Below are 144179 nucleotides of genomic sequence, written 5' to 3' on the forward strand. Positions count from 1 at the left end.
TGGCGCCTTATAAATAAAATTATAATAATAATAATGTGCAGTATGAAAACATCGGTCCACCATGCGAACGCGCCGGGGACCAAGTCAATTAAAATGACCCCCATTGTTAACCATGTTTGACATTTATCAATCATACATGTGTCATAGATATCGACCGAGGTTTAGCAAATGTTGAAGTGGCTTGATGTTGGGACATATATAACATATACTTTTTTGAACTTGGTATAGATTTGACAAACAATGGGGTCTTAGGTTAAGATGTACTAAGCGTTGGAAAGTGATAAAATGGGCCTGATTCTGCTCGCATTGCTCCCCTGCACGTTCGCACAGGGGAGCAATGTTTAGCAACTATGCATGTGCGTAAACTTTTATGCACATGTGCAGCTGCTTTCTACAAGCAGGTGCGGTGAATTGCTTATTCACCGGCCCGTTCGCACCTAGCAGTGCGTATAGTGGACATGGGTCGGCAGCGAAGGGTTGCACCCATGGGAATGTCCAGCGTTTCATGGGTGTCCCCTTTAAATTGTGGGTGTGGGGGGCGGGCAGCTGATGTCAGTTTGAACCTGGTTGGTTGGTACTTTATCTCTGTCCAATTTATCTGTCTCCGAGGCTTAGTACATAGGCCGCAATATTCTTTTTCAAAATTATTTTGGCATCTCAAATGATTACTACTACTAGCTGGCAATTTTACAAACCCCTGCTAAATGCGAACTCCTTTAAATACAAGAAGTACTTACCACTTGTGGTACATCGTCATGCCATAAACCACGAATGTTATATATGACCACATAAATTACAGCCTGTCCCATGGCCAAGTTCACTCATCCTATTGAGCTCATATTCTAACAGCTGACTCAGTAATAGCTTTGCAAAACATTAGGAGTAATGTTTCCATTTAATATTAATTTAAATTATGTCCAGAACTTACAATATATTACAGGCAAGGACAAAAATGTTTCAAATGCATTCAATAAAAATGAACAATGAACAACCAGCACCAGTAGATCTATTCAGTCAGAGTTGACCAGTTTGCTTAAAGTAAATTTTTATGCAGGAGGGAAAAAAAACGGTCATGTATAAATGTACTTTTAGTTTAAAATTGTTCATATTTAACATATTGATTTGAAGCATCCCTCAATTCTATGCTATCTAGAATCTTTGAGATGAGAGAAAATAAAGTTTTATGGCTATGCAGCAGATGGTCAGTGTGGTGTATGTCTTCCAAAGAGATAGCTCACATTTAAATTTTATAGGGAGGCACTAAAGAAGCAGCCGTATGAGACAGATGCAGAATGGCAAAATGAGAGCTAAAAAAAAGAGAGAGAATACACTTGCTCATTTGCATGTATAAATATTTAAATTGGCACCACATTTCAGCAACTGGTAAAGTTAATGACCTTTTGATAACCTTGAACCAGAAATCACCAAACGCTGTATATGATGTGTCGGAGTGTTTAAATTATAGAGGTTTCATGTAGTATGCAAAACACACTCTTACACTTTAGAACATGATGAAATATAGCATAATATATCAAGATAATGCAGTTTGTTCCGTATCACAGTGCAAGAGTGTTCTCTTGTAAGCAATATATGCTTCTTTCCAATGTCTGAAAATTTAGGGCAGTGGAGGGAGGATTTAGGAATGAACATAAAACTTAGTGTAATGATTTGGCTATTGTTAAAGGAGCACAAACCTCGGGAAAAAGGGAGAAGTACAATTCTGCATAACTATATTTATGTGCGTCCCTACCCAAGTGGAAAATAAGTACTCTGAACATAAATAGTTAAGGAAGGGCAAGGGCTGGCTCTACTATAAGGCAGTCTTAGGCAGCTGCTCAGGGTGGCGGGATCTGGGTGGGGGGCACCGGGTCTGCCTATTACAAAATCAAGGATATATATAAATAAATATACTTAATTTAGGTGGTGGTTTTGGATCTTCTAAGACCTCATCTCCATACTTTCTCTTGAGGCATGCTTCCCACCTTTGCTGCCCCCTCCTCCTTGTACCATGTTGTGGGCAGCTGAGGGTGGGGGGGTCGTGGGGAGCCTCTCAGGAAAGCAGGGATCTTTGCCACCTTACCAGGTGCCCCATCCGTTTTTTTTTGTTGTTGTTTTTTTTGTTTTAAGTGGTTGGAAAGTGGGTATACAGTAGGTGGCAGTTTGGGGGGGGGGGGGAGCCTTTCAGCTTCTCCAGGAATGTTAGGGAAGTATGGTTTAAGTGGTTGGAAAGTGGGTATACAGTAGGTGGCAGTATGGGGAGGAGTCGAGTCGCAGTTGAAAGAAGTTTTGCCTAGAGTGTCTAGTCGAAGACCCAGGAAAAGTCATCAACAACCTTGAATTTAACATTATAAAATAGCATTCATATAGTTGCCCTGACCATAAAACATTTTGTATTACTTAAATTACTTATTGAATGAATGCGAGCCAGCACTCCCCAATAAGTTGTGATATCTCAAGCATATGCCCACCATGAGAAAGTCTTTTTAGGGCTTTCTCAAAAACCTAAATGTTTATCCCCATTTTGTTAAGGTGTACATAATAATTTTGTATTAGTCATGTATGGTAGCTACTGTATTTAGCAAACTGAACCTAATAATATTGGCATTAGACATTGACATTGTACATTAACTGTTTTTTAGTACTGTATTTTCCTACTATATTTTATAGACCTTATATCATGTATCCCTTGCTTGTGTTGGTCATACATCAGACCTACTTTCCTCAGACCATCCAACTAGTCCAACCGTCCAACTAGTCTTTCCAACTAAAACACCATCTCACACACCTAACCAACTTTTCCATCAGACCAGCCAACCTGAATACTTTTTTCTCAGACCAGCCAATTTGTCTCCAACTTGGTATGTCACAGACGTACAGTAGATGGACAGGGACTGCCTACTCCTGTTTTAAATATAAAAAAAAATGGCAGACGAATGTACAGATGATGACAAAATGATCCCCAGATGCGGACACACCAGATGGACAATGACACAGGGGTGCTGACACACACACACACACACACACACACACTCATATATAGCTATATAAACATATACACATTCTGGGTACCACAAGTACCAGCATGTGGGGCATTAAAGGCTCACTGGTACTTATATTCCCCATATAAAGGCAATATTAAACTAAACACAAAACACTGAGGGGGAAATGTAATAGGATTAGAGATTCAGAAAGTGAGAGATTTGGTGAGAAATCTCCAGTTTTTTTAAAGCGACAATCATTTACTCTGCCAAATCAGTTTGATTTTGCAGTGTAAATGATTGCAGCTGTAAAAAACCTGGAGATTTCTTCCCAAATCTCTCACTTTCTGAATCTCTCATTCTATTACATTTCACTTTATTCATTTTATTTTTCTAGAACTTCATCTGGGGAATGTGTTTTTAAGCTCTTTTGCATAACCCACTCACCCCCAGGGCTTCATCCGGCATCTGCACCTCTGATCTTCACCTGGGGTGGCAACCTATAAGCTCTTTTGTATGGCCACTGGCTCCTCAGGCTTCCCCTGGCATCTTAATCTGTGTTCTTCAGCTGGGGAACGACAGCCTTTAAGCTCTTTTAAATTGACTGCCAACCACCCAGGACCTCGGAGTCTTCAGGAGCACTTGCCAGCTCCTCTGTCGCTGCATCATGACACCACAAGGGGACCTTGGGCCGCCGCTGCCACCAATTGAGTATTGCCATCGCTGATGCTGGACCCGAACCACCACATCAGCGAATGGGGGTCCCTGACCACCACTCAACATCTCAGAAGTTCCCCTATTCCCTACCTCTCCCCATGATGCCAGCTCACCTGCTGACAGTGACAAGTCAGCCCAGCCAGACAGATGATGGAAAATAAGTAGGTAGTGTCTGCCTACTTACTGTACTGTTCAGTTGGAGGAACGTTCCCCTATACTAGAACAATAACTTGCGAAAAATCAAACAGGTTAGATTTTTCCCAACTAGTTGGAGAGACCGTTTTGGATGTTTTGCACAGTTTTTTAGCATGTAAAAGCAAATGGCTGATAATCAATTGCTCTCATACACTAGCCAGATTATCATTAAACCAGCCAACTAGATAGCTGCTTTGAACTATATTGTTCTGGTGTATTGCCAGTATTAGGCATAATTTCTTACCATATCAGTAACACTGACCTTTTTACAGAAAAATCTGAGACAAATCGTTGATATAGATATGTATAAATACTGTGTACAAAATAAACTTACTTGCTTCCAAAATGTACTGTACCTCCAGTATGAGGCTGCTCTAAATGTCTGCTACTGTAACATACTATGCACTAACCCTGAAAAAGCCTTGTAATACCGTCATGCCTTTCATCATAGGCTGCTGTTAAATCTGTTTGTTAAATGTGCTAAGTGATTTGTTTAATCAACTACTTCCAGTGGTCATCACAGATTTATTGTCAAAGTGGATGCAGTTTGACCGTCCTAGCTCTTTGTAGTTAGCCTAGCACTCCATTCTGGTCCAAAGAAGCTGTAAGCAGCCATTTCAATTTGGTAGCATCTAGATCCCCTTCACCAGCAGGACCTTTCCTATCATACACTGGGTCCACATCTCCCTGTAGTGGGAATAGTAACCTTTGGCGAGCGCAGAGACCGTGCCCGAAGCATGGCAAGCAAAGGGTCAACTGCAGCTAAAATAAAATAACATACACTAAACTAGATTACACCCCAAATAAAAAGCTCTGGGCATCCAACCACTTCTACCATCAGCTAACATCACATACTGGTTTTTAAGGCAAAGGGGAATTAGTCACAACCATTTTCATTCCCAGCATGGCAGACATATCTCACATGGTCCAGCCTAGTACAGCATTTGATGGTGAGTTTATCACTTTAAACTCTGTCACCTTAAACCTGTTTAGCCAGTTACAGTATGCATGTTATCCAGGGCCGGCGTCACCACTAGGCAGCTCTAGGCATTTGCCTAGGGCGCTGGCCACTGGAGGGCGGTAATGAGCTGCCTGGAGGAGCAGCAGCAGCAGGAGGAAGGGTCCCGGCACCGAGGAGAGCAGGAGGAAGCAGGTGAGTGAGCCTATCCCCGACCCTGGAGCCCGCAGTGACCCCCCTGGAGCTCTAACCGCCTCCACCCCCCCTCCCGCACCCGCATCTCCCTCCCCCAAAACACTGCATCTCCTTCCATCAAACCCCCACCGAAGGAGCGGAGCATAGTGGCGGCCGCATTAACCCTCCGGCGTCCGCATTAATCCCCCCTGACAGAGCGGAGCACCGCATTAACCACCCCCTCCCTCCGGAGTGGGTGAGCGCCGGGGCACCGGGGCTCCCCCCCGCCTGGGGCACTCCGGTGCCCTGCACCGGCACTGATGTTATCTGTATCAGTTGTAAAGAAGTTTATCCTTTGTACATGTAATGTAATGCTTGCATACTTCATGTTATACAGAATGTATTGCACATGATTGCCTTGCTATGTTCATATGCATATTGTAATGACATCTTCTCATTATGTTTACAGCAAATTCAAAGGAAGAGAAGATGGACCCCTTAATGTTAGATAGTAAGGAATTTCATTTTATTGAGGGGGTGAAGCCACAGACATAAATTGGGAGAAATAGACAGAAGGCAAGAAAGTCTCACGCACACTTAATATAAAATATAAAAATGTTTTGTATAAGGATTACTTCAGCAAAATATATTAAGATTCGAAGAGTGTGTAAAGGTTAAAATTAAACAGTGTGTCATTGCCTTATTGTGTGTATACTTGATTTTTAATATTTATGCCACGTCACAAATAATTGTATTTTCTTTATAAGTATATATCCCGCACAGATTGTGTGTATAGGGCACCCTATCACAGGGTTTCTCACAGCATTAATGACTGTATTTCTCATATACAGCAGAAATGCTTGTTTGGCAATTTTATCCAAATCTATATTCAGTAGTTTTCTAATAGAATTGTTGCAATAAAATGTTTCATAGTTTCAATCCTGATGACATTTGCATTTGATCTAGATATAGTTGGTTCAGTGACTGTTGGGTGGTATATTTCACTATCTTATTCACTAGTAGACAGTGGCGGTTTTTATCTATGGGCTGCAGGGCTGCAGCCACCCAAGATAAAATCCACCACTGTTCCCTGCCTAAGTGAACCCAGATGCAGTCTGTGAGCCTGCACTGGCTTCACTGTGACTGGCAATGACTTCCTATTGGAAGTCCGACCTGTCAGTCACCCAAGGCAGTCCCATTGGGAGATGTTCCCTCGCTCCTGGATGCCTCTACATTGGCTTCTGATCGGCAGCCCATGATGGGTTCAGCCCATGCGCAGTAGGAGGACGATACTCTGCATGCGCCGGACCCAGAATATGCTTCTGGGGGCTGCTGAATTGCCCCCTCAATCCACACTAATTTTATAAACACACAATGATCTAGCCAGAGTGAAATGTTAACAGTAGTTTTCATCACAATAGCACCAAACAACATTGCAGGGCTGTAACTAGTGTGGGGCAGTGTTTGCACCCACACACAGTGGTGCAGGATAGGAGGAGCAGTAGGTGACCTTGTCAATTATCCATTTTAATTACTTTCTCTTGTAGCTTCTCTCCTCTTTGAGACCTGGTATCTCCTTACCAATGTACCTCCTTCCATCTCTAATACCTATACAACATTTATGAACTTAACTCAGGGTTGCCGACCCTCCCGAAATTTCCGGGAGTCTCCCGAAAATCGGGGCTCCCTCCCGGCCCCCCGGAAGGGTGGGCAACCCTCCCGGATTCAGGGGGGACCCCCGCAGTCCCCCGGATCGCGGCATTAAAATGCTGCAATCCTCGGGTCTCAGAGGAGGGGGCGGAGCTAAAATGACACAATCGTGTCATTTTAGCCCCGCCCCCTCCACGGATATCACCGAATTTGCTGGTTTGCCAGCATGGGGGCGGGGCTTAGTGATGTTACGCTTAAGCCCCGCCCCCTGAACGGCTACTGATTCTCTCCTCTCCGGGCTTCTCCCGGAGAGGAGAATGAGAAAGTCGGCAACCCTGACTTAACTTGAAAGCTCTTTGTTATGGAGTCACACATTTTAAGGTGCAGACATACCAGGGATTTGAACTCATCATCTGTGTCATTGCAGTCGGACAGTCTACAGTATGCATTAAATTAATTTTCTTGCAGAGTTCTATAAATCAATGTGCATGCCCCTTCCCATATGTCTCTATAGGAAAAATGGGGGTCAACAATCTGGCAAAGGACACAATAAAGTGTAATTACGGCTCTGCATCATTGTATGCTGATGTAATTTCCTTTCCTGTTGTAGTGCCGGTTGCAAATCTTTTTTTTTCTGTAATTAGTATAAATCCAACTTTTATTCTCTTCCCAGTAATTCTAAGTACTGGATCACAGCGATTATTTAGTTTATCAAGTGCAACTTGCCTCAAGCCATATGTCAATAGCGGGCTGTAACTTTGTATCAGGGCATGAGGAGATCCCTCCAACTCTCCAGCCAGCATTCATCTACTCTAGATTGCTACATTTCAGGTGACTTAAAGTAATGGTCTACTGACCACTCACAGCTCCTTGGTATGAATTTTCAAACTTGAGCTGTCGATTTAAATTCCTGAAGAACACCATTAAGTTTTTTCAAAGCTTCAGCATTTGTTTCTAATTAATATGGATTGTCTGCCACAGTACCACACTCTGTATTGGTATTATGACCTTAAACCTGAACATATAACCCTGATCTTCTCTTTGTATTCTTATTCCTTAAACAGCGCCTATGCCCATGTAAAGAGCAAAGTAAAGGGCAAGCAGGCTCTCGGCAGTGAAGTCTATATCACCTCATAAAGGTTCCTAATGAAAACTGGGGGCTCAATAAAGTCTACACCTTGCACTAACACTTTACTAGCTAAGTGAATTTAGATATTATGATGACATTCACGGCGGTACACTTTGGCACACATGTGAATTGGTTTCTGATGGAAATCCCTCACCCATGGTTTAGCCCAACATTTGGTAACTTGAGTTACAGAAGGAGGCTCAGTAGCAACCCATGCATTTTCACCAGGGTCCGACATTGGGTTTGATGCCCGTCACCCTGCTAGAAACTCTGTAGTTCAAGCCATTAAGTCAATCTGCTATAGATAACCCCCTATATATAATGGGACTTTTACATCTGCCATGGCTTTACACAATCATTTTAAAAGGGGCAGACTAGATGAGCCATGGTTTTGTTTAAACAAATGTGACAAGGAATAACATACAATGGACACAGATGCAGTCTGAGTATTTATTTTGTAGCAGGCAACAGCATTTCAGTATGTTCACATGGTTACAGTACAGCAGCAGACAGGTGCATACCTGTGACCATAGACACTGATTGGTCCAAAACAGTAATGTGACCAAGAAACACCAAGGCTAAATGCCGGTACCTTGAGCCTATGACAGAGTTAAAAAATCTGCTACCTAGACAACCGAACTTTAAACAAGTGTCGTGATTGGCTGCTAAATTACACACATGCTCAGCAAACTTATTGTTACATGATTATACCTGATTATTTACTGTATAATAAAATACATTGTCTATATCTGCTTCCTCCTACTAGCCACAATAATAAATTATGTATGGGTATACTATGTGATTACGAGATGTATATTAATGCTGCATTAGCAACACTGTACACCTGAAGTAAATTAGCTGCCATTGTAGGTGGGATATTTAACTGTTTGAGTGCCAACATCTCTGTGAGAGATGTGCAAAATATGGGCTAATAATACCAACATCTCTGAGAGATGCGCAAAATATGAGTGTCAGCATCTCAGTGAGAGATAAGCAAAATATTGGCTAAAAATGCCAGTGTTGCTCACATTTGTTATATAAATTCAAATAAGAAATGTTTTGTAAAAAAGGTTATATATCCTATATAAGGTAAACATTACAGGTCATTATAATGAATGAAAATGTTTGCTTCTCAATTTTCACACCAATTTTGACAAAATCACTTGGCACTCAAAGGGTTAAACTCAGCAAGGACACAATACAGTACCTTTTGAAAATGATGCACCCCAATGCAGTGAAATGCGTTAAGCAGATCTTTGCCACCATTTCGACTTGACAAGCACCATACTTATTCCACACTTGTGACCAGACCAGCCCCCAACTGCCTACCACCTAACCTCCTGTGGTTCATTGATTTACTCCATCTACATCTGCCTGTTCTATTCAAACTTCAGCCTTTCCTGGCAGCAAATAGCCCGAATATCAACAGTTTTGTTTGGCTTATGCAGCTTGGCTCAACGTGTATGATGATAAAGGTAACTCCATCCCCCATACAGCCAATACACCATCAGGTTCTTGGGAACGTACTACATGTTTATCAGTGGAGGTATATACCATTGGGGTATTATAGGAACAGACTTAGTGATTTTCCAATATAGCTGGATCCAGGTCCATTTGGGTGACAATTTACTACAGTATCTTAAAAACTTTTAACATTATTTTAAGTATTTTATTGTCATTATTGTTTACATTGTATACATTGGACTGGATCTATTTATCCTGCTGCTGCTACTGCTGTAAAACCTGGTCTGGATAGTTCACATTTATCTCATTTGAACTTATGCTGTCAATGCCACATGCCTTCCCGTTTATCTTCAATTATCCTGGTTAAGCTACAACATTTTCAGGCAAGCTCTCTGCCTTGCCCACCTTTAGTCGTGTCATCCGGCTGGGTACACAGCCCTCCACCACTTTACAGAGGTCACCTACGTCGCCATCTTCTTCCTCCCCTAGCTTCACAACAGGGTTGCCTTGAGGATCAGGACCTTCAAACCTCCTGGAAAGGGCATCTGCATTAAGGTGCTGTTTCCCCAGATGATGCAGCAATTCCAACTTAAATGGCTGTAAAACCAACAAAAATTCTCATCCCGATAAATAATATTTTAAGTACTTCACTGCCCATTTAATTTCCAAGCACTCCTGTTCTTCCATTGAGTACATGTGCTCTCTGGTCAGTATTTCATAGCTAAGGTAGATGATTGGCTTCTCCCATCCATCTACCTATTGGGAAAGGACTGCCCCTAATCCTGTCACAGAGGAATCCATCTGCAGCACAAATTGTTTTTTAGTCAGGAGCTTGCAAGATAGGTTTAAATCCTGCCAAGCAGTTTCCACTGGTCTACACCTCCTTATCTTGTCTGGGGAGTGGAGCCGCTCCAGTGGCAAAATCTCACATGAACCAACGGTAGTATCAAGAAATGCCCTAAGATGTGCCTTACATTTGGGTTTAGACCAAGTGAGGACTGCTTCTACCTTACTAGGCTGAAGTTTGGCCTGTCCTCTGCCTACAATGTACCTAGAAATATTTTGCTTCTACCACACCAATGGCACATTTCTCAGGGTTAGAGGTAAACCTGTGAGCCCACAGAGACTTTAATAAGGCCTTCACCTTTGGTAGGTGTGACTCCCAGTCAGAGCTAAAGATGATGATGTAAGCTATATATGCAGCTACTTATTCCATGTGGGGCCGCAGCAACTTGTTCATATTGTAGCTCTCTGAAAGGTTGTTGTGGCACCATGCAAACCAAATGGCAACACTTTGTACTGAAATAAGCCCTCTTGGGTAGAGAAAGCTGTTTTTGCCTTAGCAGATGGAATCTACCAATACCCTTTTTTGGTAAGATACCGACTCTCGCCTAAATTTTCTACCAGCTCATCATCCCGGGGAATAGGGTACAAATCAAAGTGAGAAATTTGATTTACAGTATCTTACAGAAGTCATTGCAAAATCTTAAAGCACCCAAAGGCTTAGGTACTAAAACAATGGGATTATTCCACTTGCTGGTTGATTCCTCAATGACCCCTATGTGAGGCAATATGGCCTTTGATTAATTACGGCCTATGTTTAATTACCACCCCTGGTGGAGTCACAACATCATGTTGAATGGTTTTTGTCTTTCCCAGAATGGCAGAAAACACATATTTGTAATGAGTACCTGCATTCTTGGATCTTTTTGCTACTAAAGAGGGCTGGCTAGCACTTTCCTTCCGCGGTTTTAACATGTTTATATGGTAGATTTGTACTTCCCTCCTGTCGGACCTTGTAATTGGTCCAACAGCCTCTATGATCTCATCTGTAGTAGGCACAAGCACTAGCACCTTGTCTGTGGGGCTATAATATCGGGCGACTGCACTGACATCATAAACTATGTTTTTTGATGCTGCTAATCCCTTTCCATACGTTTGTTCAGGAATTTTTCCTTGTGATGAAACCACTGTAAGGGTTAATAGCAGAGAAACATGTCAAGGACTGAGGCTTATTCACACCCCTTTGGTTTCCAAACCTTTCGGATATACTGCTGCAACCCCCTGTGCCTGGCCAAAATTGTATTGATGGCTCATATGTTACCAACAACCTGAATTGTCTTTGGCACGCTTATGACCATCACCTGCAATGGCCACCTGCGACAGGCAGCCCTACTGTGTCCATCTACTCACCGCTAGCAGCTTTGGACATATCTGCGCAGATCCTCATTGCTGACTGCTTGCGGCGGATGGCTCACTCCCTGCTTATTCTGACATCAGCGGTTCGTCAACAGGCGGCGACCGCTGAGCGGGGTAGCTGGAGCTGTCTGCGGGTATGGATCCTTGCTGTGGCCAGAGAGACAAATTTCTTTGCAAATCTCAGGTTTATTTCCACCTATTAAATTATTTTACCACTGAGGTTCGCCTCAAGGAGAGCCAGTTAAGTGCACTAACAAGTTGGAGCCATATCCATTTCCATCTGCATTATTTACACAGCTGGGGCTCTGAGTACTGATTAAATACCATAGGATATTGTCCAGGACTTCAGGTTATAACCACAATTTCTAAACTGTATTTGTATGTATTTGTATGTTTATATTTTAATTTATTTTAATGTATGTGTACTGTATTATTTTTAGGAAATTTATATTGCTTATGCAAGTTAATTTAATACATTTTATACTAATTATCTATCCAATTGTGTGGCGCTCTCTAAGATATATACATAGGGGTAAAATCTCTGTGTATTTATATCTAATTTGTCCTTTTAGTGTTCAGGAATGGAATAATCTGCCTTAATCTGCCATACAATTGAGACACAAACTGAATGGTGTTAGGCTCTTGTCATGGTTGTTGTTACCACCCCTCTTTTAACGGATCCAAAATTCCTCTGGGTTGTCTCCCATAAAGAAGTTTAAATGGACTTAAGCCTGTAGAGGATTGGGTTACCTCTCTAACTGCGAACATCAAATAAAGTAGGGGCGAATCCCAGTCTCCCTGTCTTGAGACACTGCCCTCTTTAACATTTGTGTTAGCATTTGATTAAACCTTTCAACCAGGCCATCTATTTGCGGGTGGTACACTGAGGTGGTAATCCTGTTTACCTTTAACAACCGGGTACCTTGGTCCGTTATGACCTCCTTCGGTATTCCCAAGCGGGTATAGTGCCTGATTTAATAAAAAGCATGGGTATATGTTGGAATAATCCACTGCAACTGCCTCTGGGTATATGTTGGAATAATCCACTGCAACAAGTATATATAGATGCCCTCTGGCCCTATTAGATCCATAAAAATCTGTTCAAAAGGCACAGAAATGATAGGGTGGAGTAACAGTGAAGCTCTGAAGTCTGGTAGAGCAGCTGCCTTCTGACTGGACATTCCTGACAATACCTCTTAACTAAGGCATAGATGCCTGGCCAAAAGAATCATAACTTTATGCGTTGTAGGGTTTTCTCCTCCCTTAAATGGCCACCACACATGTGGTGCGTATGTGCAATTCCCAGTACCAGCTGCTTGAGTTTTTCAGGGAACAATTAATCTACTCTTTTCCTGTGTAAAATTGTAACACAATATATCATAATTTTTTAAACACAAAATATGGCACACCCTATTAGGGTAAAACGGCAACCACTTTACAATAAACCACTTTTACAGTCTCAAAGATATGAACTAGATTGCTATCATCGCGTTGGTTTTGCCCAAAGTCCTGCAATGATATTTTCTCACCAACAGGGTTCCACTGAGCCTCATTCTCTGTGTCCTGGGTGGTTCAGTAGCTCTCCTTGATGTCAAACTTGAATTCTCTCTGGTCTCTTGCTCCCAGCTGCCTCAGCTGCTGACTGTTTGTTGGTGTCATGCCATTGAACCAGCTCCTGTAGCAACAGGAAGTCACAGCCCAGCAATAACGAATAAGGTGGTCTGGAGGTCATTACCACTGTCCCATTTAATAACCGGCCTTGTATGGTCAGGGGTAAGTACACATGTGGGAACTCCTCAACATCGCCTTGGATACACAGCATGCTGACTAGAGGCAGGACCTTGTCAACTCCCTGAGTAGCCATATTGGCAGAGATGATAGTAAACTCACTGCCAGTGTCCACTAGTGCCCATATTTTCCAACCTTCCAGTTGTTACATGACATGAAACAGGGTGAACTCTGCTTCGGATATATTTCCAGCATCAATGGTGATCATTGGCTGGGCCACTTTTCCAGCACTGCAATCTATCTTCTCTTCAAGTCCACCATACATGACCAGGCTTGACGCATTCAAAGGACACAGTGGGAGGCCTGGCCTTAGGCTTAACCACTGGGACCAGAGTTCTGGGCTTTATTAATGGCACGAATCCTGACCTGGCTATACTCAATTTTACCAGGGTCACGGGCTACTCAATCACCACTGCCAGCTCCTCAAATATCTGCGGGTCAGCCAGTAGAGCCCACTGCTGCACCGAGCGGTCTAACACCTGCATAACCTGGTCCAGTGTGACTATCTCCACAATTTGCACTGCAGAGTTTTTATCCAGCAGCACCCAGGCCCCAGCCAGCTGGGCTAGTTTGGCCAGCTGAATCCTGGAAGGCTCTGAATCCTTGGTAAGGCAACCAGTACATATACTACATACAACACTACATGTATGCTTATATATGCATACTGGCTCCCCCCTGCAATGTGTGGACAACACTGCAGCCCAGGGACAACAGGAGCCGTTGGTCTCCACCCAAATTTGCAAAAGCCTTGCAATGGTCTTGTTATGTACTTTTGATTAAGTAGGCAACTGCATGTCAATTTGCAAATGCAGCTCACTCAAGCACAGTACTATAAGCAATTGTGTAAATATTTCTACATGCGCTGTAGCAAAACATCAGACATTAGTGAAAACATTTATGCCCTACAGTGTGTGAGCTAACCTGACTAGTGCCATGTTTAGTTCTCCGCAAACATGCCAAGAGTGCGATTACCACAGATGCCTACTATTAACTACTGTATATTGCAGTGATTCAGTGGGGGGGAAAACATCACAAATTAGGAGAAAATTGGGTAAGTTATCTTTTACATTTATGACATTAAAATTGGTTTTATTTAACATATTTTGCCATACACTGTATAAAGCAGGTGTAGATTTTTTTTGTAAGTAGACAAAAATAAACGTAAGAAATTTGGGGGCACTTTACTGCAAGCTGAGTTAAAATGATTGATTGATAGATTGATTGAATTAATACATAAATGAATAAATCTATGAATGAATGCACACATAAAGTTTATCTAATAATAGTTGACAGAACGAGTCATCAATGGTAGCATACTCTTAGAGCAATGTTAAAAATATGTAAGTTCCTGCCTTAGACCAAGGATATTGAAGAAAGATCCCCAAGTTTTAATGGTATGATTACTCCATCACAAAGCATCAGTGTTAATATTTTCTACCCTTATGTTACCTAAAATAAAGCTTAGAGATATTTACTTTTCAGAGCAGAGATTTCCATTTGCAATCTAGAAGATATTTAGGCTTTAGTCTGGAGAACATATGTTATTTTAATGTTGAATTGTGGCACTGCTTCTAGCCCTGCTCCAGATTTGAAAGACGCACAGAGGGATTAACGAACATAGAGGCAACCAATAGTATTAAGTCCTCTGACTAGTCCTGGAGCCATTATCCACTTGAATCTTCACATGAAAGAAAACACCATGCTAAGTACTCTGCTTTGGGATAACCCCTCAGCACTAGTAGGTGCCATCATGGCTATATCTGAGACTGGATTTTATTAGATATGAAAGAGCACAGCCAAAAAGGAGAAACTGTCAAAAACATAAAGTTATAATTTTTAAAGAAAGCTTAAAAGCCTAAGGTTGGTGTTTTTCTTCCTGTCTATAGCATGCATCTTATACCTAAATTTATATTTTCAATAATATTTGAATATATATTGAAAAATATATATATAAATTAATGCAGCACAAATTAATTACATGGATTATGTCATAGAATATCTGGTACTTATGTATTATCTGGGCTCCCATGTTAAATGCACCCCATTTTTTCATACCCCTACTATCCAACTACGTATGTAGTTGATTTTATATAGTGTGGCGAGCGCAGCGTGGCGAGTGCATAAGAAAAACGGGAGCCCAGATATTACATAAGTACCGAATTTCTTAACATTGCAAAACATGGGTTGAGGATAACATTTTAAAATTCATCTCTTTTAAATAGGTTATGTTACATATTATACATATTCCTCATTACTTTTTATACCATGTTATGAAACTTGAACCTAGAAAAAGAAAAAAACAATACAATAACTTCAGCTTTATTCTTTAGGTCAGTGGTTCCCAACCCTGGTCCTCAAGTACCCCCAACAGTGCATGTTTTCCAGGTCACCCAGCAGGTGCACAGATTATTCAGGCACATTTTGAAAGATCCACAGGTGGAGCTAATTATATCACTTGTGATTCTGTGTGGAGACCTGAAAAACATGCACTGTTGGGGGTACTTGAGGAACAGGGTTGGGAACCAATGCTTTAGGTAGACATGCCACATATTATTAACAAGGTTCCCTTAAGCTGCCATAACATATACCTCCTATCATGACCCCTTCCAGGATGGACAGAATGCTCCATTTCTGGGCTTCCCTCTTAATTTATAACCTGTGATGAATTAGTTAAAAAATGTGAAAGGTGTTTCAACACATGTGATGCCAATCATTCCTTTAAGAGGGAAGTCCAGGAACAGATCATTGTGTCCCTCCTGGAATGAGTCATGTTAGGTGGTATGAATAACCAAAGCAGCCCTAACATCAAAATTCCTAACATTACCCATTCCAGGAGGGACAGCATGCTCTCTACCTGGACTTATCTCTTAATGTATTATTGCCATCACCTGTGGTGAAACACCTTTGCAATTAATGAAATCGCTCAACACAGGTGACGCCAATTGTATATTAAGGGGAAAGTCCCGGAACAGAGCATTTTGTCCATCCTGGAATGGGTCATGTTGGGAGGTATGCCAAAAATTACTAATTTATTACTAGAGCTTTTGTACGGTGGCCCTATGTTGATATTATATCAAGGATGGCAAACTTAAACCCGTCAGTGTTTTTTGTTTTTTTAAGGAGTGCTACCCACTGGGTGAGTTTTTTTATGGGGAGCACTCCCTTAAAAAAACCCCACCACACTCTCTCTGGGTCCGGGCAGTGCCGCTGAACTGTGAACCAGCCGCTGCCCGGCCCTGCTTCCCGCCGCCCCGTCCCTGCTCCCGGCAGCCGGCTTGTCATAAGCCGGCACCAGACAGGTCAATAGAAAAGCCGGAGGGGAGGGGGAAGGAGGGAGGAGGAGGCGCGGCGTAGGAGAGGGATCCGGTCTAAACAGTGGCAATCCCGAGATATTTCCGGGCTTGCCAGACTGGCCACTGAGGCACAGCCCGGAAAATTCTCGGGATTGCCACTGAAGGGGTTAATAGTGTAATAAATATGGCTTAAAAAGATTATAAGAAGGTATGTTCCTTACCTTGCCTTATCTGATGATATGCAGATAATCTCTTGATAAACTCAGTTATTTTTCCTTACCTAGAAAACATGTCCTTTGTCTGACCCCAGAATAGAACACAAGACAGTAGAGTGCAATGGAAATCTAAGAATTTCATATTGGACTACAGCAAAGATTGCTTCACCTGAAAGCTGACGCTTCTTTTTTTTTTATTATTCTTTTATTGCAAAACAGTCATTCATACAATAAAAACATTGTAATCTACAAATAAAACAATCAAATATATAATATATCATTGTGTTAGTGTTTTCATTTTGTGAGTAAACATACATATAACCGTAACCATAATTGTTAATATCTGATCCTTATTTAAATTGTGTAGAAATTGTGTTTATTTCCTATTATTAATTAGTGTCTATTGTGTCTTTATTATAAAATATTACGAATATTACGATTTTTAACAGAAAAGCATCCAAATGTATTGAAAATAATATGAAACATGTTCAATGGCCCCCAAATGGCATTTTTGAGGCTGTACCACCCCCACTATCAATGCGAACCCGAAGCGTGGTGAGCGCAGCGAGCCCACGAGGGGCGGCGGTACGCGTCCTACGACCTTTTCATAACCCCGCTATCCACGTCGGCGTGGAGTTGAGAATAGAAAGTGTGGCGAGTGCAGCGAGCCACCGAGCCCGAAGCGTGGCGAGCGCAGCGCGCCCCGCGAGGGGACGCGGATACCTTCACAGGTATCCGAGTCACCTCACGGGCTTCACAGGTGTCCGCGTCCGCTCGCCACGCTTCGGGCTCGGTGGTTCGTTGCACTCGCCAAACGTTCTATTCTCAACTCCGACGTGGATAGTGGGGTTATGAAAAGGTCGTAGGACGCGTACCGCCGCCCCTCGCGGGCTCGCTGCGCTCGCCACGCTTCGGGTTCGCGTTAATAGTGGGGGTGGTACAGCCTCAAAAATGCCATTTAGGGGCCATTGAACATGTTTCATACTAATTTCAATACATTTGGATGCTTTTCTGTTAAAAATCGCATGCGATCGCATGCGATGCGATCGCATGCGATTTTGTCAAAAACGTTAAAAACTGGCAAAAATCACATCCCATCGCATGCCACTATATATGGCATGCGATGGCATGCGATGGGAGCCGTGATAATCCACAAGTACCAATAACATTTCTAGCCAATCTTTTTTAAATAAATGTGCTATTCTGGGCTCTACTCATGTTATAGATAATGTGTTAGTTGAAACCCATTGGAATAAAATTGTTTTACGGGCTGCCGCAAATATCTTTCCCAGGGAGCCCATTCTGGTGTGAGAGGGCAACGTATATTATATTTAGACAATATATATCGATTAAATTCTGCCCAGAAAGCTTTAACCTCTGGGCATTACCACGTGCAATGGAATATATCGGCCTCTAATACCTTACATTTGAAGGGTGCTGGATGGGGTGCCGACAGTCAGGATCCCTAAAGTCATTTACCCGACGTCGTAAAGTTCCCGACGGCCACCGGCTATTCTCCCTCTTGGGGGTCCACGACCCCCATAGAGGGAGAACAGAATAGGTGGCGAGCATAGCTTTGTTGCGCTCACCATGCTGTCTGAGTCCGGGCAGTCGGGATCCTGACGTTGGGCTAATGACTGTCGGGATCCCGACTGTTGGTACCCTATACCACACCCACATTTGAAGCAGGCTGAATCAAATGCTATGCCCATCAGCATTCTGCTTTTAGGGGTATAGTATGCCCTATGCAATAATTTGTACTGCATCTCCGCATAAACAGCTGAGACCAGAATTTTATTTAGATGTACAAAAGCTGTTAGAAGCATATGCACCAATATATTGAGGAGATCTACTACCCACTTTTCAAGACCTGTGTTTAGCCCTTCTAAAGGTGGTTGTCTCTTGAGATAAGGATACCATAAAGAGGTTTTATTTGGTTTACTACCAGGGCTTCTGATCACACCGTCCAGATCTCCTGCTTCTTCCAATGTTGGCATTTTATTAAGAACACTTGTAACATAGCTTCTTAATTGAAAGTAAACATACATGGGTATCGATATATTGACATATTTTTTACATAGTGATTGATAAGATAAGTATATTTTTTAACTCTTCATCCATGATATGGAACAAAAGACGTAACCCTGCCTTATTATAGCACTTTGCAAGCTTGGCATTTTGAAATATAGGTACATTTGTTAAGCTATTATAGAATAAGGAGCAGAATAAAGAACTATGGGTCAACATTCCCAGTCTGGAACGAGCAAGTCGCCAGGCTGTACATGTCGATAGTAGTAATAAATTACCAGCTACCTTTGGGGGATCTTTTGATGGTCTCATGTGTAACAGGCTTGACAGAGGTATATCAGGACAAAAGGCTTGTTCTACACAATTTTCAGTTGCATGTATCCAGTCTTTTGCATCTCTAGAGTTTGCTGCTAATGTGTAGCTTTTGATACATGGAAAATGAAAGCCTCCTAAAGAAGGCTGTTGCGTTAGTTTAAACATTGAGATTCTAGGTTTCTTTCACCCCCCATATGATTTTGCTTATAGCTTTATTTAGCATCTGTATGTCAGCATCTTTGGTCAGAAGCGGTAACATTCGTATGATATATAACAGGCGGGGTAAAGAAATCATTTTGACCAGGTGACTCCTTCCAATATAAGATAAAGGGAGGGATCGCCATGATCGAAGATCTGCCATTATTTTTGCTATTATAGTGGGATCATTTGCCGAATAGAGATCTACTGGTTTCGCTGTTATTATAAGACCAAAATAAGTAAGAGAATGTTCTGCCCATAAAAATGGAAATTCATAGGCCCATCCTGATTTTGCTCCTTCATGCAATGCCAATGCTTTCCTTTTTGATTTATTAATTATAAACCCTGAAATATTCTCAAATTCGGACAATAATCGTAATAAGTTGGGGAAAGATTTTTGAGGATTAGCAAAGTACAAGAGGAGGTCACCAGCGTATGCTGACACTTTAAATTCTGTGGATCCAACTTTTATGCCTTGCCAATATGTTTGTAAATAGAAAAGCCTAATAATGCCATGGATCGATAGCTAGATTAAATAATAGGGGGGATAATGGGCATCCTTGTCGGGTGCCACGGGCCAACTCAAAACTAGATGTATTTAATCCATGTATTGTTAAAAAAGCAGTTAGTAAGGCATATACATTCCTAAAGAAAGTTACAAAGCCCACCCCAAACCTTTGCATATGGAATACCTTCAATAGGTGTGACCATGACACTCTATCAAACGCTTTATCTGTGTCACAGCTCACCAGCAGGGACATACCGGCTAGTAGCTGTGATTGTGTCAGGGCCGCTATTACCTGCCTAATATTATGTACCGATCACCTTCCTCGTACAAAGCCTGTCTGAGAAGGATGATGCTTCTTTTTTACATTTTAATTAATTGAATAATTTCCCAATGTTTTTGGTAAGGATATGTTTGCCTTAACATGTGAAATGGGGTAGAGATCTTTAAAATAAAAATATGTATTCTTAGTATTACCCTTATTATTGATTCCAAAAACTAAACATTAATAACTAGTATGCCCGCTCGAAGCAAATGCTTCGAAAGCTAGTAATGCAGCAAATATTTGTGCCTAATTAATTATTTACTTATAATGTTTGGTGCAGCAGTTTACAGAGAAAATATTGCTGCATATAAGTTCCAAGAATTCAGTTGTTTACAAGAAATGCAGGGGCATGTATACATTCCCACTGTTATCTTTCAAACAGCCTTGTGAGTACTGCTACCTTGTGATTGCCTCTGTGAGAGAGAGAAAGAGATGTAGTTTCACTTGCTGCCAATAGATGAATAGAGCCAGTATGTACGGGGGCGTCCAAACTGCCTTTTTTGGTACTTATGTAATATCTGGACTCCCGTTTTTCTTATGAGACCGCGTCCGCTTGCCACGCTTCGGACACGGTGGCTCGCTGCGCTCGCCACACTATATAAAATCAACTCCATGCGTAGTTGGATAGTAGGGTTATGAAAAAATGGGGTGCATTTAACATGGGAGCCCAGATACCTAAGTATACATAAGTACCCCTTTTTTTCCTGCCAGTACAGGTAAGGACTGTCTGACATGTCTGCTTGGATGCTGTCACCAAAGTAATCCGCCACCATATTTTCAATGGTGACAGCATCCAATGCAGCGACAGTAGACATGTCAGCAATCGTTGGCAGGTCCTTCAGTCTGGACCAGATGTCCAAACACCCTCTTGCCTGCTCTGCATCCCCACTCGTTTAGGAAATCTCAGCTGTTTCCCCGCAGCCATAGGTGTAGTTGATAATGAAGGAGGAGCTGTTGCTCTGTTGCTGTATCACGGTGCGCTTCAGATGACAATCTCCTGATCAGCAGGTCTTTGCACCTTTGTAGACTGGTGTCTGCTGGAAACAGAGACACAACATATGCTTTAACCCGAGGATCAAGCACGGTGGCCAGAATGCATTCTTCTGATTTTAACAGACTGACCACCCTCGTATCCTGGCAAAGCGTATGCAGGAGATGCTTCTTCTGCTGCTGAAGGTGATGCATCTACCCAGTGGGCTGTCACATTCATATAGTCCTTAGTTTGCTCTGAACCACTTGTCCACATGTCCGTGGTTAAGTGGACAGTGGTTACAACCACATTTTTCAAAGCACTGAGGACACTTTATCGTACTTCTCTGTACATCCCGGGTATCGCCTGCCTAGAGAAGTGGAATCTAGACAGGATTTGGTACCGGAGACACAATACCTCCATAAACCGTCTAAATCCCACTTCACTGATGGCGGACACAACACCAACATAGCTGTCAAGGCCGCATTTATCCGCTTTGCAAAAGGATGACTGCTGTCATAGTTCATCCTCATGGCAAACATCTTTTGGACGGTCATTTGCTTAGTGAAAGATGAAGCGGTCTTATGACTTTCCCTCTGGGAAGACGACCAACTCCCAGTAGCAGTGGCAGTAGTAAGCACAGGATCCTCCAGAAGAATCTAGGATTGAAGAGTCAGTCATGCCAGTGACATGTCCTGTAGGAATACCTCTGATCCAGATTGAGGTGGAAATTGTCTAGGAGGGAGTTGCTGGTGTGGTTTCCAGGCGCTTGGATACAACAGGACCAAGGAATTTAAGTGTCCCTGGACTGCTGATGGTTCTAGCCACAGTTCCTGAAGTAAACACTGAATCATGAAGGGTCTTCAGGTGACGTATAAGGGAGGATGTCCCTAGGTGGCCATCTGCCTTATATCTGCTTATTGCAGCTTTGCATAAGGTACATATTGCAATGCATTTGTTGTCTGGATTTTGATAATAACATTTCTAGAGTGAAGAGGTGGATTTATTGGTCCTCTGCTCAGGCATGACGATGGTCTTTTTCATCCCGTGGACAACAACTGTTTCCCCCCATGGTGCCTCATTTAAGCAAACCACATCAGCATCCTCTTCCTCAACTTCTCCTTCTCGTCAGTGCCAGCTACATCAATATCCTCCTCCTCCTGGTGTACAACATTGACACCTTCATTATCAAAATCTGGAACTGGACTGTCGTGGATCCTTCCAGCATATGCAGAGGGCATACTGCAAATGGTAGGGAGGCCACCTCTTCCTGTACAGTGATGGGAAGGTCAGGCATCGCAACCACCAACACCCTTGGACTCTCCTTGGGGATTTGTGATACCATGTCTTCTTTAGAAGGCAGAGTTATTTGTTGTGTTTTTGTTGATGACAGCTTCACTCTCTTAAATTTTCTAGAGGGGGGAGGAGGAGGACTTTGATCGTCGTGTGAAGTTGAACCGCTAGTCATGAACATAGGCCATGGCCTTAGCCACTCCATGTTGTAAATGGCACATTGGCAAGTTTACGTTGACACTGGGCATCGGCCTCGGTCATGACTTCATCTTTCCCTATTTTATACTCCATTTTTGGGATCTCCATTATTTTTGTGGAGTTATGCCACAGGACAACACCACTGGAGTGCAATTATATATGTCCGTAGATAGGCACCAGCAGACTGGAAATATATGTCAAAGGCTAGGTAGGCACCAGCAGACTGGAATTAAATATACATAGTAGGCTAGGTAGGCACTAGCAGACTGGAATAATATATACGTCACCTCAGTAGGCTAGGTATTGACTAGCAGACTGGATTAAATATACGTCAGTAGCATGGGTGATTGGCCATTAAATTCACTGGGACTTTTTCACCTCTTCCAACTGCATAGTGGGTGGCCTCGGCTGCTTTGCCTCCTCTCTGTATATAAGTCATAATCGCCATCCCCCGTGTGGTCCCGCCTTCTCCCGCTGCATAATCAGAGGGTCCCGTTTGTGACCTACCTCCTCCTCTCCATAATTACACTCCTCCCTGGCTCCATCTATCAATGCCACAAAGTGCCTGGCAGTTGGCTGCTGTCACTCCTTCTCCTGCATGTGTAATGTGCGACGGGGCTTCATGACGTCACCGCGCACATTACCACATGCGCAAACTGTGCTGGGGCAGGCCAGGAGGAAAATGTCTTAGAGCCTGGCGGCTGGAGTCACTGCTCTTTCTGCTCCCCCTGAGCCACAACTAAATATAAAGAGTTGTTCACTGAGCACACCATGTGCAGTGCTTGTACAGAAGACTACCAGTGGTAAGTAATAAGCCCTGTCTAAGCAGAAGTATTGTAGATTAGTTTGTGCCCTCTCCTGTCTCCACTGCTTACGTTTTCAAATCTCTGACAGGGGTAGTAGGGGATGAGGGTGCTGCCATGACAGACAGTGTACACAGCAGGCTCCCCTGCTGTAATTATTCTGTGTGTCACAGACAGTGTACCCAATACATACAGGGCATTGCTTTATTGTCTGCGTGACAGAGAGTGTACCCAATACACAACAGGCTCCCCTGCTATTATTGGGTGTGTCACAGACAGTGTCCCCAATACACAAGGCAACCCTGCTGTAATTATTATGTGTGTGTCAGAAAATTTACCCAACACACAAAACATGCAGCCCAAGGCTGTAATATGTCACACAGTGGCCCTTATTCAGATCTGATTGCAGTATACATTTGTTTGGAAAACCATGTGCACTGCAGGTGGGGCAGATGTAACATGTGCAGAGAAAGTTAAATGTGGGTGGGGTGTGTTGAAACTGCACAGAAACAAAGTAACTCACACAAATCTAACTCTCTCTGCACATGTTACAACTGCCCCACCTGCAGTGCAGATAGTTTTGCCCATTTTTCAAAAAATTTGTACTGCGATCAGATCTGAATAAAGGCCACTGTGATAAATTAAATTAATTACAGGCACAGCACAGGAGTGAGACACTGGACTGGACTCATTCAGCAGTGTGCCACTTAACAGCTCTGAGCAGAGCAGGTCAAATTACTACCCCACACCACCCCACAGCACAGAACAGACACTAGCTAAGTACATCCTCTCCCTACCCCTCTCCAGGAACGGAGTGAAATGGTGCAGAGACGAAGTCCTTATTTGGACTCTGGGTCTTGCGAGAATCCAACAGCGAAATGATGACGTTTTGCCTCGTTCCGGCTTCTTAGTTTGGGCGGGAAGACCCAAACGTACTTGGATCTATGCACGGATCATAGAGTCTGGTCTCTCATGCCTAATTCATATTAACGCAGAAAAGCCATTGCATGATATAAAGGGATTGGTTTGTATTCACTGTAAATTGTCTTTGTGTTACTGTCATCTACGATGGACACTGACAAGTCATAGTAGTATAAGGATTACTTTCCCAATGAATGCATATTATAGGGGACATATTAATAATTTACTTATTCTCTGCCTGCACCTGCTCAGACATTTATGTTCCACTGTAGTCACCAAGTGCTTTCCTCAGCAGAAATTATCCTCATCATTACAATTTTTATTAAACTCACCATCGGGTATCCTCATGCTTACACTTTATAAACTTAAACCATAACTTAACCATTACTTAACCATAACACTAAAATAAAGACACAGACACAAGTGCTGGCGTTTCAAAATTGAATGTCAAATTTATTTGACCACCACACCAAAGAACGGTCAAGAAAGGAAAGTGGGGGGTAAACATCACCATACCATACAAATATCGCTGGTGATAACTCTCCCTGCACAAACCACCCATGCAGATGGTGTGGCCATCTCCAGTGCAGAATCATGGCTCATGACAATCGATGTCGGGGAGAACGCACCCACTATCTACATCAGGGCTGGGCAATAGTGGCCCTCCAGCTGTTGATGAACTACACATCTGAGGATGCTTTGCATCAGTTTTGCTGCGTGGCCATGCTGAAACTTATGCAAGGCATGCTGGGATGTGTAGTTCATAAACAGCTGGAGGGCCGCTATTGCCCAGCCCTGATCTACATACTCACACAACTACTCAAGATGACCGTTCTATACCGCCAAAAGCTAGGCCTAAGGCGCAGCACCGTTCCTGCTCAAAAACGCTCAACACCTACAGTACAAGCCAACCACTCAGACAAAACCAAAGCCACACCTTCCGAGCTCAGATGAACACCATAATTCCTGTACAGGAGGTCCCTGATAATCAGTGACTTCAATTTCAGGGTAGAACACCGACCTAAATCATTGCCTCCCAAATGAATCACTATGATCTCAGGGACCCCAAAGTCCAGCAAAGCTCCCAACAGTTGAGCCTGCAATGCACGACACGGTATGCACCGCACACCTAACCGCAAGAGCCTGCAGAAACACACACACACATCTGAGGCCAGTCACGCCCACAATGCCCAGTACACAAAGGAATGGCCTATCACCCACACAGTCTATACATCCGTTCTACCTGCAATATGTACAAAGGGATTAATATTATTGTCAACAACTGCTGTCACACGTAACACAAGCACGCACCATACTGGGAAGAAAGGAGAAAGAGACCATGGCCAACCAGATCTTAAGGCACAAACCCCCAGAGTAAATTAACAGGTACTCCATGTCAGATTTATAATTAGAGGCTGAATTGTGCCCCCAGGGGAAAGTGAACCACCTCAAGACCCCCCCCCCCCCGCAGTAGGTCGGCGAGTGCTTAGGCTTCCAGTTGACCATGGTCATGTAAAGTGACAGATAATCCCAGCCGAATGTACCTGGGGAATGGTGCCGAGCACCATTCACCCAGAGATTGAATCTATGTTGGAGCGGCCCTGCGCAGCCGCAGAGGTAGCTGCCCTGATCCGAAAGGAATGCAACCCAAACTCCTTAGGATGGAGTACCCCAAGGTCTCCAGCGCCCGACCAAGTACGTGACAAAACTGGTATTTAGTAAGCAGCGACCCGTCCTCATGCATCAACCATGAGGACGGGTACCCCCTGCGAAGGCTTCCGCCATCTCCACTGGGCACACCCCTTCCACTGCACACAGGATCAAAGACAGCCACCGTCCCTTACCCGCCTGGTCTGTCTTGGATCGTCGCAGATGACACAGAACCGAATCCGCATGGACCATAACATCTTTCACTTTCAATAGCAAGGGCATCCTTTTTGATGGTGCCAACAGCTCCCCAACCCTGAAAGCAGCATGATATGCCATTGCATATGCCAACCGGAACAACAGGACCTCATAACTAGGCCAACAAATGTCCCAGAGGGCCCCCAACAGCGGTGGGAGCAACATAATATCAATCTCGGTGATCGGTGAAGCACGACATACAAGGCCCTGGACAACAGAAAAGACTGCGACAATACAAGGTGGAAAAGAATGACACTCCTGCCAACAATCTAAGTACCACAGCAACCAAATGCCCCAACGAGTACAAACTTCAAACAAGTGTCACCATTGCCGCACCGGGTGTCTTACCTGCCTGAAGGGCAGACAGTCTGAACTGCTCCCACTCGTGCCATCCCTAATGATAGCACCGCAAGGTTCTGGATGTGATAGCCCACATGGCTAGCCCCTCCATGCTGGCCTGATCACCTGCCAAACATAAGGGGGACAGGGCTCACCAACCAAGCCATGGGAGCTAATGGCCGGAACTTCGCCCAATCGCCCCTGGAAAGGGCATCTGCTATGGATTTCTCAACCCAAGGCACAAACTGTATGTTCAGCAAAAGGCGACGCGCCAGAAGCCCCACCACCAGCAGAGAACATGAACTCTGCTGGTTGACAGCGTAGACCACTCCCAGGTTGTCGCACCAGAACACTATGCTAGCGGTGCGCAATCTATCCCCCACAATTCCAGCGCCACTATAATAGGGAATAGCTCCAACAGCAGCATGTTTCTAGTAAGGCCTCCCATCACCCACTCCACGGGCCACAGGTCAGCGCACCATGACCCGTGCAAGAAGGCCCCAAATCCCACTCCACCCGCAGCATCTGTGAACAACTGCAACTGTGCGTTGCTGTGGGATGGAGTAAGCCAAATCAGGACCCCGTTAAACTGCTCTAAGAATGCCAGTGCACGAAGTGGAGAAGGTGTCTAATCCCTGCCATGGACCTCTCAAGCTTCCTACAGAAAACCCAGCCCATGGGAATTACCCTGCATGCAAAATGCAGCAACCGAGCAGCGACTGCAGCTAATGCAACCTAAGCTTCCCAATGGCCAGTGCAAGTGTGATCACCATCCACAGCCGTGCCAGCTTGTCGAGGAGCAATCTGCAGCACCCAGCCACCGCCATAGGTAGTCCAAAATACTTAAACAACGCCCGCACAAATGAGAGCAAAGCCCGGAAGGCGGATTCAATGTCAATCTTAGCTAGCAGTGCTCTGGGGCCAAACCAAACTACCACGAGCGCCTGCTCAAATGATTGCTAATGCACCCAGCACAATTCCTCTGGAATCGCATCGTTAAATGAAAGGCCTGGTGGTGGGACAAGTGTTGGATAAGCCTAAACTTGCCCGCCTCCTTGTTGGGGACCACCCCGACCGGGGAAAGCCCAAGCTCACAAAACGGAGGATCTGTGAAGGGGCCCACCATTCTGCCCAGGCCCACCTCCTTGGAAACTTTGTCCAAAACCACCTGGACATTTCAATAGCCGATTTTACATTCCTGGGGGGGGGGGTGGGCACCTCCCCTTGTATAGGGAGGCGAAAGCCAATGCGAAAAGCTGCCTCCAAGAACTCTGTGACCCCTCTACTCAGGTACCTACCCAGCCAACTGGCCATGTGGTCAAACCGACCAGGGGAAGGGGCCTTACTGAAGAGCCCCACCAGCTGGTTGCTGTGTAGGGCCCTCCCCTGCTTGCCTCAAGGACACTCCTTGACATGGTGGGAAGACCAGAATCTGGAGCATGCATGCCTAAACCTGCAACGTGCCCTGATTGAGCAGCCCACGCCATTATAAGCAAAGCAACGGGTGTACCCCCTGCCCCTCCGCGAAAGGATACCTGGGCCCAACGGGGCGTGGGGGCAACCACTAGAGCAGCTGACGGCTTTAAACCCATCCAAATCTCCACGTTCTTGCACCAAAAATCCATGGGTGTGGACCCTGACTGCTTGTGTCGGAATTCCTCATCATAGGACCACCACAACGATTCGCCATCCGAAAGGAACATGGCATGAATCATGTGCATATAGTGCACCATATTTATGTGCTCCTGAGGCCTAGTTTCCAAGTAGCAAGCCGGAAACATGAAGAGTGCCGTCTGCCACCGTTGATAGGTGCAGTACGCCTCCTCGTCAATCCCCCCTCTACGCTTTGCAGCGCGATAATCTTTTTCAGACTTCGTCTTAGTGAAAAAATTCACATATTTGCCCTCCTTGATCCTTTCCTGCATACTGCACCTGAAACCCTTAAGCACCGCCGTATTCTCGTAATGAACCACCTCCCCCTTAGGGAACAGTGGTGACCCCGAGCTACCGCTGGTGGACCTGGAATGACAACGGCGCCATCTAGCATGATGCCGCCGCTGGCAGGATTTTCACCCGCCCTCCTCCCCCAATGTAACCGAATCGGACCCATAGGAGGAGGATGTATGCGCCACCCTGCGCTTGCGCCTCTTAGACTTAGGTAAGGACCCACCTGAAGTGCCCTCCAATGGCACCAAGCCTGTCTCGATGGTCATATCAGTGAAAGCTAAGATACAATACAAGAAACAAAGGAATGATAGATGGTACGTGGCGCAATGCTGCCTTAGGTTGCCAATCCCTGAAGATACACCCTTACTTCAATGTACAGAAATTTCGAAAAAATGGGATATAAAACCAGTGGCGCAGTAAATGATACTTAAAGTTTGTGTGTCCAGACTCTTCCCGATGTGGCGATGATGATGCTCAGGTGGGTCGGATTTTTTCAGGTGAAGGTGATGGACGTGAAAAAAATATAATAAAAAAATATAATTAAAAAATATAATAAAAAACAAAAATTAGATTAACCCCTTCCCGCCGCAGCCAGTTTTTGCCTTCCTGACAGAGCCCTTTTTTTCAAATCTGACAGGTATCACTTAAGTGGGGATAACTTTTTTTTGCTTTTACTTATCCCAGTGATTTTGAGATTGTTTTCTCGTGACACATTGTACTTCAAGTTAGTGGTAAATTTTCGTCGATACAGTCTGTGTTTTTTTGTGAAAAATACCAAAATGTCGTAAAAAAAATGGAAAATTTTGCAATTTTCAAAATGTTAAATTTTCTGCTTGTGAGACAAATAATCATACCACTCAAAATAGTTAATAACTAACATAGACCATATGTCTACTTTATGTTGCCATCATTATTTCAACCTCCTTTTAATTTTTTTGGACACTAGGAGGCTTACAATATGAATAGCAAATTCTCAAATTTTCAAGAAAATTTCAAACACTGATTTTTTTAGGGACCAGTTCAGTTCTGATGTGACTTTGAGAAACTTGTATGTGAGACACCCCCATAAATGATGCCATTTCAAAAACTGCACCCCTCACAGTATTCAAAACAGCATTTTGGAAGTTTGTTAACCCTTTAGGTGTTTCACAGGAATTAAAACAAAGTGTAGGTGAAATTTCAAAATTTCATTTTTTTTGCAGATTTGCAATTTTAATACATTTTTCTAAGGAACACAGTAGATTTTACTAGAGAAATGTGACAAAAAATTGATTCCCACAATTCTTTTGTTTTCATAAATATCCTATATGTGGCCCTAGTGTGCACGTTGACCAAACCACAGGCTTCATAATAGAAGGAGCACCTACTTGATTTTGGAGCCTCCTTTTTATGAGATTATTTTTTAGGCACCATGTAGGTTTCTAGGCACCATAAGATGCTAAAAGTTAGGAACCCCCCACAAGTGACCCCATTTTACAAACTACACCCCTCAGGGAATTCATCTAGGGGTATAATGTACATTTCAAACCCCCAGGGGTTTCACCAATTGTGGTACAACTGGGCAGTGAAAATGAAAAATTACATTTTTTACACAAAAATGCAGTTCTGGCTCAAAATTTTTCATTTTCACAAGGAATGAAGGAGACAAAGCACCCCAAAATCTGTGCCCCAATTTCTCCCGAGTACGGCAATGCCTCACATGTGACCAAAAAATACCATTTGGGTGCATGGCAGGACTCAGAAGGGAAGGAGTGATTTTTGTATTTTGCAGCTCAGATTCTGGTGGAATTTTGGTGGGTGCTATGTCGCATTAGCAAGACCCCCAAAGCACCAATACAGTGGAAGCCCCCCACAAGTGACCCCATTTTGCAAACTACACCCCTCAGAGAATTCATCTAGGGGTATAATGTACATTTCAAACCCCCAGGGGTTTCACCAATTTTGATACAACTGGGCTGTGCAAATGAAAAATTACATTTTTTTACACAAAAATGCAGTTCTGGCTCAAAATTTTTCATTTTCACAAGGAATGAAGGAGACAAAGCACCCCAAAATCTGTGCCACAATTTCTCCCGAGTATGGCAATGCCTCACATGTGACCAAAAAATACCATTTGGGTGCATGGCAGGACTCAGAAGGGAAGGAGTGATTTTTGGATTTTGCAGCTCAGATTCTGGTGGAATTTTGGTGGGTGCTATGTCGCATTAGCAAGACCCCCGAAGCACCAATGCAGTGGAAGCCCCCCACAAGTGACCCCATTTTGCAAACTACACCCCTCAGGGAATTCATCTAGGGGTATAATGTACATTTCAAACCCCCCGGGGTTTCACCAATTGTGGTACAACTGGGCAGTGAAAATGAAAAATTAAATTTTTTACACAAAAATGCAGTTCTGGCTCAAAATTTTTCATTTTCACAAGGAATGAAGGAGACAAAGCACCCCAAAATCTGTGCCCCAATTTCTCCCGAGTACGGCAATGCCTCACATGTGACCAAAAAATACCATTTGGGTGCATGGCAGGACTCAGAAGGGAAGGAGTGATTTTTGTATTTTGCAGCTCAGATTCTGGTGGAATTTTGGTGGGTGCTATGTCGCATTAGCAAGACCCCCAAAGCACCAATACAGTGGAAGCCCCCCACAAGTGACCCCATTTTGCAAACTACACCCCTCTGGGAATTCATCTAGGGGTATAATGTACATTTCAAACCCCCAGGGGTTTCACCAATTGTGGTACAACTGGGCAGTGAAAATGAAAAATTAAATTTTTTACACAAAAATGCAGTTCTGGCTCAAAATTTTTCATTTTCACAAGGAATGAAGGAGACAAAGCACCCCAAAATCTGTGCCCCAATTTCTCCCGAGTATGGCAATGCCTCACATGTGACCGAAAAATACCATTTGGGTGCATGGCAGGACTCAGAAGGGAAGGAGTGATTTTTGTATTTTGCAGCTCAGATTCTGGTGGAATTTTGGTGGGTGCTATGTCGCATTAGCAAGAACCCCAAAGCACCAATACAGTGGAAGCCCCCCACAAGTGACCCCATTTTGCAAACTACACCCCTCAGGGAATTCATCTAGGGGTATAATGTACATTTCAAACCCCCCGGGGTTTCACCAATTGTGGTACAACTGGGCAGTGAAAATTAAAAATTAAATTTTTTACACAAAAATGCAGTTCTGGCTCAAAATTTTTCATTTTCACAAGGAATGAAGGAGACAAAGCACCCCAAAATCTGTGCCCCAATTTCTCCCGAGTACGGCAATGCCTCACATGTGACCAAAAAATACCATTTGGGTGCATGGCAGGACTCAGAAGGGAAGGAGTGATTTTTGTATTTTGCAGCTCAGATTCTGGTGGAATTTTGGTGGGTGCTATGTCGCATTAGCAAGACCCCCAAAGCACCAATACAGTGGAAGCCCCCCACAAGTGACCCCATATTGCAAACTACACCCCTCTGGGAATTCATCTAGGGGTATAATGTACATTTCAAACCCCCAGGGGTTTCACCAATTGTGGTACAACTGGGCAGTGAAAATGAAAAATTAAATTTTTTACACAAAAATGCAGTTCTGGCTCAAAATTTTTCATTTTCACAAGGAATGAAGGAGACAAAGCACCCCAAAATCTGTGCCCCAATTTCTCCCGAGTACAGCAATGCCTCACATGTGACCAAAAAATACCATTTGGGTGCATGGCAGGACTCAGAAGGGAAGGAGTGATTTTTGTATTTTGCAGCTCAGATTCTGGTGGAATTTTGGTGGGTGCTATGTCGCATTAGCAAGACCCCCAAAGCACCAATACAGTGGAAGCCCCCCACAAGTGACCCCATTTTGCAAACTACACCCCTCAGGGAATTCATCTAGGGGTATAGTGTACATTTCAAACCCCCAGGGGTTTCACCAATTGTGGTACAACTGGGCAGTGAAAATGAAAAATGTAATTTTTTACACAAAAATGCAGTTCTGGCTCAAAATTTTTCATTTTCATAAGGTATGAAGGAGAAAAAGCACCCCAAAATCTGTGCCCCAATTTCTCCCGAGTACGGCAATGCTTCGTGTGTCCAAAAAATGGCAGGACTCAGAAGGGAAGGAGTGATATTTGGATTTTGCAGCACAGATTCTGGTGGAATTTTGGTGGGTGCTATCTCGCATTAGCAAGACCCCCAAAGCACCAATACAGCGGAACCCCCCCACAAGTGACCCCATTTTGTAAACTACACCCCTCAGGGAATTCATCTAGGGGTATAGTGTACATTTCAAACCCCCAGGGGTTTCACCAATTTTGATACAACTGGGCTGTGCAAATGAAAAATTACATTTTTTTACACAAAAATGCAGTTCTGGCTCAAAATTTTTCATTTTCACAAGGAATGAAGGAGACAAAGCACCCCAAAATCTGTGCCACAATTTCTCCCGAGTATGGCAATGCCTCACATGTGACCAAAAAATACCATTTGGGTGCATGGCAGGACTCAGAAGGGAAGGAGTGATTTTTGGATTTTGCAGCTCAGATTCTGGTGGAATTTTGGTGGGTGCTATGTCGCATTAGCAAGACCCCCGAAGCACCAATACAGTGGAAGTCCCCCACAACTGACCCCATTTTGCAAACTACACCCCTTAGGGAATTCATCTAGGGGTATAATGTACATTTCAAACCCCCCGGGGTTTCACCAATTGTGGTACAACTGGGCAGTGAAAATGAAAAATTAATTTTTTTACACAAAAATGCAGTTCTGGCTCAAAATTTTTTCATTTTCACAAGGAATGAAGGAGACAAAGCACCCCAAAATCTGTGCCCCAATTTCTCCCGAGTACGGCAATGCCTCACATGTGACCAAAAAATACCATTTGGGTGCATGGCAGGACTCAGAAGGGAAGGAGTGATTTTTGTATTTTGCAGCTCAGATTCTGGTGGAATTTTGGTGGGTGCTATGTCGCATTAGCAAGACCCCCAAAGCACCAATACAGTGGAAGCCCCCCACAAGTGACCCCATTTTGCAAACTACACCCCTCTTGGAATTCATCTAGGGGTATAATGTACATTTCAAACCCCCAGGGGTTTCACCAATTGTGGTACAACTGGGCAGTGAAAATGAAAAATTAAATTTTTTACACAAAAATGCAGTTCTGGCTCAAAATTTTTCATTTTCACAAGGAATGAAGGAGACAAAGCACCCCAAAATCTGTGCCCCAATTTCTCCCGAGTATGGCAATGCCTCACATGTGACCGAAAAATACCATTTGGGTGCATGGCAGGACTCAGAAGGGAAGGAGTGATTTTTGTATTTTGCAGCTCAGATTCTGGTGGAATTTTGGTGGGTGCTATGTCGCATTAGCAAGACCCCCAAAGCACCAATACAGTGGAAGCCCCCCACAAGTGACCCCATTTTGCAAACTACACCCCTCAGGGAATTCATCTAGGGGTATAATGTACATTTCAAACCCCCCGGGGTTTCACCAATTGTGGTACAACTGGGCAGTGAAAATGAAAAATTAAATTTTTTACACAAAAATGCAGTTCTGGCTCAAAATTTTTCATTTTCACAAGGAATGAAGGAGACAAAGCACCCCAAAATCTGTGCCCCAATTTCTCCCGAGTACGGCAATGCCTCACATGTGACCAAAAAATACCATTTGGGTGCATGGCAGGACTCAGAAGGGAAGGAGTGATTTTTGTATTTTGCAGCTCAGATTCTGGTGGAATTTTGGTGGGTGCTATGTCGCATTAGCAAGACCCCCAAAGCACCAATACAGTGGAAGCCCCCCACAAGTGACCCCATATTGCAAACTACACCCCTCTGGGAATTCATCTAGGGGTATAATGTACATTTCAAACCCCCAGGGGTTTCACCAATTGTGGTACAACTGGGCAGTGAAAATGAAAAATTAAATTTTTTACACAAAAATGCAGTTCTGGCTCAAAATTTTTCATTTTCACAAGGAATGAAGGAGACAAAGCACCCCAAAATCTGTGCCCCAATTTCTCCCGAGTACGGCAATGCCTCACATGTGACCAAAAAATACCATTTGGGTGCATGGCAGGACTCAGAAGGGAAGGAGTGATTTTTGTATTTTGCAGCTCAGATTCTGGTGGAATTTTGGTGGGTGCTATGTCGCATTAGCAAGACCCCCAAAGCACCAATACAGTGGAAGCCCCCCACAAGTGACCCCATTTTGCAAACTACACCCCTCTGGGAATTCATCTAGGGGTATAATGTACATTTCAAACCCCCAGGGGTTTCACCAATTGTGGTACAACTGGGCAGTGAAAATGAAAAATTAAATTTTTTACACAAAAATGCAGTTCTGGCTCAAAATTTTTCATTTTCACAAGGAATGAAGGAGACAAAGCACCCCAAAATCTGTGCCCCAATTTCTCCCGAGTATGGCAATGCCTCACATGTGACCGAAAAATACCATTTGGGTGCATGGCAGGACTCAGAAGGGAAGGAGTGATTTTTGTATTTTGCAGCTCAGATTCTGGTGGAATTTTGGTGGGTGCTATGTCGCATTAGCAAGACCCCCAAAGCACCAATACAGTGGAAGCCCCCCACAAGTGACCCCATTTTGCAAACTACACCCCTCAGGGAATTCATCTAGGGGTATAATGTACATTTCAAACCCCCCGGGGTTTCACCAATTGTGGTACAACTGGGCAGTGAAAATGAACAATTAAATTTTTTACACAAAAATGCAGTTCTGGCTCAAAATTTTTCATTTTCACAAGGAATGAAGGAGACAAAGCACCCCAAAATCTGTGCCCCAATTTCTCCCAAGTACGGCAATGCCTCACATGTGACCAAAAAATACCATTTGGGTGCATGGCAGGACTCAGAAGGGAAGGAGTGATTTTTGTATTTTGCAGCTCAGATTCTGGTGGAATTTTGGTGGGTGCTATGTCGCATTAGCAAGACCCCCAAAGCACCAATACAGTGGAAGCCCCCCACAAGTGACCCCATTTTGCAAACTACACCCCTCAGGGAATTCATCTAGGGGTATAATGTACATTTCAAACCCCCCGGGGTTTCACCAATTGTGGTACAACTGGGCAGTGAAAATGAAAAATTAAATTTTTTACACAAAAATGCAGTTCTGGCTCAAAATTTTTCATTTTCACAAGGAATGAAGGAGACAAAGCACCCCAAAATCTGTGCCCCAATTTCTCCCGAGTACGGCAATGCCTCACATGTGACCGAAAAATACCATTTGGGTGCATGGCAGGACTCAGAAGGGAAGGAGTGATTTTTGTATTTTGCAGCTCAGATTCTGGTGGAATTTTGGTGGGTGCTATGTTGCATTAGCAAGACCCCCAAAGCACCAATACAGTGGAAGCCCCCCACAAGTGACCCCATTTTGCAAACTACACCCCTCAGGGAATTCATCTAGGGGTATAGTGTACATTTCAAACCCCCAGGGGTTTCACCAATTGTGGTACAACTGGGCAGTGAAAATGAAAAATTTAATTTTTTACACAAAAATGCAGTTCTGGCTCAAAATTTTTCATTTTCATAAGGTATGAAGGAGAAAAAGCACCCCAAAATCTGTGCCCCAATTTCTCCCGAGTACGGCAATGCTTCGTGTGTCCAAAAAATGGCAGGACTCAGAAGGGAAGGAGTGATATTTGGATTTTGCAGCACAGATTCTGGTGGAATTTTGGTGGGTGCTATCTCGCATTAGCAAGACCCCCAAAGCACCAATACAGCGGAACCCCCCCACAAGTGACCCCATTTTGTAAACTACACCCCTCAGGGAATTCATCTAGGGGTATAGTGTACATTTCAAACCCCCAGGGGTTTCACCAATTTTGATACAACTGGGCTGTGCAAATGAAAAATTACATTTTTTTACACAAAAATGCAGTTCTGGCTCAAAATTTTTCATTTTCACAAGGAATGAAGGAGACAAAGCACCCCAAAATCTGTGCCACAATTTCTCCCGAGTATGGCAATGCCTCACATGTGACCAAAAAATACCATTTGGGTGCATGGCAGGACTCAGAAGGGAAGGAGTGATTTTTGGATTTTGCAGCTCAGATTCTGGTGGAATTTTGGTGGGTGCTATGTCGCATTAGCAAGACCCCCGAAGCACCAATACAGTGGAAGTCCCCCACAAGTGACCCCATTTTGCAAACTACACCCCTTAGGGAATTCATCTAGGGGTATAATGTACATTTCAAACCCCCCGGGGTTTCACCAATTGTGGTACAACTGGGCAGTGAAAATGAAAAATTAATTTTTTTACACAAAAATGCAGTTCTGGCTCAAAATTTATCATTTTCACAAGGAATGAAGGAGACAAAGCACCCCAAAATCTGTGCCCCAATTTCTCCCGAGTACGGCAATGCCTCACATGTGACCAAAAAATACCATTTGGGTGCATGGCAGGACTCAGAAGGGAAGGAGTGATTTTTGTATTTTGCAGCTCAGATTCTGGTGGAATTTTGGTGGGTGCTATGTCGCATTAGCAAGACCCCCAAAGCACCAATACAGTGGAAGCCCCCCACAAGTGACCCCATTTTGCAAACTACACCCCTCTTGGAATTCATCTAGGGGTATAATGTACATTTCAAATTCCCAGGGGTTTCACCAATTGTGGTACAACTGGGCAGTGAAAATGAAAAATTAAATTTTTTACACAAAAATGCAGTTCTGGCTCAAAATTTTTCATTTTCACAAGGAATGAAGGAGACAAAGCACCCCAAAATCTGTGCCCCAATTTCTCCCGAGTATGGCAATGCCTCACATATGACCGAAAAATACCATTTGGGTGCATGGCAGGACTCAGAAGGGAAGGAGTGATTTTTGTATTTTGCAGCTCAGATTCTGGTGGAATTTTGGTGGGTGCTATGTCGCATTAGCAAGACCCCCAAAGCACCAATACAGTGGAAGCCCCCCACAAGTGACCTCATTTTGCAAACTACACCCCACAGGGAATTCATCTAGGGGTATAATGTACATTTCAAACCCCCCGGGGTTTCACCAATTGTGGTACAACTGGGCAGTGAAAATGAAAAATTAAATTTTTTACACAAAAATGCAGTTCTGGCTCAAAATTTTTCATTTTCACAAGGAATGAAGGAGACAAAGCACCCCAAAATCTGTGCCCCAATTTCTCCCAAGTACGGCAATGCCTCACATGTGACCAAAAAATACCATTTGGGTGCATGGCAGGACTCAGAAGGGAAGGAGTGATTTTTGTATTTTGCAGCTCAGATTCTGGTGGAATTTTGGTGGGTGCTATGTCGCATTAGCAAGACCCCCAAAGCACCAATACAGTGGAAGCCCCCCACAAGTGACCCCATTTTGCAAACTACACCCCTCAGGGAATTCATCTAGGGGTATAGTGTACATTTCAAACCCCCAGGGGTTTCACCAATTGTGGTACAACTGGGCAGTGAAAATGAAAAATTTAATTTTTTACACAAAAATGCAGTTCTGGCTCAAAAATTTTCATTTTCATAAGGTATGAAGGAGAAAAAGCACCCCAAAATCTGTGCCCCAATTTCTCCCGAGTACGGCAATGCTTCGTGTGTCCAAAAAATGGCAGGACTCAGAAGGGAAGGAGTGATATTTGGATTTTGCAGCACAGATTCTGGTGGAATTTTGGTGGGTGCTATCTCGCATTAGCAAGACCCCCAAAGCACCAATACAGCGGAACCCCCCCACAAGTGACCCCATTTTGTAAACTACACCCCTCAGGGAATTCATCTAGGGGTATAGTGTACATTTCAAACCCCCAGGGGTTTCACCAATTTTGATACAACTGGGCTGTGCAAATGAAAAATTACATTTTTTTACACAAAAATGCAGTTCTGGCTCAAAATTTTTCATTTTCACAAGGAATGAAGGAGACAAAGCACCCCAAAATCTGTGCCACAATTTCTCCCGAGTATGGCAATGCCTCACATGTGACCAAAAAATACCATTTGGGTGCATGGCAGGACTCAGAAGGGAAGGAGTGATTTTTGGATTTTGCAGCTCAGATTCTGGTGGAATTTTGGTGGGTGCTATGTCGCATTAGCAAGACCCCCGAAGCACCAATACAGTGGAAGTCCCCCACAAGTGACCCCATTTTGCAAACTACACCCCTTAGGGAATTCATCTAGGGGTATAATGTACATTTCAAACCCCCCGGGGTTTCACCAATTGTGGTACAACTGGGCAGTGAAAATGAAAAATTAATTTTTTTACACAAAAATGCAGTTCTGGCTCAAAATTTTTCATTTTCACAAGGAATGAAGGAGACAAAGCACCCCAAAATCTGTGCCCCAATTTCTCCCGAGTACGGCAATGCCTCACATGTGACCAAAAAATACCATTTGGGTGCATGGCAGGACTCAGAAGGGAAGGAGTGATTTTTGTATTTTGCAGCTCAGATTCTGGTGGAATTTTGGTGGGTGCTATGTCGCATTAGCAAGACCCCCAAAGCACCAATACAGTGGAAGCCCCCCACAAGTGACCCCATTTTGCAAACTACACCCCTCTTGGAATTCATCTAGGGGTATAATGTACATTTCAAACCCCCAGGGGTTTCACCAATTGTGGTACAACTGGGCAGTGAAAATGAAAAATTAAATTTTTTACACAAAAATGCAGTTCTGGCTCAAAATTTTTCATTTTCACAAGGAATGAAGGAGAAAAAGCACCCCAAAATCTGTGCCCCAATTTCTCCCGAGTATGGCAATGCCTCACATATGACCGAAAAATACCATTTGGGTGCATGGCAGGACTCAGAAGGGAAGGAGTGATTTTTGTATTTTGCAGCTCAGATTCTGGTGGAATTTTGGTGGGTGCTATGTCGCATTAGCAAGACCCCCAAAGCACCAATACAGTGGAAGCCCCCCACAAGTGACCCCATTTTGCAAACTACACCCCACAGGGAATTCATCTAGGGGTATAATGTACATTTCAAACCCCCCGGGGTTTCACCAATTGTGGTACAACTGGGCAGTAAAAATGAAAAATTAAATTTTTTACACAAAAATGCAGTTCTGGCTCAAAATTTTTCATTTTCACAAGGAATGAAGGAGACAAAGCACCCCAAAATCTGTGCCCCAATTTCTCCCGAGTACGGCAATGCCTCACATGTGACCAAAAAATACCATTTGGGTGCATGGCAGGACTCAGAAGGGAAGGAGTGATTTTTGTATTTTGCAGCTCAGATTCTGGTGGAATTTTGGTGGGTGCTATGTCGCATTAGCAAGACCCCCAAAGCACCAATACAGTGGAAGCCCCCCACAAGTGACCCCATATTGCAAACTACACCCCTCTGGGAATTCATCTAGGGGTATAATGTACATTTCAAACCCCCAGGGGTTTCACCAATTGTGGTACAACTGGGCAGTGAAAATGAAAAATTAAATTTTTTACACAAAAATGCAGTTCTGGCTCAAAATTTTTCATTTTCACAAGGAATGAAGGAGACAAAGCACCCCAAAATCTGTGCCCCAATTTCTCCCGAGTACGGCAATGCCTCACATGTGACCAAAAAATACCATTTGGGTGCATGGCAGGACTCAGAAGGGAAGGAGTGATTTTTGTATTTTGCAGCTCAGATTCTGGTGGAATTTTGGTGGGTGCTATGTCGCATTAGCAAGACCCCCAAAGCACCAATACAGTGGAAGCCCCCCACAAGTGACCCCATTTTGCAAACTACACCCCTCAGGGAATTCATCTAGGGGTATAGTGTACATTTCAAACCCCCAGGGGTTTCACCAATTGTGGTACAACTGGGCAGTGAAAATGAAAAATTTAATTTTTTACACAAAAATGCAGTTCTGGCTCAAAAATTTTCATTTTCATAAGGTATGAAGGAGAAAAAGCACCCCAAAATCTGTGCCCCAATTTCTCCCGAGTACGGCAATGCTTCGTGTGTCCAAAAAATGGCAGGACTCAGAAGGGAAGGAGTGATATTTGGATTTTGCAGCACAGATTCTGGTGGAATTTTGGTGGGTGCTATCTCGCATTAGCAAGACCCCCAAAGCACCAATACAGCGGAACCCCCCCACAAGTGACCCCATTTTGTAAACTACACCCCTCAGGGAATTCATCTAGGGGTATAGTGTACATTTCAAACCCCCAGGGGTTTCACCAATTTTGATACAACTGGGCTGTGCAAATGAAAAATTACATTTTTTTACACAAAAATGCAGTTCTGGCTCAAAATTTTTCATTTTCACAAGGAATGAAGGAGACAAAGCACCCCAAAATCTGTGCCACAATTTCTCCCGAGTATGGCAATGCCTCACATGTGACCAAAAAATACCATTTGGGTGCATGGCAGGACTCAGAAGGGAAGGAGTGATTTTTGGATTTTGCAGCTCAGATTCTGGTGGAATTTTGGTGGGTGCTATGTCGCATTAGCAAGACCCCCGAAGCACCAATACAGTGGAAGCCCCCCACAAGTGACCCCATTTTGCAAACTACACCCCTCAGGGAATTCATCTAGGGGTATAATGTACATTTCAAACCCCCCGGGGTTTCACCAATTGTGGTACAACTGGGCAGTGAAAATGAAAAATTAATTTTTTTACACAAAAATGCAGTTCTGGCTCAAAATTTTTCATTTTCACAAGGAATGAAGGAGACAAAGCACCCCAAAATCTGTGCCCCAATTTCTCCCGAGTACGGCAATGCCTCACATGTGACCAAAAAATACCATTTGGGTGCATGGCAGGACTCAGAAGGGAAGGAGTGATTTTTGTATTTTGCAGCTCAGATTCTGGTGGAATTTTGGTGGGTGCTATGTCGCATTAGCAAGACCCCCAAAGCACCAATACAGTGGAAGCCCCCCACAAGTGACCCCATTTTGCAAACTACAGCCCTCTGGGAATTCATCTAGGGGTATAATGTACATTTCAAACCCCCAGGGGTTTCACCAATTGTGGTACAACTGGGCAGTGAAAATGAAAAATTAAATTTTTTACACAAAAATGCAGTTCTGGCTCAAAATTTTTCATTTTCACAAGGAATGAAGGAGACAAAGCACCCCAAAATCTGTGCCCCAATTTCTCCCGAGTACGGCAATGCCTCACATGTGACCGAAAAATACCATTTGGGTGCATGGCAGGACTCAGAAGGGAAGGAGTGATTTTTGTATTTTGCAGCTCAGATTCTGGTGGAATTTTGGTGGGTGCTATGTCGCATTAGTAAGACCCCCAAAGCACCAATACAGTGGAAGCCCCCCACAAGTGACCCCATTTTGCAAACTACACCCCTCAGGGAATTCATCTAGGGGTATAATGTACATTTCAAACAGCCCGGGGTTTCACCAATTGTGGTACAACTGGGCAGTGAAAATGAAAAATTAAATTTTTTACACAAAAATGCAGTTCTGGCTCAAAATTTTTCATTTTCACAAGGAATGAAGGAGACAAAGCACCCCAAAATCTGTGCCCCAATTTCTCCCGAGTACGGCAATGCCTCACATGTGACCAAAAAATACCATTTGGGTGCATGGCAGGACTCAGAAGGGAAGGAGTGATTTTTGTATTTTGCAGCTCAGATTCTGGTGGAATTTTGGTGGGTGCTATGTCGCATTAGCAAGACCCCCAAAGCACCAATACAGTGGAAGCCCCCCACAAGTGACCCCATATTGCAAACTACACCCCTCTGGGAATTCATCTAGGGGTATAGTGTACATTTCAAACCCCCAGGGGTTTCACCAATTGTGGTACAACTGGGCAGTGAAAATGAAAAATTAAATTTTTTACACAAAAATGCAGTTCTGGCTCCAAATTTTTCATTTTCACAAGGAATGAAGGAGACAAAGCACCCCAAAATCTGTGCCCCAATTTCTCCCGAGTACGGCAATGCCTCACATGTGACCAAAAAATACCATTTGGGTGCATGGCAGGACTCAGAAGGGAAGGAGTGATTTTTGTATTTTGCAGCTCAGATTCTGGTGGAATTTTGGTGGGTGCTATGTCGCATTAGCAAGACCCCCAAAGCACCAATACAGTGGAAGCCCCCCACAAGTGACCCCATTTTGCAAACTACACCCCTCAGGGAATTCATCTAGGGGTATAGTGTACATTTCAAACCCCCAGGGGTTTCACCAATTTTGATACAACTGGGCTGTGCAAATGAAAAATTACATTTTTTACACAAAAATGCAGTTCTGGCTCAAAATTTTTTCATTTTCACAAGGAATGAAGGAGACAAAGCACCCCAAAATCTGTGCCCCAATTTCTCCCGAGTACGGCAATGCCTCACATGTGACCAAAAAATACCATTTGGGTGCATGGCAGGACTCAGAAGGGAAGGAGTGATTTTTGTATTTTGCAGCTCAGATTCTGGTGGAATTTTGGTGGGTGCTATGTCGCATTAGCAAGACCCCCAAAGCACCAATACAGTGGAAGCCCCCCACAAGTGACCCCATTTTGCAAACTACACCCCTCAGGGAATTCATCTAGGGGTATAGTGTACATTTCAAACCCCCAGGGGTTTCACCAATTGTGGTACAACTGGGCAGTGAAAATGAAAAATTTAATTTTTTACACAAAAATGCAGTTCTGGCTCAAAATTTTTCATTTTCATAAGGTATGAAGGAGAAAAAGCACCCCAAAATCTGTGCCCCAATTTCTCCCGAGTACGGCAATGCTTCGTGTGTCCAAAAAATGGCAGGACTCAGAAGGGAAGGAGTGATATTTGGATTTTGCAGCACAGATTCTGGTGGAATTTTGGTGGGTGCTATGTCGCATTAGCAAGACCCCCAAAGCACCAATACAGCGGAACCCCCCCACAAGTGACCCCATTTTGCAAACTACACCCCTCAGGGAATTCATCTAGGGGTATAGTGTACATTTCAAACCCCCAGGGGTTTCACCAATTTTGATACAACTGGGCTGTGCAAATGAAAAATTACATTTTTTTACACAAAAATGCAGTTCTGGCTCAAAATTTTTCATTTTCATAAGGTATGAAGGAGAAAAAGCACCCCAAAATCTGTGCCCCAATTTCTCCCGAGTACGGCAATGCCTCACATGTGACCAAAAAATACCAGTTGGGTGCATGGCAGGACTCAGAAGGGAAGGAGTGATTTTTGGATTTTGCGGCTCAGATTCTGGTGGAATGAATGGTGGGTGCTATGTGGCATTAGCAAGACCCCCGAAGCACGGTGAAATGATGAACCTAATAATCCATAGATGTGTGGTATATTTTAAAACACTCCTTTATACATAGGCCGGGTTTGTCGGGGCAAGTGTCACACTTGAAAATAGTTTGCTTTCTTATTCCCTTTTTATAACAAACTTTGCACCTTTTTTGTGTCCTGCCCTTTTTTCCAGTGGAGGGGATTTCATCAGGAAAATGCTGCCCTGGTACAATACGGGGGCCAGTACTAGAAGTACTGGGGCCCTCTGCCTGCTGGTTCCCAAATATTAGGCTCTTTATGACTTCCTCTTGAAAGTGCATAAATGTCCCCCTCTGGCTGGTAGAACGGAATAGCACGTAAGCGTTATACAGTGCCATCTGGATGATATACACGGCCAGCTTCTTGTACCAGATTTTTGTTTTCCGCAGGGCACTGTACGGCTTCAGTACCTGATCTGAAAGATCCACTCCGCCCATGTACTTATTGTAATCCAGGATACAATTAGGTTTTGAGGTGTGGGTACTGGTACCTCGTACAGGGACGGAGGTGGTACTGTCTCCGTGAATTGTTGTCAGTATAAGGACATCCCTCTTGTCCTTATATTTGACCAACAACATATTTTCGGTGGATTGTGCCCTGCTTTCACCCCTTCTCATTACTTGGGCAATGTGCGTTTTTGGGAGGCCTCTTTGGTTCTTGCGCACAGTACCGCAAGCTGCTGTACCTCTTGAACCAAGGGCCTTAAACAGGGGGATGCTGGTGTAAAAGTTATCCACATAGAGGTGATAACCTTTATCCAGGAAGGGGTGCACTAAATCCCAGACAATTTTTCCACTAACACCTACGAGGGAGGGGGGGCATTCTGGCGGTTCAATTCTTGAATCCTTCCCTTCATATACCCTAAACCTGTGAGTGTACCCTGAGGTGCTTTCACACAGCTTATACATTTTTATGCCATACCTTGCCCTCTTACTGGGAAGGTACTGGCGGAATTTAACCCTTCCTTTAAAATGTATAAGGGACTCGTCTATGCAAATGAATTTATCTGGGATGTACATCTCTGGAAATTTGGCACTGAAATGATCAATGACCGGCCTGACTTTGAATAGCCGGTCAAAGGTGGGGTCATCTCTGGGTGGGCACTGTGCATTATCGTTGTAATGCAAAAATTTAAGGATTAACTCAAAAACGAGTCCGGGTCATGGCCATACGGTAAAGTGGGGTGCTGTACAGAACATCTGTACTCCAATATTGCCTAATTTCTGGCTTTTTTACTATGCCCATATGAAACACCAGACCCCAAAACGTCATCATCTCTACTGCATCTACAGGGGTCCACCTAGCAAATGATGACGTGGGGTTTTGAGCAATAAACTGCTGGGCATATAAATTAGTTTGGTCCACCATTAAATTTATAAAATCAACAGAGAAAAATAATTTGAAAAAGTCAATTTCTCTGAGACCTGTGGAATCAAATTGGATTCCTGGGATGGCCAAAAACTCCGGAACCTGGGGCTCAAAATTGTCTGGTGGTGGGGTCCATACGAGATCAATTATTGGGGGGGGGGGTCTCAGCTGCTCTACGGGGGCGTCTTTGAGGGGGTCCCTCATCACTAGAGGAGGAAGAGGAGCTTAAGATGAATCCTTCAAATTCCCCGCTTGCCTCACTGGCTGTGTCAGAGTCAGAGGCAAGCATGGCATATGCCTCCTCCGCTGAATACATTCTTCTGGATGACTGGGATGACATTTGGGATGACATTTGGGATGCCATTTTTATTTTTGTGTTTCTGGTAGTGAAATGTTTCAACACGTGTATAGTGTAGGGGGGTACAAACTTTATTTCAACACGGGGGGTATGTAGTGTGTAGTGTGTATGTAGTGCAGAAAAAAAAATACTTTATACAGGAATTTGATCCCAATAAAAAAAAAAAAATTGAAGGGGTTAAAAAAAAAAAAAAAAAGGTCCTGCGCCAAAAATTGAGCACAGATGTTATTCAGTAACGTCCGTCACTGAACAGCGCTCAAAGGCAACAGGAATTTGATAAAAAAAAAAAAATAGATCAACCCTGTGCCGAAAAAGCTGATCAGTGATGTACGTCACTGATCAGCGCACAGTGGCCACAGGACACCCACAAAATCACAGTGTGTGTAAAAAAAAAAAATTAAAAAAGACCCCACAGCACCCTCAAAAAAAAAAAAAAGGTGATCAGTGATGCAACACTAATTACCAGTGAGGGGCAGCAGGTGCACAACCTTTGGTGCAACTGACAGTGCAACTGGCAGCAACTGACAGGTATATATAAAAAAAAAAACCCTGCACCCCCAAAAAGTTGCTGATCAGCACAGATATACTGATCAGCACAAAAGGGGGGGTAGCAGACACAAAATATAGCACTCTCTATCACTCTCTGTCACTATCTCTCTCTGGCCCTTATTCTGGTTCGTGCGGTAACGGCCGCATGCGGCCGTTCCGCCGATGTTTTCAGTCTGCGCATGTGCAGAGGGCACTCTGCGCATGTGCAGGCGAAATCGCCGCACACTTTTTTTGAACGCCGCAAAGGGGGCGGATAGGGGCGTGAGGGGCTACTTAGCCTCATTTCCCTATGCATACGCCCCGCGTTTCATGGGCGTTCCCATGCAAACGCGGGGCCTATGCATGGTAATGAGGCCGTGACGCTCGTGTAGGGGGCGGGCAGCTGACATCGCCGGATGTCAGCTGCCCGCCCCAATACAAGATTTCACACGGACAAGTGTCCGTGAGGTCTTGTGTTGCGGGACCTGGTGGAGCGTGCGGCCCTGCCTTCGATGGTCTGCGACCATCGAATGCAGGGGCTGCTCCCAAGGTGGAGGAGGCGTATCCCCGTCCACTTTCATACGGATCGCCACATATCCGCGTACGGACGGAGGTGGCGATCCGTATGCAAGGCGGGGATTCGTCTGTGCGGTCGGAGCCGCATATGCGGCTCCGGCCGCACCGATCAGAATAAGGGCCTCTATCTCTCACTATCTATCACTATCTATCACTCTATGACACTGCAGCAGCAGCACTGACAGTTATATATATATAAAAAAAAACCCTGCACCCCCAAAAAGGGGGGGTAGCAGACACAAAATATAGCACTCTCTATCACTCTCTGTCACTATCTCTCTCTATCTCTCTATCTCTCACTATCTATCACTCTATGACACTGCAGCAGCAGCACTGACAGTTATATATATAAAAAAACCCTGCACCCCCAAAAAGGGGGGGTAGCAGACACAAAATATAGCACTCTCTATCACTATCTCTCTCTATCTCTCTATCTCTCACTATCTATCACTATCTATCACTCTATGACACTGCAGCAGCAGCACTGACAGTTATATATATTAAAAAAAAACCCTGCACCCCCAAAAAGGGGGGGTAGCAGACACAAAATATAGCACACTCTGTCACTATCTCTCTCTATCTCTCTCTATCTCTCTCTATCTATCTATAACTCTATCACACTGCAGCAGCAGCAGGAAGTCACAAGAAGTCAGATCCAGGAAGCATCCAGCACGCTACAAGCAGTGATCAGGTGATCAGGTAAGTATTTTGCAAGGATCAGGTCAGTATATCACGGCAGATAGGTACGGTGACCGCACTGCACGCAATTCCAGACCGGAATGGCGTCTGCAGTGCAGTCACCGTTAGTTTAAATCACCCTCCATGGCTGTGATTGGTCCGTCGGTCCGGCGAACCAATCACGGCCTTTGGGGGCGGGTTGGGTGAGGTGGGGTGACACCAGTGTCACCCTTACACCCCGTGGTGATTGGTGCTGTACTTTACAGCACCAATCACCACCGATCCCTGTGTCACCGGTGAACGTTATTCGCCGGTACACAGAAAACGCTGTAATTGGCTGTTCACATTTGAACAGCCAATCACAGCGATCGCCGACGGGGGGAGGCATCGCCACCCCCCCTGGGCATGCAGGGACATGTCTGCTGTCAGGGACAGCAGACATGTTTAAACTGTCACCGCGTCTATAGACGCGGTGATAGTTAAATGGCATGACGTACATTTATGCCATGTGTCGGGAAGTACATCCCGGCCATGACGTAAATGTACGTCAAATGTCGGGAAGGGGTTAATGTGTCTGTGTCTATTTATTATAAACGCTCGGTGGCGTAGTGTTCATTATATATATGGAGAACGTTTAGATGCCCCTTAGGCGTACCGGAACTCACGTGGGTTCAAGATGGTACTCCTCTTATAAAGGTTTCTTTACTTGGTTAACCGAAGGGGGATGTAACTTCTCCAAATCGATATGTGCATAAATCGCGATATTTCCATGATAACTCTGGAAAACAGAAAAGTGTCTGAGATCTAAAGTCTCAATATATATAGATACAATAGGTGATGTGAGAGCTGTGTAAGTACAAAAGAACTTAAACAGCGTACCTCACTTACTGAGTGAAGGGAGGAGGTACATGTGTAAAGGTATCTTTGTATACTTGGGGGAAAGCGTACCCCTACTCACGATGTTTTGCGGGATTTTCAAACCTATAAAGGTTTCTTTTCCCGTACAGTGTCTCACTGATTAGGTATTACCGATGGATGGATAGATCCCGATGTTTTCACAGTTACTCAGGGAAAAAGAAAAAATGTCTGAGATCTATGGTCTCATCATATGTGTATATAATAGATGATGTGAGGGCTGTATAAGTACGGCAGAGCTTAAACAGCGTACCTCACTTACTCAATAGGAAGGAAGGATACACATGTAAAGGTGTCTTTATAGGCTGGAAGGAAAGCGTACCCCTACTCACGATGTTTCAAGGGGTTTTCAAACCTATAAAGGTTTCTTTTCTAGCACGGTGTCTCACTGGTTTGGTATCACCGATGAGATATGGAACTCACATACAGATTTTCAATTTCAGTGTTCCCAGGTGCATAGAATATAATGAGATTTTTGTTTTTTATTATATTTTTTTCACGTCCATCACCTTCACCTGGAAAAATCCGACCCACCTGAGCATCATCATCGCCGCATCGGGAAGAGTCTGGACACACAAACTTTAAGTATCATTTACTGCGCCACTGGTTTTATATCCCATTTTTTCGAAATATCAGTGAAAGCCCCTGCCAGCGTTCCTGGAATGACATCAGCAACAAGGACCCCAGGGAAGGTGACCGCCTGCCAGAAGGGACAGACATGGGGACCGGACCACGTCGAGACTCAGCAGCCCCTGCACCCACTTGAGGCATAAGAGAGGACGTCACCTGGGAAGATGCTATCACTCTGGGCAACAGAGAGGTAGCCAGTAACACAGAGGGGGTGGAAGCTGGGGAAACCCCAGTGGGGGCTTGTGGGGATACCTGGCCCAGCAAAGAAGTCAGCAAGGCCATAAAATGCTGCACACCTTCCCCTGCAAGCGCTGTCTAAGGACCCGAAGCAGCCAGGGCCGCATTTATCCCTCCCCCAGGACTACGCTGGGGCAAGATCCTGGACTAACATAGCCACTGCCTCCTGGCCTGGCTTAATGGGGACATAACCAGCACCTCCCGGGATCGTAGCGGGTGACTGAGAGCCCACCAACTACAATGGGCGGCTGGCCTCTCTTAGCGGGCTGACCCACTGGCAGAGCCCTGGGCTCCTGAGACAGCCTGCTGGCCAACCTGGGGATACCAGAGTGGTGCACCGCCATTGGGGTTCCCCCAGTGTGCCTCCTGCCCTACCACACCGCAATACAGATATGGGGCACTATCAAGGGGGGCATCCAGCCTCCGCACAGCAACTGCTACTGCAGCAGGCAGAATCCTGCCTGCGCCCTGAGCTGCCTAGGCCTCACTGGAGGCTGCACCCCCTGCGCCTCTGCATGCCACGCACTGTGTTCGCCTGGGCAGCTGGTGCCCCGCCTACGTCCACGGGAACTAACCCTGCCCAACCCCTCTAAGCTGCCGCCACCCCGTACGGGACCCGCCTGATGCGTGGTTGGGCGCACAGACGTATCATCAGCCTGCGCGGCTACCATCACAGGGGGAGCCACCCAAGCACCGGGAGCCACCGCCAGATGCTGCAATCCCCACCGGCACGCAGAACCAGACAGAGCCGCAGTTCCGTGAACGGAGACCCAGCAGTGGGTAAGCTGCGTCCTGCAGGCAGGCGGGGGGCCTTGAAATGCGGCTCGGGCGGGACATAGCTGATACGCACACAGAGTAAAGAGAGGACAGATAGAATTCTGGAGAGAGAACAGAGAGGAAGAAGTCAGCAATAAGAGAAAGAAAGAAATACAGAGAGTAAATAACAAGGTTATAATCAATAGGATAAGGTACTGCACAGCAGCTCTTGCCTATCCAGAAGATTCTCAAGAAAGAGGCAGATCCCCCTAGCACGTGTTTACTCCTAGCCTTCCTACTCCTCCCCCAACACCCTGATTGGCTTAACACCTACCTCATTTACATAGCACCTGACCTGCTAACTAAAGTGCCAGCATGCCAAAACCCTTTAGTGGTTTATGCCCCCTCATTGCTTACTCAGCATTCGGTTTTTCTTTACATGATTATGTGGCATATTCTGCACCAACTTTTCCATATGAACAGAACTTCTGGGATGCATGCACAGATGCAATGGGAGTTAAATTTAGTGGCTTTAATTGATAAAATGTATAATAATATATGATAATTATGGGATAATTGTCCCCCTACTATAAATTTTATGGATATTTAAAGTCCATGAGGAATTCTGTAAAAATATACAATTTTGCAGTGATGGACCGGCACTCCGGATTCCTGGAAACAACTGTCGGGCTGTTCACTCAGAGAGACATAAAGTAGCAGGGTAACAGTGGCACTCCGACAGACTTGCCCATCTGCAAATGAAACAAAGTTTTGGAGGTCGCTGACATTTCGGGGTGTCTCCCCTTATTGTTTTGCTTTGATAAAGGGAGTCACATCCAAAAACGTCAGCGACCTCCAAACCTGTGTCTGTTTCATTTGTGGATGGGCAAGTCTGTGGGATTGCCACTGTTACCCTCCTACTATATTTATATGCTTTTAATTTTGAATTTTGTTTGCATGTTAATTGTGGATTATTTTATTAACCTTAACAGCCAGCATTTGTAATAAGTGTTATACTGGACCACCTCCCATGTTTTGGGTTCATTATATATATGTATCTCTTATATATTTAGCCACATGTGTCAATCATCCCCTGTGTGTATAACACTGGGCGGAGTTGTGTATAACGCTGGGTGGAGTTACACGGGTGATTGACAGGCCCCCCGGCCAGCGTTATACACACAAAGTTACCACCCCCTGCCCAATGTTATACACAGTGTGTGTATAATGCTGGGCGGAGTCAAGGCTAATAGCCAATCAGAGCCTCTTTTACTATGCCCACACACAGTCCCAGAATGACAGACAGGACTCCATGCGGCAGCTTTCTCCAAACTAGCCTTCAGTGTCCGGAGATGTTTGCACCCCACTTCCTTCAGGAAGATAAACTACTGTACAGAGGTTGCGCCTACCCTACCTGTGGCTGGGGACACTTACAATCAGAATCCCGCTGCCACTCCCAGCACAGAACCGACCCCGCCTCCCCCCTCCTTCCCCATCCTCATAATGCTGCCGGGAAACTTGCTATGGCTTTTAAACACATAGCCGCCAGAGCTGCCCCGTCCCCACAATCCCCCCTACGCTCAGCAAGTCCCCCCGCCACCACCCCTCCCCACCCCTCTCTCCCACCACCGCTTAACAGCTTACCCGATTAGAGATGGGGGCAATCGCGCATGAAGCGGATCTTTTGGACGGATCCGATAAACGAGTGAGTGAGCCACCGCTCCCAAACAGGTGATCCGTCATTCTTTCAGTTTCGTTTTTCCTTACAATACATGTATGTTCTTATTTGTTCAGCTCACTGTTTAAAAAAAATAAAAGACAAGAAAAAAACCTGTTGCTTTTACGGTTTGCGCCAATAAACGATTGTACAACAATTATGCTTCGTTGTTATCCAATTACCCCGTTTTAAAAAGTCAGCCGGTGAGCCGTCTAAAAGATCCGGATCGTCACACCGATTGTGCCGGCACCATCAGCTTGCCCTCCAGCTCGTCCTCCAGCTCGCCCCCCCCCCCATAAGCTCCCCCACCCGCTGTGTTCAGGAGAGATGCACTGCTATGTAAAATTCATGCCTCATGCTGGACCGCTAGCCAATGGGCGCTTGCGGTTCAGCAGCCACCAGTTGATGGTTATTGGCTAGCAGTCCAGCAGGAGATGTGAATTTTAAATAGCAGCACATCTCCCGGGACCCGGACACAGCGGGTAGCAGGGAACAGGTGGACTGCAGCTACAGCCAGGGCTGAGGATGCAAAAGAAAGCAGCTGCTGTGAAAGCTGCACGCTGGGGTAGCCGCCGCTTGGGGACCAGCCACTGTGGGAGCTGACACAGAGGAGATCCCTGAGCGACAGAGCTGCTGAGGACCATCGGCGCTGGGGCAGAAGAGATTAAATGCTGGGGGAGCTGGGGCAGAGGAGACCAGCTGCTGGGGGAGCCTGGGCTGAAGGACCACCAGTCGCTATGGGAGCCGAGGCCGAGACCAGCTGCAGCGGGAGCCGGTGCAGAGAAGACCTGACATTAACAATGCAGGTAATAACTGGAGTCCAGGAGACCTGTCACAGCACAGCTTGTACTAGGGAGGGAGACTAACAAAGTTCTATGCCAACCCATTTCTAACACCTGCTCTCTCTCCCCCTTGCCTTGCCTCCCCATTCTCACTCCTCCTCTCACCCCCTCTGCACCCACATCCCCTCTCTTGCACTGTATCCACCTGCCTCTCTCTCACTCCCCCTCTCTGCATCATCTCTCTCCCCTCTCTTGCCCCACCTCTCACACCATCCCCACCACCACAGGAGCCAGCGTCAGGGCACAGGAGCCCCTACTGCTAGTACTTGGTGGGCAGAGAATAACAGAGCACCCCCCTTGCCTTCCTTCTCTCACCCCATAGGGGGGCCCTTTAAAATTTTTGCTATGGGGCCCATAAAGTCCTACTTACGCCTCTGAGCCTCTCCCTGTGTTTTGGCCATGGGAGGGCTGCTGCGTGGTGTGTGCCTGCTTGCAGCTACTCCTATGGACCTTTCTGAAGCATGTGAGCCGTTATCAGGAAGACCAACTCTGATGCCCGGCAGAAACAGCGCTGGCAGAGATTCGAGTAACACAGGGTGCAGTGCGGTGGCATCGCTCACTTCTTCTCACACCACTTCTCTTTTGGGTGTGGTATGGGACTCCGACAGTCGGGATCCCGACAGTCATTATCCAGATGTCGGGATCCCGACTGCCCGGAGTCAGGCAGCATGGCGAGCGCTCGCCACGCTGCGGGCACGGTGGCCACCTATTCTATTCTCCCTCTATGGGGGTCGTGGACCCCCAAGAGGGAAAATAGTGGGTGGCCGTCGGGCACCGGGCTGTCTGCGTTTTGACAGTTGGGATCCCGACGTCAACCCGTCCGGCACCCTTCTCTTTTATATATATATATATATATATATATATATATATGTATGTGTGTGTATATAAATAAAGATATGTGGGGTGCGCCTAGCTCTCATCTCCACCACCGCTGGACCCCTGGTAGATTTGCATAGCAGATAGTGCTTCACTGTCCCTGCCGCACTGTCCCGTCACTGTCCTTGCATGCCCACCGTCACTATTCCTGCATCCCCGCCATCCCTGTCCCTGCAGATATAGAGACGTAATGTGAATTTTGGCTCCATCCATCTGATTTTTGACTCATTCTATGTGCCATAATATGTATTTTGGCTCAATCCTGGCATATTGTGAATATTGGCTCCTTCCGTGTGGGATAACCTGAATTTTGGCTCAATCCGTGTAGCATAGTGTGACTTTTGGCTCATTCCATGTGAATTCAGACTTATTCAGTGTGGCCTAATGTGAATTTTGGCTTATTCCGGTGCCAAAATGTGAATTTGGACTAATTTTATATTGATTTTAGGCTCATTATAGATGGCATAATTTGAATGTTGGCTCATTCCATGTGGCATGATGTGAATTGGGGCTCTGTCAATGAGAAATAATGTAAATTTTAGCTCAATCCCTGTGGCATAATGTGTAAGGGGCACTACTACTACATAGTATAAGAAGGTCTACTATTGTGTTGCATAATGCTTATAAGGAGGTATATGTGTGGTACACTACACTTAAGGACACACCTCTATTGATTGACCCCGTAACAATGGCAGAAAGTGGGCGTGTCAGCAAAAACAGCTGTGGATTGTCAAGAAATGACCGTGAATTCGACAGTCCACGGCCGTTTCAGACCCAACGGATCCAACTTGTTTTAAAGTCTGATCTGTTTTTTCTAAATATGCCTTCAGTGCTGTCTGAAATGGCAGCATTGAATAGGCAGTGGCCGCTTTTTCCCGTCAGAAATAGCATCCGACATTGAGTACCACCCTTAATGTCCCACTGATCACACTTTTATGTGTAATTGGTATTACAAAGTTCGCTAAAATGTGCAAAGGGCATTATGGTGTGTGGTATAATGTTTTCCCTGCGCACTGTGCATGAGCCTCACCTACTTCAAATTGGGGGTGGGGGCGCGAAACATGCCCTTGCTCTGGGCGCCATGGCACCTAGCTACACCACTGCCCATTCTGCCCATCTCTATACCCGGCCATGTATATCACTAAACAAGTTCCTGCCCAAAACCAACCGTTCCAGTCACCCCCAGCCTGCTCCCATCTCCCACCCTTACTGAACAATTACCCTGCCCACGTATATCACTGAGCATGTCCCCTCGCAAATAAAGTGGTGGCAGGAGAGGGGTGCGGGGTGGGTGGTGGCAGGGACGGGGGGTCCCTGCCACCACCCACCCTGCACCCCTCTCACGCCACCACTAAACAACTGTGTCCGGAGCAAGTCCACGCACAAACCTGGCTGTCCCAGTCACGCCCCACACTGCTCCAGTCTCCCACCCCCACTAAACACCCACAACTCCTACACCACCATATATTTTATACATCTATATATATATATATATATATATATATATATATATATATATATATATCTATATATATATAAATATAAATAGATAGATATATATCTATATATCTATATATATATATATATATATATATATATATAGAGAGAGAGAGAGAGAGAGAGAGAGAGAGAGAGAGAGAGAAATAAGAGAGCTCCATAGTGCAATATCATTGGTAAAAAAGTTTTTTTTATTAAAAAGCATCCAAGGGTAAAATAAGTATGAGGTAACGTACCAGAGTGGCGGTTAAACCACCGCACTTTAACAGCATAAAGATCTGCATATCCACACAGAGATGTTGGAGCAGTTACACTCGTGGTCACAGCGGACAAGACAGCAACGCCAGGTACATGCCAAAAATTGGGTGTGGCCAATGAAAATGGGGACGTGATACACATATGCCACCAATAGTGCAGTTCCAGATACACATATGCCCCCAAAAGTGGCAGATACACATATGCCACCATAGTGCCAGATATGCCACCATAGTGCCAAATATGCTCCCATAGTGCCAGATATACCCCCACATTGCCAGATACACATATGCCCCCACAGTGCCAGATATGCCCCTATCGTGCCAGATTGCCCCCCACAGTGCCAGGTACACATATGCCCTCCCACAGTGCCAGATATGCCCCACAGTGCAAAATACACATATGCCCCCACTGTTCCAGACATGCCCTCAGAGTGCCAGATACACATATGCCCCCACAGTGCCAGGTATGCCCCCACAGTGCCAGAAACACATATGCCCCCACAGTGCCAGAATTTCCCACCAGCAGTGCAACTCACTATTGTTGCTGCTACTGCTACCAAGATCTGCTGCTGTTGCAGGGGAGGGGGGAGTGCAGTACGTGCCTCTCCTGCCCTCACACCAGTCCGGTGTCCCCCTGCTGAGGGGAGGGGAGCGCTCGCCCGTATATCCTTCCCCTCACTGTGTCCACTGTCCCTGTCAGTGGCAATTGCAGGAATTTTAGAGGGGGGTTTCCAAATGTAATCCAAAATCTCCCACATTGAAGTAACAGCCTTGAAAATTTGAATATTTATACACTGGATACTGTATGGAATACATTATTAATATTTAACAGTAAAGATGATCTACAGTATAGGCTGTTTCAAACATTTAAAGTGGTCAGGAAATATTTAAACATATCATAATAAATAAATACAAAAATATAATAGAAACAGTACTGCACTTTCTAAGCTCTCAATCTCCCAATTCATGGTAAGGCTCCTGTCTCTTCCTCCTGGCAGCTACTCTCTGGTCCATTGTGGTGTTTGATGGCTCAGATCCACACATAGGGCAGTATTCAATGTGAATACTGGCGACGTGCAGCGAATCCTGTTTAGGATTCGCTGCACATTTGCCAATGCTCGCTGCGTTCCGGAGCCTCGCCGACTCCGGTATTCAACGAGTCAGGGGCTCGGTGCCCCTGACCGGCGAATTTGAGCTCCTGCGGCGGACGCCGCAGGGAGCCTGAGTACAGCGGCAGGCAGGGAGATGGAAGTCTCCCTGCCTGCCCCAGAACGTTTGTGGGGGGGAGGTGGGCTCCCCGGGTGCCAGGCAGCACAGGCTGCCCCCCGGGGGTGCCAGCAGGGGACCGGGTATATTCACTATACCCGATCATGCATATGTAATGATCGGGTGAAGTGAATATATGAATATCTAATGAGCGGCTCGGCTCGGCTCCGGCCCCCTGCTGGCTGGTCTGTGTAAAAAAATAAATAAAAAAAAATATATATTTTTTTAAATTAAATATATATTCATGTGCTTAGAGCACATGAATAAAAATAGCATGCCCCTCCTCAGAATAAAATTCCTGATTTTTTGACACCAATTGTAAAAAACAAAACACTGCGTTCCGGAGCCTCCCCGGCTCCGGTATTCAACGAGTCAGGGGCTCGCTGCCCCTGACTGGCGAATTTGAGCTCCTGCGGCGGACGCCACAGGGAGCCTGAGGACAGCGGCAGGCAGGGAGATGGAAGTCTCCCTGCCTGCCCCAGAACGTTTGTGGGGGGGAGGTGGGCTCCCCGGGTGCCAGGCAGCACAGGCTGCCCCCCGGGGGTGTCAGCAGGGGACCGGGTATATTCACTATACCCGATCATGCATATGTAATGATCGGGTGAAGTGAATATATGAATATCTAATGAGAGGCTCGGCTCGGCTCCGGCCCCCTGCTGGCTGGTCTGTGTAAAAAAATAAATTAAAAAAAAATATTTTTTAAAAAATTAAATATATATTCATGTGCTTAGAGCACATGAATAAAAATAGCATGCCCCTCCTCAGAATAAAATTCCTGATTTTTTTACACCAATTGTAAAAAACAAAACACTTTATTTTAAAAGTTCACCTTCCACTTCACCATAAAAAGATAGCGATTGCTACTCGGTGAATCATGGCGATAAAAACCTTGAAATGTATTCGCCATCTGGTCATTGAATAGGGTGATTCACCGTTTTAGTTAAAAATTCGCCTGACAGCACAAAATCGCCATAAAAACCGAATGAGGCGAATCAGCCTCATTGAATACCGCCCATAGAGTAAATGTGGTAGAAGAAGCTGGTACACTAGGCATGTGCAGCAGCTCTGCTCAGTCCATTACACTGCATGATGTGGTGGCAGCACTATTGATCATATATTATATACCAGTGCTATTGTTGTAATAATGTGATTGGGTCCCCAGCCAATCATACCTTGCGGGCTGGCTCCTGATTGGCTGCCGGCCCACAAGCTCTGATTGGCTCACGGGCCGGCAGCCCATCAGGAGCCAGCCCGAAAGCTCTGATTGACTGATGGCCCAGGGACACAGTGAGAGGAAGGAGAGAGGTGCAATGCGCTTTTCTCTTGGCTGAAGGGAAGTGGCGGCAGGGAGTCCTTGCAGCTGTCCTGGCAGTCAGTGCCGGGCCGGGGTCCCTGCCGTGAATGGGATGTCAGCTTCCAGGTACCTGCAGCAGATGGGAACTAGTAGCGGTATTGGCTACTAGTTTCCATCCACCGCATTCGCGGCAGAGACCCCGGCCGGCACTGACTGCCCGGACAGCTGCAAGGACCTCCTGCCTGCCTGCCCTGCGCTACACAAGCATGGGGCGACAGGAGCCCTACACTGGCAGCAGTGCTGTTGTGGGGGCCCCAAAATGTGTGGGGGCCCCGGGGTGACCGCCCCTGTCGCCCCATGCTTAATCTGCCACTGAAAAGAACTAGAGGCAGTGAATAAAGAAGAAAAATCAGAACACCAGAAATTGATGGAAAAAAGAACAAAGAAAACAGATTAATGAAGGAGGAAGAAAAAGATCCCCAAGAAAGAGAACCCTTGAAACAGACAATGAAGACGATGATTACGAAACAGATTTTTTTAGAGGAAATTTGGGAAGAAGTCGACCCTCCAGATTGGACAGAAGTCCCTACAAGAGAGAAATCAATGAGTAAATACAGCCCAAAAGAAGGGGCATCAGGGGTGGAAGAAAAATAAACTAAAAACAAAGGACAATGATCCTAACAATTTGGGGATATTCAATCTGAGCAAAAAAGAACTAACTCCGGACCAAGTCTCACTTCTAAAAAAAAGGGCTAAAATTTGCCCCACATAAATTAACAAATTCAATTTAAACATAGATACTCAGAGATTTGTAAGGAAGCTATGTATAAATTCTTTAATAAAGACCTACATCAAAGTCAAAATACAACAACGAAAGATCCTGACAAATTCAAACACACACAACTAAAAACAAAATCAACCTTTTACCTAGCACATATCAAAGGAGCTCATATTGAGACATTTCAGAAGCTGGTGGAGGAAGACATAAACAAATTGCCGGATAAAGAAAAAATAAAATGTAATCTAACGAAAGGAGAAAAACAAGCAGCAAAACAGTTCAAAGAAGATAAATCGAGGCTTATAAAGCCAGCAAACAAAGGAGGAGTACTGGTGGTGTTAGATGTGGAACAATATCAGACTGAAGTGAGAAAACTCCTTGAATATAAAGAAACATATCAAATTCTAAAAGAGGACACAACAGAGAAATATCAACAAGAACTACAAACAATAATAAAAGAAGGAAAACTACTGGGCATAATAAACAAAAAATAATTATATTTGATTTTTAATAAATACCCGAAAATTCCTAACTTTTATCAACTGCCTAAACTACACAAGGACAACATAAACCCCTTGTCCAATCATATCAGGAATTGATTCGATTACATCGAATTTATCTAAATATATTGATTCGTTTCTACAAGAACTGGTAAACTAACAAAAGAGTTACATAGAAGGTACAATGCATATACTACAGTATGTTGAAAATCTGGAGTGGACGGAAAACATGGTTCTATGCAGAAGCGACATAAAGTCTCTATATATCTGCATAGGTCACAAATTAGACTGTGAAGCAACACATCACTTTCTATCCATAATGATACACTTACCAAATGATCAGATTATTTTTCTGATGGAGGGGATATAATTTATCCTAAAACACAATTTCTTTTGGAATGAAGGAGCATTCTACAATCAAATGAAAGGGACAGCAATGGGGATGTCCTTCGCACCCTGTTATGCTAATCTATTCATAGCATTCTAGGAGGAACAGTCAATATGGGACAACAATAAATTGGAAAGGGTACATCGAAGACCTACTCATTATTTGGGATGGTATGGAACTGGAATTAAAAAAACTTCTTAGCCTACATGAATGAAAATCAACTCGGCCTAGAATTTACTTCAACTATGAGTAAGGAAATGGTGTCTACCTAGACCGTGTTCTATAAGTAGAGGAGAATAAAATAGAAACACAGAAACACACTAATGAAGTCAGTGGAAACAATACCCTATCAAGAAAGAGCAACCACCATACAAATTGGTTGAAGAATATTCCCATTGGCCAATTTAGGTGAATAAGACGAAATTGCTCTAAAATTGAAACATTCCAAGAAGAGAGTGAAAAGATGAAAGAGAAAGGGTACAGAAAGTGGAACAACTACAAAGATTAGACTTTATCCAATATAAAACCCCAAAAAACTGAAGAAAAAAATAATCGACTACCTTTCATCACCCAGTACATTAGAGATTCGAAAAATATTAAAACTCCATTGGCATGTCCTAAAACTGGATGCCAATTTAAAATACATCATTCCACCTCGACCTGAAGTAATATATAACAGAGCAAAAAACCTCAAACAGGAAATAACTAAGTTTTATTCCATCAAAAGAAGAAACAAAAACGAATAACAAAGGTTTCTACTACTGTCAGACTGAATGGCATGTAAAACAACAAAAGCTAACCAAACAAAAGCAAATACATTTTTTAAATTCAATCAAACTGGAAAAGAATATTCATTAAAGGAACAATTGTCATGTGAAACAGAAGGTGTAATCTATTTTCTAGAGTGCAATTGCAGATTACAGTATATAGGGCAAACAAAGAGAAAGTACAATATACGAATGAGGGAACACACATATAATATAAAATGGGGTCTAATGACGCACAGTGTGTCAAAACACCTCTCTGGAAAACATAATAAAGATCCATCATCTCGAAAATTCATGGTATTTAGAAAATAAACAAACATTGGAGAGGAGGTGCTTATGTAAAGTCCCTACTACAAAATTAAACAAGGTGGATCTACTTCATACAAACACTATTGGCCTTATTCTAGTTCACTCTTTATGACAAAATCCTTCTTAGATGGACAAAACCATGTGCACTGCAGGGGGTGGCAGATGTTACTTGTGCAGAGAGAATTTGATTTGTGTGTGGTTTTACTTCAAAGTGAGATCTATATTACAGTGTCCAAATAAAGCAGTCAGTATTTACCCTGCACAGAAACAAAATAACACCCAAATCTAATTCTCTCTGTGGGCCTTATTTTGGTTCATTCTTTCTGACAAAATCCTTCTTAGATGGACAAAACCATGTGCACTGCAGGGGGGGCAGATGTAACATGTGCAGAGAGAATTAGATTTGGGTGAGTAATTTTGTTTCTGTGCAGGGAAAATACTGACTGCTTTATTTTTACACTGCAATATAGATCTCACTTTGAAGTAAAACCCCACCCAAATCTAATTCTCTCTGCACAAGTAACACCTGCCCCCCCTGCAGTGCACATGGTTTTGCCCATCTAAGAAGGATTTTGTTAGAAAGAATGAACCAAAATAAGGCCTTGTGTCACATACCTAGTTATTTCTGCACATTTGTTCAGCATGTTCTCTCCAGTTGCTGCATTCTCAGGATATTCCAGCCTGCACTTCTGCTTCCATACATTCAATGAAAGTCTGTGTGCTGCTAATTGCACACCTGTGACAACCCTATCTAGCTCAGAAACTCCTGATCAGCTATTAACTCCCTGATTGCCTGTTTGCTGAAGTCATGATAGCTGTCCTCTTATGCACCAACTATTCCATTCAGAGTCCATTTCTGCTATTGCAATTGCTGCCTGGATATTCATCCAATCAGTGCGAGGCAGGGGGTTTAAATATTCAGCTCCTGGACTAAGAGGTTGCTCTCAGCAAAGTCGCTACCACGTCCTGATACCAGGTACTCCACAGTTTCCTGACCTGCACCCAGCTATTGTGTGCTACATCTCTGCTGTGAAGCTTCCAGTAATCCTGCCATTCAGCTGTATCCAGACCCTCATCAGTTGCTACACTGCAATTCTCCAACTCCGGGCCAGTCTCTGGTTATTCTCCAGTCAGCTCTACAGTGCTTACAGTTCACCAACTCTGGTCCAGTTATATCTTGATCCCAGCAGCTGTCAGCCAATCTTCAGTCACCCAACCATCCAATCTTCAGTCATCCAACCATCAAACCTTCAGTCATCCAACCATCCAATCTTCAGTCATCCAACCATCCAATCTTCAGTCATCCAACCATCCAATTCTCCGTCATCCAATCGTCCAATCTTCAGGTATCCTTCTTTTTCTTTAAACTCAAATCCTGAACATTGCCTTGTCCTCTTCGAATTTCCTGCACGTATTCTTGTTTATTTTGCAGAGGACTGCCATCTTGTTTATTTTGCAAAGGACTGCCATCTTTTTGCTATTTATCAGAGACTTGCATCTATTTATTATTTTGTCCACTCAAAGAATTATTGAACCTGGTTATTTTATCCGTTGTATGAGTTCATTATATAATCCTGTTCATGTTAACCCATCTCCTGCTGGTCACGCCTCTCTTCCTGTGCTCCGCACAACACCATCAAATCCACCATCTGACCACTCCAGTCACGACTGATTCCACACACCCATCTCGTGACAGTTTGCTGAGAGCACATGGACTTGGTCAGTGACCAGAGTGTGAGAAGTGTGGGTTGTCTAGATCCTGGTGCCAGCATGGAGAGACAGATTGATCTTCAGTTCTTACTCACAAAGTTCTGGCAAGACTTATCTGGTTGTTCTTGTAAGCTGCAGCAATCCTTGCCAGGTAATGAATCCTCACGTGTCACATCTGTTTCTGCAGCCGCATGTCATTTGGCCTCATCATCTCTACCTCCTGACTACCTGGCTACTCCAAGGGAGGATGATGAAACTTCTGTGAATAGCAGGCCTGTCAGGAATTTGGTTCTGCTTGGACCTTTAAAGAGCCAAAATCAGAGACATTAAAGGTTTTCCACCAGTTACTGAATCAACTACAGGAATTACCGTCTAAAAAAATTTCTGTAGTCTCCACCTTGTTGGATAGTTCTTTGGTACCCCTTTCCAGTGGAACTGCGCTCAAAGGACCTTCCACTACACTTCCAAGTACTCCTGAGAAAACCTCTCATAAGCCTTTTAAGGACATACCATGAAGCAGACCACGAGCCCAGCTGTCTGACAAAGAACGTCAGCGGTGCAGGCAGCTGGACCTGTGCTTCTATTGTGGTGGTTCAGACCATTTCATAGGAGATTGTTCCCTACGTCTGCCAAGGAATGGGAAGATTCCTCCCATTTCAGTTCAGAGAGAAACCCTAGTTAATACTTGGGGCCCTAGAACAAAGATCATCTTGGCCAAACATGGTTTTACTGCTGTCCACAGAGCTCCTGGGAAGGTTCCTGTATCCGTTACTGGAAGTGGTGTCTCAGGATTTTCAGCCCAAAAGCAAGTGTCTGTCTTATCAACCTCAGGAGGGTTATCCGATACCGCAGCCCAAGCAGGGGTATCTTGTGCTTCAGATCTAGAACGAGTATCCCGTCTCCAGCCCCAAGAGGGGGTTCAGCCTTTTCAACCCCAGAAGGGAGTTCAGCATCTACAGTCTCAAGAAGGGGTTTGCTGTATTCAGCCCCAGAAGGGGATCCAGAATCTTCAGGACCAAAAGAGGGTTCAGCATCTCCAGCCTCAAGAAGAGGTTCGTGGTATTCAGCCCCAGATGGAGGTTCAGTATATACACCTCCAGAAAGGGGTTCGGTTTCTCCAGCCCCAGGAGGGGGCTCTCAATCTCCAGCCCCAGGAGGGGGCTCTCAGTCTCCAGCCCCAGGAGGGGGCTCTCAGTCTCCAACCCCAGGAGGGGGCTCTCAGTCTCCAACCCCAGGAGGGGGCTCTCAGTCTCCAGCCCCAGGAGGGGGTTTACTGTCTCCAGCCCCAAGAGGGGGTTCACTGTCTCCAGCCCCAAGAGGGGGTTCACTGTCTCCAGCCCCAAGAGGGGGTTCACTGTCTCCAGCCCCAAGAGGGGGTTCACTGTCTCCAGTCCCAGAAGAGGGGTTCCTGTGTCCATCCCCAAAATGGGATTTCAAGTGTCCAGCCCCAGGAGGGGGTTAATCCGAGTGTCCAGCCCCAGGTGGGTGTGAATCCGAGTGTCCTGCTCCTGGAGGGGGTCTTGTGTACCAAGGACCCAGGAGGAGAGTCTGATATGTTGGCCCTAGCCTTTGGGCCTTTGGACACTTCTGCTCTGGCCTCCGGGCCTGAGGACACTACTGCCCTGGCCTCCGGGCCTGAGGACACTACTGCCCTGGCCTCCGGGCCTGAGGACACTACTGCCCTGGCCTCCGGGCCTGAGGACACTACTGCCCTGGCCTTTGGGCCTGAGGACACTACTGCCCTGGCCTTCGGGCCTGAGGACACTTCTGCCCTGGCCTCCGGGCCTGAGGACACTACTGCCCTGGCCTGAGGGCCTGAGGACACTACTGCCCTGGCCTTCGGGCCTGAGGACACTACTGCCCTGGCCTTCGGGCCTGAGGACACTTCTGCCCTGGCTTCCGGGCCTGAGGACACTTCTGCCCTGGCCTTCGGGTCTGAGGATATTTCCACTGCGACCTCTAAACCCAAGGACACGTCTGTCCTGGCCTTAGGGCCTGAGGTCCCAAATGTCCTGGCCTCCGGGTCTGTGTACCAAGGACCCAGGAGGAGAGTCTGATATGTCGGCCCTAGCCTTTGGGCCTTTGGACACTTCTGCCCTGGCCTCCGGGCCTGAGGACACTGCTGCCCTGGCCTCCGGGCCTGAGGACACTACTGCCCTGGCCTCCGGGCCTGAGGACACTACTGCCCTGGCCTTCGGGCCTGAGGACACTTCTGCCCTGGCCTCCAGGCCTGAGGACACTACTGCCCTGGCCTTCGGGCCTGAGGACACTACTGCCCTGGCCTGAGGGCCTGAGGACACTACTGCCCTGGCCTTCGGGCCTGAGGACACTACTGCCCTGGCCTTCGGGCCTGAGGACACTTCTGCCCTGGCTTCCGGGCCTGAGGACACTTCTGCCCTGGCCTTCGGGTCTGAGGATATTTCCACTGCGACCTCTAAACCCAAGGACACGTCTGTCCTGGCCTTAGGGCCTGAGGTCCCAAATGTCCTGGCCTCCGGGTCTGTGTACCAAGGACCCAGGAGGAGAGTCTGATATGTCGGCCCTAGCCTTTGGGCCTTTGGACACTTCTGCCCTGGCCTCCGGGCCTGAGGACACTGCTGCCCTGGCCTCCGGGCCTGAGGACACTACTGCCCTGGCCTCCGGGCCTGAGGACACTACTGCCCTGGCCTCCGGGCCTGAGGACACTACTGCCCTGGCCTTCGGGCCTGAGGACACTTCTGCCCTGGCCTCCAGGCCTGAGGACACTACTGCCCTGGCCTTCGGGCCTGAGGACACTACTGCCCTGGCCTTCGGGCCTGAGGACACTTCTGCCCTGGCCTTCGGGCCTGAGGACACTTCTGCCCTGGCCTCCGGGCCTGAGGACACTTCTGCCCTGGCCTTCAGGTCTGAGGATATTTCCACTGCGACCTCCAAACCCAAGGACACATCTGTCCTGGCCTTAGGGCCTGAGGTCCCAAATGTCCTGGCCTCCGGGTCTGAGGTTACTTCTACCCTGGCCTTTGGGCCTGAGGTTGTTCCAGCCATTCCTGTGGTTCCTGCCTTCTCTGACGAATCTGAGGTACCTGCCCTGCCAAAACCATCTGAGACCATAGCCCTGTCAAAGTCTTCCGAGTCTCTTGCTCAGTTGAGACCATCCACAGGTTTGGTCCTGTCTAAGCAGTCTGGGATGTTAACCCAGTCATCAGTATGTACAGCCACGGAACTTGTAAGTGCTCTTTCCCAACCGGGAGAACCGAAAGCAGACACAAGTTCTTCAGTGAAACCATCAAGTGACCCTGTGTTACCCCCGAAGACTCTTCTCCTGTATTCTTTGATGGAGTTCTCCAGCAATACAGTATCCTAGTTCACCGATATCTGTCTATGATGGAGTCAAACCCAACCTGCGGCATTACTCTAACCAATATAGTTAGATACTTATTTCTGGCCTTCAGAGGTGAAGCCCTGGAATGGGCAAATCCACTCTGGGAATCCAATGATCCTGTGCTCCATACCTTAAAGACCTTTACTGTAGCCGTTTGTAAAAGGTTTGGTCCAAAGGCATCCCATGTGAGTTCCACAAAGCACTCTAATTATCCAGTTAAAGGCTCGCTAGTTGCCCAGACCTCTCTTCCTTTGCCATCTTCACAATCTCAAGAATCCAAGGATCGAGAAACTAAAGCCTTCAAAACCTTTAAGAACCATGGTCCTCCAGAATCATCATCTTTGGACTTGAGAATCGGCTGCACTTCCTTATCCCATTCCGGTGTGGATTTGCTTAGACCTTCAAGTACTCTCCATTCTTCCTCTGATCAATATCCCAACTCTTCAATTCCCACAATATGTGTTGGTTCTTCTGCTGCATGTTACCTCAGCAATCCACCAGAAAGTTACCAATCTATGAAGAAGGGCCAAAGTTTAACTCCCGATCTAGACTCAGAATCTGAATTTGACTCCGATTATGAAGTTTCTCCTTTCCTTGGAGGCCCTGTGTTACCTGATAAATGCTTCTCTAAACTTAAGATTCCACCTCCCTCTGGAAGATCAAGACGTTCTTATAAGAAGAAAAAGAATCGTCGCAGATCTTGATTCCACTTCAGAAGAAATTCATATCTCAAGATTTTCTTTAATAGTGGTTCCAGTTAATCCAACAGAGATATCGATTCAAGATTCCTGAAGTGCCAGTAAGGGTGTCCGGAGTCCACCCATGAAGGAGGGGTTACTGTCACATACCTAGTTATTTCTGCACATTTGTTCAGCATGTTCTCTCCAGTTGCTGCATTCTCAGGATATTCCAGCCTGCACTTCTGCTTCCATACATTCAATGAAAGTCTGTGTGCTGCTAATTGCACACCTGTGACAACCCTATCTAGCTCAGAAACTCCTGATCAGCTATTAACTCCCTAATTGCCTGTTTGCTGAAGTCATGATAGCTGTCCTCTTATGCACCAACTATTCCATTCAGAGTCCATTTCTGCTATTGCAATTGCTGCCTGGATATTCATCCAATCAGTGCAAGGCAGGGGGTTTAAATATTCAGCTCCTGGACTAAGAGGTTGCTCTCAGCAAAGTCGCTACCACGTCCTGATACCAGGTACTCCACAGTTTCCTGACCTGCACCCAGCTATTGTGTGCTACATCTCTGCTGTGAAGCTTCCAGTAATCCTGCCATTCAGCTGTATCCAGACCCTCATCAGTTGCTACACTGCAATCCTCCAACTCCGGGCCAGTCTCTGGTTATTCTCCAGTCAGCTCTACAGTGCTTACAGTTCACCAACTCTGGTCCAGCTATATCTTGATCCCAGCAACTGTCAGCCAATCTTCAGTCATCCAACCATCCAATCTTCAGTCATCCAACCATCCAATCTTCAGTCATCCAACCATCCAATTCTCCGTCATCCAATCGTCCAATCTTCAGGTATCCTTCTTTTTCTTTAAACTCAAATCCTGAACATTGCCTTGTCCTCTTCGAATTTCCTGCACGTATTCTTGTTTATTTTGCAGAGGACTGCCATCTTGTTTATTTTGCAAAGGACTGCCATCTTTTTGCTATTTATCAGAGACTTGCATCTATTTATTATTTTGTCCACTCAAAGAATTATTGAACCTGGTTATTTTATCCGTTGTATGAGTTCATTATATAATCCTGTTCATGTTAACCCATCTCCTGCTGGTCACGCCTCTCTTCCTGTGCTCCGCACAACACCATCAAATCCACCATCTGACCACTCCAGTCATGACTGATTCCACACACCCACCTCGTGACAGTTTGCTGAGAGCACATGGACTTGGTCAGTGACCAGAGTGTGAGAAGTGTGGGTTGTCTAGATCCTGGTGCCAGCATGGAGAGACAGATTGATCTTCAGTTCTTACTCACAAAGTTCTGGCAAGACTTATCTGGTTGTTCTTGTAAGCTGCAGCAATCCTTGCCAGGTAATGAATCCTCACGTGTCACATCTGTTTCTGCAGCCGCATGTCATTTGGCCTCATCATCTCTACCTCCTGACTACCTGGCTACTCCAAGGGAGGATGATGAAACTTCTGTGAATAGCAGGCCTGTCATAAGTCCGTTGCATTCCCGTCAGGAATTTGGTTCTGCTTGGACCTTTAAAGAGCCAAAATCAGAGACATTAAAGGTTTTCCACCAGTTACTGAATCAACTACAGGAATTACCGTCTAAAAAAATTTCTGTAGTCTCCACCTTGTTGGACAGTTCTTTGGTACCCCTTTCCAGTGGAACTGCGCTCAAAGGACCTTCCACTACACTTCCAAGTACTCCTGAGAAATCCTCTCATAAGCCTTTTAAGGACATACCACGAAGCAGACCACGAGCCCAGCTGTCTGACGAAGAACGTCAGTGGCGCAGGCAGCTGGACCTGTGCTTCTATTGTGGTGGTTCAGACCATTTCATAGGAGATTGTTCCCTACGTCTGCCCAGGAATGGGAAGATTCCTCCCATTTCAGTTCAGAGAGAAACCTGAGTTAATACTTGGGGCCCTAGAACAAAGATCATCTTGGCCAAACATGGTTTTACTGCTGTCCACAGAGCTCCTGGGAAGGTTCCTGTATCCGTTACTGGAAGTGGTGTCTCAGGAATTTCAGCCCAAAAGCAAGTGTCTGTCTTATCATGCTCAGGAGGGTTGTCCGATACCGCAGCCCCAGCAGGGGTATCTTGTGCTTCAGATCCAGAACGAGTATCCCGTCTCCAGCCCCAAGAAGGGGTTCAGCCTTTTCAACCCCAGAAGGGAGTTCAGCATCTACAGTCTCAAGAAGGGGTTTGCTGTATTCAGCCCCAGGAGGGGATCCAGAATCTTCAGTACCAAAAGAGGGTTCAGCGTCTCCAGCCTCAAGAAGAGGTTTGTGGTATTCAGCCCCAGATGGGGGTTCAGTATATACACCTCCAGAAAGGGGTTCGGTTTCTCCAGCCCCAGGAGGGGGCTCTCAGTCTCCAGCCCCAGGAGGGGGCTCTCAGTCTCCAGCCCCAGGAGGGGGCTCTCAGTCTCCAGCCCCAGGAGTGGGTTCACTGTCTCCAGCCCCAAGAGGGGGTTCACTGTCTCCAGCCCCAAGAGGGGGTTCACTGTCTCCAGCCCCAAGAGGGGGTTCACTGTCTCCAGCCCCAAGAGGGGGTTCACTGTCTCCAGCCCCAAGAGGGGGTTCACTGTCTCCAGTCCCAGAAGAGGGGTTCCTGTGTCCATCCCCAAAATGGGATTTCAAGTGTCCAGCCCCAAGAGGGGGTGAATCCGAGTGTCCAGCCCCAGGAGGGGGTGAATCCGAGTGTCCAGCCCCAGGAGGGGGTGAATCAGAGTGTCGTGCTCCTGGAGGGGGTCTTGAGTACCAAGGACCCAGGAGGAGAGTCTGATATGTCGGCCCTAGCCTTTGGGCCTTTGGACACTTCTGCCCTGGCCTCCGGGCCTAAGGACACTACTGCCCTGGCCTCTGGGCCTGAGGACACTACTGCCCTGGCCTCCGGGCCTGAGGACACTACTGCCCTGGCCTCCGGGCCTGAGGACACTACTGCCCTGGCCTCCGGGCCTGAGGACACTACTGCCCTGGCCTTCGGGCCTGAGGACACTTCTGCCCTGGCCTCCGGGCCTGAGGACACTACTGCCCTGGCCTTCGGGCCTGAGGACACTACTGCCCTGGCCTTCGGGCCTGAGGACACTACTGTCCTGGCCTTCGGGCCTGAGGACACTACTGCCCTGGCCTTCGGGCCTGAGGACACTTCTGCCCTGGCCTCCGGGCCTGAGGACACTTCTGCCCTGGCCTTCGGGTCTGAGGATATTTCCACTGCGACCTCCAAACTCAAGGACACGTCTGTCCTGGCCTTAGGGCCTGAGGTCCCAAATGTCCTGGCCTCCGGGTCTGAGGTTACTTCTACCCTGGCCTTTGGGCCTGAGGTTGTTCCAGCCATTCCTGTGGTTCCTGCCTTCTCTGACGAATCTGAGGTGCCTGCCCTGCCAAAACCATCTGAGACCATAGCCCTGTCAAAGTCTTCCGACTCTCTTGCTCAGTTGAGACCATCCACAGGTTTGGTCCTGTCTAAGCAGTCTGGGATGTTAACCCAGTCATCAGTATGTACAGCCACGGAACTTGTAAGTGCTCTTTCCCAACCGGGAGAACCGAAAGCAGACACAAGTTCTTCAGTGAAACCATCAAGTGACCCTGTGTTACCCCCGAAGACTCTTCTCCTGTATTCTTTGATGGAGATCTCCAGCAATACAGTATCCTAGTTCACCGATATCTGTCTATGATGGAGTCAAACCCAACCTGCGGTATTACTCTAACCAATATAGTTAGATACATATTTCTGGCCTTCAGAGGTGAAGCCCTGGAATGGGCAAATCCACTCTGGGAATCCAATGATCCTGTGCTCCATACCTTAAAGACCTTTACTGTAGCCGTTTGTAAAAGGTTTGGTCCAAAGGCATCCCATGTGAGTTCCACAAAGCACTCTAATTATCCAGTTAAAGGTTCGCTAGTTGCCCAGACCTCTCTTCCTTTGCCATCTTCACAATCTCAAGAATCCAAGGATCGAGAAACTAAAGCCTTCAAAACCTTTAAGAACCATGGTCCTCCAGAATCATCATCTATGGACTTGAGAATCGGCTGCACTTCCTTATCCCATTCCGGTGTGGATTTGCTTAGACTTTCAAGTACTCTCCATTCTTCCTCTGATCAATATCCCAATTCTTCAATTCCCACAATATGTGTTGGTTCTTCTGCTGCATGTTACCTCAGCAATCCACCAGAAAGTTACCAATCTATGAAGAAGGGCCAAAGTTTAACTCCCGATCTAGACTCAGAATCTGAATTTGACTCCGATTATGAAGTTTCTCCTTTCCTTGGAGGCCCTGTGTTACCTGATAAATGCTTCTCTAAACTTAAGATTCCACCTCCCTCTGGAAGATCAAGACGTTTTCATAAGAAGAAAAAGAATCGTCGCAGATCTTGATTCCACTTCAGAAGAAATTCATATCTCAAGATTTTCTTTAATAGTGGTTCCAGTTAATCCAACAGAGATATCGTTTCAAGATTCCTGAAGTGCCAGTAAGGGTGTCCGGAGTCCACCCATGAAGGAGGGGTTACTGTCACATACCTAGTTATTTCTGCACATTTGTTCAGCATGTTCTCTCCAGTTGCTGCATTCTCAGGATATTCCAGCCTGCACTTCTGCTTCCATACATTCAATGAAAGTCTGTGTGCTGCTAATTGCACACCTTTGACAACCCTATCTAGCTCAGAAACTGCTGATCAGCTATTAACTCCCTGATTTCCTGTTTGCTGAAGTCATGATAGCTGTCCTCTTATGCACCAACTATTCCATTCAGAGTCCATTTCTGCTATTGCAATTGCTGCCTGGATATTCATCCAATCAGTGCAAGGCAGGGGGTTTAAATATTCAGCTCCTGGACTAAGAGGTTGCTCTCAGCAAAGTCGCTACCACGTCCTGATACCAGGTACTCCACAGTTTCCTGACCTGCACCCAGCTATTGTGTGCTACATCTCTCCTGTGAAGCTTCCAGTAATCCTGCCATTCAGCTGTATCCAGACCCTCATCAGTTGCTACACTGCAATCCTCCAACTCCGGGCCAGTCTCTGGTTATTCTCCAGTCAGCTCTACAGTGCTTACAGTTCACCAACTCTGGTCCAGCTATATCTTGATCCCAGCAGCTGTCAGCCAATCTTCAGTCATCCAACCATCCAATCTTCAGTCATCCAACCATCCAATCTTCAGTCATCCAACCATCCAATCTTCAGTCATCCAACCATCCAATTCTCCGTCATCCAATCGTCCAATCTTCAGGTATCCTTCTTTTTCTTTAAACTCAAATCCTGAACATTGCCTTGTCCTCTCCGAATTTCCTGCACGTATTCTTGTTTATTTTGCAAAGGACTGCCATCTTGTTTATTTTGCAAAGGACTGCCATCTTTTTGCTATTTATCAGAGACTTGCATCTATTTATTATTTTGTCCACTCAAAGAATTATTGAACCTGGTTATTTTATCCGTTGTATGAGTTCATTCAATAAACCTGTTCGTGTTAACCCATCTCCTGCTGGTCACGCCTCTCTTCCTGAGATCTGCACAACACCATCAAATCCACCATCTGACCACTCCAGTCATGACTGATTCCACACACCCATCTCATGACACTCTGCACATTTTACATCTGCCCCCCCTGCAGTGCACATGGTTTTGTCCATCTAAGAAGGATTTTGTCAGAAAGAGTGAACTAGAATAAGGCCCTTTATCCCCAAGGATTAAATATAGAAATAGATTTAAAATGTTTCCTATAGAAAATCCTTCAATTTTAAATAAATTATTTATTTTTTTATTTATAAGCTTTTAATACTGTAAATTACACACATTCAAAACGGGTTGGGATCATTTGGTCTATTGCATTATGGTAGAAAGTCATTAGGTCGAATCCATTAGGTCGACATGCTAAAAGGTCGACATGATTCTAGGTCGACATGGGAAAAGGTCGACATGATTCTAGGTCGAAAGGTCATTAGTTCGACAGGTCATTAGTTCGACAAGGTCATTAGTTCGACATTGTCTATGTCGACATTCACAAGGTCGACATGGGGTTTTTCACTGTTTTTTTACCTGAATGTCAACACAGTCGACATGGACACAGTTTAAAGTGCACTGCATCCCCTCGCATCGCTCGCTGCGCTCGCTATGCGTCGGGCACGGTGCCTCGCTACGCTCGGCACACTATTTTATTCTCCCACCACGCCCTAGTGGATGGTAGGGCATGAAATACCGCCTGTCGGCACATGTTGGCTCAAAAAACAGTGAAAAACTCCATGTCGACCTTGTGAATGTCGACATAGACAATGTCGAACTAATGACCTTGTCGAACTAATGACCTGTCGAACTAATGACCTTTCGAACTAGAATCATGTCGACCTTTTCCCATGTCGACCTAGAGTCATGTCGACCTTTTAGCATGTCGACCTTATGGATTCGACCTAATGACTTTCTACCATAATGCAGTAGACCAAATGACCGCATCCCTTCAAAACACATAGATACCAATTGCAATAACATAAGACATAAGGGGGTAGATGTATGAAGCAGTGATAAGGGAGGAGAAGTGATACAGCGACTGGTACTTTATCACCGGACAATCAGCTCCTGACTGTTAATTAACAGGCTGGGTTTAAAAAGCAACAGTCAGGAGATCACAAACCAAACAATCGGATAAGGCGCTCCCACTTGGGATACAGGAATGATGTGAAAGTTCCTTTTCTTTCTTTCTTTTTCTTTTCTGACTTTAGGGTGATCCTTTATATACCTCAAAGAAAGCACAAAAGAAATACACTCCTCATAGTGTAAACCATCTGACAGAAATGTATAAAATATTTCCTCTTTTTCTGTAGATATCTCGCATATATAGATCAGGTATCCGTGATTCAATCAATCGAAATCTTCACAATCTCTGGTGTACCTCGGATTAAGAATTAAATGCTCCACATAGTGTGAATATGCAAACATTTATTTATAAAACCAAAAAACATATAAAAGCCAACTGGTGTAGTACTGGCTTTATAATCAAGGCTATTTGTGTCACATAAACAAGGAGGAGAATTTGTCCTGGAGAGATCCCGGGTCTCTGCAGAAGGTCCACCCTCCAGATATGGAAACAAAGATGTAAACAGCCAGGAAAGTCCAGGTTCACGGTATCAATGTCCAGTTAGTCCCCACCAACGCGTTTCTGCTTATGAATAAGCCTTCCTCAGGGTGTACTGTGAATGCTGTGTGTTGGAGTTTATATGAAAATAAAAACCTCAGATGGAATCTGAGACAAAAAGTCTTTGATACTTATGATGAATATGAATCAAGAGATAAGGGTCAAGAAACACATAGAACACCAAAGTATAGAAAAAATACCTATGAAAAGAGAAATAATTGGAATAGACACGATTACAATATGAGAGGGGATCCAGATAGAGAAAGACGACAAAATATGTATCATCGGACCAATAACAGATCATATGGTTATCCACCAGGAAACAGACCATATAGGATATATGAAGATGACCATTGGGACAGAGAACGTGTTCAGAATAGATATGAACCCATGACAAGGCCGTCCTTTTTAGAACGGAATTGGAGGAGGAATCAAAGATATTAACAAAAAGATGTAAAATAAAAACCAAAAAAAGAGGTAAGAGGGGGAAAAAACTAAAAAAGTGGAGTTGATAGTAACTCTGAACAAAATAACACACAGGACGATAATATGGAAGTGAAAACAAAGGTCTTCAATCTTAGCAGCTACCAATTGAAACCAGACGAGGAAAAAATATTGGAGAAGGGCCTTAAATTTGTTCCTCAGAGCAAAATGAATAAATTTGAGACCTATATTAATATACAGAAATTTGTCAGACTATTGAGTCTCAAGAGGTACTTCCATAACCAACCGACAGAAGATAAAAGTGAAGAGAATAAAAGTCCTTTAGTTTTAAACCTAAATCTACATTCAACCCTACGATCAGCCGAGGTTGCTTTTTAGAGAGTTTCAATAAAATGGTATGTTCAGATATGAATAAGGTAGAACCAAAATATCTAGGTAAACCTAATTTAACTAAAATAGAAAGAGATGCCCTAAAAAGTTTAGAGGAAAACGTAGGAATTACCATCAAACTAGCCGATAAGGGTGGAGGAACGGTGGTTTTAAATACAGAAGATTATGAAAAGGAAGTTCTCCGGGCGACAGGGAAACCTATAAGCCACTGAAAGGAAATCCCACAGAAAGAATAGAAAAAAGCAAATTAGTTGAGGAATATAAAAGCCTAAAAGTCATTAATGAACAGGAAAGTAAATACCTCATCAATAATCATCCAGTCATGCCAGTAATTAACATACTGCCTAAAATCCATAAGGATTTAAAGAAACCCCCTGGCAGGCCAATTATTGCAAGCACGGAGTCACTTTCATCCAATCTTAGTCATTTTTTAGATTTTTTCTTACAACCGGAAGTTTTAAAACTAAAATCCTATGTTAAAGATACCATTGAAGTGATTAATAAATTGAAGAGTATCATAATCACAGAACAATGCTGCTTAGATGTTACCTCTTTATATACTGTTATTAAACATTCCCTAGGTGTAGAGGCTTTAGAATACACATTTACCAAAGATCCAGATAATAACAATCCGAACCGTACTGCTTTTATCAAAGATGCTGCTATGTTTTTATTGAATAATATTTTTTTGGGGTTTAAGGGCCAATTTTATTTGCAAGTACAAGGTACGGCAATGGGTTCACGTTTTGCACCCTCCTACGCTAACCTCTTTATGGGGTGGTGGGAGGATAAAAATATATGGCAGAACAACCCATTTTTACAGTATATTTCTCTTTGGATACGTTTTATAGATGATATTTTTTTTATTTGGGAGGGCAATCAGGATGATCTATCCACTTTCTGTGAGCACCTTAACCTAAATGAGGCAAATATTAATTTAACCTTCACCAGCAGTATGAATGAGGTTAATTTTTTAGATCTCACCATTTTTATAGAAGAGGGTAAGATACATACTCGCAATTTTAACAAACCAACGGATAGCAATTCATATATCGGAGTTACCAGCCAACACTACCCTCAGTGGTTAAAAATTATACCTAAGGGCCAGGTACAACGTATATGAAGAAATTGCTCAAAAAAAGATGTGTTTTTAGAACAAGTTAAAACCACTAAAAAGAAGTTTATAAATAAAGGGTATAACGGTAATAATAAAGAGATACTTATAAATGAAATGGGGGAGATCCCACAAGATAATCTTTTAAAATATAACGATAAAAAACAAGAAAACAAACCTATTGTACCTTTTATAACAACACTCAATTCCCAATATAAAACCATGGAGAAAATTATTGCCAAACATTGGCACATATTAAAAGCAGATCCTATTTTAAAAGAAATCATCCCCAATAAACCGAAATTTATTTATAGAAAATCTGGTAATATCAGAAACCGGTTGGTTAAGAGCGCAATCCCAAACAAAACTTCAGATCGTATAAAAACTAAAGGTTTTCATAGATGTGGCTCATGCCTGGTATGTAGGACACACAAAGGACAAGACACCAAGATTGTGAATTTTGAATCCAATGCAAACAAAAAATGCTTCCCCATAAGGGATTTCATGACATAGAGTACAATAGCAGCAACTGTGTTTACCTTATTGAGTGTCAGTGCAACCTTCAATATATAGGCCGCACCTCGAGGAAATTAAGGGAAAGATGGGGCGAGCATATACGAAATATTAAAAAAGGTTTCCTTAACCACAGTGTTTCGAAGCATTTTAAAGAAAAGCACAATTGCTCAGTGGATGGTATAAAATATATGATGGGGATTAAAAAGATAGAAGGCAATTGGAGAGTAAAAGGAACTGAAAGCTTTCTAGCAAAAAATGAGATGAGATTAATTTATGAGGTTGAAACCCTTGAACCATCAGGATTGAATAGTGACTTCGAAATTAAGTGGTTTTTATAATTTGAGTTTTTTAACCAATATTACATTATAACATCTAAAAGGTATCATGTATATATTTATTTGATTTTATGCAAATTTATTTTCCAGTTTTACAGTAAAAATGTGTAATGTAAATACACTACTAAGTCTGTCATCTAACCAGGAAGCCGACCCGGCACCTGACACGCATATGCGTGTCATGACAATCAGTAGATCTAGGTATATTGTGCATCACACATCCGGGAATGGAGACTCCGTCCTGGAAGGTGTCTTGTAAAAGTAGTACTAGACATATCTGGTGTTTGACACGCAGATGCGTGTCATAACTTTAGAGCATAAAGGAAATGACGTACTTCCGGGTACGGAGTAACCGTGCCGGAAGCTTTTTGATATAACACATTACACGTCCGGCGCAGTGACACGCAGATGCGTGTCAGAACATTAGAGGAACTAATAGATGACGCGTTTCCGGGTACGGAATAACCGTGCCGGAACGCACATCTACACTACAGCGATCACCCCATTGTCAGTTTATGAGCATGGGGAGCTTGTTCGCTATCTGATGGGTTTTATCCTGAATTTTTTAAGTAGTAAAAACTTGGATAGAGAGTCACATGTGGATTTACTTCCGGGTATGACCACTTCCGGGCCACAAACATTATTGGATGAAAACTGTTTTAACTTTTAGAATTGCGATATACATTTTCTAAGATTGATAATATTTACAACAGATGTATTATTTGGTGTATTTCTCGGTATAGTTTGATCATTTTTATTGTTGCTATCAACCTCCAATGAGAACTTGCAAGAGGGAGGAGTGATAGGCATGCTATGTATATAAACTCCAACACACAGCATGCACAGTACACCCTGAGGAAGGGTTATTCATAAGCAGAAATGGGTTGGTGGGGACTAACTGGACATTGATACCGTGAACCTGGACTTTCCTGGCTGTTTACATCTTTGTTTCCATATCTGGAGGGTGGACCTTCTGCAGAGACCAGGGATCTCTCTAGGACAAATTCTCCTCCTTGTTTATGTGACACAAATAGCCTTGATTATAAGGCCAGATACGGTACTACGCCAGTTGGCTTTTATATGTTTTTTTGGTTTTATAAATAAATGTTTGCATATTCACACTATGTGGAGCATTTAATTCTTAATCCGAGGTACTGTATGTGGTATAGATGGTTGGCGCTAATTCCAATGCAAATATGTTACACTCGAGCCGCTGGTCCTCAGTAAAAGGGGGGCTGCCCTTTTGAAATCGTAGTGGAAGGGGGGGATGTGAGGACCTGCGCTCAGGGTGTGCAATAAGTAAATGACAGTGTGTGATTGAATAAACGCAAAATTTATTTCACTATAAATAAATCCAATCTGCTGCTGTGTGCAGCTGGGGCAAAAGTGGGTGAGAAGGGGGAGTTTTTGGTGCTGATGTGGCAAGCACACATGGGGTGGTGGGATAGTGGCAGTCAATGGGAGAGAAGAAAAGTCACAACACACAGGTAAGTGGTGCGGGGGGCTGGCGTCCCGTCCCGCCCGCAGTGCACTTTACCTGTTCTCACCGGACGGGTGATGCTGGTCCTCTGTCCTCTATCCGATTCCTGGCTCAGTTCTACCGCGGCTGAATCGGCGCCTTGACCGCGCGATTCGCCGGCTTCCACAGCCTCAGCACAGACGGGACTTCCGGGTTCGGGTCTCGTGGGACTTGGCATCGGGGTCCGTCTGTAGCGAGTGCCGTGCGCTCGACTCCCAGCCGGGAGGAGACTTGGAGAAGTGTCTGTAGTGATGGCAATGTACCTCCAACGCGTTGCGACCCTCTTGGGTCTTCTTCAGGGAGTATTGCTGTGTGCCTGTCCTGCCCAGGATTTTATCCTGGTGTGGGTCCTTGCGTGTGATCGCGGTGGCCATTTTGATCAAGGGCAAATAGCCCATACATGGGTTTCATCGTGTTTAACATGATGGAAATACGTGGTCAGTGTTCAGTATAGGATGGTCTGACTTGTAGTAATGTGCACTTGCTGGGGGATTAGCAGGATTACGTATAAATGGGTGCCCATATGTTAAAGGGGGGGTAGTTCAAAAATGTCCAGGTCTCAATCGAACACCTAAGTAACTGTCTGGACATATTGTGTGTACTGTTTGCACAATAAAACGGGATGAACCAAAAACACAAGGAGGGGGGGGGGAGTAAAAGATGGAATTTTCTCGGCTATACCCCTTCTGGTAATATTAACTAACGAACCTTGGTGATCCTGATGTCAGTTCTGAATACCGTCCATGTGACAAGTTGTGCTGATACCTTAATTTTCGGGTTAGGTGAGCTATGTGGACAGCACAAGTGCCTCAGTAGTGACTGATGGATCTAACCTCATTGTCGGCATTAAGCCCCCTGGGTAGCATGGATCTTAAATTGAAGATCCATTTCAACTCTTCTGTATTGATAGTTTTGATGAAGTCTCCTCCACGCCAATTCCTATGTACCAATTTAATCCCAATCATTGATAGGCCTGAGGGGTTGCTGTCATGAACATCTTTAAAATGTTTGGAGAGGCTATGGGTCTCAAATCCGTTTTTAATGTGCCTAACGTGTTCTGCTGTCCTGATCTTTAGCTTTCTGATTGTCCTACGTACTGCAGGCCACATGGGCAGTTTGCTAGATATATGACTCCCATGTGGTCGCAGGTGATGTGGTCTGTGATTTTAAATTCTTCTTTGGTTACTGTTGATTTAAAAGTCTCTATTCTCTTAGTGGTGGTTATGTGTCTTATTTTGCACAATTTGCATCTGCCACAGTGATAGAAACCTCTGTTCTTGTCTGTTTTTTCTTGTAGTTTTATGTGGTTGTGGGTCAGTTTTTGTTTCAGGTCTGATGATTTCTTATATATCATTCGGGGTTTTGTTGGTAGTATGTCCCCTAAAATTTCATCCTCTAAAAGGATGTGCCAGTGTTTCCGCATGATGTTGTAAAACAGTCTATTGTCAGAGTTGTATTTTGTGATGAATGTCATTTTAATTTGTCCTTGTCGTCTTTAACTTTGTCTTTGTATGTGAGTAGTTTGTCTCTATCGGTGGTTTCTGCTCTCTTGTAGGCCTCGTGGATTCTGGTCTCGTCGTACCCTTTCTCTCTAAATTGCGTGCTCATACTGTCTGCTTGTGTCCTGTAATCTGTTATTTTAGTGCAGTTACGTCTAACTCTTTGAAACTGGCTTGTTGGGATGCTTGCTAACCAATTAGGGTGGTGTCCGCTCGTGGAAAGAATATAGCTATTCACATCTACAGGTTTTTGATATATTTTAGTATTCATCTGATTGTCTTCGATGAATATTGTGATATCAAGGAAATTGACCTGTGTTCTACTATATTCTGTCGTGAAGATGAGATTGTTGTGATTGTCATTTATGTGTTGCATGAATGATTTTAAACTGTCTCCTGTCCCCCTCCAGATGAATATGATGTCGTCAATAAATCTTCCCCAGAGCACCAGATTCTCCCCTAGCCCGTCATCCGCCCAGATGTTACGGTCCTCCAAGCAGCTCATAAAGAGATTGGCGTAGCTAGGGGCGAATCTGGTGCCCATAGCGGCCCCTGTAGTTTGTCTGTAATAAGTGTCTCCGAACCAAAGGTAATTGTGTTCTAAAATGTATCTGATGCAATCTAGGATGAAACGTGTCTGGTCAGCGGGTAGTGTCTTGTCCTGTCTGAGGTAATGTTCTATGGCTTCGATCCCCTGATTGTGATTGATGACTGAGTATAATGAGGTAATGTCGCTAGTGCAAATCCAGAATGTGTCGTCCCATTTTATTGTCTGTAATGTTCTGATTATGTCTGTTGTGTCTCTGATATAGGATTTTTGTGTACTGAAATAGGGCTGAAGAAATCTGTCGATATATTGGCACATGTTGGATGTGAGTGACTGTATTCCTGATACTATGGGGCGGCCATGGGGGTGTTGGGTGTTCTTATGTACCTTAGGTAGATAATAGAAAACGGGGATGACTGGGTTGTGATTATCAAGAAAAGGGTGTTCTTTCTCGGTTAATATGCCTGTGTCTCTGCCTTCTTGTAGAAGCGTTCTCATTTCTTGTTGATAAGTGGCTGTTGGATTTGTGGTTAAGGGTTCATATGTGTTGGGGTCTGATAGTATTCTCATTGCTTCTTGTGTGTAATCCTCAGTGTTTAGTTGTACAATCCCTCCCCCCTTGTCTGCCGGTTTAATAGTAATATTTTTGTTATCTCTGAGTTCTGAGTAATCCGAGGTACACCTGAGATTGTGAAGATTTCGATTGATTGAATCACGGATACCTGATCTATATATGCGAGATATCTTGTGACCTAAGTGAAGGTTCTTTTATGGTACGGATTAATATCTACAGAAAAAGAGGAAATATTTTATACATTTCTGTCAGATGGTTTACACTATGAGGAGTGTATTTCTTTTGTGCTTTCTTTGAGGTATATAAAGGACCACCCTAAAGTCAGAAAAGAAAAAGAAAGAAAGAAAAGGAACTTTCACATCATTCCTGTATCCAAAGTGGGAGCGCCTTATCCGATTGTTTGGTTTGTGTGCATTGATATTGCGATAGTTTGGTGACTATCGTTTGTGTTAGGGCTGCACCCTTTGTGCAGGTTCTCTCAAATTTTCTTGTTAACAGTCAGGAGCTGATTGGCCGGTGATAAAGTAACAGGCAATTTATCGCTTCTCCTTCCTTATCACTGCTTCATACATCTACCCCTCATGCACATGGTTGCCGCCAAAAAATAACATTATTTCCTGTACGTAATCTTCCATTTTTTAAAATCAGTAAATAAAGTTTTTTTAAACAATTTTAAAGTACAGAGCCCTCATCCCCTATCCATGATTTAGTGCCTAGAGCATAAAATGCGTTGGAGAGCAAAGAAACTTGCTGCAACGGATACCGGAAGTACAAAACCGCGAAACCTGAAGTAAACGCTGAGCAAAGTCACACAGGGAGGGTAAACGAGACGCTGTTGGAGACCAAGTAGTAAGGGATAGTTAGCACCCTTCCTCACAACTGCACTCTCCCCAATGCACTACAGAAAAACACTTGTACCTTTAACCCGGACCTTGCGACTTTCAAAAAAAGAGCTGTGTACATTATTACATTTTTATTTATTTTTATGGTATTGCAATTTCCTAGCGCTTTGTTTTAATTCTTTTAACTATCCAGACAAGTCGTGCAGGCACGCTCTGTGCATCGGGTGGCTATTCAGCTTGTCCTCCTCTAGAGACCTGGCTATAACATCCCTCACATGAAGACTACTAATCCGGAGATCTGTTCTGATAATGTCAAAATTGCACTCAACATTTAAAATAAGCATAGCAACAGAGGGCGCCTGCACGACTTGTATCCACACCAATCCTTAAACAAAATGACCTCACATTCATTCAATTTGATGGTACATGCATACTCCACTGGAGTGAAAACACTTCTCTCTCAAAGGGCAACAGATGGCAAATGTCATTCATGTGGGTTAAATTCAACGTGGAGGAACTATTCCATTAGAGCACAGGTTCTCAAAGTTGGTCCTCAGGACCCCACACAGTGCATGTTTTGCAGGTCTTCTCACAGATTCAAGTAAAATAATTAGCTCCACCCAGTGGTGTAACAATAGCCCTGCAGACCCCGCGGTCGTGGGGAGGAGCTGATTAAGTGTGGGCGTTGGGGGTCTGTAGGGCTATCATGCGCTGCACTGGTGCTGGAGCCTGGGACCAACGTTGCCCCTCTGTTCGCTGCCACCGGGACCCTTGACCAACCTTGCTGCTTACCGGGCGGGCTTAATTTTAGGGGGGGCTCGCCCCCAAAATTGCCGGCGGGGGGGGGAGCCCAATAAATTGTTACGCCCCTGGCTCCACCAGGGGATCTTTTAAAACATGTCAGTCAGTAATGAGTGCAACTATTTGGAGAAATCAGGCACACGACGATGGTGTTTTGTTCTTCCAGCGTTGATACGTTTTGATGGGGTTCTCTCGTGACCAGTATAATATGAATAACGGTGGAAGAACAAAACACCATCGCCGTGTGCCTGATTTCTCCAAATATTTGCTCTAAATAAGGACTTGTTGGTGGTCCTATTCTTGAAGGCCTGGCTGAAGGTGCTAGGTGGCGCCTTGGGACTTTTCCTTTTTCTATTTTGTAATGAGTGCAACTGTTGGGTGACCTGGAAAACATGAACTGCGTGGGGTCCTGAGGACCGACTGTGAGAATCACTGTATTAGAGACAAAATGCTGCTGGCTGTTAAACTATAGTAGTGGATACATCTTCAGGGAATTCTCAGTTCCGCAAAAAGATTTACAATGACCACAAAAAAAACAGAAAAAAACTGTACCACAAGTCAAATTAAGGTATAAATCTCATCAGGTGAGATGGTCACTATTCTTGGCAAGCTTTTACCTCCATATTCAGTAAACAAATTTGCTCTGTGCGGCTGCACCCTGAGCACCTGACATCAAGATGATGAGCACATAACATCATTACATTGTGTAGAGGAGGTGTAATTAGCAGCATTGGCAACAGCATTGACCAGAGCCTCTTGATAATGCTTCATCTGGTTGTACAGGCAGCAGGGTGCCTAAAGGACAACCAGTGGCACTGCAGTAGCAATGCTGACTCCGAGGGTGCCTATCTAGGCACTCTGCTTTCCAGAAGTGTGGGCCGTGGGACATCGCCTGTGCCACTCACAGAACTCTGCACTCTATGCAGCATTACATGTCACACACACTTAGTTACAGCCCTGTCCATATCTTCTTCTGTCCTAGACAAAAGAACTGTAAGGTAGGCACCATCTCATGTTTCTTGGATAGCGATGAAGAGTATCAAAGAGGATCAATCCTGAAAGTGTGGCAGCAATTAACAAGATTTGTACATCTTTTACCGATTAAGATTTTTATTCCTCCAAATCTCAGTAGAAAATTGCTTCAATGGATATGCTGTTCTCTGTCTGCCAGAGAAGCTGGTGTTCAGAAGACACCAGAACTATTTTCTAGGATTATAGAAGACACACACTCCAATGGGATGTGAAACACTTGGTCCCCACATACTGTAAGTGTGCACAACACAAAGTACCCAAGCAATCTCCTTTGATTTACAATATTGTCCCATTCCAAATATTCCCTGGTCCCAGATTGCCAAAGATGTTATAACTGATTTACCACCTTATAATACACTACAGTACATCTGGGTAATGGTAGACTATTCATACAATATGGCATTTTTTGGACCACTCCTGCTTCTGCTCTGTCTTTGCTCTTCATTAAGGAGATTTCCTATCCTTTTGTGTGTCCCATTGATATTATCTATAAACATCTACAAGCATTTGGACCCTGGAATTTGTAGAAAGCTGGCTTAACCCAGTGTCAGACTGGGACATGAAGAGCCCACTGTGGTTAGGCAGTGTTATGGGGCCCATGTTTAGAGGTGTGGTTAGTCTTCTACATAAAGTATGTAACTGGCTATAGAATTCTCAATGATTTATTAAAACATTTGTGTTTTTTTAATCCCTAATTTGGCATTGTGATTATTAAATAGCTTTCTATATATTAAGTAGCTGTTTGGACACCTTAAGATTTTCAATGGAAAAGTGAAAATATAAACTTGACTTCTTTTTTAATACATTTAAAACAAGACTATTGTGGCTGATAGCTATTGTTATAAATACATTTTTGTTTGGTACTCTTTACCTAGAACGGCGCCCACGATTGAAATCGCGGGCATCGCGGGTAAAATCGCGGTAATCGCGGGCATCGCGGGTAAATCGCGGGTAAATCGCGGGTACATCAAAATCGGGTACCCGCGATTACCGCGATTTTCCCATAGAGAACAATGTTAAAAAGCCTGATTGACCGCGATTTTAGCGTTAAATGCCTCAATGCCCGCGATTTTCCCATAGGAATCAATGTTAAATGGGCTACAGAGCCCAAATAGCCCCAATTAACCCTTAAATGTCCCCCCAAATTTTTAACGCCACCCCACGATCAACGCCAACCCGAAGCGTGGCGAGCGCAGCGAGCCCGCGAGGGGCGGCGGTACGCGTCCTACGACCTTTTCATGCCCTACTATCCACGTCGGCGTGGAGTTGAGAATAGAATAGTGTGGCGAGCGCAGCGAGCCACCGAGCCCGAAGCGTGGCGAGCGCAGCGAGCCCCGCGAGGGGACGCGGATACCTTCACAGTTATACGCGTCCCCTCGCGGGCTTCACAGGTGTCCGCGTGGCCACGGACACCTGTGAAGCCCGCGAGGGGACGCGCTTACCTGTGAAGGTATCCGCGTCCCCTCGCGGGGCTCGCTGCGCTCGCCACGCTTCGGGCTCGGTGGCTCGCTGCGCTCGCCACACTATTCTATTCTCACACCACGCCGACGTGGATAGTAGGGCATGAAAAGGTCGGAGGACGCGTACCGCCGCCCCTCGCGGGCTCGCTGCGCTCGCCACGCTTCGGGTTGGCGTTGATCGTGGGGTGGCGTTAAAAATTTGGGGGGACATTTAAGGGTTAATGGGCTCTGTAGCCCATTTAACATTGATTCCTATGGCCAAATCGGGTGGATTGAGGCATTTAACACTAAAATCGGGTCCATCGCGGCTTTTAACATTGCTTCCTATGGGAAATCGGGAGCATCGCGTCGCGGGCATCGCGGGTACGTTTATGGCCGGCCGCGACGCGACCGACGCGATTTTTCAGGTTTAACATGGTTTTCAATGGGAAAATCGCGGGCATCGCGTCGGGCGCGTCGCGGGCAGGCATAAATGTACCCGCGATGCCCGCGACGGGCGCCGTTCTAGGTAAAGAGTACCTTTTGTTTTATAATTATATTTACTATTATCTATTCCAAGATCAATATATGAATACAAAATATGTGCAAGCTTCTTGCTGTACATATTTGCATTTTAAAAGATTCAAAATTAGTATCTATCAAAGCAAATATTATACATAAGCACTTTAATATTAGGTACATAAATTCCTTAACCATAACGGTATTATTTCTTCTCTTCTCCCCCCCCCCCCCCCCCCCCGCCATAAAGAAACAATATAGTGAAGCATCTCTGGAAGCAGTAATGAGCTGTTGTATTAAGTTGCTGGTGAGTGACAAACAACTAGGAGATATAACATTGTATGCTATTATTTAAGGCATCGGGCTGTAACCTGGGCTATAAAGCGTCCCGGGTTAAGTTAGTTGTTTGTTTCTATTTGGAGAGAATACATTTTTCTTCTCAGTGTAAACTCGCGGCTCCAGTTATTTACTTTAAAATGGATTCATTTCTTATTCCAGAGGAGGGGGGAAGCCGCTGACTTCAACAGCTGCTTCATGACCCAAAAACTGTCAGTCTTCCTTGGAATAAATTGTGGAACGGTCCATTTCACCGCCAGTATGGGGGGGTGCGGCTATATTGTCACACGTTATCGCCTGCAGATTAGCAGCTAGCGCTCTGACACGTACCTTGTGTCTTTTAAATAGATAGTAGCACGTATAGAGACAGTCTGTGAGATAGTCAGGAAAAGAACAATGTGCCCTCAGTGTAGTGACGATCTCTGGACACCCCCGCGTTATGGAGGCCTGGTGAGAGGGGCCCGTAGTAGAATCAATTCACATTGAGGGGTACTTGAAACCGCCTGTGTCGCTGCTGCTGCTGAGAGCACCGGGCAGTTTGCGTGTAATTGTGATTGCTGAGTGATCGTGTTTTTGTTCTTGTGCCTCTGTCCCTGTTACTGAGGGTTAGCTGTGGCCGCACCGTGCCGGTGCACACGCCGGGTTACAGAGTAGCCGCTACACCATACACACACAGTGCTACTTGTGTGTAGCTGCTATTGTTTCTCTCTCCAGACTCACAACTTTCATCCGGCAAGCATAGGATGTTTGGCAGTGTGCATCCCCTATAGCCTGGGAGAGACATATACCAAAATACATTCTACTCCATTTCACGGACTCAGAGATTTTTATTCTTTGATATCTGTTAGGAATAATTTGTGCAGGTAACGATTAGTAGCTGTCAGTGTGCACAATAAATTGTGTTTTAGGTGGTTACTCCTGTCCCTAGTGTAGATCTAACCATTAAACTTTGTTGGTGAGACATGATTTAGTGCATTGCACCGATATGAGGTATTGTGCAAAAACAGAAGACAGTCAAGTATTAAATCTTACCAGTGTGATGTAAAAAAAAAAAGAAACAGTTTTATGTGTGTAGTTTATTCACTTATCTTCCAAGTGGGCTTTTTCTCTTCTTTTATTAACACTTTCATCGCCTACATTTTCCCTATAGCGTCTTGCATCAGGTTTTGTTCTACATACGGTGTAAGAAGGAGAGACAGCGCCATCTAGAGGACAAACACGTGTATTAAAAGCTTAGGTTGGAAATTAGAAACACAGTAGCAACCATCAGATTTCGGGACAGCCTACTGTAGGTTGTTTTTTTCTATTGTGGAATATCAGGCACTGTAGCAGATTTAAATTTCGTTCCAGAGACCCCCATACATTAGCAGAATAACAAATTATTCACTGATGTATTATTACTGATGTAATATTACTGATAATGTTTTCTTTATATGATCAATCAACTCATAGTTTTCATCTTTGAATTGGTATAATATTGTGTAACTACTTAAAGGGGACTTTTCACTTTTGATTTTGTTTTCAAAGTAGAAATAACATTTACTTTCACCTATGTATACAGCCATGCCCAAACGTTTTAAGAATGATAGAAATATAAATGATCTATATATATAAATAAGTCTGCTGCCTCAATTTTTATGATGGCAATTTGCATATACTGCAGAATGTTGTGAAGAGTGATCAGGCGAATTGAAATGAATTGCAAAGTCCCTCTTTGCCATGACAATAAACTAAAGCTGCATACACACCTACAGATTTATCTGTCCAATATATCTTGTGGGAACAAAAACCTGAAAATATATGTGAGCTTATAACAATTAACCATTTGCACCCAAAAATTTAAAAAGAGACAATAGTCATTCAGACAAATTAGTTAAAGCAATTTCATTGAACAAATGTATTTGAACAATCATTTCTATCATTTCCAGCATTTAGGGCAAATGCTTGATTTGCTACAGTACATTACCAGGTTTTTGTTCCCGCCAGATCTTTGTGTGTGTACCCAGCTGTAGAATAACTGACTATAAGCATTATAAGGAGGGTGGTGCTTGAAATTATTGTTCTTCTTCTGTTACCCATGGTTACCTGCTAGGAAACACTTGCAGTCATCATTGCTTTGCAGAAAAAGGCCTTCACAGGCAAGGTGCTGCTCGTGCGATTGCATTCAATTAAAGCATACAATAATTTGCTGTGCTATATAAGAAACTGTAAATAAATAACAAAATAAATTAACCATTTAGAACTTCATGGGCTGAGGTTCAATAGGTGTGAAGAAGGTTTCAGGGCACCCAAGAATTTTCAGCAAGAGCCAGGACTGTCTCCTAAAGTTGATTTAGCTGCAGTATTGGGGCAACAGCAGTGCAGAGCTTGCTTAGGAATGGCTTCAGGCAGGTGTGGTTGCATCTACACACACACATTGAGGCAAATACTTTGGGAGGATGGCCCGGAGTCAAGAAGAGCAGCAAAGAAGCCATTTATCTACAGGAAAAACTTCAGGGACAGACCGATTTTTGCAAACAGTCCAGGGATTGGACTGCTGAGAAGTCATTTTCTCTGATTAGTCCCCTTTCAGATTTTGGAAAAAATGCTTGCCCTGTGTCATGCCAACAGTAAAGCATCCTCAGACGTTAACCACATTGAGAACTTGAGGTCAATCCCCAAGAGGTGGGTGGACAATCAGAGAAAATTTTGCCTAAATCACCAAATTGGTCAGGGCTAGCTCTCTGGGTGAAATAAAGTTTGAGAAGATGTTCTGAGCCAAGAGGGTGCTAACTTGCTTGTGGTGAATGCTTGTGATGAATATTTGTCACTCTTCTAGAGATAAGGGAGCCTTCAGTGTTAAACTGGAGGAACCTTCCTGTCACACTTGTATTCCATAGGTCCTTCAGAAATGAAGGACAGAGGAGGAAGGCAGTAGGAAAAGAGGAAGTGATGGACAGAGGAAGGAGGCTCAGCATTATTGACATGGGAACATTTAGGCTGTTTTTCTGTATACAGATGTAGCGGGGGTCATCTTTGCAGGGGCTGGCGATTCTTTCACCAGCCCCGCCAGCGGCTGGCTACCACCAGGGGCGCGTGCGCAGGAGACGTTCGCGTGCCCCTTGACAACGGAGCCTGCTGCCTCCCCCTCGCTGCCCCGACACCCCCCCCCCCCCGAACTGGGCAGCACCTCCCTGAAGCGGAGACGGGCAGGGAGACTGCCCAGCTGCCGTGATACTGGAATGTGCGTGCCTCCCAGTCCCTATAGCCGGCGGTCGCCAGTGAAAGGGATCTGCCGGATGCGGGGATTGAATGAGCGGCGCTACATCTGTATGTCTGGAGCATCTTGAAACCGCATATATAACAGGGCACATTACTTAGCACCTTCTACTGTGTACTACTACATGGGCAAAATGTGGACACCACTTCTAATTTGTATATTTGGCCATTTCAGCCACATTCATGGCTACAATCCAGCATATAACCATGCAATTGTCATAGACATACATCACCAGTCAAATGGAAAGAACTGAAGAGTTCATTAACCTCCGATGTGGCACTGTCTTAGGATGCCACTTTTCTAACAAGTCAGTTTACCATATGGGTGTCATGTAAGAACAGCCTCAGACACCTTTTAAGTGCTGTTATTGCAAACTAGAGATGTGCACCGGCCACTTTTCGGGTTTTGGGTTTTGGGTTCTGATTACCTTGAGGTTTTGGGTTCTAATGTGTTTTGGCAAAACACCTCCTAAGTGTTTTGTGTTTGGATTTATTTGGGTTTTGGGTTCTGATTTTTTTGTTAAAAAAGCCTAAAAACAGCTAAAATTGCAGAATTTGGTGTTTTTTTTGCTCCTACGCTATATTGACCTCAATAACATTCATTTACACTCATTTCCAGTGTATTCTAAACACCTCACACCTCACAATATTGTTTTTATTGCCAAAGTTTGCACTGAGGTAGCTGGATAACTATGCTAAGCCACACAAGTGTGCGGCACAAACACGTGGCTCATGTAAGAGTGGCACTGCAGCGGCAGACATGATGGCAGTTTAAAAAAATAGGCCCATAAAAGATACCTATCTGGCTTGATCATGCACTGTTTACCATGTGCAGCCAAGGAGCGGTGGGCATTTTGTGCAGCACAGAGTTTGTCTGCAAGTGTGTAACTGTTTCGATCACTTTAACATCCAACAAGACCCCTATCTGGCTTGATTGTGTGATAATGTAATCTGATTGTTTAATTTTGTGATTATTATTCATTTATTATTACCAGTCGTCTCTTAAATCATTGCCTAATGGGTGTAGGGGAGTGGGCTAATCAATTTTAAGGTGGCAGATGGAAGATGTAATGTAATGTAAACCATCACTAGCATTGGTTGCAGCAGTGGCAGTAAGTAATGGACCCGGCTGTGCAGATAAGGAGGATGCTGACAGCGATGATGTCAAATGGAAAGCCAGCAAACTGTTGCTCCATGCAGCGCTGGAAAACTTCGCTGCCCGTGGTGATGCCATAGGGCATGCGGAACCATCACTAGCATTGGTTGCAGCAGTGGGAGTAACTGATGGACCCGGCTGTGCAGATAAGGAGGATGCTGACAGCGATGATGTCAAAGGGAGAGCCACCGAACTGTTGCTCCATGCAGCGCTGAAAAACTTTGCTGCCCGTGGTGATGCCATAGGGCATGCGTAGGAAGACGTAGCACCCAATAGGGGTCATGAAGGCAGTAAGCATGGAAGAGGCTCTGTCCAGAGGGATCTGCCAAAACCCACACTTGGCATTCAGGGTGCTAAAGACCGTTGCACCTGGCATGTCAGTGATCACCTGCTCGATGGTGCAGAGTGTGTATCTGTTTTGGTCAGTTTAATATTTCATAAGACCCCTATCTGTCTTGATTGTGATTATGATTATTTATAATTAATTGCATCTGATTTTTAATTTGGCGATTAGTAATATTATTCATTTATTATTTATTATTACCATTCGTCTCGTCAATCATTGCCTAATGGGTGGAGTGGAGGGGGCTAATCAATGACTAGGTGGCAGCTGGAAGAGTTCTATCTGGCTGCGACTTCTGTAACTCTATTGATCGCTAGGGTGGATTCAGATGATCTGGCTTGCTAGGCGGGTGTTCCCTTTGCTCACTGCTTCACATGCGTCCCTCGTGAAGCTGTGCGCTCTGTCGAGGAGGATGTCCTTTGCCGGTAGAGAAGTACTGATCTTCTCTCAAGGTGTTACGACTCGTAGCTGCACTCCCCTGCTACAACCTCAAAACAAGCACCAAGACCCCTATCTGGCTTGATTGTGCACTGTTTACACAGTGCAGCCGAGGAGCAGTGGGCGATTGGTGCAGCAATCAATTACTCTCATTAGTGGAATGCAATCAGTTGTATGCATTTAAAAGACAAGTCCCTCATACGAATGACTCTCAGCAGTGGGCACCAGACCAGACAGGTAGATGAAGCAGCACTAGACACCACACGGTAGATAAGTCAGTACTAGGCACAAGACCGGTAGATAAGGCAGTACTAGGAAGTACTAGGCACCAGACGGTAGATACGGTAGTACTAGGCAGTGGGCACTAGACCAGACAGGTAGATAATAATATACGGCAGTATTTAGGCAGTGAGCCCCAGACCAGAGGGTAGATACGGCAGTATTGGGCAGTGAGCCACACACCAGACAGGTACGGCAGTATTAGGCAGAGAGCCCCAGACCAGACAGGTAGATAATGATATACGGCAGTATTTAGGCAGTGAGCCCCAGACCAGAGGGTAGATACGGCAGTATTGGGCAGTGAGCCACACACCAGACAGGTACGGCAGTATTAGGCAGAGAGCCCCAGACCAGACAGGTAGATAATGATATACGGCAGTATTTCGGCAGTGAGCCCCAGACCAGAGGGTAGATACGGCAGTATTGGGCAGTGAGCCACACACCAGACAGGTACGGCAGTATTAGGCAGAGAGCCCCCGACCAGACAGGTAGATAATGATATACGGCAGTATTTAGGCAGTGAGCCCCAGACCAGAGGGTAGATACGGCAGTATTGGGCAGTGAGCCACACACCACACAGGTACGGCAGTATTAGGCAGAGAGCCCCAGACCAGAGGGTAGATAATGATATACGGCAGTATTTAGGCAGTGAGCCCAAGACCAGAGGGTAGATACGGCAGTATTGGGCAGTGAGCCACACACCACACAGGTACGGCAGTATTAGGCAGAGAGCCCCAGACCAGACAGGTAGATAATGATATACGGCAGTATTTAGGCAGTGAGCCCCAGACCAGAGGGTAGATACGGCAGTATTGGGCAGTGAGCCACACACCAGACAGGTACGGCAGTATTAGGCAGAGAGCCCCAGACCAGACAGGTAGATAATGATATACGGCAGTATTTAGGCAGTGAACCCCAGACCAGAGGGTAGATACGGCAGTATTGGGCAGTGAGCCACACACCAGACAGGTACGGCAGTATTAGGCAGAGAGCCCCAGACCAGACAGGTAGATAATGATATACGGCAGTATTTAGGCAGTGAGCCCCAGACCAGAGGGTAGATACGGCAGTATTGGGCAGTGAGCCACACACCAGACAGGTACGGCAGTATTAGGCAGAGAGCCCCAGACCAGACAGGTAGATAATGATATACGGCAGTATTTAGGCAGTGAGCCCCAGACCAGAGGGTAGATACGGCAGTATTGGGCAGTGAGCCACACACCACACAGGTACGGCAGTATTAGGCAGAGAGCCCCAGACCAGACAGGTAGATAATGATATACGGCAGTATTTAGGCAGTGAGCCCCAGACCAGAGGGTAGATACGGCAGTATTGGGCAGTGAGCCACACACCAGACAGGTACGGCAGTATTAGGCAGAGAGCCCCAGACCAGACAGGTAGATAATAATATACGGCAGTATTTAGGCAGTGAGCCCCAGACCAGAGGGTAGATACGGCAGTATTGGGCAGTGAGCCACACACCAGACAGGTACGGCAGTATTAGGCAGAGAGCCCCAGACCAGACAGGTAGATAATGATATACGGCAGTATTTAGGCAGTGAGCCCCAGACCAGAGGGTAGATACGGCAGTATTGGGCAGTGAGCCACACACCACACAGGTACGGCAGTATTAGGCAGAGAGCCCCAGACCAGACAGGTAGATAATGATATACGGCAGTATTTAGGCAGTGAGCCCCAGACCAGAGGGTAGATACGGCAGTATTGGGCAGTGAGCCACACACCAGACAGGTACGGCAGTATTAGGCAGAGAGCCCCAGACCAGACAGGTAGATAATGATATACGGCAGTATTTAGGCAGTGAGCCCCAGACCAGAGGGTAGATACGGCAGTATTGGGCAGTGAGCCACACACCAGACAGGTACGGCAGTATTAGGCAGAGAGCCCCAGACCAGACAGGTAGATAATGATATACGGCAGTATTTAGGCAGTGAACCCCAGACCAGAGGGTAGATACGGCAGTATTGGGCAGTGAGCCACACACCACACAGGTACGGCAGTATTAGGCAGAGAGCCCCAGACCAGACAGGTAGATAATGATATACGGCAGTATTTAGGCAGTGAGCCCCAGACCAGAGGGTAGATACGGCAGTATTGGGCAGTGAGCCACACACCAGACAGGTACGGCAGTATTAGGCAGAGAGCCCCAGACCAGACAGGTAGATAATGATATACGGCAGTATTTAGGCAGTGAACCCCAGACCAGAGGGTAGATACGGCAGTATTGGGCAGTGAGCCACACACCAGACAGGTACGGCAGTATTAGGCAGAGAGCCCCAGACCAGACAGGTAGATAATGATATACGGCAGTATTTAGGCAGTGAGCCCCAGACCAGAGGGTAGATACGGCAGTATTGGGCAGTGAGCCACACACCAGACAGGTACGGCAGTATTAGGCAGAGAGCCCCAGACCAGACAGGTAGATAATGATATACGGCAGTATTTAGGCAGTGAGCCCCAGACCAGAGGGTAGATACGGCAGTATTGGGCAGTGAGCCACACACCACACAGGTACGGCAGTATTAGGCAGAGAGCCCCAGACCAGACAGGTAGATAATGATATACGGCAGTATTTAGGCAGTGAGCCCCAGACCAGAGGGTAGATACGGCAGTATTGGGCAGTGAGCCACACACCAGACAGGTACGGCAGTATTAGGCAGAGAGCCCCAGACCAGACAGGTAGATAATGATATACGGCAGTATTTAGGCAGTGAACCCCAGACCAGAGGGTAGATACGGCAGTATTGGGCAGTGAGCCACACACCAGACAGGTACGGCAGTATTAGGCAGAGAGCCCCAGACCAGACAGGTAGATAATGATATACGGCAGTATTTAGGCAGTGAGCCCCAGACCAGAGGGTAGATACGGCAGTATTGGGCAGTGAGCCACACACCACACAGGTACGGCAGTATTAGGCAGAGAGCCCCAGACCAGACAGGTAGATAATGATATACAGTACGGCAGTATTTAGGCAGTGAGCCTCAGACCAGAGGGTAGATACGGCAGTATTGGGCAGTGAGCCACACACCACACAGGTACGGCAGTATTAGGCAGAGAGCCCCAGACCAGAGGGTAGATACGGCAGTTTGGGCAGTGAGCCACACACCACACAGGTACGGCAGTATTAGGCAGAGAGCCCCAGACCAGACGGTACATACGGTATAGCCAGTGAGCCCCAGACCACAAAGGTAGAGATATACGGCAGTATTTAATTATTTATTAGGCAGGCAGTATTTAATTATTTATTAGCCAGTGAGCCCCAGACCAGACGGTACATACGGCAGTATAGCCAGTGAGCCCCAGACCACAAAGGTAGAGATATACGGCAGTATTTAATTATTTATTAGCCAGTGAGCCCCAGACCAGACGGTACATACGGCAGTATAGCCAGTGAGCCCCAGACCACAAAGGTAGAGATATACAGCAGTATTTAATTATTTATTAGGCAGGCAGTATTTAATTATTTATTTTAGCCAGTGAGCCCCAGACCACAGACCGCCAGACTGGCAGATTCAGTGCAGGCAGCAGTGCAGCACCAGTGGACTATATATATTTATATTTAATATAATTAATAATTATATATATAATAAATGGCACAGCACAGCACCAGATGTATGCCCCAGCACAGAGGAGACAGTATTACTACAGGCAGGTACACAGTTAGACTGTTCTCCTAAGCAGAGGAGAACATAGTACACAGCAGCACTGAGGGAGACAGCCCTAACAAATAAAATAATTAATTACAGCACAGGTCACCAGAGGTAGACCGCACAGAGGAGACAGTAGTACTGTACAGTACACAGTTAGACTGTTGTCCTAAGCTGAGAACAGAGTACACAGCAGCACTGAGGGAGACAGCCCCAGCAAATAAAATAATCAATTACAGGCAGCACAGCACACCAGAGGTAGACCGCACAGAGGAGACAGTAGTACTACAAGTACACAGTTAGACTACTACACAGCAGCACTGAGAGACAGCACCAGCGATTGCAAAAGCTCAAGGTCAAGCTCAAGTTTAAGCCCCAGCAGCAGCACCAACACACCCTCTCCCAACCCACTACTTGACTGGAGTGAAGATGGCGGGGGCGCGGCAGCTGCTTATAAAGCCTCGCGAAATCCGACGCCGGGAGATGACGTTCTAATCACGCGGACGGACCGAGTCAGGCGGGAATCTCCGAGCGCTGCTCGGAATCGGGCTCGGAATGATGACGTCCGTGGGGGCTCGGATCTCTGAAATCCGAGCCCGCACATCTCTATTGCAAACTGGGAATATCTAGGAGATACAGTATGTAGAATAGCGAGGGGGATTGGCACTGGTTATATTAGTGTGATCAATTGAAAGGTATTCTGTAATTTTTCTAAACATTGCGCTGACTTTGTGAATATAATCAAGGACCCTCACTTGGCAATTAGCCCTGAAACTTATTTATTATCTTATCATCTCCTCTCTTTTAGCAATAATCATATTAAAAGTTAAGTTTTATTACACTCATTAACCACTGTATCACTTACTCGTTATTTTTCAAGTGTGCCCCAAAAAACCTCACGTATGTTCTCTCGTAGTCATCTTCGTGACCCCCCCCCCCTTTTTCAATATCTAGGAGATATCATCTCAGCCTCAAAGAGGTAGGCTACACAAGCACACAGATCAGAGCTGCAGAGTGATGGACTGTGTAGTTGGTACAATTTCTGTCCTGGGTTGCAGCTTTCACTGCCAAGTTCCAAACTGCTTTTGGAAGCAACATCCTAATGAGAACTGTGAGATGGGAGCCTTATGGCTTGGGTGTCACACCATCATTGGATTAGTGTCTCTCATAGTCTGTAATGTTGTAAGAGCAGTGTCCTCCATCCTCAGTCTATCCATGCACTATCCCTTTCTAATATGGCCCAATATCAGTGTCTGATTTTACTAATATTCTTGCAGTGGAAAAATGATCAACAGTGGAATATGTTACAGCAGCAGAGGAGACCAAAAACATTATTAAAGCCAATGGTTTTGGAATTAGATGTTCATCTAGCACATATACTGTGGGATGTTGTTCAGATTACCCTATATTCATGTTAAGTATCTTTTTAGGCTTATTACTTGAAATGTTATATCCTCGTATAAAACTATTTGATTTTGTTAGGAAATGTTACTTAATCCACAAATATTAAAAAAGCTTCATAATAGAAGTTAAATATATATACGGTATAACTCTGAATTCAGTATATCAACATAGATACTCCATTATATTGCCAGATGCCTACAAATTGTTCAATGCATATTGAATGTGAGAATGGAGGTTTGACTCCAAACCAGGGAAAGCCATATTAAAAATAACAGGACACAGGTGATAGAAGATAAACTAGATAGGCCAAATGGTTCTTATCTGCCGTCAAATTCAAAGTTTCTATGTTACTTTTTCCTATGTTAAGTTCTGTACTTAAGGTCTGTACTTCAGAATAGATCACATATAAAAGATAGCACCTCAATACTACAACAACATAAACATAAAGGACAACAACATAAAGGAAAAATCTGGTCATCTGTGTTTTGTTGGCTAACAACTCCTCTATCCCACATCGAAAGGGTTTGGAACCCATTCAAAAGGTACAGGTATTACGAGCCAACTCTGAGAAAAAAGCAAAGGTACCGTTTGCAAAAGCAATGTACAGCTATGGTTACAAAATTTGTATACAAATCTTTATATGCGTGTATGGGAAGAAATCATTTATGGAACATCTTTTGAGGAAAACATTATTTTATACCAAAGATACATAGATGATTTACTTTTTATTGGGCATGGCGCTCAAACCAGCATAAGTTTTTAGCCCACATTCAGGCGAATGATTACAATTTGAAATTTACCCACAAGTCTGAGCTTATGAAAATAGAATATCTTGATATAGAATTATGGGGAATACCAGGAAAAGAAATCATTACAAGGACTTATTTTAAGTCAAAGCAAATAGTTACATTCCTGCCACAAGCTGTCATCATCCTGCTTGGAAAAATGAGGTCCCTTTTGCCCAATTTTTTGAGGATCAGACGAAACTGTAGTAGCACTGAAGATTACTGGCACCAATCCGAAATATTATCAGACCGTTTCCTCGAAAGGGGTTATGCCACTAGGTTAATACTGTCAGCCAGAGAAAGAGCAATGGCCAGAGATAGAGTCCCTATTGTCTCAAACACACAATAAAAATATGGAGTGGCAATACAGACCGGGGGGGTTTTATTAAAAGATCCCATTCTTGGTCAACATCTTCCACAGAAACCCTTACTCCGAGCAAGTTACAATCAACCAAAACTAATGATACAAATGCTGTAAACTTTTGGATAAAAGGCCTGGAGTACTACCGTGTAACAGATGCATATGTTGCAAATTTCTAGATAAAACAAAATTTTGCCATACTATGGAAAATGGAAGAACATACTGTATACCCTGACTGAAGCAGTAACCTTTAATTCCAATCATGTGGTGTACATGATCACATGTGCCTGTAACCTTAGGTACATCGGAAAAACCATAAGACAAGCAAAAACTTGTATCCAAGAACATATGGGGAATATCAAAAATAAAGTCCATGTACATAGCTTGCCCAGACACTTTCTCGAGAAACACAATACAACCGTTACTAAAGAAAACTTCAGATTCACTATACTTGAAAAATTCAGAGATAACCCCAGGGGAGGTAACAAGGATCATGATCTGATAAAGCTTGAAATTTATTGTATATATACTTTGAATACCCTCAAGCTGAAAGGCCTAAATGAAGGAATGGACATTGTTTCCTTTCTTTGATCTTTAATTCATCTTTTCAAACTCCATTATGAGCTTATCTTTTTTCTCTCTGACTCTTGATCATTCCACTTCTACTTTTTTATCTATAGATTTGAAGGGTAAGGCCAACTACTGGATGTACAGTTTCAATATTATGGTGATATTGTGATATTGAAACCTTTTAACTATTTTTTTTTTTAAGCCTGTAATGTAAAGAATTATGTTATGGTATGTGACAGTTATCTATCAACATGAATCCTGGTGGGTTTCCTTTTTCTGAACATCGAGCTTGAATTGTATTTCTTATAAATGTTGTACCACGTACTAAATCTTTCAATATGAATCTGTTTTTCTTTTAAATGATGTACCGCTGACTAAATCTTATCAACAGGAATCTGTTTGTCACGATCTGGGTGTTAAAGCAAGTCATCTTACCGGCTAAGTGCTTGCGCAGGCTCAACTTGTGCTACAAGTCCCGGTACAGCCGGCATCCTGAGCGCTGGGCGCCTCCATGTCAGTCATCCGTCAGTCCTCTCAGCGCTGCTGAGTCTGCGGCTGCACGATGCACCGCTCTCCTCACCCACAGAGACAGTATCCTTTACTTAGCAAGTTCCGTGTCTGCCGCCATTGCTCCCGGCCATAAGCATGGTGTTTACAAACATAGTTTCCCGCCTTAGCCAGACATGGTGGCTGCCATGATGTCAGTCACATGTCTGGTTCATCCAATCTGGCAATGAGTTGATCTCCCTGGTTACCTGCCCGGCCAATCCAGGCCAAGCCATGGGTATAAGTATCCTGGGAGCTCTCATCTCATTGCTAGTGCTTCATTTGTCATTTTGCTATGCAAGTGTTGTCTGCTGGTATTCTCTCCTTGCTGCAGTGTTCCATTCAGGTGCTCCAGTCGCTGAACCATCCGGGCCTGCCATCGCCTATGTCTATCCGGGTTCACCATCGCCTGTGTCTATCCGGGTTCACCATCGCCTGTGTCCATCCAGGCTTCCCTGTGACATCACCTGTGATTCCACCTGCTGCATACCTACCTACTAGCTCCAGCCTAGCTCCATCGATGGTCCACCATCGATCCTGACCGATACTCCGGTTATCATCTACAGCTGTCTCCATCCATTTCATCTGGATTCCACAGCTCATCTCCACTCCAGTATCCATCCGATGTTTCACCATCAATCCATCATCAGTGCAAGTAGTATTGCTTTATCATCACAGAGACTGTCTTATTCATTCCATCATTTAAGCATACTGCTTGTACCACCAGTATTCTACTTCAATAAAACCTGTTGTATTTTACCAATCGTCTGCTCTTCTCTGGGTGCACTGTCATGCCCATATGCACAAGGGTCTCCTACAGCCTGCACGGTTCCAATACTGATCCAGACCCCCACCAGAGGTCTTTGTCTCATTGACTCAGACCCCTGGTGTGACACTGTTTTTGTAACACATTTCTCGTGGGTTTCCTTTTGAACATTAGAGCTTGAATTGTAGTTTTAAATGATGTACCACTGACTAAATCTTAAGTTATCTAACGTATACCCTTCAATTACTGTAACACAGACCGAGTGTAATACAACAGAGATGGCTTAATCCACGCTACCATTATCTGAGTAACGGTAAAAACATCTAACTGTAACACTTATACATACATATATATATATATACTCACCTTCGGATTATTCAAATTAACACTAGCATATAATACATACCTCCAATCTCCCCCCCCCCCCCCCCCACCCCCCTTGTCCATTTAAAAATTATTTTGTTAATTTGGCTCTATAAAAATCTAACTGTACACTGTTAAAATATAGAATAAATAAACTTTCACAGTTGGTGACTTCCGGTGGGATATGGTGGTTCCCTCTTTTCATGGGCCCATTTTAGAATTGGAACGCAGCATGCATTCCAATCAACGGGGAATAATATCAATATTATTAATTAATGTCAATTATTATTCTTTATATTTTCTTTCTATTCACTATTTTTTGTTGGATAAATATACCTATTGTATATTCCCACTAGTGATTTTGTTAAATATGTTTTGAAGCACATTCAATAGAAATGAATGCGTTCCACTTGTTAGAAACAGGAAATTTCCAGCTGGAATGCATGACAACAGCACTATGGGTTCCATTAACCTGATCAGTATAGCAGATAATGGACGCTACTGTTTTTGGGTGCTGTACTGAGGACTCCAATTTCAGAGCCTAACAATCGTCTAATTTACCCCTGTAATGGAGTCTAATGGTGGTTTACAACCCTTAGCAGTGTGAGCGCACATAGCGCTATATGCATTCCACATGGTGGAACCGGAAGTCCGCAAGTGATTTGCAAGTCTGCAGCATATTCAGTGAGTGCATCTAATATGATTTCTGCACTCCACACGGAGAAACAGGGGAAGCCCACAGGTGGAACGCATGACGGCAACTTCTTATTCATAACAGCAGATCCACCCATTCTAAGTTTGAGCTGATATACTAAATTGGGGCACTATATTTAGATTACTCAATCACCATTAATCTTGGGTTTGATAAAAATCCTCAATCAGCCAACAGGAAATTAGGTAACACCCTGACCACTATATAAGACAGCACTGTTCATTCCTACAGCAGGAGCTTCGGTGTGAACACACTTGTATTCTTGACCACAGTAAGTACTGAATTGAATGTTGGAGGATTAAAATAACTGTTGTGTATAATTATAAGCTTTGTAAGTTATTTATTATTATGAAGTATTTATCATAATGAATTAACACTTATTGATTTAAATGTTATAATATAATATAAATGAACACACATCAATTTAATGAATGTTGTCAACTTTAAATTATTTTTCACATGTATAAATAATTTTTATTCAAATGTATATATTGTTTATTCGGTACTTGTGTAGTTTCACGGCGCCAATATGGCACCGTGCGTCTGAGTCCCCTTGCGGGGCTCGCTTCGCTTGCCCACGCTGCGGGCTCGGTGGCTCGCTACGCTCGCCATGCTATTTAAAATCAACTCCATGCCAACATGGATAGTGGGGGTATGAACTATCCATGTTGGCATGGAGTTAAGTGACTTTTTTAACATAGTTTGTGGCGAGCGTAGAACCCGGAAGTAGCACGGCGCCATGCTGGCGCCGTGAAACTACACAAATACCGTTTATTCACATCACAGGGTACTGCTACATTATGACCTTAACTAAATGATTTAGGATTAAATTTGATTTAAATACCAATGACTACAATAGTCACGTAAATCCTTTTAATTAATTAAACACATATTGCCCCTATGGTTTAAATATGCATGTTACAGATAGCGATATGTTTAATAGGTACGGTCAACTTTGGAAACGCTTTTACTACATTATCTCTAAATAAATTTACCCTCTTCAAAACAAATTGAAGGACTTGATATAAAATAGACCTACTGTATAAGAGAGTTCTCATCCATGGTATGTAGCATCTTTGTAACCATTTATCACACAAAGAAGGTACTTGTTTCCTAGCACGGCGCCTGTCGGATCCCATCGCATACCTTAACTTAAGGTATGCTATGGGACCCGATTGACCCGATTTCAGGCTTTTTAACAGCATTCCCGACAATGTAAAAATCGGGTCCATCGAATGCCATTATAATGGCATGCGATGCGACCGACCCGATTTTACATTGTATGTAATGTTAAATGGCCGTTTAAAATCGGGTCCATTGCATGCCATTATAATGGCATGCGATGGACCCGATTTTACATAGGAACCAATGTTAAATGGCCCCCCATACCCGATTTTTCATTGTATAGCCACCCAGATGGGTAATTTGTAAGTCAAATGCCCCCCAATGTTAACGCCACCCCACGATGAACGCCAACCCGAAGCGTGGCGAGCGCAGCGGTACGCGTCCTCCGACCTTTTCATACCCCCACTATCCACATCGGCGTGGAGTTGATGTTATATAGTGTGGCGAGCGCAGCGAGCAACCGAGCCCGAAGCGTGGCGAGTGCAGCGAGGGGACGCGTAATACACCTGAAGTAATGCGCGTCCCCTCGAGGGGCATGCTGCGCTCGCCACGCTTCGGGCTCGGTGGCTCGCTGCGCTCGCCACACTATATAAAGTCAGCTCCACGCCGACGTTGATAGTGGGGGTATGAAAAGGTCGGAGGACGCGTACCGCCGCCCCTCGTGGGCTCGCTGCGCTCGCCACGCTTCGGGTTCACGTTGATCATGGCGTTGCGTTAACAATGGGTGGGCATACAATGAAAAATGGGGTTTGGGGGGCATTTAACATTGGGGCCAATGTAAAATCAGGTCTCAGGGACCATTTAACATTGGTTCCAATGTAAAAAATCGGGTCGGTCGGGTCAATCACATCGCATGCAATTTGGTTGCATGCGATGCGATTGACCCGATTTTTGCAACCCGATTGCATACAATTAAAATCTGTGGCGCCGTGCTAGGAAACAATTACCCAAAGAAGTCTTTTGTTTGATTGTGGAGATAATAGTATGATAACTTTTTTGGTGCTCATTTTTTCAGGTTTATTAAATTGTACAACAAAAACAGATAGCTAGATAGAGAGATCATCATAATACTCTCATGGAGATATACAGTATGTTTCTGCAACCGCTGATAGCTATGTAGTTTTTTCTTGAACTGTTATGGATACTTCTAGTTCAATCCATGTTTCTGTGTCACCTTTGTTCATCATCCCTATGTTCATAATAAGTTATTTTCGAATGTTTGTTGCAGTAACGAGTATTAATCAATGTAAGTCTACCCCTGATGAAGTCATTTCATGACGAAATGCATTGGGGTTCTTATTGCGTATTTATGTTTTTGTGATCAGATTTTAATTTGTATAAAAAAAAAATCACAAATATTTGTACTTTTATTATATGTTTAGAATGTATACCAATATCTAAAGCAGGCATTCCCAACCACGGTCCTCAAGGCACACCAACAGTGCAGGTTTTAGTGATATCCAGGCTTCAGCACAGATGGTTTAATCAGAATCACTCAGGTACTAATTAAGTCACCTGTGCTCAAGCCTGGATATCACTAAAACCTGCACTGTTGGTGTGCCTTAAGGACCGTGGTTGGGAATGCCTGATCTAAAGGTTTATACTAGCACCCTCTGAATTCTTATTGTATGTTTTTGTATTTCTGATCCTTTCTATCAGGGGATTATATCAGAGGAGCTGCTTTCTCTTATCATTATCGCAGTTTGGGATTATATATATATATCACGAAACCGACAGATGGCAACTCACTGCTCCTGGCCTCTAGCTTCCACCCGGAACCCCTCAAGGATGCCCTGCCATTTTCCCAAATGTGTAGGGTTAGAAGAATCTGCAGCAACCAAATTGAGGAGGACTCTCAAATCAAAAATATGGCTGACAAATTCCTGGAACGGGGTTACACTCCTGCAATTATTAACAAAGCTATCAATAGGGTCAAAACCATCCCTAGGGTTGATTTGTGAGTGGCTAAGGCCAAGAAAAGTCTGGACAAGAGCACCATCTTTGTCACAGAATTCTCTACAGCGAGTAAGAAGATTATTGGGAAAGCAAGAAGTCTGTGGCCAATCATCAATTCAGATCCTGAACTGCCCCTATTAAAAGATAACACACTCATCCCGTGTTACAAACGGAGTCGCAGTATCAGAGATTGGGTGGTTAACACCAACCCAATGAAATTGAAACCAGATCAAAAAAACACACTTCCTAAGCTAGAAACCAGGCAACTATCGTTGACTTGGTTGCACAACATGTAATTTCTTGGAGACGGGGACACATTCACACACCCCAGATCCGGGAAAATTTACAAAATCAAACAGGTGTATTCTTGCAATTCTTCCTACGTTGTTTACCTAATCAAGTGCCCGTGTGGCCTTGGTTATGTGGGCAAAACAACCTGTAAGTTTAAGGAGAGGATGGCACAACATAGAAGTGCCATCCACCTTGCGTTGGCAGGTAGGGAGACTGATCAACCGGTGGCACGCCATTTCAAGAACATGAAACACAGTGAATCCACTGTAAGATATAAAATCATCGATAGTGTGCCATCTAATGTCCGTGGGGGGGATAGAGCTAGGGCGCTCCTTCAGAAAGAAGCCAGATGGACTTATATGTTGAACACCATTAGTCCATTTGGTCTAAACGAACAGCTCAATTTAAACTGCTTTTTATAACCCCAGTTACTTTGATGTTTTGCTCTCTGCCTTATAATGCTTTTTCAGCTATGTCTCGTATACTTTTGTCCTTTCCCCCTTGCAATTGTGTTATTTATATTTATTTGATGCCTTCAATATGTTAATGACAGGTATTTTTGTCTCTCACAGTACTGCGGCCTCTAGGTGATCGCGGGAAGCTAACGCCATCACCATGACAACATGTTGTTGCTGCTGACTGGGCGGCATGGAAGTCCGGAAGTAGGAAGTAGTTGTAGCTTGTGAATCGCAAGCGGCAGACTGTTCCCTAGCAACCGGAAGCCAGTGACGTCACTAGGTATGCGACACGTCTGTGTGCAGGTGAGCGGGAACGCGGGCCGGAGGCGGGGACTGTGCTGAACACGGGGCTGGTGAAGGTATTTATTTCTGTTTTTTACACATATGTAACGCTTCTGATGAAAATCTGTTAAAGATTGAAACGTTAAGCGCACTTTGTGTGTCTTGCCTGTTATTTCCGTGAGTGCCGCCCGTCTGGTGGATATCTGTGTGTTTGGCATTGGAGGGCACCCGGAGCCAATTACACACTACAAGCGAGTGCCGGACGCCTGGACTCCTACATACAAGTGCTCAAAACACTGTTATGGCACCGCTTAACTTATTGTTTATCGCCATCTGAAGTCCTGGTGTGGGTGCACGTGGTTTTGAGTGACAGATTTCACCTGTGGTTTGCACTACCTGAATAGCGTGGAGAAGATGGCAACACAAGGAGCTGCTGCTTCAGCAGGTTTATTTGAAACTGATCTGCCTATCGGGGATACGTTTCTGTTCTCTGAATCAGAAATTGACAATATCGTGAGAAAAGAAAGATGCTTGCTGACAGCAGATGTGTCGACACAACACATTTTCCAGAATCTCCTGCGTCTGAGAAAACGCGAGGTAGACTTTGACCTCCACAGTATCACCTTGTCGGAGTACTATACCGAAAAAAAGATCCCAAGAGGATTCCGGATTAAGAACTCGCCCACAATTGGCCGTAACAACGGAGAGTTTTGCAGGAAGTGGGCTGCAATACTGAATAGGGCATCCTATGACCTCATACTCTTAGTAATTGAAGAGTCGACACGGGAGTACAAGCTGGCAAGAGATAAGATCAATGCTTATGAGGCTATACATCTTGAGTCTCTCAAAACTGATACCACAGAAAATTACGTGGAAAAACTGGAACAGCAAGTTATCAAATATCGTCAGGAACTTGTCACGTTTAAAAAGAAAAAATTGGCCCAGGTCAATAAAGACTACGAAGACAAGACGGTATACCAGTGGACAAACACTGCTATACGCACCTTTCGTCCTAACCGGTATCGCAAGAGGGGAAACAGAAAATTCCCGTTGGATACGGATACATCAGAAAACCAATCATCTAACAGCGAGGGAGAAAGTCGACACGGGACAACATCAACTGCAAGGCCCCCTTTAGGGGTGTCCACGAGGGCAAAAGGAGGCCCTCTCATAGATCCCATACAAGAAGAGCGGGACAGAGCCAACGCATTGCAAAGGCAAAAAGCAATCAACAAAAACAAAAAGTGATTTATAATCTATCGACTGGCAAGCTAGATGATTCTGAACTGGCTGTGCTACAACGTGGATTAGGATTCGTTCCAACCAACCAATTTGACCCATTTCAAAGCAGAGTGGACCTGTGTCGATTTAATCAACAGCTTAGACTCAAGGAGTTCTTTGGGAATCAGGACACCACAACTTACATGGACACTGTCGCTCCTTCATTTATAATCAAATCAAAGACCCTGTTTGATCCTCCAACGAGTAGCCCATCAATCAAGGCTTTCACTACCTCGATGGTTGATGCCATCGAAACCACGGCGAAGAAAAAATATCAAGGCCGTAACAATCTGAGCTTCAAAGAGAGGCAAGCATTGAAGAGTCTGGCTACTCGGAGTGAGATTACAATCCGCCCCGCTGATAAGGGGGGCGGAATTGTGGTCCTAAACACCGATGATTATTTAAAGGAGGCTTATGGCCAATTGAGTGATGCCACAGTGTACCGCAAACTACCTGCAGACCCTACCCAGCAATTTGTTTCAGAATTGGACCGTGTCCTAGAGACAGCTGAGCAGGAGGGGATGATCACAAAAAAGGTGCATCTATCCCTAGTCAATAAAACCCCGCTCACCCCGGTTTTGTATCTTATCCCCAAGATACACAAATCGCTAATTAACCCACCGGGGAGACCGTTTGTCTCTGGGAGGGGGTCCTACCTGTATGACGTTTCCAAATATTTGGACTTTTTCCTACAGCCGGTCATTCAGGCCGAGAGAACGTATTTAAGGGACACCACAATGTTCCTTAATGAACTAGATAAACTGGATTTATCTACAGGTAGCCATCTGCTATGCACAATAGATGTGGTTAGCCTGTATACAAGTATACCACATGATCGAGGTATACAGGCTACTAGAAGGTTATTGGAAAATAACCCCTTGTATACAGGACCAGCCATTTCCCTGACACTGCAACTCCTTGAGCTCATCCTAACCAGGAATTACTTTATCTTCCTGGAAGAATTTTTTATTCAAGTGCGTGGGTGTGCAATGGGTGCTTGTGTGGCACCCACGTACGCGAATTGTTTTATGTTCAATCTAGAACAATTTTTGTTTTTTGAGAATCCTGTCTTTGCCTCGAGATGTGTCTTTTTCAAAAGATACATAGATGACATCTTTGTTGTGTGGAACGGGTCAGAGGAAGAGTTTCTACAGGTCATGGAAGTAATCAATACCCAGGATGAACATATCAAGTTCACTTACAATGTTAGTGCTAGTGACATTTCGTTCCTGGATGTCCGAGTGTTGCTAGGTGAGGGTGGTATACAAACAACCCTCTTCACGAAACCGACAGATGGCAACTCACTGCTCCTGGCCTCTAGCTTCCACCCGGAACCCCTCAAGGATGCCCTGCCATTTTCCCAAATGTGTAGGGTTAGAAGAATCTGCAGCAACCAAATTGAGGAGGACTCTCAAATCAAAAATATGGCTGACAAATTCCTGGAACGGGGTTACACTCCTGCAATTATTAACAAAGCTATCAATAGGGTCAAAACCATCCCTAGGGTTGATTTGCGAGTGGCTAAGCCCAAGAAAAGTCTGGACAAGAGCACCATCTTTGTCACAGAATTCTCTACAGCGAGTAAGAAGATTATTGGGAAAGCAAGAAGTCTGTGGCCAATCATCAATTCAGATCCTGAACTGCCCCTATTAAAAGATAACACACTCATCCCGTGTTACAAACGGAGTCGCAGTATCAGAGATTGGGTGGTTAACACCAACCCAATGAAATTGAAACCAGATCAAAAAACACACTTCCTAAGCAAGAAACCAGGCAACTATCGTTGTCTTGGTTGCACAACATGTAATTTCTTGGAGACGGGGGACACATTCACACACCCCAGATCCGGGAAAATTTACAAAATCAAACAGGTGTATTCTTGCAATTCTTCCTACGTTGTTTACCTAATCAAGTGCCCGTGTGGCCTTGGTTATGTGGGCAAAACAACCTGTAAGTTTAAGGAGAGGATGGCACAACATAGAAGTGCCATCCACCTTGCGTTGGCAGGTAGGGAGACTGATCAACCGGTGGCACGCCATTTCAAGAACATGAAACACAGTGAATCCACTGTAAGATATAAAATCATCGATAGTGTGCCATCTAATGTCCGTGGGGGTGATAGAGCTAGGGCGCTCCTTCAGACAGAAGCCAGATGGACTTATATGTTGAACACCATTAGTCCATTTGGTCTGAACGAACAGCTCAATTTAAACTGCTTTTTATAACCCCAGTTACTTTGATGTTTTGCTCTCTGCCTTATAATGCTTTTTCAGCTATGTCTCGTATACTTTTGTCCTTTCCCCCTTGCAATTGTGTTATTTGTATTTATTTGATGCCTTCAATATGTTAATGACAGGTATTTTTGTCTCTCACAGTACTGCGGCCTCTAGGTGATCGCGGGAAGCTAACGCCATCACCATGACAACATGTTGTTGCTGCTGACTGGGCGGCATGGAAGACCGGAAGTAGGAAGTAGTTGTAGCTTGTGAATCGCAAGCGGCAGACTGTTCCCTAGCAACCGGAAGCCAGTGACGTCACTAGGTACGCGACACGTCTGTGTGCAGGTGAGCGGGAACGCGGGCCGGAGGCGGGGACTGTGCTGAACACGGGGCTGGTGAAGGTATTTATTTCTGTTTTTTACACATATGTAACGCTTCTGATGAAAATCTGTTAAAGATTGAAACGTTAAGCGCACTTTGTGTGTCTTGCCTGTTATTTCCGTGAGTGCCGCCCGTCTGGTGGATATCTATATATATATATATATATATATATATATATATATATACTGTGTATATATATATATATATATATATATATATATATATATATATACTGTGTGTATATATATATATATATATATATATATATATATATAGGTGTGTGAAGGAGGCGGCACTCGTCAGACTTGTTTCAAGGTAGTAAAAAAGCCTTTATTATCCGACGGCGTTTCGGAACTTAATCCGTATTCATGGACATACAAGTGCACAATGGTTAAAAATGGCATTAAATAACAGACAAACATCCCGCCCCCGTTCACGTGACCAAGCAACACCTGGGCTTACCGGTGTCCGGACAATCAGCTGTAGCCGTCAGCATCGAGAAGCAGGTTCCCCGTCCCACTGCGCACCAGGATGACGACACACGCGACGCCAGCGTGATAGCGTCTCCTGGCTTCAGCGTGTAAGGTCCTTACCTTACTTCCGATCAGCTGACCCGCTTCACGTTGCTTTGCCCTGTAACCTGGCGTCCCCACTATAGTTGCTGGGCAACCCACCAACACTAAAAAGATAAAAAATAACACAATATATGGACAAAGTGTATACCATATAAACATGATAAAAATTATTAAAAACTCATACAGCAATAACAATTTCCGCTAACATTACAGAAAAATATGATAGTAATTCATAATCCTGAACCATATTATAAGGATATAGCGAAGCAAAAAATACGGACAAAGAGACAAAAAGATATTAGAAAGGACAACAGACATATTTTCAATTAGAAAAAGATATAACCTGCAGGATGTTATTGCAGTAATTAACCGATATATTAATATTAGTGATTTAAGATAGGCACATAGCATAAATGGTTGGGGGTTTTTAGAGAAAACACTGGAGCCCCAGGTTCTCATTAAGCCACTTAGGGGAAATGGTTTGTAGAGAGAAAATCCATTTACATTCTAGCTGAAGTAATTTCTTGTTCCTATTGCCTCCTCTTAAGGAGGCAGGAACTTGATCAATCACCATTGATCTGATGCTGGCCACGCTATGTACCAATTTAATACAATGGCGGGCCACTGGCTGGTCACTATGGCCACACGCCAAACCTTGGTGTATGCCTGACCTATGTAGGGCCATGCGCTCCTTAAAGGTGCATTGGGTTTTCCCCACATAGGACAGGCCACACGGACAGGTTAACAAGTACACAACGTGGGTGGAATGACAGGAAAGAGGAAATTTAATTGGGATACGTTTCCCTGAATGTGGATGGCTAAAGGATGTGCCCACCTGCATAGATCTGCAGGTGACACATCCCAAGCAGCGAAAGCACCCGTTCTTCCTTCCCAAAAACCGTGGTCCCTGTGGTTTATCCCAACCGGATATATCCAGTTTCACTACTTGATCTTTTATATTTTTACCTCTTGTTAGGCTAGGCAATAATTTAGTATTAGAAAGCAATGGAAGGTCTTTATCAGTAGAAACAGTAGGCCAGAATTGTTTAGCTCTAGCGATGTTTTGCTTGCTTTTGGTGGAAAACTGATGTACCCAAGGGATTTTACCTATGGGGACAACCTCTTTTTGTTTGTTGTCATTAAGTAGTTTGGCCCTTGGAATGTTAAGGACTTTTTCTTTTAATTGAAGAAGTTCCCCTCGAGGGTAACCTCTATCAATAAATCTGGCCACCATAGCATCCATTGCTGGTAAAATCTGGTCAGGATCCGAAGTTATTCTTCTGACCCGAAGTAATTGGGAATATGGTAAGCCTTTTCTGGTGGAGACTGGATGGAAACTTTCATTTCTCAACACCGTATTACGGTCAGTAGGCTTAACGAAAAGCATTGTATGGATCTGTTTATCTTTAACCTGTATGTTCACATCCAAAAAGTGTACTGTATTTACATCAAGTGTGTGAGTAAATTTAACGACACTGGCGGACAAGTTGTGTTGTATCAAAAGATCAATCAGCCTCTCAGGCTCATCACCCCAAACAATAAGTAGATCGTCAATAAAACGCCTGTAAAGTAATACTTCTACTTTTAACGAATTATGATGGTAAAATAACCCTTGTTCTATATTGTGCATAAATATGTTGGCATACGCCGGGGCCACAGGGGACCCCATTGCGCAGCCAGACACCTGTAAATAATATCTACTATTAAACACAAAATAATTACGAGTAAGGATGAGACTGAGTAACTGTATCACAAACTCCACTGGAGGACCCCTGTAGGTTCCAATAGAATTAATGAAAGAACGTACTGCCTCCACACCTGCATCATGTGGGATACAGGTGTAGAGGCTAGTCACATCAGCAGTACAAATACAACGGTATGACTCCAAGCCCCTAGTCTGTTGAAGTAATTCCAGGTCTTTTAACAAAGTAGTTGTGTCCTTTAGGTAACCTGGCATGCCCTGTACCAATGGATTCAAAATGCTGTCGAGATATACAGCAACCGGATGGAATAAGGACCCCCGGGCCGAAATAATGGGACGGCCAGGAGGGTTTAGGGGGTCCTTATGGAGTTTCGGCAGTGTGTAAAATAGGGGCACTATCGGGTATTCAACCTTAAGCGCCTCATACAACTTGTCACCGATGTGACCAGTCCTGTAAGCGTCTAATAATACAGTGTCCAATTCAACCTTATAGTCCCTGGTTGGATCTCTCGACAAGCATTTATAAATTTTTATATCGGAAAGCTGGTTATCACACTCACTTTGATACCGATCAAGGTCCTGCACGACGACCGCTCCGCCCTTATCCGCACTTCGTACGATAATGTCTCTCCTTTTGAACAGTTCTTTAAGTGCATCTTGTTGTATTACTGTCAGGTTAGGGCGACAAGGGTCCACAATGGGTTGTGGATCTCCCATTTGTTGTAATAAGCGGGTAAATGTCTTGATGGATGGACTGGTGGATGTCGGCTCAAACCTAGATGTCGGCATGATTTTCTTTAATTGAGGAGGTATTAATTCATTATCTGCAGGGGTGTTCTTCTTCTGTTGGGGTGTCTGTTTGCCAAAAAATTCCTTTAATTTTAAAGACCTATTAAATTTATAGGTGTCGACTTGCCATCGGAATGGGTCCATTCTCGTTGTAGGGATAAATGACAGTCCAAGCGATAAGACTTCTTCCTCTGCTTGGGTAAGCGGGGTCTTTGACAGATTAAATACTAGTTCTTTACTTTGCGGGGAGGACAGTACCTTGTTTTGTCTGCGGTTCTGTCCCGCCCGCCGCGTCCTCTTCCTGTTGGCAAAGTGGGTCTGGTTTGAGAAGTCACCCCTAAAGGGCCACTCGCTTCACCTACACTGGAAGGGAGGGAATCGTTTTCACTCTGGGAATTGCTGGAATCCGACGGTACGTATGGCCCCCTTCGGTTGCGGCGGAAGAATTTAGGTTTTTCTTTGCGAGATTGGTGAGTCGGATTAATCCAATTATAGACCTGTTTTTGGTCATAATCCGCCTGGACTTTACGCATCTTTTCACGCTTGAATGCGATCAGATCTTTTTTGTATTTGTCCATTTGGGTTTGTATTCTCGCCATCCAATCCGCCCCCGCGTCATTAGTGAGGGTGTCTTTATAAGTTGCTTCAAATTCTTTAATCTGTTGTTCATAAGACTTCTGCTCCCGCGTTGCTTCCTCTATCACGAGCAATATTAGGTCCATCGAGCATTTGTTTAGAATTGCCATCCACCGCCGGCAAAAACTGATATTATATTTACCTATGGTGGGGCAATTCTTCACTCGGAACCCTCGTGGTATTTGTTTCAGTCTGTAATAGTCTGAGAGGGTTATGCTGTGGTAGGTAAAATCGCATTCGCGTTGCTTAAGCTTCACCAGTTGTTTAAATAAACTCTCAGAGGATGTGGAAGGGCCGTCATCAGCCAAACGCCGACTTGACAAGATTTTATCCGCCTCTGCTTCACTGAATGTAAGATGTTCCCTTACATCCAACTGCATAAAATCAGCTGCTTTATCCAAAGCCTGGCTGGCAGTTGACATGTTTCAGCGGCTGTGTTGGAGGCTGTATGAGCAGCAAACAAGAAGTATTGCAGGTGACCAAAAGGTCCGTTAGGGTATGCTGGAACAGTCCTTTAAGGTTCTGTGGTGCCTTGACGGGACACTATCTAGGCAATATTGCAGCCACAAGTGTCCAATATACAATGGATAGAAGGTCCGGCACTCACGCTTTGTAGAAGAAATGCTGCGGTGCCTTCCTGGGAAACAAAGAAGGGCTTGCTCCAATATGGATGTGTGAAGGAGGCAGCACTCGTCAGACTTGTTTCAAGGTAGTAAAAAAGCCTTTATTATCCGACGGCGTTTCGGAACTTAATCCGTATTCATGGACATACAAGTGCACAATGGTTAAAAATGGCATTAAATAACAGACAAACATCCCGCCCCCGTTCACGTGACCAAGCAACACCTGGGCTTACCGGTGTCCGGACAATCAGCTGTAGCCGTCAGCATCGAGAAGCAGGTTCCCCGTCCCACTGCGCACCAGGATGACGACACACGCGACGCCAGCGTGATAGCGTCTCCTGGCTTCAGCGTGTAAGGTCCTTACCTTACTTCCGATCAGCTGACCCGCTTCACGTTGCTTTGCCCTGTAACCTGGCGTCCCCACTATAGTTGCTGGGCAACCCACCAACACTAAAAAGATAAAAAATAACACAATATAAGGACAAAGTGTATACCATATAAACATGATAAAAATTATTAAAAACTCATACAGCAATAACAATTTCCGCTAACATTACAGAAAAATATGATAGTAATTCATAATCCTGAACCATATTATAAGGATATAGCGAAGCAAAAAATACGGACAAAGAGACAAAAAGATATTAGAAAGGACAACAGACATATTTTCAATTAGAAAAAGATATAACCTGCAGGATGTTATTGCAGTAATTAACCGATATAAAGAACTGTCCAAAAGGAGAGACATTATCGTACGAAGTGCGGATAAGGGCGGAGCGGTCGTCGTGCAGGACCTTGATCGGTATCAAAGTGAGTGTGATAACCAGCTTTCCGATATAAAAATTTATAAATGCTTGTCGAGAGATCCAACCAGGGACTATAAGGTTGAATTGGACACTGTATTATTAGACGCTTACAGGACTGGTCACATCGGTGACAAGTTGTATGAGGCGCTTAAGGTTGAATACCCGATAGTGCCCCTATTTTACACACTGCCGAAACTCCATAAGGACCCCCTAAACCCTCCTGGCCGTCCCATTATTTCGGCCCGGGGGTCCTTATTCCATCCGGTTGCTGTATATCTCGACAGCATTTTGAATCCATTGGTACAGGGCATGCCAGGTTACCTAAAGGACACAACTACTTTGTTAAAAGACCTGGAATTACTTCAACAGACTAGGGGCTTGGAGTCATACCATTGTATTTGTACTGCTGATGTGACTAGCCTCTACACCTGTATCCCACATGATGCAGGTGTGGAGGCAGTACTTTCTTTCATCAATTCTATTGGAACCTACAGGGGTCCTCCAGTGGAGTTTGTGATACAGTTACTCAGTCTCATCCTTACCCGTAATTATTTTGTGTTTAATAGTAGATATTATTTACAGGTGTCTGGCTGCGCAATGGGGTCCCCTGTGGCCCCGGCGTATGCCAACATATTTATGCACAATATAGAACAAGGGTTATTTTACCATCATAATTCGTTAAAAGTAGAAGTATTACTTTACAGGCGTTTTATTGACGATCTACTTATTGTTTGGGGTGATGAGCCTGAGAGGCTGATTGATCTTTTGATACAACACAACTTGTCCGCCAGTGTCGTTAAATTTACTCACACACTTGATGTAAATACAGTACACTTTTTGGATGTGAACATACAGGTTAAAGATAAACAGATCCATACAATGCTTTTCGTTAAGCCTACTGACCGTAATACGGTGTTGAGAAATGAAAGTTTCCATCCAGTCTCCACCAGAAAAGGCTTACCATATTCCCAATTACTTCGGGTCAGAAGAATAACTTCGGATCCTGACCAGATTTTACCAGCAATGGATGCTATGGTGGCCAGATTTATTGATAGAGGTTTCCCTCGAGGGGAACTTCTTCAATTAAAAGAAAAAGTCCTTAACATTCCAAGGGCCAAACTACTTAATGACAACAAACAAAAAGAGGTTGTCCCCATAGGTAAAATCCCTTGGGTACATCAGTTTTCCACCAAAAGCAAGCAAAACATCGCTAGAGCTAAACAATTCTGGCCTACTGTTTCTACTGATAAAGACCTTCCATTGCTTTCTAATACTAAATTATTGCCTAGCCTAACAAGAGGTAAAAATATAAAAGATCAAGTAGTGAAACTGGATATATCCGGTTGGGATAAACCACAGGGACCACGGTTTTTGGGAAGGAAGAACGGGTGCTTTCGCTGCTTGGGATGTGTCACCTGCAGATCTATGCAGGTGGGCACATCCTTTAGCCATCCACATTCAGGGAAACGTATCCCAATTAAATTTCCTCTTTCCTGTCATTCCACCCACGTTGTGTACTTGTTAACCTGTCCGTGTGGCCTGTCCTATGTGGGGAAAACCCAATGCACCTTTAAGGAGCGCATGGCCCTACATAGGTCAGGCATACACCAAGGTTTGGCGTGTGGCCATAGTGACCAGCCAGTGGCCCGCCATTGTATTAAATTGGGACATAGCGTGGCCAGCATCAGATCAATGGTGATTGATCAAGTTCCTGCCTCCTTAAGAGGAGGCAATAGGAACAAGAAATTACTTCAGCTAGAATGTAAATGGATTTTCTCTCTGAAAACCATTTCCCCTAAGGGGCTTAATGAGAACCTGGGGCTCCAGTGTTTTCTCTAAAAACCCCCAACCATTTATGCTATGTGCCTATCTTAAATCACTAATATTAATATATTGGTTAATTACTGCAATAACATCCTGCAGGTTATATCTTTTTCTAATTGAAAATATGTCTGTTGTCCTTTCTAATATCTTTTTGTCTCTTTGTCCGTATTTTTTGCTTCGCTATATCCTTATAATATGGTTCAGGATTATGAATTACTATCATATTTTTCTGTAATGTTAGCGGAAATTGTTATTGCTGTATGAGTTTTTAATAATTTTTATCATGTTTATATGGTATACACTTTGTCCTTATATTGTGTTATTTTTTATCTTTTTAGTGTTGGTGGGTTGCCCAGCAACTATAGTGGGGACGCCAGGTTACAGGGTAAAGCAACGTGAAGCGGGTCAGCTGATCGGAAGTAAGGTATGGACCTTACACGCTGAAGCCAGGAGACGCTATCACGCTGGCGTCGCGTGTGTCGTCATCCTGGTGCGCAGTGGGACGGGGAACCTGCTTCTCGATGCTGACGGCTACAGCTGATTGTCCGGACACCGGTAAGCCCAGGTGTTGCTTGGTCACGTGAACGGGGGCGGGATGTTTGTCTGTTATTTAATGCCATTTTTAACCATTGTGCACTTGTATGTCCATGAATACGGATTAAGTTCCGAAACGCCGTCGGATAATAAAGGCTTTTTTACTACCTTGAAACAAGTCTGACGAGTGCCGCCTCCTTCACACATCCATATTGGAGCAAGCCCTTCTTTGTTTCCCAGGAAGGCACCGCAGCATTTCTACTACAAAGCGTGAGTGCCGAACCTTCTATCCATTGTATATATATATATATATATATATATATATATATAAAATTCCAAACCTGCACTCCAATAAACGAATACAACTGGCCCCGGTGCCCCAAGTGATCAGCATACAGACAATCCAAAGGAATGGCACTCAGGAGGCAAAATTTCAGTTTTAAAAGGACACTATCACCACATATATACCCTATCTAGACATACTCACCCATGCCGCACCTCCAGGATTCGCACCACCGGCGCTGGTCAGAAGATGTCATCCGGATGCGCACTTCCAGGTACTTGCGTCCCAGCGTTGCCAGGCTTGCGTTCCACGGCGGCCATCTTCCGGGAACCTTCACATACCATTGCCGCGATGCGTCCAAGTAGTGCTGCGGGGGGAGAAAAATATAACATTAACCACATGGTATACATAAATGCAAGCGAGACAAATAATACAACAACAAAAACAATGCATAATACGACACCAAACGAGATCATAGCAGGGAGTTCCAGTTAATTTTATCATTTAATCCAAATGGATAAATGGTGTCCAGGCGGTAAATCCACCTGGACTCCATAAGCAACAGGTTCTTAGCTCTGTTGCCTCCATGGGGGGATTCCGGCACATGATCAATAATAAAATACTTAAGGGAAGATAATGAATGATTCATCGTTTTAAAATGGCGAGCCACAGGCTGATCTATGTTGCGTCCAGAGAGTGACAGATAATAGCAGACCTGTGGAGCCCCATTCTCTCATGAAATTTACGAGTGGTTTGACCCACATAGTAGAATCCGCAAGGACAGGTAATGACATATATCACATGTGAGGTCCTACATGTCAGAACATGACGAATAGAATATTCTTTACCATTGTATGGGTGTCTATGTAAAACCTCCGGGCTGTTACAGCTGTCACAGTTGTGTCACCTGTAAGTATTTAGTCAGCTGCAAGAGCTTTAGACACCCATATAATGGTAAAGAATATTCTCACCAACCCTCACCTATATCATTTGCTGTGTTTCATTCACCATCATGGATACAGTGGGGTTAACACAAGATACCTTGGATTGCCAAGGCTTATCTATACCCCTTGGAGAGACTTTTGCTTTTACGGCATCAGAGATTGATGGGTTCTTATTTGCTGAGGATCCGACTCTGATCAGTAATGAGGAGAACATTGAAGAGATTTATCATCATTTGTTTAAAATACGCAGGAGAGAGACTGACTTTTTATTACATGGGTCTTCACTGTCGGACTACTTCCGAGTAAAATCCCCAGAGGGTTTCGCATTAAAAATACCCCCACTATCGGAAAGTATAACCCTGAGTTTGTACGTAAGTGGGTGGGTATTTTGAATCGCGCATCAATGGACCTGATGGTCCTTGTTATAGAAGAAGCTGGACTTGAGTTAAAATTAGCTAGAGAAAAACTCATAGCTTTCCAAGAAAAGCATAAGAGAAGTTCCAAAACCCTGTAAATGTGAGCTGGTTGTCAAAGCTGGAACAGCAGTGTGAGGCTTATAAAAATTAGAACACCGGGCAACGCCGCAAACCATGGCAAGTTAGGCATAAGACCCGTGGGCGCCAGAATCCCACTAATGCCACTAGTGATAGTGACTTTGACATTTCTGAATCTGATGATGCTGCTGAACATCAGAGTATCCCTTTAGACCCGACAACCTCAGGCAGTGGCCAACCCATAAGAGGCCGGCCACCCACCGGGAGCAACAAAATAAGCAAAATAAGGTGCAATCCCCCACGACTGGTAGTGGGGAAGAAACCGTGATCTTTAACTTATCCAGCCGTACTCTGTCCCTGTCAGAGCTATCCGTTTTAAACAAAGGCTTGTCTTATGTACCGACTAATTATTTTGATCAGTTCAATTAGAAGTGTGACCATCATAGATTTATGAGGAAGCTCCGGTTGAAAGAACATTATCAACATAAACTGACAGTTGGGCCCTCAACCTTTTTGGATGTTTTTTTAGCCACTGCTTCTGGTTCTAAATTCGAACCCCCCTCAGTAAATCCCTCCCTGAAAACATTTGGCCATGTGCTGGATGATTCCGCCAATCGCTTTCTAGCAGCTCCTGGCAAAGTGTCCAAAAATCTATCCAGGGATGAAACTATGGCCCTCCGGCAATTAAGAAAGTATGAGGACATTATAATCAGGCCGGCGGATAAAAGGGGAGCCCTGGTGATCCAGAATACCTCTGATTATCGGGAGGAGATATACCAGCAGTTGGCAGAGACTGAGGTGTACTGTTAATTACCTAATAATCCTGTGGCTAAATACCGACGATTAACATCTTAATCACAGCGGTATCCGATAGGCACACACATATCTGCTAAGATCAAAGATCGGATCCTTCCAAGTCATCCTGTGGTACACACTCTCTAAGGTACACAAGAATGCATCAAAACTGCCTGGATGTCCAATCATAGCCACCAGGAACTCTTTGTTTCAATCAGTTTCACAAATGCTGGACTATATTCTCCAACCTCTCCTTTCCAAAAAGGACGCTTTTATTAAGGACACAACCAGTTTTCTCAAACTTCTTCCTGAGATTCAAATGGTACCCCCTGGGATGCTTATGTGCTGTTTGGACGTAGCTAGTCTCTATACATCCATACCCCATGCAGGTGGTTTGAATGCGATGCGGTCCTTTTTGACTGAACATGTAGATGCTGCAGCATTCAACCATGAGCTGTTCCTATGAATTTTTGGACTTGACCCTTGAGCACAATTTCTTTTTGTTTGATGGCAATTATTATTTACAGCTGCGAGGGTGCGCTATGGGATCTGCCATCGCACCCTCGTATGCTAATGTTTTTATGTTCCAGGAGGAAAAACGTATGTTTCTGGGCTGTCCTGAGGTCCGCAGACATTTGCTCCTGTACACCCGTTACATAGATGACATTTTCATGCTGTGGACGGGTGGACAGGAGTTGTTTATGGCACTCATAACCAGGGTCAATTGTAGTGAAACTGAGGCCCAGTTTTTAGACGTTGCTGTGTGCATCAAGGATGGTAGTATTTCTACAGATGTTTTCTATAACAATGTAGACAGAAACACGTTCCTGATGGCGTCTAGCCATCACCCTCCAGCACTGAAGAAGGGACTACCAATGTCCCAGATGATGAGGGTGGCGAGGCTGTTCAGTGATCCTTCATTGGTCCCTGGTCGCCTTGATCACCTCATGCAGAAATTTGTGGTTCGTGGTTATGGTGTTATAGGGTTGCAGAAGTCAAAGGTTTTGTCCATGAATAGATCTGAGCTATTAAAGTCGAATACAAGAAGCTCAGGTGACATGTTACCTTGGACCTCTACTTTTACTGTGGCTAGTCCTATTCTTCACCATGTGTCTAAAGCTCTATGGCCCATAGTTAAAAGCGACCCTGAATTGCTGGCCTTTCATAGGGTTCGGCTGATGGCGGCGTTCAGAAGTGGACGCGTTCAGAAGTGGACCGGGATTGATTGCCCTAGGGCAACCAATGTTTATGTAAAACCTCCGGGCTGTTACAGCTGTCACAGTTGTGTCACCTGTAAGTATTTAGTCAGCTGCAAGAGATTTAGACACCCACATAATGGTAAAGAATATTCTATTCATCATGTTCTGACATGTAGGACCTCACATGTGATATATGTCATTACCTGTCCTTGCGGATTTTACTATGTGGGTCAAACCACTCATACTTTTCGTGAGAGAATGGGGCTCCACAGGTCTGCTATTGATCTGTCGCTCTCTGGATGCGACATAGATCAGCCTGTGGCTCGCCATTTTAAAACTATGAATCATTCATTGTCTTCCCTTAGGTATTTTATTATTGATCATGTGCCGGAATCCCTCCGTGGAGGCAACAGAGCTAAGAACCTGTTGCTTATGGAGTCCAGGTGGATTTACCGCCTGGACACCATTTATCCACATGGATTAAATGATAAAATTAACTGGAACTCCCTGCTATGATCTTGTTTGGTGTCATATTATGCATTGTTTTTGTTGTTGTATTATTTGTCTTGCTTGCATTTATGTATGCCATGTGGTTAATGTTGTATTTTTCTCCCCCCGCAGCACTACTTGGACACATCGCGGCAATGGTATGTGAAGGTTCACGGAAGATGGCCGCCGTGAAACGCAAGCTTGGCTGTTGCTTGGCAATGCTGGGACGCATGTACACGGAAGTGTGCATCCGGATGACATCTTCTGACCGGCGGCGGCGTGGGTGAGTATGTCTAGATAGGGTACATATGTGGTGATAGTGTCACTGTTTGTTTGATATAGAATTGTGTCCTGATGAAGGGGCTAAACACCCCGAAAGCTTGCTTGAATACACACCCTTTTAAAACTGAAATTTTGCCTCCTGAGTGCCATTTATTTGGATTGTCTATATATATATATATATATATATATATATATATATATATATACACAGTATTTGAAGGCAGGTATGTTTCCTCCAGGTTTCTGCCATATGTGTTCTAAAACCCCAGGAGATTTGCTGGTGAGCCGGATTAGGGACCCGGGGTTGGGTGGGGTTGGGTACCATTAGGGGACCTGGGGTTGGGTACCATCCATTAGGCCCAGTTCGGGTCTTTGGGCTGTTAGGGAGTTTTGTTGAAAGGCTGCTAGACTGAGGGCCCCATACACTACAACGATATGTCAGACCCGGAAGTCGGTTGGAATTACCCTTGAACTCCCCCGGGACCTTCCTGGGAGTGATTCCATCCGATTTTGTACTTTGGTGTATTTTTTCCATAAGATACATCTCATGTGATTGATCAAGCTGAGATAAATTGCATTCGATATATTTAATGGTATAGAATTGTACCATAAAATATATCTGATGGGCAAGCATTAAGAATTTAGAGGGACTGGAAATGTCAGTCAAACTTCCTGCGATATATCAAATATGATATATCGCATGCACAAAAGGCACTCCTGACTTGTGCAGTATGACCGATCTAGGGGCTCATAACTGACACGGGACCATGCATCAGATAAGATGGAAAAGTCAAATGATTTGACATTTTTCAAACAATATATCTTCCTAAACCATCAAAATCGCATAAAATTTTGCAAAATCGTTCTAGTGTATGGGGCCCTACATACGCAGAGATTTGTGCCAGAGGTTCATAGCGGGAGATTCAGCATGAGAGATTTCACTCTCTCAGATAATGAGCCACATACAGAGAGATTTGTGTCAGAGATTCATAATGGGAGATTCAGCATGGGAGATTTCAAATCCGTCACAACTGTCACAGAAAGTGATGCAAAAAACTGCACTTCATCACAAATATAATGTTATATGGTATAGGTTATATTTCCTATCCACCACATAAATAATGTATGTTTCCATTTAACCTCTATTTAATCTAATATCTATATTGGTGAGTATTGCGCTGCTGGATATCTTATATGGGGCTCCGATTGTCCAGAATAAATGAGGACACACTGTTTGAAAAATAGTATAAATTTTATATCCTATATTAAAATGAAATCACATTTATCACAAAATCTTAATATACATACAATACATATAATAAATGGAACAAGCCTTTTTAAGCTAAAAATAGCAGAAATTAGCAATCATGTCTCCACATTCCTCTATGATATAATCAAACAAAGAACTTTGTAGCAAAACGCTCAAATAGACTTGCAATAAGTATCCATGGAGCTATGGGCCATTAAAGATCATGAGAGTCCATTTAGCCTCTGTTTTTATATATAGGAAATATTGTAGGAGCAGCAACAGTCTCTTAGCATTTGTACATACACGCAGAAATTTATTTATTTGGCTGTATTGCTGTAGGAGAACAGGGTTGTCATCAAGCAGGTTATTTGATACTTGTTTCCTCTCCCTTAAAAGTCCCCGTGAGCAAGAGATAATAGAATATACAAATGTCATGTTTTTTTTGGTATCTCACCCGCTGCTGGCGGTTTGCGCCGCTGGGTTAAGGATTTCCACTCCGTGACAGGCACTTTAGAAGATCCAGAGATGGACACCTAATTTTAGGGTTGTCAGTGGTTTTCCTTTTCTCCTTGGATGGGCGGGATATACTGAAAGCCGGCTGCTCACACCACCACTGAACCGGGTGCCGGGATATGCAGGTCCGTAAGAGCAGTGTGATCTTTGCTGGCGTGACAGCGTGGAGGATGTGGGAGACCCAATGCCGGGTAACTATGACGTCAACGCGTTTCGTTCCCTCTATCACCTGGGAACTTTTTCAAGACAGATACTGATACTCAGTAAAGGTGCTTTATATAGGCTAAAATGCTGCTTGTTAAACCATCAATTCACAATCAATCAATTAATATGAGCCGGCTGACTCGTTCATATACTCTAACTTTTAAATTACGATAAGACACAAGACAAATTATATATCAAACAGTGTGTCCTATACAATTCACAGTAGTCTATAATCATTTTGAAACAGTATTTTAATATTTATATGATAGCTGAATCCAAATAGCTTTGGACGTTTATGATAAAGACCGCATTTAAGTCACACCTGATTTAGGTGCTAACTCGACTTTTATTATGGTTATTGTTGGTGAGAAGTAGCTTGCTGCTAATCCATTGGAGAATTAGACAGATACACATAATGTTTATATCTAATATTCAGAAAATAAATTTATAATGAATAAATGGTACTTGTGTACTTTCACGGCTCCCATCGCATGCCATCGCATGCCATATATAGCGATTTTCCAGTGTTTTTATGCATTTTGATAAAATCGCATGCAATCGCATCGCATGCGGTCGCGAGATCGCATGCGATCTGATGCGATGCGATGTCATTTTTCACAGAAATAATGGACATGAGTTAACATCATGTAAAATGCACCCCAAATGTAATTTTTCACACTGTACTACCCCCACTATCAACGCCAACCCGAAGCATGGCGAGCGCAGCGAGCCCGCGATGGGCGGTGGTACGCGTCCTACGACCTTTTCATACCCCCACTATCCACGTCATCGTGGAGTTGAGAATAGAAAGTGTGGCGAGCCCGAAGCGTGGCGAGGGGACGCGGATACCTTCACAGATATCCGTGTCCCCTCGCGGGCTTCACAGGTATCCATGTCCCCTCGCGGGCTTCACAGGTATCCATGTCCCCTCGCGGGCTTCACAGGTATCCATGTCCCCTCGCGGGGCTCGCTGCGCTCGCCGCGCTCGCCACACTTTCTATTCTCAACTTCACGCCGACGTGGATAGTGGGGGTATGAAAAGGTCGTAGGACGCGTACCGCCGCCCCTCGCGGGCTCGCTGCACTCGCCACGCTTCGGGTTGGCGTTGATAGTGGGGGTGGTACAGTGTGAAAAATGACATTTGGGGTGCATTTTACATGATTTCAACTCATGTCCATAATTTCTGTGAAAAATGACATTGCATCGCATCAGATCGCATGCGATCGCATGCGATCGCATGCGATGCGATTTTTCCCTGTACGATGCACATCGTGGGAGCCGTAAAAGTACACAAGTACCGAATAAATAAATAAAATAAAATCATATCAGCCATATAAGAGGATACATATATGTGCATACAGTATATGGTTATAAACATGATGAATCGTAGTTGGTAAAGATCGGGAATATAGTCAGAAGTCAATGGTGGGTAATAATAATAATATAAGTATATAAACATAATATTATGACAAATAAAAATAGATATAAAAATAAAAATAAAAATAAGGATAATTTTTCCTTTTTTGCTTTTTATATATAGGAAACAGTAGATAATATCGTTAATGTATATGAGTAGAGAGAAAAAAAGAATATATAATAAATCAAAATAAAATATCAATAATTGTATATAGTAAAAAAAAACATTTTCAGTGTTAATCATTTTAATCTAATTCTTATCCTGTGTATGTTTTTACATATAAATTATTTGTTGTATCCACAATATATAATATATCCGAAAATAAAGTCCTATTATGCAAAATCATTAGCCCCATAAGTAATTCGTTCCATTGTATCTTATTTCATTTGGTTATATTCTGTTTTGTTTTATCTCAATTCCACCAGTACATTTATATAGCTAGATTCTTCTATATTTCTTTAGCAGTTCCTCCGTTATAAATCTTATTGTCCCTTGTCCATATGTAACTCAATTATATACGCAAATGAATTGAGACTGCCTCTCTTGAGGTCTTCCTTGAGCGGGGAGAGATAGATCTACAGCCCCGCAATGTCACTCATGGCGCACTGCGGGTAGATCATAGTCGCTCCACTCTCAGAGGGCAAAGTAACAACTCCCGCATAAATTTGTAGTTGAAATTGACATATTTGAGTATTTGAAGGGCATCCAGCCCCCCCCCCCCCCCCTAAATATCATCCCGGTTAGTTAAATTTAACTCCCACATATTACAAATACATTTGTTTAACTGTTGATGTCTTGCCCCCATCAATATTTTTTATTTTATTTATTATCTTTATATATAGGTAAGAGTTTACAAAATTATGACTATTCCTTCCAATACATAATTACTCCATGCAGGTAAAATCTAAAGCTTCATTCAGGCCCTTTGGATTGAGAGTGCCTAGCTTGAATATCCAAGCTGAGTCAGCCAGACACAATCTTTTAAACCGATCACCCCCCCTAGCTGTGTTAGAAACATGTTCAACTGCCATAACAGTAAGACCCTCCGGGTTGCCCATATGTTTCTCCGAAAAATGCCGTGGAATACTATGGTTACATATCTTTTTTACAATGTTGTTTCTATGTTCTCTAAATCTGGTTTCTTGTGGTCCGTCCTTCGTATTGTAATTTACATGGACATTCTAATACATATATGCAATAACTTGTGTCGCAGTTCATAAACTGTTTTAGACTAAAGGTCTTTTTATTTGAGGAAGATGTTATCGTGTTTTTCTTATTCAGCATGTGATGGCATGTCAAACATATGTTTTTATTACATCTGAAATTTCCATTTGGTTTTGTTGGTAGCCAAGATGCCTTTGTCTCAGATTTTATGGATGGTAGTAAACTGGGTGCAATAAAGTCCTTCAAGTTTTTATTTCTTCTAAATGTTATTTTGGGTGAGGTCAGCACTAAAATTTTATCATGGCTTAATATCTCAAAGTTATTCAATATGATCTTTTTATTTGGTGGGATTTGTTATTGAATTTTGATATAAAAGCTATTGGTTTACCATGATTTTCAGTCTCATTTCTCACTGGGACCTTAGTTTTAAGGAGGCTTTCTCTTTTTATTTTCTCTACATCATTTGATGCCTCAGTTAATATTCTATCCGGGTAGTCCCGTCTTTTGAAATGGGTCAACATATGTTGCGCCTGAGATTTATAGTCTGTTTCTAATGTACAGTTACGGCGGAGTCGTAATAACTGGTTTTTAGGGATGTTATTGATCCAGGGCTTGTAATGACCACTCTTATAATGTAGGTAGTTGTTTTTACCCACAGGTTTTACATACTTTTTTTAAATCAATATGTTATTATGGATCGAGAATGCAATATCCAGGAAGTTGATAGATGTGTAACTGAAAATATGTGTAAAATTAAGATTGAATGTGTTTAAATTGAGATAATTAAGAAAATCCAGTGCCAAATCGTGACCCCCTTTCCAAACAATAAACAGGTCGTCAATAAAACGGCCATAGAGGACCAGATTCTCTCTATACGGGCCGCCCCATATAAGTTGTTCCTCGAGGCAGCCCATATAGAGGTTCGCAAAACTGGCTGCAAATCTGGTCCCCATGGCCGTTCCAAGGCGCTGCAAATAATAGTGATCATCAAAAATAAAATAATTGTGAGTGAGGATGAAAAAGATGGATTCCAAAATAAAGTGTTTCCTAGATGGTGAAATTTCTTTGGTACTTATGTAATATCTGGGCTCCCGTTTTTCTTATGAGACCGCGTCCCCTCGCGGGGTTCGCTGCGCTCACCACGCTTCGGGCACGGTGGCTCGCTGCGCTCGCCACACTATATAAAATCAACTCCATGCGTAGTTGGATAGTAGGGGTATGAAAAAATGGGGTGCATTTAACATGGGAGCCCAGATAATACATAAGTACCATTTCGTTATCTTTATCCAAATAGTGCTGAGTAGCTTCAATGCCTTTATCGTGAGGTATATTGGTGTAAAGTGCCTGGACATCAAGGGTGAGGAAACCCCACCCCTCTGTCCAGGATAGATCCAAAGTCTTATTAAGTATATGTGTTGTGTCCTTAACGTGAGAGGGAAGTGAAGTGACTAATTTCTGTAGGTGTGCATCAACAAAATGTGATAAATTAGAAGTGAGTGAACCCACACCTGAAATAATAGGTCTCCCGGAGGGTGTCGTGAGGTTCTTGTGAATCTTTGGCAGAAAATAAAATGTGGGGTGATAGGGAAACAGAAATTGTGATTCCTCCCTGGATATTGCACCCTCTACCATCACATTCTACATCAATTGTTTAAATTGTGACTGATAAGGGAGGGTGGGATTGGATGGGAGTTGAGTGTAGTATTTGGTACCATTCAATTGCTTAAAGGCTTCAGTAAAATAGGCCTCTCTATCCATCAAAACGACTCCCTCCCCCCCTTATCAGCCTGTTTGATGACTACTGACAGGTCTTTTTTTAGATTCTGTAGTGCTGTACATTCATTTTTTGTTAATTATCTGATTTAGAACAGAAATAATTATTACCATTTTTGTTTTTACCAGGTTGGGAGCACAGTTTTTTAAAGTCATTCAGAGTTTTATTATAAAAAATCGTAATAGCGGGACTTTTATGTTCAAGTGGAAAAAAATTTTGATTTTTTCTTAAATAATGGTTTTTTATTTGAATAGTTTGTGGTATTTATATTAAATGTTTCAAGTTCGTCACTACCATTTTCCTCTAAAAGGGATTCCAAAGTTGATAGACCTATATGGTCAGTTTCATCTAGAATTATGGGGGAGCAGTCATCATCCTGATGGCTTCTTTTTAGATCTTTGGCAGCAAAATATCTTTTCCTGCACAGATTTTTTTAAATCGACAAATAAATCAAAAATATTGGGGTTTTGTTGAGGGGCAAAATTTAAACCTTTGCAGAGTAGTGTTTTTTGAGCATCAGTTAATTGGTGCGTAGTTAAGTTAAAGAGGCCTGTTGTATCTATTTCAGTCTGGGTTTTCTTCGCTCTTTTTCTACCTCCTCTCCTGCCTCTGCTTTGCGATGTCTTTTGGGGGTATGGTGGGTCAGGTTTGTATATGGATTGTTGTCTTTTCAGGTTCTGGGCTGAAAAACCTGATCATTTCTATTTCTTGGATTTGACGTATAGTCAGAATTGGATTGGGGCGGTGGTGGAGTGCGCCTCTCTCTATTCTGATATATATACGGTCTATTATCAAGATTCTGAGAATCAATCCTCTCCCTGTATTGTCTATGGGACCTATCTCTATACATCTGGTATGAGGGTTTTCTTTGTCTAAACTAAGGGCGCGATCTCACTGGTTGGCGTGTATCCTCAGTGGGTTCATTAGTATTCAATTTATGATAAGTTCTTACTATACCTGTTTGATAATCATGTTGATCTCTTTCCCATTTATGTTTCTTATTTGATATTAGTTGTTTTCCAAATCTCTCTACTCTGTTGTTGATTTGCTCATCTTTCTCTTTAAATGCGAGGTTGTCCTTAAATAAGAGAAGCTCATCTTTAACCTTATCAATTTTTAGTAATGGTTTTAGTGACCATTTCTTCCCGATATTTTATCAACAATTTCATTAATGTGAACGAACAATGATCCAGTGCCTCATTCCATTTATTAAGTAATTCGGGTTGATCTATTATTGATAAATGTTTAAATAATCTCAAACCCCTTGGGATTATTTTTGCATCAATGTATTTTTGTAAGGAGATACTGTCCCACCAGTTTCTCATCTCATCTTTTAGAAGATCTTCTATCTAGACCATAAAATAACTTATTCATATTTGGTGGGGCACTTGATGTCGTTTCCTCACTTCTCTGGTTCAGATTAAATGAAGACAAATAGCAGTCTCTTCTCATTTTGCGGTCGTTGTAACTCCTAAATTCACTCATCTGCCAGAAGACAATCGGAGTATTAATATAGTTCAATCTAGGCTTATTTGAGGAATAGCTGCTCAGGAAAGGGCGATTGATACAGAAAAGACAATTAATGCCAGCTGGGAGTGGGCTGGAAAGAAACTAATCCGCTCACCAGTTTAGCAATGGATGGATGCCAGGTTGCTTGTCTGATGGTTGTAGTACATAAGCTGTATGGAATCATGATGATGGTCTTTTGTAAGACCGAAACGTCACGTCACGTTGATGGTACGTCAGCTTTTTCTATTCTGATGGAATAAAACCTAAAAATTGCTTTTAAAATGGTGAGTGCCCTTTTTCACTTCCGATATACCTTGATGTTCAGTCATCTGTAGGAGCACCACCCTCATTTTGATGAGTTATATAAGTGCGGACTATACCGAAAAACTATATATCTATATATATAGATATGAATAACGCAATGCCTGCAATAAGCATGTAGTGGGTTAAACATCCCCATCTTCGTCACACTGAATAGCATGTGACTAGGGGACCCAATAGAATGGGTGGGTTTGGCTAGGTTAACTCATAGTATAGGGGCAGGAAGGGGAGGAGGATTCCTCTTCTTCCTGCTGAAATTCAACAGATAGGACGTGCCCCAGGGAGCTCTACATAGGCCTGATAGTGAGAGCCAGACGCTGATCGCCAGGGTGCCTCGTGGGGGAATAGAGTGCAGGTACCTGCTGTCATGTCCCGCTCCCCCGGTGCTTCTGCTTCCCGCCCGCGGCGTTCCGCCCGGCAGCCGGCTCGTTTTCGGCCGGAGGGTGACCTCAGTGACGCCTCTGGTGCTGTGAATCCCAGCCCCGCTGCCCTCTCCCCAGTGCCCGGCCGCCACTCCCGAGCGCGAGCATTGAGTGATGCGGGCATCGCGCCCGTGGATCAGGTGCGGCCTGCTCGGCGGGCGGCAGGCGGGCGGCGCGGGCGGATGACGCGCAGCGGGGCAGGGGATCCTGGCGTCCACAATGTATCCGGCCGGCCACGCAGTGCTGGCGCGCCGGCTAGGGGCCGCGGTGCGGAGGCGGGCAGGGGGGCTACTGAGGCGCAGGCCAGGGCTGGCGCTACACCTCCCACAGCAGCCCACAGTGCCGCCGGGCGCCCTCGTGGAAGGGGGGCCGCCCGGAGGGGTCAGACTGCCAGCAGGGGTGGTGGGCAGACAGGCGGCCGCAATAGGCGGCCAGCGGGCAGGGAGGCCTCTCGCTCCGGGGGCGGGTGAACCTATTCACCACCCAGGGCCAGACCGCAGGAGTCTAGAGGGGAAGGGAGAAGCAGGGAGGGGTCTGCCCAAGGCAGCAGGAGAGCCCAAGGGAGCACTAGTCACGCGGGGTCTATCGCAGGTCAGGGCCATAGGCGGGCCACGGGATCCCCAGCCCCAGGTTTTGATCCTTCCCTGCTCTCAGCAGCCCTGTCTTCCGTGGCGGGAGCCCTTGCACCCTTAGCCGACAGCATGAGGGAGGAGGGGACCCTCCGGCTCTCCCAGAGAGCCCCTTCCTGGGTGCTCTCAATTTATGCAGGCGTTCAGGGACATGGGTGAAGCGGTGGCAGTTATGGAGGGCAGAAGCTCCTCGGCCGAGGGGGTTACTACTGCAGCTCAAGGCAGCCGGAGGACCCGCGGGATGGGGAGCCACCCGTCCGAGCAGCCGTTCCCTGCCCCGGCCGAGCCGGGGGACTTCGCCGACGAGATGGTCGACAGTGGCGACGCGGAGGACTTGGATGTCGACGCTGATGATGATGACACATGGGCCGAACCACCAGGGTCATCAGGTGAGGGGTCCTTTGGGACTGATGAAGGCTCTTATATTGCTTCCTCCACAGGGTCCCACAGCAGCCACTCCTCCTCTTCTTCATCCTCCTCTGCAGGGGGTTCTGACGCAGGGAGTGCGACTAGGGCGCGCAAGCGGGCCGCTAAGTACGCCAAGAAGGAGGCGGGGAGGCAGGCGCTAGGTAGAAAGCGCAAGCGTAGGGCTAGGCTGTCACGCAGGGAGAGAAAAAGGCGTAACCAGGCAGGAGTGGTACACTGCGACTACACAGCAGTCTTGAGAGGGTTGCGCGAGAGCTGTAGGGTGAAGATCCAAAAAGGGGATTATGTTGATGTGTTTAGTCTGACCGAGGATTCCAAAAAAGCATTTAAGGCAGCCAAGGAAAAAGGGGGCATCGGGTCTGATGCGTACCGTTCCTACGATAACTGGCTGGCCGGCTTCTGCGTCTTTGCAGCCTGCTATTTGGAGGATCGGCCAGATGAGCACATTAATGTAATCCGTTACATTCATATGGTGCACGAGATGCAGCGTACATACGGTGGGACTGCCTGGCGTACTTATGACGAGCAGTTCAGAAAAAAGCAGGATTGTCTTTATATATTGGACATGGGTTGCAAGGACGTTGAAATCTGGATGGGGCTCACGAGGGTTCGCTCGGATGCAGCGGAGGCCTCCGCTGCGTCTACAGTGGCTGGCGTCGTGACCCCCAACCCCCTGCGTCCAGGGTTGGACACCCCGCAGATGCGGCGTTTTCCCGCAGGAAATAGGCCAGTGGCGGTGGGGGCCTCTAAAGGCAAGTGCTATGCCTTCAACAATTCATCATGCCAGTTGGGGCAGCGGTGCCGTTTTCGGCACGTCTGCATCAACTGCTCAGGCAATCACCCAGCCGTTCACTGCTTTCGGGGTGCCCGCCCCTTTAGATAGGCGGGCCCAGCCCCTGCCCCCAGGCCTGGGGGTAACGGGAACCCTTGCTAGAGCACATACGCCAGTGCGGGTGGAGGCCATGTTTGAGTGGCTTCAGCGTTACCCGAATAGGGATGCGGCGGCTTTCCTCCTACAAGGTTTTAGTACAGGTTTTTGTTTACCAGTTCAGGGGGTGGTGCGGGGGGGTTCCTTTAGGAACTTACAGTCGGCCCACTCCCTTCCCGAGGTGTTGAGGGAGAAAGTTGACAAGGAGATTCAGTTGGGCCGCATGGCCGGCCCCTTTTCCCGTCCCCCATTGGATAACCTGGTCATCTCACCGGTCGGGGTGGTCCCGAATAAGGCCCCGGGGAAGTTCCGCCTCTGTCATCTGTCTTACCCAGCGGGGTTCTCCGTCAATGACGCTATTCCAGAGGAATATTGTTCGGTGACTTACCAGTCATTAGACGATGCCCTGGCAATGGTACGGTCGTTTGGACGGGGGGCACTCATGGCTAAGATAGATGTTGAGTCGGCTTTCCGGCTACTTCCGTTACATCCCAGTGCATTTAGGTTTATGGGCTTTCGCATAGGAGAGGAGTATTTCATCGACAAGTGTTTGCCGATGGGGTGCTCGGTATACTGTGCATTTTTTGAAAGGTTCAGTACCTTCTTGCACTGGTGTGTGGAACATTCATCGGGGGAGAGCGGGCTCGCTCATTACCTCGATGACTTCCTGTGCGTCGGACCTTCTGGTTCCGACCGCTGCATGAAACTACTGTCCAGGGTTCAAGCTCTTTTCCGACACTTTGGCGTCCCTATTGCTGACGACAAGACGGAAGGTCCGTGCACTTGTCTGTCATTTCTGGGCATTCAAATTGATACGGTAGGGGGTCACTGTAGCTTACCGCGTGACAAGGTCCTTAAGCTCAGCGAGGCTATTGATCTGTGCAGCGGGAGGAGTAAGATTACGCTGCGCCAGGCTCAGTCGGTTTTGGGGCAGCTTAATTTTGCATGCAAGGTCATCCCCATGGGTAGGCTTTTCTGTAGGAAATTAGAGCGGGCCACGGCCGTGGTGAGCAAACCGCACCACCCTGTTCGTTTGTCTTCTGAGATCCGGCGCGATATGTCGGTATGGTCCTCCTTTTTGGAGGATTTCAATGGTGTGCGGATATGGCTCTCCCCGGTCGTGGCCAACAGGGAGCTGCAACTATTCACTGATTCCGCTGGGTCGTCTGGCTTTGGTTGTTTCCTGGCTGGACATTGGTGCACCGGGGCGTGGCCCAGTGATTGGGCCTCGGCTGGCTCACTAGAGATCTGCTGTTGCTGGAACTGTTTCCGATTATGGTAGCAATCGAGATCTGGGGGACGAGATTGGCTAATAAGAGCGTGCTATTCTGGTGCGATTACTTTAGCGCAGTCCATGCCATCAACAACCAGAAGGCCAAGTCTCTCTTGGTTCTGCGGGTTCTGGCGCAGCTCTCCCTACAGTGTTTAAGATGTAACATCTCATTCAGAGCCCAGCATGTACCAGGTGTCGAGAATGAGATAGCAGATGCACTTTCCCGCTGCCAGTGGCAGCGTTTCAGAGAGTTGGCTCCGCAGGCTGATGTTGTGGGGGTGCCCTGCCCCTCTTATGTTTGGCAGGTGATCGGGCCGGACTGGAGGGGTTAGCGGTATCCTCATTGGTCCCCGCTACCCTACGAACATATCGACAGGCCTGGACAGAGTGGGAGGCTTTCTCTGGAGGGAATGCGCAGCCAGGTAGGCGGGGTCAACAGAGTTTGCTATCCTTCCTTTGGTCCCTATACAGCGCAGGAAAGTCCAGGGCGGTAGCTGCGCGCTATTTAGCGGGCATTTCTTTCTTCGCTAGGCTTAGGGGTCGGCCAGATTTCACTAAGGGTTTCCTGATAACCAGGGCCATGAAGGGCTGGTCCCGAGTGGCCCCGTCTCCCCCTGACTGCCGTCGGCCTATTGATGCCTCTCTTCTTTCAGCTCTCCTGAAAGAGGTTGGGCATTGCGCTAGCTCTGCGTTTGAGACGCTGCTGTTTAGATTGGCTTTCTCCATGGCCTTTCACGGCGCATTTAGGATATCAGAGTTGGTTGCTCCTGCGAAGACCAGGGATGCTGTCTTGTTAGGTTCTGACATTAGGCTAGAGGGTGGAGCGCTATGGTTTAGGATTAGGCGGTCCAAGACCGACCAGTCAGCCAGGGGCAGATGGTCCTCCATGTGCCCGGTCGTCCCGGAGTTGGAGTGCCCAGTGGCAATGGCGTCCCTTTATATGCAGGTGAGACCGCATGTAGGGCGCTCTTGGCTCCTACATTATGATGGTGCGCCCATGACGGTTTATCAGTTCAGATGGATGCTGGGCCGCTGCTTGGTACGTTTAGGGCTGTCTCCGGGCGATTTTGGCACTCATTCATTTCGCATTGGCGCCGCTACCGCGGCTGGCTGGTCGGTAGCTGACATTAAATCCTTAGGAAGATGGCGCTCAGCGAGCTATAGAAAGTATATTAGGCCCCATCTCCTGCCCTGAGCGCTGCTGTGTCTGTTTTGTCTATCTGTCTGGTGTGATGGATGGTCATTTGTTTCCCCTACCCTATGTCCACCCTACTCGTGGCTTATCTACGCTCTGCTATTGGGCCAGCGTCCGGAGTTTTGTCGCTTTTTTGCCTGACCTGACGGACTGAATCTGTTGCTACTAATTTGGCTATAGTCTAATTAAGAGTCCCTCAGCAGGTCTAGTCGTTTTTCTCCGGCCGAGTACACCTCTCATTCCTTACCTTCCATCACCTTACCCTACCCTCGTTTGTCACTTCCCCATTGTGTCTTGGATGGCTCCAATCGTGATTGGAGCATGTTTTTAGGCACCAATACTTGTGCCTTAGTTTAATGTTTCAAATTAGTTTTTTCTTTTTGGCAGATCCCCCTTATATGTAAATAGGCCTATATAACCGAACCAAGCCTAACCCCAACATTTTTATATCTCTTCTGTCACACGTAGCCGCGACGGAGCGCGGCGGGTACAGTACTCACCCGTCCGCGCCCGCCGCCGGCTAGCGTGTGCAGGCTCCGGTCTGCGGTGTGCGGGTAGCGGCAGCTCTGGGTAGGGATGGCAGCAGTAGTGTGCCGGGAGGCCGGCGTCGCCATCTTGGTTGAGGGCAGGAGACAGATTGGCCCAGAGTGGAGGTTCCCTCCTCATCCTGTGCTGACAGCCAATGGCAGCCATCCCCTGGGGATATAGGGGATCTGCCTAGGCTGTTCAGTGTCAGTGCAATGAGTCTTTGGAGTCATTCACAACTCCTAGCTGATTCCCAGATCCTGGCTCTTTCTCTCCTGACTCTGGTGCCTTGCTCCCTGCATCTTGCTACAAGGAAGTTTTCTCCTGACACCAATGCTGCAAGTCCTACCTAGTGCTTGTTCCTGCTTGTGTCCCAGAATTACCCTGCACAGCTTCCCGCTGTCCTCCTTCATACAACTCATTCATTCCATCATCTTTCAGTCATCCGGATCCATTTCTTCTGTCATCAAATCAACCTCCTTCCGGATCCTCATCTATGTACTCTGGCTCACCAAGTATACGTTTCCAGATTTCCCTGCCCGTTATTAGTATTGTGCTGGACTCTATTTAATTTATTCCAACTGTCACTTAAAGAAGTATTTGAGTGAAGTTTATCATTTATGAAATCCGTTATTAAACCTGCACGTTTCAATCCTACTCCTCCTGGTCCGTCTCCGGTTCCTGTGCACCACACGACTCCATCCAGCCCTTTAGCCGTGACAGTTTGCACTGACCCGATGGAATCGGGTGAAGCACAGGCCTCCATGACGGATGTTCTTCAAGGCATCATGGCTCGATTGGAACAAGTAGAGACTACCCAGCGTCAAGTGGCTCAATTTCTCCAGACCTTGTCATCACCTCAGGCGGCTCCCTCAGTTTCGGCAGCACCAACCTCCGGAGCTTCGGCCCCTGCTGCACCCCCTGGGCCAGCTGCTCCTCACCAGCTACACCTGTCAACCCCCAGTAAATATGACGGGTCCCCGAGGGGGTGTCGAGGATTCCTGAATCAATGTGACGTCCATTTTACCCTCCAGCCTTCCAATTTCCCCTCTCCCAAGACTCGGGTGGCTTACATCGTGTCCCTACTGGCGGGTCCAGCCCTGGAGTGGGTGTCCCCCCTTTGGGAGCGTGCGGATCCCATCCTCAATAACTATGAAGAATTTGTGGCCTCCTTCCGTCGCATCTTCGACGAGCCTGGCAGAGTGTCCTCCGCAGCCACGGAGATCCTAAGGATTCGTCAGGGCAGTCGCCCAGTGGGACAATATGTCGTACAATTTCAAACCCTGGCTTCCGAACTCAGATGGAACGAAGAGGCTCTCGTTTCTGCCTTCTGGAACGGCCTAGCCGGGCGCATCAAGGACGAGTTAGCAACTCGCGATTCTCCTTCCACCCTGGCTGAACTCATTTCATTATGTAACAAAGTCGATCTGCGACTCCAAGAACGCCAACTTGAGAGGAATCGCTCTGATCGCCTTCGCCCTCGATTTCCTTCCAATGTCGCACCAGCCTCCAAACCAACCCCGCCTCCTGCGGTGTCAACAGATGAGCCCATGCAAATCAACCGCTCCCGTCTCTCTCTCGAAGAGAGGTCCCGAAGACGGCGAGAGAATCTATGCATGTACTGTGGCTCCTCAGCTCACTTATTGGCTTCCTGCCCGCTGCGGCCGGGAAACGACCGCTCCTAATCTCCCCGAGGGAGGTCCGATTAGGAGTCTTGCTTCCATCTCCCTCTTCTTCTGATTCCACCATTCCGGTTACCCTTGTGTGTCCCCAAGGGAGAAAAAGAGTTCAGGCCCTATTGGACTCTGGAGCAGCGGGAAACTTCCTTTCTTCTTCTTTTGTTACCCAACATGCCCTGCCTGTGCAACCCCTGGATCACTCGCTGGTCCTCACTGCAGTGGATGGGAGTCGAATTCGTAGTGGACAAATCACCCATCAGACCACCCCGGTGACACTGCTCATAGGAGCTCTACATCAAGAGACCCTCGAATTCTTCATTCTTCCACAGTCCTCACACCAAATGGTCCTGGGCCTTCCCTGGCTCTCCAAACATAACCCACACATCGATTGGACCAATATGGAGGTCAAGGCCTGGGGAACAGATTGCCAGTCTACTTGCATTCCTCAGATCCTTCCGGTCTACCAGACCCATCCACAACGTGAGGGTAACTGTCCTTCATCCTCTTCAGCTCCACCCTTGTCGATACCCGCACCATATCGTTCATTTACAGATGTATTCAGTAAAGGTGGTGCCGACACCCTGCCTCCTCACCGTCCTTGGGACTGCCCGATAGAGCTGGTGGCCGGGAAATTCCCTCCTCGTGGCCGCATCTATCCCCTGTCGCTACCTGAGACTGAGGCCATGTCCTCGTACATTCAAGAGAACTTAAACAAAGGTTTCATTCGACCATCTACTTCTCCGGCCGGGGCCGGGTTTTTCTTTGTGAAAAAGAAAGATGGCGGTCTTCGGCCATGTATCGACTATAGGGGCCTGAACGACATCACCATTAAAAACCGCTATCCCTTACCCCTTATCGCAGAACTATTCGACAAGATCAGAGGGGCAGCAATCTTTACTAAATTGGACCTGCGAGGGGCCTACAATTTGATCCGGATCCGTCCAGGTGACGAGTGGAAGACGGCTTTTAACACGCGCGACGGCCACTATGAATACCTGGTGATGCCCTTCGGCCTTTGTAACGCCCCCGCTGTCTTCCAACAGTTTGTAAATGATATCTTTCGGGACTTGCTGTACCACTCCATCGTAGTCTATCTAGACGATATACTCATCTTCTCTCCAAATCTCCAACTTCACAGACAGACAGTGTCCGAAGTCCTACGACGTCTTCGCCAAAATCAACTGTTCTGCAAGTTGGAAAAGTGCGTTTTTGAGGTCACGTCCATTCCATTCTTGGGTCACATTCTCTCCGCCACTGGGATAGAAATGGACCCAGAGAAGGTGAGAGCCATCCAAGACTGGGCAGCCCCCACAACACTCAAAGGAATTCAGAGATTCCTAGGGTTCTCAAACTATTACCGGCGATTTATCCGGAACTTCTCTACTATCGCTGCTCCCCTCACTGCTCTCACTTGCAAGGGAGCTGATCCAAGCCGATGGTCGCCAGAAGCATCCTCTGCCTTCCAGCAGTTAAAGAGAGCATTCATGACGGCACCAATCCTCCTCCAACCAGACCTCGACAGGCCCTTCATTCTCGAGGTGGACGCATCCTCGGAAGGGATCGGGGCCATCTTGTCACAAAAAGGTGAGGATCAAGAATTACACCCTTGTGCCTTCCTCTCCAAAAAATTCCTCCCAGCAGAGAAGAATTACCCCATCGGGGAACAGGAGTTGCTTGCAGTCAAAACTGCGTTAGAGGAGTGGCGATACCTTCTGGAGGGGGCACGACATAAGATCACCGTGTATTCAGACCACAAAAATCTGTCCTTTCTTAAACAGGCTCAGTGCCTTACTGCCCGCCAAGCCCGTTGGGCCATGTTTTTTGAACGCTTTGATTTCCAAATTAAATTCCGACCTGGAACCACGAATACTAAGGCAGACGCTCTATCCCGCTCCTTTGAGACGACCTCTGACCTAGAGACACCTCCTCGTCCAATCCTCGATCCGCTGGTCTTCGCCCAAGTAACCGTACAGCCATCTCCTCCTCCAGGTAAAACGTTCGTTCCCCCCGAACTTCGCAAGAAAATATTGTCATGGGCACATTCTTCCCGCTTCGCAGGGCACGCAGGAGCACAAAAGACCTTGATGTTCCTGTCACGTTCTTATTGGTGGCCAACCATCCGCCACGACGTAACCAACTTCGTTGCCTCTTGTGTAAGATGTGCTCAGCATAAAGTGCCCAGAACAACTCCCGCTGGTCCTCTCCGCCCTCTAACCATTCCCACAGAACCATGGACCCATCTGTCAATGGACTTCATTTGCGAACTACCTCCCTCAAAAGGTCATACCGCAATCTGGGTAGTGGTCGACCGATTCTCGAAAATGGTCCATTTTTTCCCACTAAAAGGTCTCCCCTCTGCTCCAGTACTGGCTCAGCTATTCATCTCAACCATTTTTAAACTTCACGGACTGCCCAAAGAGATTGTATCCGACCGCGGAGTACAGTTCGTTGCAAAGTTCTGGAGAGCTCTCTGTGCCGCGGTACAGGTCAAACTCAAGTTTTCCACTGCCTTTCATCCCCAGACCAACGGCCAGACAGAACGGGTGAATCAAGACTTGGAGGCCTTTATCCGACTGTTTGTCTCGTCTTCCCAAGATGACTGGGTGGATCTTCTCCCGTGGGCAGAATATATGCATAACAACTCCTATCACTCTTCCTCCGGAACCACCCCCTTCTTTACAGTATTCGGCAAACATCCACGATCTCCGGATTTCTCAGAATTATCCTCTTCCGAAGTTCCTGCAGCAACCACTTCATTACAACGCTTTGCTAAAATCTGGTCGGATGTCCACACCGCTCTTCTTAAATCTTCCGCCCGATACAAGAGGATGGCAGACAGGAAAAGAAGGGCAGCGCCCAGATTGAAAGTCGGAGACCGGGTATGGCTGTCTACCCGCCATATACGCCTCCGTCTGCCCTCTATGAAGCTGGCTCCCCGGTTCATTGGGCCATACCCTATCATCCAAGTCATTAATCCTGTCGCTTATAGACTTCAACTTCCTCCTTCCCTAAGGATTTCGAATTCCTTCCATGTGTCCCTCCTCAAGCCTTTAAGGTTGAACTCTTATCAAAAGAAGATTCCCAAACCGCCCAAGATTAACTCCGAAAGTGGGGCTGAATTCGAGGTAAGACGCATTATAGACTCTCGTTGCCGCAATTCTCGTACCCAGTATCTGGTGGAATGGGTTGGGTTTGGTCCCGAAGAGAACTCTTGGGTGGATTCCATTGATTTGCACGCTCCAAAACTGGTAAAGCAATTTCTCCAGAGAAATCCGCACAAGGCCCATAGGCGCCCTGGGGTCACCCTGAAAAGGGGGGGTACTGTCACACGTAGCCGCGACGGAGCACGGCGGGTACAGTACTCACCCGTCCGCGCCCGCCGCCGGCTAGCGTGTGCAGGCTCCGGTCTGCGGTGTGCGGGTAGCGGCAGCTCTGGGTAGGGATGGCAGCAGTAGTGTGCCGGGAGGCCGGCGTCGCCATCTTGGTTGAGGGCAGGAGACAGATTGGCCCAGAGTGGAGGTTCCCTCCTCATCCTGTGCTGACAGCCAATGGCAGCCATCCCCTGGGGATATAGGGGATCTGCCTAGGCTGTTCAGTGTCAGTGCAATGAGTCTTTGGAGTCATTCACAACTCCTAGCTGATTCCCAGATCCTGGCTCTTTCTCTCCTGACTCTGGTGCCTTGCTCCCTGCATCTTGCTACAAGGAAGTTTTCTCCTGACACCAATGCTGCAAGTCCTACCTAGTGCTTGTTCCTGCTTGTGTCCCAGAATTACCCTGCACAGCTTCCCGCTGTCCTCCTTCATACAACTCATTCATTCCATCATCTTTCAGTCATCCGGATCCATTTCTTCTGTCATCAAATCAACCTCCTTCCGGATCCTCATCTATGTACTCTGGCTCACCAAGTATACGTTTCCAGATTTCCCTGCCCGTTATTAGTATTGTGCTGGACTCTATTTAATTTATTCCAACTGTCACTTAAAGAAGTATTTGAGTGAAGTTTATCATTTATGAAATCCGTTATTAAACCTGCACGTTTCAATCCTACTCCTCCTGGTCCGTCTCCGGTTCCTGTGCACCACACGACTCCATCCAGCCCTTTAGCCGTGACATCTTCCTTATAGGTCTGGGACTCGATAGGCTCCAGGTGTGGGTAGTCGGCCACTCTTTTATTCATTGGGCGGCCAGGTTAGCTGGCTCAGGTAGGGGCCCCTCCTTTGCTTGCACCGGGTCGATCAGATGGCTCGGAGTCCGGGGTATGTCGTGGTTGGCACTTCGGGCTTTCCTTATGATGAACGTCCGCAACTACGGGTGGCCCAGGGTGCTAGTGCTTCATTTAGGGGGTAATGATCTTGGAAAAATGCCCCAATTGGAGCTCAGGAACTTGATCTTAAGTGATCTGTCTGCCATTAGTACATCTTGGCCTGGCTGCACCATTGTCTGGTCCTTTGTGGTTCCCAGGCTGACGTGGAGGGGGGTTAATAATCCTAAAGCGCTCGACGAGGCCAGGAAGAAGTTGAATGCGGCAGTAGCGAGATATGTGCTGGTTTCTGGGGGGGGCAGTGGTCTCCCATGATAGGATCAGATTTGGGTACCAGCACCTCTTTAGGCCAGATGGTGTTCATCTAGGCGATGAGGGCCTGTTTATATTTCTGGAGGATCTGTTTTTAGGTATTGAGTCAGTAGTTGGGTGGTGGCGGGGCGGGGCATCTGTTTAGATGCCTCGCTTTGGCGGGAAAGAACGGCAGGTTTTAATAAAAGTAAGTTTACATTAGTTATTGATCTTGCGTATATGGTTTGTTTCGGTGCTCTCACCTCTCGTTTATTTAGGCCTGTCGCTGTAACACCCATGTCGGGGTCAGTGACCCCCACCCGGCTGGGTGGGTAGTTCATGCAGTGAGGTGAGTTGGATAACGCTATGTTGAGTTAGGATAGTCACGTGGGTAGTTGGGGTGGAGTTTGAGTTAATAGCCGTTCTTTCTTGGCCACCATTAATCAAACAATTAAATTAAAATAATCAAATTAGATTAAAAATTCCGATTAATAAATCAGTTAACAATTTCTGCCAAACCCAAGTCTCCGAGTTGTTATTTCAGGTGTCTATAGTGATAAGTTAAGAAATGTTTAAGGTTTTACATGTTAAAGGATGACAAGTAAGGTGATGGGATGTTTAATCTATATATATAGATATATATATATATATATATACTTGCCCAGTCCGGAGTCCAGCGTCGCATCCTCTCACTCCCGCAGTGTTCTCTGAGTGAAGAGAGCGGGCTCGTCGTGGCAGACCAGGAGGCAGCATCAGCGGGACTTCAGGTAGGCATCGGCAGGGCTCCTGGGCGGCGTCGGCCGCATCTTCAGTCGCTTGGAAAAGCCCTGCTCATCTGCCCCTGGCCACACATGCGCGAGATGAGCAGGAGCTTTCTGAGCGACTGCTCTGAAATGTCCGGCGGGTCCGTTCTGAATCTTGTACAAATTCAGAACGGTGAGGGCGTGCATGTAAATCGCTGTGTGGGCTACACACACAGCTATTTACATGCGTTTTCAGGCATTTTCTGAGTGATTTGTTAAAATCACTCAGAAAATGCCTGCATATCGCGCTGTATGTGGGGCCCATTAGAGGTCTCTCTGCCTGGGGAAAGGATACACTGCGGACTCTGCTATCTGGGAGCTAACCTGCGACTGGTTTGCATCTGATCTAGAGAGTTAGGAGATTATCCTGTGTATTAGTTAGAGCCAGACGGCAAGGATTTATTTTGATGTTTTGTTTCTGTTTTGTTGGATTTACTAATAAAACTGGCTGAGGCCAGGTGCATCTAAATACTGGAGTGATTTGTGATCTCTCAGCTGCTACACCTTACCATCTACCCCATGAGGTGGTACCTGTTCCCCTTACACTTTTACATTTATTCCTACACATACAATCTCATATTAAAAAAAACTCATAAACGGACATGATAAAAAGTCTGAAAATCACCAATAGACACATTTAAAATACGGATAAATTGAGCATATACGCTTAGAAATAAAAATGTTCCAACTCCAGATGGATCATCAGTATTGTTCCTTTATATGTCCCAATGACCGTTTTTTTATTTTATTTAAGTACATGTCAACAGCTTCATTACATTTTCCAACTCTCTTCCAAATGTCCACATTGATTATAAGGTTAAAAAATGCAACGTCCAACTGATCAGTTTGAGAGGGTTATTTAGCTAACCTGCTAAAGTTATATTGCCAATATTAGCCAATAAGATAAGAGAGATCATTTATCTTGTACATTCTATAAAATTCTAGCTGGAATATGATATATTGCCACGAGCAACACCTCTTCTTATTCTCTTTTACATTTTTAATAAATCTTCTCATAACCTCACAGGAAGGGGAATCATTGCTGAAACCAATATTACTTTTTTGCCAACTGTTAAGCTTACCACCAGGATTGGTTTAATATCAGATGCAATCTGATAAAGAAATTAACACAGTTGTCAAAGTTGCAGCAACGCATAGGTACCATTGGTTGGGGAGTAACTGTAGCCTGAAATATGAATTTATGAAAGCTGCAAATTTGTTCCAAAATCATTCTATCTACACATTCAATAGCAATGGCACTCACCACGTGTCACACACTCCCCAGCCACTCCTTGTTATACATGCAGCGCTGTCCGTCATCTGCTGTCCCAGCTGGGGTTGCCATTGCGGCATTCTGCTTCAGCTACCCGGCCGGACTCTGCTATGTCAGAGTACATTAAAGAAAATCTTAATAAGGTCTCCATCCAACCTTCTTCTTCTCCTCCTGGAGCAGGAATCTTTGTTGTCATAACAAAAGATGGAGGCCTTTGCCCTTGCATTGATTACAGAGAATTAAATTACATTACTATTAAAAACTGCGACCTTCTCTCGTAATATTCAAACCCATCGTCAGCATGTCCAAGAGGTTCTCAAGAGGCTGAGGAGTCAACTCTTCTGTAAAATTAAGAAGTGCTTCTTCAAAGTCCCTTCTGTTGCCTTTCTGCAAGGATCAGGCCGGTAGGTGAGCTTGATGTTAAAGTGGGAAAAAAGTGATACCACCATTCCTGGCGAGGAGAGCAGCCTTGAAGGCTCTTAAGAAACAGCATATTACAGTGATCCATTTATACAGTAATTGGGAATTGAGCTCCTTTTAAGAGATGTCACCACTCTTCAAAAGTTTAATTGCTAATAATTCTTTCTTCCCCAATAGCATAATTATTTTCAATTGAAGATAATTTTCTAGAGAAATAAGAACAAGGATGAATCTTCTCATCAGAAGAACATTGAGAGAGGACCACTCCTGCACCGTCAAAAGAAACATTGACTTCCAGGATGAATGGACGAGAAATGTCTGGTTGTTGAAGCACAGGGGATGCAGTAAATGTTTTTTTAACAGATGAAAAGCATGTTTTGCTTCAGGTGGCCAAATAGTCGGATGGACGTTCTTGCTGGTGAGAGCTTTGATATGAGCTACCAAGGTTGCAAACCCTTGGAAGCATTGAGTTGCCTTGAGAGTAGAGGGTTAATTTTTATGGATTCATAAGAAGATTTGGACCAGAGATAATGTATTGTAGAAAGGCAAGAGAAGGGACTTTGAAGAAGCACTTCTCGATTTTACAGAAGAATTGACTCTTCAGTCTCTTGAGAACCTCTTGGACACTACCACTACTCCAGCCTGCCTCTGCTTCCCATTACTACTCCGAGCCTGCTACCTGCTCCCCTCCAGGCCTCACTGTACAGTACCCACCCTAACCACCACCCGTGCCTAGGGCCTGTAGTCGCTATCTGCTCAAACCCCTGGCCTCCAGATTATATCCCTCTGATTTATACAGTATATACTGTATACAGGGGTCAAAGTATTTATATTCCCTTTTGGGGCTATCAGTATATATAATTGTTTTCTGTTTGAGCCTGTGTTTTATCTGTATGGGCCAATATGTTTATTCCTGTGGGGGGGGGCAAATTGATTATTTTTTTCCTTATCGGGGGGGGGGGGGGGGGGCCGTGTAGTAGCATTAGCATAAATTTGCAGATGCAATTGCAGCAAAAGTTAACTTGGAATCCTACCATATAAGTAGGGATCCTGTCCCATTTCACAGACCCCACCCCCTCAGCAGACTTCCTCCTCATTAGGGCTGCTTCCATAAATTTACCGGCTGGTTTTCCATCCCAATCCGCCCCTAAACAAGGTGCATAAAGCCTAGACTAGCTAAATAAAAAAAAAATTTTATTTTTTTTATTTACTGGATTATAGCTATAACTTTTGGACTACTTCATTCATTTACTCTTTTTTTGTGGTGAGATGTATCAGATGTTGTAGAGAGATAAAGTTTAGAGAGGAAAAAGTACCAGCCAAGCAGCTCCTGCTGTTACAGGCTTTGTTAGGGGCTGGGTGGCTCTTACTTTTTCATTCTAGACTGTATCTCTCTCCAAGCTTTGATATATATCTCCCCTGCCAAAGTTGCTGTAAGAAATGTGCAAAATATCCGCTAAAAATGCCAGGGCCTTAGTCAAGGAATAGGAATCACTTTAGTTATTGCCAGCAAATGATCTGAAGTCAATTCATTGAAGTTTAGTTAAATATTGCGCCCTCAAAATGTGTGTGGGGCTTAAATTTTTTTTGTACATCTCTCACAGCGACGTTGGCACTCAAAGTGTTAATAATGCTGAAATATGGCCTGATTCAGAGGTACATGCAATAAAAAAAAATCTCTGTGGCACACATTTGACCCTGAGTGTAAGCACAAAAGTATACCTCCCAACTTCTAGGTTCACTGAGGAAGGACAGTTGCGCGTAACAAAGACGCACGCCTGAATTTAGGGGGCGTGGATTGCCACGGGAGGGGCGAGTGCTCCTTGCCTGCCTCCTGTATGCCCCCCCCCCCCCCGCTGTGAGCTCCTCTGAGACTTGAGACTATGCGTATATCCGCTTATGTGCATGCACAGATCTTTTACAGTATTCCCCTCTGTGAATTTGCAATGGCGCAAACCAATTAGAATGAGGGCCTTATTGTGAATATGATTTCTAGTTGATGAGTGTATGCTTAGCATGGCATTAACCCCTTCCTGACAGAGCCAGTTTTTGCGTTCCTGACAGAGCCCTTTTTTTCAAATCTGACATGTATCACTTAAGTGGGGATAACTTTTTTTGCTTTTACTTATCCCAGTGATTTTGAGATTGTTTTTTCGTGACACATTGTACTTCAAATTAGTGGTAAATTTGGGTCGATACAGTCTGTGTTTTTTTGTGAAAAATACCAAAATGTCGGAAAAAAATGGAAAATTTAGCAATTTGCAAAATGTTAAATTTTCTGCTTGTGAGACAAATAATCATACCACTCAAAATAGTT

This window comes from Crinia signifera, chromosome 1 (genome assembly GCF_055691185.1).
Source record: "Crinia signifera chromosome 1, ASM5569118v1, whole genome shotgun sequence".
In the NCBI taxonomy this organism is placed as follows: Eukaryota; Metazoa; Chordata; class Amphibia; order Anura; family Myobatrachidae; genus Crinia; species Crinia signifera.